General features: G+C 47.4%; 1 protein-coding gene across 4 annotated transcripts; it reads right to left on the bottom strand.

The window, feature by feature from the left end:
• Window positions 1-28,234: 28,234 nt before the first annotated feature.
• Syt6 (synaptotagmin 6) lies at window positions 28,235-85,561 on the bottom strand. Of its 4 annotated transcripts, none has more exons than XM_076861843.1 (7): window positions 85,399-85,561; window positions 73,811-74,159; window positions 71,749-72,307; window positions 39,922-40,042; window positions 34,604-34,775; window positions 33,299-33,449; window positions 28,235-28,306 (listed from the first exon to the last, which is right to left on the bottom strand). In XM_076861843.1, the coding sequence occupies exons 1-7, from the start codon at window positions 85,559-85,561 to the stop codon at window positions 28,235-28,237; spliced, it is 1,587 nt and encodes a 528-aa protein (XP_076717958.1). The 4 variants fall into 4 exon arrangements, with proteins under 4 accessions (XP_076717958.1, XP_076717961.1, XP_076717959.1 ...); XM_076861844.1 differs by lacking the exon at window positions 28,235-28,306 and adding an exon at window positions 30,034-30,051; XM_076861845.1 differs by lacking the exon at window positions 28,235-28,306 and adding an exon at window positions 30,034-30,051 and having other exon boundaries at window positions 33,320-33,449.
• Window positions 85,562-143,585: the final 58,024 nt, after the last annotated feature.

Below are 143,585 nucleotides of genomic sequence, written 5' to 3'. Positions count from 1 at the left end.
GAGATAGAGAATGAACCCCAAATGGTCTCTCTACTATTTCGCAGCCTACCTGCTTTAGTTTTCTTGGGTGAGACTTAAGCACGTCTAATATCTACCACCCTCTCCCATTGGACAGAGCACACAGTAAGGTCTCTAAGTGGTCCTCTCTTTCCAGGCTTGAAGAAGGTAGCACTCCCCATCTTCCCACCTCTCCTCCAAGACAGCAACAACTCCCTCAAGAGAAATCCTCTATAAATCCCTTGTTCTTCATTCTCTGACCTCTTTTCTGTTTGCTTTGGGTGGTGCTGGGGATGGAACCCAGGCCTCCCACATGCTAGGTAAGGACTCTACCACTAAGGTACATCCCTAACCCTTCCTAACTTTTTTTTTTTTAAAAAAATCTGACTGAAGAGTCCAAGAATCATAGAAAGATTCTTGACAATGTCTTTTCTAGAGTTTGCCTCTAGTTATCTAGCTTTGAAATTTCACGTTTTTTATCTATTGGCATTTAGATGGGAAACCTCTATTTTAACATCCTGGCAAACAGGTAAACAAGTTCAAGAAGAGAATTTCAGATAGTAATAAACTTGATAAAGAAATGAAAACAACTATGTGTGCTGGTGTAATTCCAGCAACTCAGGAGGCTGAGGCAGGAGCATTGCAACTTTGAGGCCAGCCTCAGTAACTTAGTGAGGCCCTAAGCAACTTAATGAGACCCTGTCTCAAACAAAATTAAAAGGGCTGCAGATGTGGCTCCATGGTTCAATCCCCAGTACGAAAAATTTGTGATCCTCCTGCCCCAGCCTCTCGGGTTGCTGAGATTGATTACAGGTGGGCATCGCTATGCCTGCCTGTCTTTTTCTTTTCTTTTCTTTTTTCTTTCTTTTCTGCAGTGCCCTTCTCCAGGAGTTAGTACATACACAGTGCTTCAACACAATTAGTACATTTAGATGGGAAACTTGCACTTGTTACTTTCTTTTTCTTTTGAAAATTAATTAATTATTAATAAACAATTTCAGTGTTTACAGAAAATATTTTTTAAATTTTTTTATTTTTAATTAATTAATTAATTTATTATTAATCAATTAATTAATTTTACAGTAGGATGCATTTTGACATATTGCACACAAATGGAGCACAACTTCTCATTCCTCTGGCTGTACATGGTTCAGGGTAACTCCACTAGTGTAATCATACATGTATATGAGGTAATAATATCTGTCTTTTTTTAAAAAATATTTTTTAGCTGTAGTTGGACACAATACTTTTATTTATTTATTTTTATATGGTCGAACCCAGTGCCTCACACATGCGAGGCAAGTGCTCTACCACTGAGCCACACCCCAGCCCTGTCTTTTTTTTTTTTTTTTTTAATTCATGTTAAGGGTTGGGGATATAGTTCAGTGGTAGAATGCTTGCCTGTTATGTGCAAGGTCCTGGGTTCAAAAATATGTTAGAAGTTACAAAGACAAAAATCTAGCTGTTGTGTGTGAAGAACAGATTGGATAGGGCCTCACGTTGTAAAGAAAAAACAAACTTTAAATTCAGTTTCTCTTGCTACATGCTCACACAGATCACTTCTGTGACCTGAGATGTGCAGACATTTCTCCCCATTAGCAAGTGAACAAACAACTTTACAGCAGACACTAGCTGGACCTCCTTTAATCCATTTCAATTCCAGCACTATCAACCTGGTGATAGCAGCAGATCCCTGTAGCTCGGGGGTTCAGTCCCCAAGACTGTCCCCTCTTCAGTTCCCAGTTGCAGGTTGAGGCCTCTGGAACCAATCAGCTCCAATTGGGTTTCCATGACCATTTCTTTGGGTTGATAAATTTGCTAGAGTGGCTTGCAGAACTCAGGGAATCAGTTACATTTACTGGTTTATTACAAAAAAAAAATATTTTAAAAGATACAAATAAACCACCAGATGAAGAGATGCATGGGGGAAGGTTTGGAAGGGTCTGAGTGCCAGAGCTGGGTCCCCATGGGGTGACCTCCTTCCCAGCATATGATGAGGTCTTGTTCACCTTCCTGTAACCCTTCACATGTTGAGCTGTCCAGAGGCCTCTGAATCCTGTCCTGGGTGTTTTCATGGAGACTTGATGACATGGGCATGACTGACACATGAACACCCATGTAGAAAGACGATTGGATAAAAGAGTATGATCCCATGTGATAGGCTAACTGGAAACCCAGCAAGGCCTGTCTGTCAGATTCTTCTTGGCCTCTCTGTGAAGCATCCCTTCCTCTCAGGCGTGGGGGCAAGACTCCTTCTGAAAGGTGGTGGTGGGGGTTATGATCTACTATTAGAGAATTTTTTTTGGTAGACAAAATTGAGACCAATGGAGCTTAACCACTCAGCTACATCCCCAGCCCTTTTTAAATTTTTTTTTTTAAATTTTTTATTAGAGATCGGGTCTTACTAAGTTGCTTCAGGCCTCACTAAGTTGCTGAGGCTGGCTTTGAACTTGTGATCCTTCTGCCTCAGCCTCCTGAGTCACTGGAATTACAGGCATAAGCCACCGTGCCCGGCTATTAGAGAATTTCTTTATGGATAGCTCCATAAGACAGAATGGCAGAGGAATATTAGAGTTCCTATAACTTACTTTAAGGAAGAGAAATTCTAGTTTTGTGGGCTGCCTTGGGGGATAAAAAAGAAGTAAGTGAAGGTCAAAGAAAGAGACTTTGCTTTCTGGGCTTAAAACACCACTAGGTTATATTTTTTTTAAAAGTCTTTCAACTTTATCACTCGGAAGCTGTTCTGAAGCTCCTTCAGGAACCAAGGACCAAAGGTGAAACATTTAAACAAAATATGTACTTATTGTTCTAGCTATTTAAGAAACAATAATGGCTGGGGGAGTTAGGAGCCAGGAACTAGAGGTGGAAACCAAAATATATATGTCACAATATCACAGGGGACAAGAGTGGAGGCAAAGAGACCAGTAAAGAGGCCTTTGTGGTAATCCAAAGAGAGAAAAGATGCGGTGATGACTTCCAGGGGCAGGGGTGGAGTTGGAGACGGAACTCGAGCTTTTAGAGACAGAGCCACCAGCGCAGACTGGATGTGAGGGATGTGAGAGTAGCCCAGGCAAGACTTATTATGAAAGTGACCGTGTGGGGGCCATTTTTCCTTACTAGTGTTTGCATTTCTCAAATTGGGGATGGGAAAATGGGGAACTAAACTTCTTCAAATTGTTTATGCCTGAGGTCAGATTTATAGTCTGAGTATTAGGGATACGCTGAGTTCTTTCACTAGCAGTGCAACTATGGGAATTAGCGGGCTGGCGAAGAAGTTCAGAATAAAATTCTGTACATATATATTTTATCTGTATTTGGGATTGAATCCAGGGATACTCTACTCATGAGCCACATGTCAGGCCCTTTTTAATTTTATTTTGAGACAGGGTCTCACTAAGTGGCCCGATCTGGTCTTGAACTTGCTATCCAGTTGCTGGGATTCTAAGTGTGTGGCGTTGTGCCTGGCAAGATTTTGCAATTTTACAAGGTAGTTATAGCTTTCCATTGCTTTAAGGAAATACCTGCAACAATCAACTTAAAAAGAGGAAAGGTTTATTTTGGCTCACAGTTTCAGAGGATTTTGGGTCCATGTTCACTTTGTGGGCCTGTGGTGGCATGGCCCATCATGGCAGGAGCATGTGAGGAAGGACGCCTGTTCACCTCATGGTGGCCAGGAAGCAAAGAGAGACAGGAAGGGGCCAGGGCCCATATCCCTTTTAAGGGCACACCTCCAAAGACCTATCTTTCTTCCACAAGGCCCCACCCACCTCCTGAAGGTTCTGCCACACCTCCCAGTAGTGCCGTGGTCTGGGGACCAAGCCTTCAATACATGGGCCTTTTGGGGACATTAAAGATCAGAACCATAGCAGTAGACAACTGGAAGAAATCACTTCCCATTAAAAATTGTTGTTTTCTATATTCAGGCAAAACCCTGGGTTTATTAGTTCCTAGAATTAATTGCTTTTTCCATACTAGGCTGTACGACAATGTATTCTAGCCACAGAGCCCAGAAACACAGATCTTAAATTTCCTCTCAGTTCGATCAATTATGCAAACACATGTTCAGCTGTAGAACCACCATGTCAGCAGTCAGGGAGCTTGAATTCAGCCACAAGGACTGGACCCCAGCAAAGGAACTCCTGCCTGCTGAGATGTGCCCACAGGCAAAGCTGTTTGTTGGTAGCTTTCTGTTTTCATTCTTTTCCTTTCTGTACAACTGGCAATACAAATGGAGAAGTGCATCTGTCACTGCAGATCTGTCAATGGCTTGTGGATTTCCTAGATATAATCTTATTTAATGGAGTCAGGTCTTTTTCTAATTTTTCTTTTCTTTTTTTTTTTTTTTTTTTTTTGCTGAACTTTTCCCCCTATGTGTGAAGCATGTTTTTTTTTTTTTTTTTTTTTTAACATATTCTGATGTCCTGGCCCTAAAATAATAATAAAAACAACAACAGTAGCAATAATGCTCTTCTTATGGATCATCAGGACAGGAGGTTCCGTGGCGGAGCTGGGGTGGTGGCTCAGTGGCAGAGCGCTTGCCTCGCATGTATGAGGCATGGGTTTGATCCTCAGCACCACATAAAAATAAATAAATAAAATAAAGGTATAGTGTCCATGTACAACTAAAAAATATTTAAAAAAAGAAAAAGAAAAAGAAATATAGCTGGGACAATGTTGCATGAGGTTGACCTCTTCTGTATTTATTCTATCATCCTTCCTGACCCTTGATTTCCTCCCTGTTTGGTCTACCTTGTCATGCTGTTCTCTAGAAAATCAGGTCACCCTGTACCTAACTTTTTCCTGGCCAGTGATTTTTAGCTGCTTACTGAGCTTGTTGTATTGTATCTAATCCTTGTTCAGTGTAGCCATGTGCGCTGCCATTAGGGAGCATCATAAATCATCACTTAAGGACTGTAATATCCACTCTAATGGTTGGAACACAAAGTCACCCCTCCTCCTTGGTGTTCAAATGGCAGTTACAAACTCTTGGAATAGGTCCCTCATTTTCTTCCTAACAGCTTCAGTATTTCCTGAGATAGGGTCTCCAATCTCACAACTCATAGTACATTTTTCTTTCAAACCTGCTTATTCCTGTGTTTTCTTTGCTGTCAGAGATTGGGACCTGCTCTCTGGCTGTGGGATTTCTCCAACAGGAACCGGCAACTAGCCAGGCAAGTCACTTAGTTTATTTGAAGCACAATACCTTCTTAGGTAAATAAGAATAGTATCCCTTCTTTCCTCTTTCCTGACATGGTGCCAGAGCTGGGAATGTTTTGGATGAGGTTTTCTGGGATAATCCAATGAGATATGACTTGTGAATAACTTTTACAAAATAGAAGATCCTGCATAAAAGCTAGTAATCATTGTCATGACCAAGAAATGCCTACATGGGTTGGGAGATATGTGTGTGTGTGTGTGTGTGTGTGTGTGTGTGTGTGTACATATATATCTCAACAGGAAAATGTACCTTTTTTATTCAACAAAATGTTGAGTGTGTGTCAAGTAAAATGATAAAAAAAGACACAGTCCTTGCCTTTAAAGAACTTGAAGTTGCTGTGGTATATACAGACAAGGAAATGGGCACTTTTAATCCAGAGTGATACTAACTGTGATCATGCTAGGTCCCTTAGGAGAATGCACAGAAAGCACACCTAATCTAGACTAGGAGAGGTCAGGGAAGGTTTCCTGAAGGGGTGTTGGGCAAAACTGAGCCCAAAGAGAAACAGGAAGATGTGGCTATTTGAAACTGTAAACTATTCAGGAAGATTCTAGGAGTGAAGTCAAGAGGGAGGCTGGAGGGGTGGGCAGAAGCTACTCTATGAAGACCTTCGAATGCTGGAGGACTGCTGAAAGGTTTTATGCAGAGTGACATGACCAGATTTGTCTGAATGTCATATGGGAAATGTTTAGGAAGAAAGAAAGACAGGATGAGGGATAGAAGGCAGCTGGGATAAACTCATAATGAAGTTGGAATAGCCTGATCTAGGATAATGCTGGAGGGTTGCAGAGAAGTGGATGGACTCAAGAGATATCTGGGAAATAAATCAATAAAGTCTGATGTTTGTTTAGATCTGGGGACTGGAATAGAAGGAACAGTGCAGATTAACACCTCATTTCTACTTGGAGAACTACACGGATGGTGGTAACATTTACTGAGATCAGAATCATGGAAGGGGGACAGGTTGGGGTATGGAAAGATGAGAATTTCAGTTTGAGTTGTGACTCATTTTAGGGACCATGGACCCCATGTAGTAATTATATATATTTTTATGTATATTACTTGGACATTCTGCTATTTATGTTTTATGGTGTTTGGCTGCTCATAACTCCAGGAAGGGACAGAATTACAGACTGCATGGTTCTCACATGACTACTGATACTCACGGGACATGGGATAGATGTCAGAAACAAGGGAAACCAATGCACTGGCTAACTAGTCATTTTTCATGTGTGTTCAGGTTCAAGCAAAGGAGTTATGCCAGTCAGGTTCTGTCTCTGGAGAGTTTCAAACAACCAAGCCACTTATTTCCTGGGAAGGTCTTAATAGACTTGGATTGTGGTAGCCATGGGACCCATGTGTGAATTGTTGAGAGGACAGCAAATTGGTCCCCAGTGTCTTCCTAAAAGGCCTGAAAAGAAAAGAGAATGAAACAGACATAGATTGATGAAGAATTAACCATGGTCTTGCCATCTCTGTTTCTCTAAGACAGAAAGATATTCAGAGAAAGATAAAGAGAAGGTGCCTAGTTGATGTTCCCACTTTCAGTTCTAGTTTTCTTGAACCTGGCTGTCTTTGTGCATCCTCTATGCATCCTCTCTCCTTCTCTGCACACACACACACACACACATACACACACACACACACGTTTAGATATTAAATATTTAATTTTAAAGAAACTTTAGTTTGGTACCAGGAGTGGGGTTTCAGGGGACTAGAGCTTTAAAATGTGAGACTAACTATGGTATCATTGAAATGAGATATAAAGGATAGGAAGTTTACAGTCTGTTATTTTTGGCAGAAAGAACAACTAATTTTCACTTGCAGTGCCTTGAGATCCAGACCACAGGCATACCAAAGGCTTTGGGAAGCTTGATGGCTGAATGTAAGAGATTCAGAATTATTTATTGTTTATTATTTGTTTCCCTTAGATAAAACCAGCAGCAAAGAGACAGGTTTCTATCAGAATGCCTGTCTATCAGTAAATAAGAAAATCAGGATGATTATATAATTCTGGTGCAGGAAGCCCATTTTGCCTGTAGCTGGAGCTCTCTGATTACTTAGAGTCAAGTTCAGAAACTAATGGTCCTTGCCAAACTATGGTCTAGTCCTAATTTTCTGTCTCATTGAATTTCTGGTGCCAAAGCTAAAGCTCTGATTGACAAAGACAAAGATATTTAGGCCATTGGAAAAGGACTTTTTTGGGAGGAGCAGTTGCTGGGGAACATGACACCCCCAAAAGTTCCTCCAAAGCATTTCTTCCTTCTCCATTGAAAAAGAAAACCCCTTCCCACTGAGAAGCAAGCCTCGCTACTAGGATTGCAATTTGATAAGGAGAGGCAGATCAGGAATGACATACCCAGTGCTTTTTGGCTATATCCCTTTGGTTAAAATATGGTAACAACCAGTAAGAGAAGAACAGATTGAAGGTGCTAATCCTGGGTTCTAAAAACATAAAAATCATAGGCTTTGTCCTCATGGTTCATTTCAACTGAGAACAGGTAGCCTTGCAAGGACATTGGCCTTACCTTGCTATCCAGGGTCCTTTACAACTTCAGAATTTGTTGTGTTCTTGGCCAAGGAAGATAGGTCATGATTTTTGTCCTAAAGATCTCTTTCTTTCCTCTATTTTTCTAAGTAAATCATTTTTGTCTCCCTGTTTTGGCCACATTGTTGCATGTTGGGGGCATGGCCATCTTACAGAACTAAAAGAGGAGTAGGCATAATTTGAAGGTCATGCATTCTGGGGCAGGCAAATAGATTTTGAGATGATCTTATGACACTTGCTGCCTCTGAAGGAGGAGCAGATATGACTTCATGTTATTTCCTGTGGGGAGAAGGTATATGATTTGGAGTTGTAAATGTGATCAGGTTAGATGAAAGCATTGGAAATGTCTGAGTAGGGGAACGGTTATATGTGCCAGGCAGGCAAACAGAGGAATTATGCCAATCAGATTCTGCCTCTGGAGAGTTTCAACCAACCAAGCCACTTATTTCCAGTTGGTGGTAGACATTGGCCTTGGGAAGGTCTTATAGACTTGGGCTATAAGAATAAAACCAAAGGCTTCCATTATTTGTCCTCCCCAGTGATGTTGGAAGGGACAGCTGTGTATATCACATGGTCCACTCCCTCTCTAGTGTCATAGCTATGGAATCTGGGATGGGCACTTAACTCAGGGCAGCCAATCCCATGACTTCTGTTGTCTGGGTTGAATGGATGGGCTTATCTCCCAAAATCTGAACAAGAAGACATAGAGTTTACTATCATTTAGAGTGGGCTCTTGAGTTGGGTCCTAAACACTGTGGGGGAGATGAGTATGAAAAGGAAAATGTTGAGGTGGGAGGAGAACAAAGCAGACTCTTGGAGGCTCATGGCCCCCAAAAAGGAGAGACAGAGCTGCCGTTTCTGTTCCTTGGTTTCTAGATCTTGTGACTTTTTCTTTTTCTGTCCTTGGAGTTCATTGGGTATCAGCTATTTTTTCTTTTCCTTTCTTTCTTTTCTTCTCTTTCTCTTTTTCTTTTAATGAATAGGGGATTAAACCGAGGAGTGCTCTATCCCTGAGCTGTATCCATAGCCTCTTGTTTTTTATTTTGGTACAGGGTCTCACTAAGTTTCCCAGGCTGGTCTTGAATTTACAAACCTTCTGCATCCGCCTCCCAAGTAGCTGGGATTACGGGTGTGCACCACCATGCCCAGCTTATATTCTCATAATAAATCCTAAACTATAGCAGACTTGGAGCTCAGGAGAGAGTTCTAGATGGAGATATGTTTTCCCAAGGCTTCAACAGTCCCTTGGAATTAAGAGACGGGAAGTGGATGAAATCACCAAGGAGAGTGTAGAAGGACCGAGAACATGTTCTTGATCTGATAATTATAAATACCTTGTACTACATAGTGCATCACAAGCCAGGAGATCACAAGCTAGGGGCGTATTATAAGAATAATTTCCCAAGTGTACTTGACCACAGAACAACTTCCTAACATGGTAGTACTTCAAGCAGTAATGGCAAAGGGGAGAAAGATATTGTGGAGGTGGGAAGCGGGGAGGCACACAAGAACATCTCAAATGCACCTTAAAGGTTAGCAACCACCTACTCACTATTCATGAGCAACTGGCCTTGGCTGGGAATCTCAACAGATAAGTGGGGGTTTGTCTGTGTGTGCTGAGCGCGTGGCGTGGGCAACTGTGTTTGTAGAGCCGTGCACCCACGCTCTTAAACAAGGCAAAGGCAGGAACTAGATTGATTTTCATCACTTAGCTCTTTAGGTTTCTCATCACCTAATATTTGCTCAAGTGTCTTTGGGGACTCTCTGTTCCATGAGGCAGAGCCTGCCTCGAAGTGCATCTAGGTGGTGGTGGTGGTGCTGGGTGTGGGCAGCTCATTATCTTATTAGAAGTTTAAGGCAAGCTAAGAAGACGTGTGTGTCTTGGCTCCTTGGGGGGCTCTCTTCCACCTCCCTACCTGCTAAGGACACGTTGGAGGAGCCTTTGCATGGAACTTCTTTCTACTTGACACCCTCTGTTTATTTTTCGCACTCCTAATTACCCTTTCAACTTGCCCTGGTTTATTTTTAGAGGTTTCCCATTCACCTCATTAACAGCCGTAAAAGCTCCTGTCTCATATTTCTACCATTTATTCCCTTAATTAAACACAGTGGCCTTTGTTATCTCAGAACACAGGGCCTTGTTGGAATTTAAATGGGGTGACTGGAAGCTGCAGCCTAACTGATTTTGAAACATTTCTCCTCTTCCTCCAACCCTTTTTTGTCTGCCCGGGTTGGGTTGTCCAGGGCCCTGTCTCCTCAGGGTCCTGTGTTTCCATTTTGTTGTTCTTTCATCATCAAGGGCTGAGTGTGCAGAAGGCTTGGGCCTCTGGCTGCTTTGTTTTGTACCGTGGTGGGGGGTACACCCTGGGCCTCCTTCCTCTACACTCTGGCCCCAGGAATTAGGAGGAAAGAGGTTGACTGGGATTTTTTCCCAAGCCTTGGCATTCAGTGTGTGAACAGAACAGCATACTTAATTAAATGCACACCAGGACCCAGACCCTTGAGCTTACCCCTGCTGATCCTTCTACCTCATCAGGAAAACGCTACCTAATTACCCTTGCCTGCTGGCCCCAGTTTTTATTCAAACCTTCTTAGTGGAACTGGCCAAAATATTGAGAGCTTCCATCATCAGAGACAGGACCTTAGGTACTTCCCTGAGGAGGGAGGAAGGCTGGTGTGGGGCAAAAGCAACACTTCAATCTGATGACACTCAGTGGCCTGGGCCCAAGTTTCTCAGGCAGAAAGGAAGACATTTCCTGGCAGGGTTTGGGAGCCCGTGGGGGAGCTGTGCTTTGGCCAAGGCAGGGCAAGCCCTGTCAGTGGTCTGTCCTTTGTGTGTGTGGGTCCAATCTGCCTTGTGGGGCTCACTGTGTTTCTGGCAAGAGATAAACCTGTCACCTGTGCTGTTGGCCCAGCAAGAACCAATGGGGTGTAGGCTGAGGAGGTGCCTGGGCCTCCCAGGCAGGATAGAGCAATGAAGATCAGTCCTTTCTACGTTTGAATTTTAGATTTCCCTCTGACCTTGGACAAGGTACTTATTTCCTCCCTCATCCACAGAATGAGATGATACTACTAGAACCTACTTCGTGGGGTTGGTGGCAGAACTCAATCAGATAAGTACGTAAAGGACTTGGCACATTAAACAACAATCACTATGATTGGCATTCATGTCTTTGGAAGATAGGGACCATTCTGGTCCTAAGTGACCATTCCGGGCAACAGGGGCAGTGCATGCACTTAGAGAATCAGAAGTTACTCTGTGCTCTGTGGAGGGGGCAGGATAATTCTGGGCCATTATGATGATGTTGATGGTACCTGTACACGTTCTTTCACATTTCCATTTACCCAACATTCATCAGGCACCTACTATGTGCTAGGCATTATGCACAGAACCATGGGGACATCAGTTCTCAAGCAGCTTTACTCTGATGGGGGAGACCCTAACTAGAACATAACATCAGAATGAACTGTGTACTAGAAAAAGACACAAGCACTGGACTTCATGGGGTGGAGAAGGAGCTGTTCATTTAGACCTAGGAGGTGCCGAACTCAGGAAAGACAGAGGAGGGACATTTGAGTAGGAACATTTTTTACTCCATTTCTTGTTGCTTATAACAGAATACTTGAGACTGGGTAATTTATAAAGAAAAGAAGTTTATTTAGCTCATGGTTCTGAAGGCTGGAAATCCAAGATTGGGCAGCCGTATCTGATGAGGGCCTCATGCTACGTCAGAACATGGTGGACAAGCAAAATGGCAAGCGGGCACTTGCAGAAGAAACAAAACACAAAGGGTGACTTTGCTTTATGAAAACCCGCTCTTGCTGTAATGAACCCACTCCTCTGAGGATAAACCCATTCCTGTGAGAAAGGCATTAGTCCCTTTCCGTGACTTTGTCTCCTGAAATTTAATTGCCACAATGGGTTCAAATTTCAACCACGTTAGTTTCAGAGGGGACAAACCATGTTCAAACCCAGAAAACATGAAGAATAAGAAAGATTTCAAGGGACAATGAGGGATGGAAGAACATTCTAACACAGAGAGATAGCTTTAGCAGAGTCACAGAGAAGTGGAAATGCATAGGTGTTTGGGAAACGTGGCCTGGTTGGAGACAGCAAGTATGTAGGGCCTAGTGGCACTATGTTGAGAGCCACAGCCGAAGGGGCCCCAGCAAACTTTCAGACTGCCAGCTGATGATTGGCTCACAGCGGCCCCAGCAACATCTAGCTGATTGGCTCCTCTGCGGTGATGCTCATTGGACTGTTTCCCTGCCCTTTCAGGCCACGGAGCTACTCATTGGGGGACTTTTTTGGCTCCGCCCACGCGACCCAGCCAATCAGCCTCAAGAGCAGGAGGATTGTGGGAGGTGGAGAGGCTGGTGGTTGAGGGAGTGGCTTGTGGGAAGCCGGTGGTGGCAGTTGGGCTCTGAGGGTTTTTTCCTGAGGAGCTGTTTTGTTTGGCGTGTGTGGTTCTAAAAATAAAGTTAGTTTCTTTTGACAAGTGGCTCCTGAATTGTGCCCAGCCAGACTGCGGCAGCACTGGACCTGAACACCACAGGGAGGCCTCTGAAGGTAGAGGCCCTGGAGAGAAGTGACATTAGACTCCGTGAGAGGTGGCCAGAGAAGACTGTGTGAATAGAGACTGGCAGTGGGTCCCAAGAAGCCTCTTCCTTTAATTTACCCTGTAGATAGGACAGTTTAACTTCAAATATTCAACATATCGCATTTATGACTAGTACAGCAGACTTTACTGAGGCAAATGTACAATAGGTTTTGTTGGTTTGTTTGTTTTGTATTAAAGACCACTAGGTATCTGAGAGGGCCAGACTGGGAACCAGAGAAGTAGGGAGGCAGACCAGCAGGAATCTGAAGACCCCTTAGTACACTCTTGCATCACCTGGGTTAGACGTTGACGAGGCCCTGAGCTAAGGCACATGCCATCTCCCACAGCTGAGGAGGTAGGATGTGTTCTACAGGTAGAGTGGACAGAATTTGGTGAGCAATTGGGACTGAGGAGAGGGAGGAGGAAAGAAGATGACTGGGGGTTCTGGGCCTGGAGGTGAGAATATTAAAGGTGTCCTAAAATTAGGAGAGGGGATACAGGAGGACTAGGGCCAGGCAAGAGGAGAGTGGTCCAGGTGGATGCCCAGAGTTAGCTTCCTGTAGCTCTGTGTGCGCTCTCCAGCAGGAGGGTGGGAGCCTGGAGCTTGGGAGAGAGATCCCTGCTTTGAAGCAACTCAAAATCTTTTCTTCTGGGTAGAGAAACTGAGGCTCCATTTACCTCTCATTCTCAGACTTGATGGCTAGGACTAGTGTCCTCCTAGGTTCTCACCTCCTCCCGTTCCCTCTGCCTCAGACAATCCCCCCATCATCTAAAGTCTGCCTCCTAAGATTCTTCTGTGTCTGTCACTCGGAGCCTGGGCAATGCTGGCAACTGCAGGAAGGGAAAGATTGGTTTTGGGAAGGGGGTGGGTGGAAGGCCAGGGCAGCACTACCCCCCCTGCCTCCTGCCCCTGCTTATCCCCAGCCTGAGGTCAGCCTGGTTGTAATCGGTGTTCTCAGTCACGATCAACCGTCTGCCTCTGCTTTTGCTCCGGAGAGAGAGAAGCAGGGATGTGGTCATAGAAGCAGATGGCTGGCCCTACTGTGTAATGGGGGCTGAGTTGCAGAACCATTGATGGTGGATGAACTTCAGGGCACTGGGCCGAGCTTCCAGAGTGGGTGCTTGGTCATCAAGACCATCTCCTGTTCAGGCTGGCACCGTGCTACACAGGGGGACTGCTGGATAGATGCTGGGTATAGGGGTGGGGACCACACCCCTAGACTGTTTATGAACAGGCTGAGGTAGACACAAACCTCTGTGATGCCCTACTGGGTGGAATTCAGAGCAATCACCCGGGAGCTACGTCTGGGTTAGGGTCTTTTCAGGAACAACTGTCCTACTTCAAGCTCAATCTCTGATCTGATGTTCCTGGATATGTGGGCCTGAATGTTACCATGCATCTGAACCACTGGCCAGTTTGTGGAAATACAGATTCCTAGGCCCCAATGTACATCTAGTACATCAAGATCTCTGTGGGTAGGAATTTACATTTTTACCATCTTTCCAGATGGTTCCAATGCACAGTGAAGTTTGAGAGTCGCTGAGGGAGACAGTTCTCAATTATTTGGTTTATTTTTTTGTGGTACTGGGGACTGAACCTGGGGTCACTCTACCACTGAGCTACATCTCCAGCCCTTTTCAATTTTATGTTTGAGATAGGGTCTTGCTAAGTTGCCCAGGTTGGACTTGAACTTGAGAGCCTCCTGCCTCAGCCTCCAAAGTAGCTGGGATTACAGGTATGCACCACCATGCCTGGCTCCTCAGTAACCCTGAAGCTTGATTTCTTAGAAAGTATTCTCTGAGCTCCAAGTGTTGGTATTCTGGACCTGGGTACTTGATCCCAGTCTCGGCTTATTTGTTCCCTCTCTGGTAGATGAAGCACCTAGGTGGGCGGAGCAGTGGGAGGGATCCAGAAGAAAAACGAGCTCCCATTGGCCACTGGAGAACACTGGAAAAAGCAAGGAGACACCAGCATGCCCACAGGGCTCTGGGAAGGCTGGAGTCAGGCAGCAAACACAGAATGAGATTGTTTCCAGGGCATGGGGGAGGGCATGCCGTGGGTGGATAAGCAAAGCACAGTGAGAGGAAGAGGTCGTGTTGGGTGATAGCAGTGGTTGATCAAGGTCCACGAGTTGCCTTGAGCGCCAGATGAATGCATTATCAGATTCACGTAAGGCAAAGTCCTTGGTAATGTTCAATGTTTTTGGAGATTCATCATCCCTTTCCTCTCCTGTGGGCAAAAGGGGAGGTGGTAAAATCTTTGGTTAATGCTATTAGAGTGATAGAGCTACCAGCAAAGTGGAGAAGAGTTCATTAGGATGCGGAACTGGTCCTCTGAATAGGATTTGTTTGCCCAGAGGGCTTGTTTTTGTTTTTGTTTTCAAATTTTAATTTGGATATCTTCAGATTCTTTCACCCTCCAGTTCCCACAGCCTTCCCCTCCACCTTTCTTTTTTTTTTTTTAATTTTTTTTAATATTTATTTTATTTTATTTATCGGGGGATACAACATCTTTTGTTTGTATGTGGTGCTGAGGATCGAACCCGGGCCGCACGCATGCCAGGCGAGCGCGCTACCGCTTGAGCCACATCCCCAGCCCCCCCTCCACCTTTCTTTATGTCCTCACATGGCTGGGCGATCTGGCCATCCCTTGAAGGTACAGGAGTATTTAACCCCTGGATTGGCACAGAGGAGGGTGGGAAGTTGAGATTCCAAGTTAGAGAGACCACAGCAGGATTGTAGGAGGGATGTATTGGTGGCCTACAGAGAGGGTGGGTGTCCAGATGAGGAAAAAGGAGGTAACACAAAAGAATAAATAAACATGACAGTCACTGAGGGCAAGAGGGGAGTCATGGCTAAACCACCAGGACAATGCTACTGAAGTCCACAGAGAAGAGAGACTGGCTCTTAAGAGAGCCAGTTGGGTATGTTGGGTTTAGGTTGCAGCAGGACATCTAGAGGCCTGTCTAAGGGCACTTGGCAGTTTGGTGCTCAGAAGGGTAATGGAGCTGGGGGTACGGATCAACCCTGTGCAGAGCGGGTGGTGATGGGAAGGGGGCAGGCATTGGTGGGTAAGTGTCCAGGGGAAGGCAGAGGTTGGGGAGAGGCTGAGGACTGGGCTGTGGGGCTTCCTGCTTCTAGGACTGTATGTCCAAGAGTTGGTGTGACAGCAAAACTGGATCCCATGAAGGAGACCAGAGTCAGATAAGGAGAGAACCTCAAAAAAAAAAAAAAATGGCCTGGAAGGCTTCCTTTAATAAGCTCTCGGCTTTATGCGTTGGTGGGAAGACAGTGGGGGTGAGTGTCCATGTGACCTGGCTCCTATCCCTAAATGTGGGTGCACTTAGGCACTGGAGTTCCTGTGTCATTGGCTTGGCCTGAGAGGCTGGCTGTAGTTGACAGTGGGGGGGGGTGGCCTGTCCTCAGCATGTCACTGTGAATTCCCTGTGCTTGGCCAAGGCTGAGCTATTAAGTGGCCTTGGAACACCATGGCCCTTCTCGGTTCCACCAGCCAGAAGCTGCACTCTAGTGAATGAGCTGGGGTGGCTGGAATTTTGAAGTCCCCTGAGGTCACTTTGACTTCTACCTTGGCTGGTGTCGGGTTTTTAGCAGCTCCCCCTATTTGCACCCCAGGCTATAAGTTGGAGAGATCCGAGGCTCAGCTGTGGCTGCAAGTGGGAATCTTGCTCTAGGGGGATTGGAATTTGAGGTGAAAACTGTTCGGTGCTGCGTGGCTTCACATTTTCCCCCAAAGTGAAAATCCAGCTGTTTGTTGTTTTTTTTTTTTTCCCCTCCTAGTTTGTCTCTGAAGCAGTATCTGGTATTTTTAGAGGGCCAAACCAAGGGCCAATCAGCTCAGAATGGAAATTCCTGAGCCTGGAGTTCTCTGGAGCTACCATCTCTTGGCTTTCTCTCTCTCCTTCTGGAGTTCAGCTAAGGTTTTCTCTTAAAAACTTGCAAAGCTCTGAGAAGTTTGAAGAGGCACCGTGGGGACTCAACAGGAGAACACACTGTTTTTCCCTTGGTGTTGACATCTTGTGTGTTTTTTTATAGTGGATGGCAAGAAGGTAAATGAGGACTAGAATGAATTGGTGAGGGACCAAGGAACAGCTGCAGGGTCCAGCTCTCTTGGGGGCACTGGTCATGGTCTCCTGTTCCTGAAGCAGACAGGACCTCCTGTTTCTGAAGTCATGGGCCTGTGCTAACCCACTGGGCAGAAGCCAGAACTGTTGTGGTTAGCACACACCTTCCAGCCCCAAGAAAAAGGAATTGTGAGATATTTGACATTTAAAAAGACAGCTGAAATGAGTGAGATATCGACTGACGCATCCATTAAATGTCACCACTTTTGTTTCTCTTTAATGCCGAGAGCTTAAGTTATTCTAAATTAATTACACAGCCACTTGATTTATTCTTTACGTCCCCCCTTCCTGCTCCCTCCCACCCTTTCTGTTTCAGAGCGGTGCAGTAGTTTCTTTGTTCTCAAGTTACCCAGTTGTGAGAGGTGAGCTGAGGCCTTGAGAGAACCAGGAGACTGTCCAGGCTTCTATGCTGCCATATGGCTTCAGGTTTGCAGGTCAGAAGTTGAGTCAATTACTGCTGCCACTGCTGTCAGACCCCTGTTTTACAGACGAGGGAATGCAGCTCAGAGAGATTAAGTGATCAAGGGCCAGACTGCTGTCACAGTGCATTTTCTGCCACTATCACAGACTCTCACAGACTGGGTAATTTATGAAGAAAAAAGTTTATTTGGCTCACAGTTCTGGAGGTCAGGAAGTCTAAGAATACGGTGGCAGCATCTGGCAAGTGCCTTTATGCTGTGTCATAACATGGTGGGAGGGCAAGTATGCAAGATAGAGAAAATCTGGCAAGCCCATTTTTGATTTTGTTTTTTAAATCAGGAATGCACAGTTGTGATGACTAATCCATGCCCATAAAAATGACTCTGCCCTCATGACCCAATCACCTCTTACAGGTCCTACCTTTTAATACTATTACAACAGCAGATAAATTTCAACATGACTTTTAGAGGGGATATTTAAGCCATAGCAACTGGGGAAGCTCCAGAGGCCTGGATTTAACCCAGTATTCTGTCTCTGAGCTCCTGAGTTTACTGAAACACGGTGTCAAAGAGCCAAATCTGTCCTCACCTGGCAAATCTGTCAGGAAATATTACAGGACAAGTATCTAAGCTGGAGAATATAATTCCACCCCCAGCTACACTGTCAGGGAGAGAGTGAGCCAGAAACAGAAAAGCAGCTACAGGTCAGAGTCCAGAACGGACGTGAGGCATCTGTCTGCATAGTAATTCAGGCATATTTCAAAGGGAAAGTTATGGGTAATTTAAAGAAGATCGTATCTGAAGCTCGCCTGGTTCTTTGATTTCACAATCTATTTTAACAGCCGTGTGTCATTGTCAGTAATTTCTCCAGGGAGTTGAAAGATAAGGGTACAATGGGCCACAGCCCTTTCAACTATGATTAGCAAGTCCTCTGTCATCTCGGGGACTCACATTTCCAAAAACTCTTAGAATTTCTAGCCAGAGGTTTTTATTCCTCATTGCTGCAGCCTGAAGGGTCCCATAAACCTGGCCCAAGTGCAGACTGCACAATGAAGCCACAGAGAGAGGAAATGTCACATGTCTTGGGAAAGCCGGAGGCTCCTGCCTATGTCGGTGCTCAGCATCTCTCTGGATAATCCCTGATGTGTCACCAAATTTCCCAAATCTGTGCGGAAAAAGAGTCACCTCAGGGAACAGAGTCACTAGCCTCCTCCATGCCTCCCTCTAATACTAATTTACTGAGCTAGTTGTCCTCTGCTGGGATCCCTGCTGGAGAGTCACAGCTCTGGTACTGTAGGGAAAGAGATGCTAGAGACAGGGAGCTGGCTAGCCTGTGGGAACGCCGAGTTTGTGGGGTTCCTCTGAACCCTTGCAATTCTGCATGCCTTCTCCATTAGCTTCCCTTTCTCTTCAAGTCTAACGGCTCAGGTTTTGTTTGGAGTTGCATGTTGTAGAGTTATGGGTCCTCCTGCCTTTACTAAGCTTCCAGAGCTTCTAGGTTGCATCAGGACTTGGCCCTTCCTTGCATTGTTCATCCTAGAAAACATAGTGTGGATTGGAATGTTCACCAAAGGCTCATGTGTTCAAGGTGTGGTCACCAGATGCGGGTGCTATTGGGAGGTGGTGCAGAATTTAGGAAGTTGGGCCTAGTTGGAGGAGTTGTGTCACCAGAGGTGTGCCCTTAGGGTAGTATACTGAGACCCTGGCCCCTTCCAATCTCAGTACCACCCCCCCCCCTTCCTGGTTGCCATGAGATGGACTACATGATGTACTACAACAATGGAGCCAGGGATCATGGACTGAAATTGAGAGTCAAAATAAATCTTTCCTCCTTTTCGTTGATTTTAGAAGAAGCTAACCAATATGCAACATATTTGTGGGGTAGCTGGTTGGGGTTTGGTGCAATGGGCAGTCCCACAATGCCTTAGTGGTTTGTAGAGGAGTAACTGATGTCAGAGATCCAATTAGTCTGCATGACTGATAGTTCTCAATCAAATAGGCCATTACAGATCCCTGTCTGGGAAGGGATGAGACTGGAGTCTCAGAGGTGCATTTGGGGGCACTATGAAGAGTATATGCACAGATGTCTGGGTCAGGTGACCCTTCTCTAGGAGGCCTTATACCCTACCCTACTGCAGAGCAATTCTATTTATGTGGCTCTCTTCTACTCTGAGTAGTGAGATCCTTGAAGAGCTATTTCATTAGAAGCCAACTTAGCCTCATGGTTGAGCATGTGAGCTCTGGTTCAGTTGTGTGACCTTGGGCAAGTACCTTAAACTATTAGGATTGCAGGGAGAATTAAATAAGTTTATGTCACGAACCATCCATGGGCTGTGTATGGGCTTCCACACCTCATACCCCAGTGATAAGAACATCTGGTGTCTGGAAACTACCAGTGGATATTTCCTGTGTGTAAAATTGCCCAGAGACATTGTGAATTCCTATTCTGATCTGTCATGTCCCACACAGCTCCTAATATGAGGGGGATCTGCCAAGATGCCAAGTAACCTGTTGACTGCAAGACTCCACCCTTGAAACCTTCCCCCTGCCTTTGATGTACCCCCTGAAATAAACCACTGAAGCCATTTTGTCTTGTCTAATTCCAGCTCCCGTGTGGACTGGATTTATCAGGGGTTCCACTTTTGAAAATATATTTCTGACTCTTTGTCTTTTATTTTTTACTAATGATTCTAGACTTTAAGTTCTCAAGTGTCTTACACCCTCCTCAGCAGGAAGAAGAACCCCCCCCCCCAACAAAATGCTGGCCATGACCACATAAGTTTATGCATGTGAAGCACTTAGAACAGTATCTGGAATATAGTAAATACTTAATATGTGTTAGTTGTTATTACTAATTTGCTCATCCTTAGCTCTATCATGTTACCCCTGGTGTATATCAGGTGCTCAACATATTTGTTGAATGAATAAATGAGCAAATACTTAGGTACATGCAGAAAAACTGGCCCCTTCCAATCTCAGTCCCATGCCCCACTTCCTGGTTGCCATGAGATGGACAATTGTCCTCTGCCACACCCTTCTGCCATGATGAGAGTCACAGCTCTGGTACCGTAGGGAAAGAGATGCCAGAAGACAGGGAGCTGGCTAGCCTGCAGGAACACGGAGGTCTGAGGAAATTAAGTCCAGCAGCAGTTCTTGGATTCTGGGGCTGAGTGGGGTGGGAGAGAGAAGTTGGGCTGCAGAGTTGAGTTTTATTGGCAGATTGGGAACTGGGCCAGCCCATTTGCAGTTGTGGGAGATGATTTCCACAGGATATTGGCAAGAGTTAAATGTTTAATGTTAAAGAAATGATGAGTTAGGTTTGACATCTATAACCATGCTTGGTCCTACAGTAAGGATAACAACATGTGGGATCCTCAATAGGGTCAAATTTGTAGATAGAATGTAAGCACATGGTACCATGTGGGGTGATTGACAATACTACCCAAAGTGATCCAGATTCATTGTATCTCTATCAAAAACCCAATGATGTTTTTTAAAGAAATAGAAAAATTTATCCTAAAATTCACTTGTAATTCCAAGGTAACCTAAAGAGCCAATTTTTTTTTTTTTGATTAATGTCTATCATTGAACCCAGGGCCTCGTCTGTGCTATGCAAACATTGTACCATTTACCTATACCCCAGCCCTCAAAATTATTTTGGAAAAGAATAAATATCGAGACTCACATTTCCTGATTTCAAAGCTTAATACAAAGCTTTGATAATAAAAATAGATGTTGGCTGCATAAAGACAGACATATGGACTAATGAAATAGAATTGACAGTTCTGAAATACACCACTGCATAAATAGTCAAATGATTTTCAAGAATACCAAGACCATTCAATGGGAAAAGGACAGTCTTTTCAACAAATGATGCAGGGAAAACTGGATATTCAAATGAAGGGAATGAAGTTGAACGTTTACCTTGTAGCATATTAAAAAAAATCAACTCAAAATGGATCAAACAGCTATCCATAAAAAACTAGAACTATAAAACTTGTTGAAGAAAACACTGGGGAAAAGCTTCATGACACTGGATTTGGCAATGATTTCTTGGATATGAAATTGAAGGCACAAGCAATAAAAGAAAAAAATAGACAAACTGGATTTCATCAAAATAAAAACCTTGCCAGGTACAGTTGCACCTGCCTGTAATCCCAATTATTTGAGAGGCTGAAGCAGGAGGATCACAAATTTGAGGCCAATCTCTGCAACTTTGTGAGACCCTGTCTCAAAATAAAAAATTAAAAAAGGGTTGGGTATGTAGTTCAGTAGTAGATCTAGGTTCAATCCTCAATATTGCAAAATAAATAAATAGATAAATAAATGAAAGAACAGAATAAATAATAGAAAGATTTGTAATCCAAGGGGCATGACTGACAGGATTAAAAAACAACCCCCAGAACGGGAAGCAATTTTGCAAATCATGTATCTGATGAGATGTTAATATCCAAATTGTATAGAGAACCCCTACAACTCAACAACACAATAGATAACCCAATTCAAAATGGGCAAAGGGTTTGAACAGATATTTATCCAAAGAAGAAGAACAAATGGCCGATTAGCACAGGAAAAGATGCTCAACATCACTAATTATTAGGAAAATGCAAACCAAACCACAATGAGACCCCACTTCATACCCATCAGGATGGCTACTATCAAAAAACCAAATGTGGGGGAAGATGTGGAAAAATCCAGACTCTGCACTGCTGATGGGAATGTAAAATGGTGTATCTGCTATGGAAAACAGGATGGTGGTTCCTCAAAAGGGTAAGCATAGAATCTTATGACCCAGCGTTTCCACTTCTGGGTTTATACCTCAAAGAATTGAAAGCAAGAACTCAAACAGATATCTGTACACTAATGTTCATAGCAGCATTATTCACAAGACCCAAATGTGGAAGTAACATGAGTGTTCACTGACAGGCAAGTGAATAAACCAAATGTGATGTATACATACAATGAAACTTTTTGTTATTGTTGGTAGTGGTGGGTTTTTTTTTTTTTGTACTGGGGATTAAACCCAGGGGCACTTAACCACTGAGCCACCTCCTCAGTACTTTTTATTATTTTTAAAAATTGGAGGGAGAGTCTTGCTAAGTTGCTTAGGGCCTTGCTAAATTGCTGAGGCTGGCTTTGAGCTTGCCATCCTCCTGCCTCGGCCTCCTGAGTCTCTGGGATTACAGGCATGTGCCACTGCACCCAGCATACAATGGAATATTGCTCAGCCTTAAAAATGAGGGGAATTCTAACACATGCTACAAGATGAATAAATCTTAAAGGCATTTAAAATGAAAGAAGCCAGCTGCAAAACAATATCCAATGATTCCACTCAGTGAAGTGTACCTCTTATTGTCAAATTCATAGAGACAGGGAGTAGAATGGTGGCTACCAGAGGCTGGGGAAGGGAGGAAGAGAGAGGTCTTGTTGAAGATGAAAAAAAGTTCTTTATAATGGGTGGTGACAGTCCGCACAACCACGTAAATATACTGAGTGTGGCTGAACGCTATACTTAAAACTGATTAAAATGGCAAATCTTGTTATGTTTATTTGAAAAGGCAAAGGCTGAGCTGAGAGGACGGGGTGGGGGAAGTGTTAATAAACGTGAGTGAAAATGGATTTTTGTGAATAGGATTATATTTAAGCCACTTGGATGAGTTTATTATGAAGAATCATTTTATAACACCCTTGATGGATCTGTTTTTGTTCATCCGAGTTTTCATCGATCAACTTGGCTTGGGTACCTCTCCATTGTTATTCACATCACTTTCTTCTTCCTTGACCTCTAAATGTTGATGGCTCCTGAACATTTTTGAGGCTTCCCTTGCGTGCGGGTACTCACGGAGCAGCATCCGCCTTCTGTCTTCATGTCTCATTTTGGTGTGTAAGCATTCTGCAAATTACCTTCTGACCTCTCTGCCAAGCCGCATCATGAACTGCGGCTGTCTGGCTAGACATCCCTCCAGCATCTCAAACTCAGTTTGGACCAAACTGGACTCATCGATTTTCCTTGTTCTGCTATTGCTGGTTTCTCAGGAAGACACAGAGCACTTGGATTCCAAGTGTAAAAACAACACTTAGGAATCCTCCTTCCCTGTCTCTTGTCTTCCAGCTCAGCTCAACTGTGGCCGATTGCATTTCCCCTCTGCGACCCCTACATTTTGTTTCCCTGTGTAGTGCCTGCCCTGGCTCAGGCTTCCACCCCTCCTGAGTGGGCTTCTGTAGCCGCCCACTGCTCTCTGAGCCTCCTCTGCCCTTGTGGGCTTGCTGCTGTGTACTAGCCAGAGGGAAGCCAGGGAGAGGCTCATCCTTTTCCCTTGCTTGGGGACTCAGACTCTACACAGGTCTCAGCCTGGAGGGGACAAGGGCAAAGCATAAATCAGAAGGTACTCAGTGGCTTCTGGTTGAGCAGTAGCCCAGGGAGGGGAGGGGGTTAAGCAGGAGGTGGCTTATTCTTAAGATGGGGCAAGTCTGGTGTTTCCAGGGGATGGGCCCTTTGGGGAGCAGGCACCAAGTCAGCAAAGGGAAGGGGGAAATGGGGCAAGTTCCCAGGAGAGGTGGTTAGGGTACTAGGCTGGGGCCAGGGCTAGAATGGTGGTGTGGAGCTCAGGACAGGGGACAGGAGAACCTCAGGTGCAAGTCCTGCTTTCTACCTGGCTGGCCAGGGCAAGTAAGGTGTTACTTCAGCTGGAGGATGGGATTCACGGTCTCCCCTGGATCCAGGGTGCTTGGCAGCCCTAGGAACTCCTCTGTTCTGGGTCTTCACTTGTTTGGACCCCCAGCCTGGACTATGCCTCTCCCCTCCCCAACTTCCATATCTCCAAATCCCACTCATTCTTTTCTTTCTTTCCTCCCCCTCCCCTCCCCTTCTTCTTCTTCTCCTTCTCCTTCTCCTTCTCCTTCTCCTTCTCCTTCTCCTTCTCCTTCTCCTTCTCCTTCTCCTTCTCCTTCTCCTTCTCCTTCTCCTTCTCCTTCTCCTTCTCCTTCTTCTTCTTTTTGGTACCCAGGGGCACTTAACCACTGAGCCACATTCCCAGCCTTTTTTATATTTTATTTAGAGACAGGGTCTTGCTAACTTACTTAGGCCCTCACTAAGTTGCTGATGTTGGCTTTGAACCTGTGATCCTCCTGCCTTGGCCTCCCAAGCCACTGGTATTCCAGGTGGGCACCACCATGCCTGGCCCTACTCATTCTTAGAGGCTGAGATCAGATGCCACTTCTCTCTGGAAGCCTTTGCTCATTCTGCAAGCTTTGATAGGTTTCTTGGGTATCTTTAACTTTCTTTTTCCCCCCTCCCCTATTGTACTTCTACTTTCTACCTTGAACTATTGTCACTTATGGCTATTTTACTAGACTGAAAGCTTTTTGTAGGCAAGTTTCCTGCAACAATGAATAGAGTTTCCTTTTCTTGGTTTTATGGAATCAGCTGTAGTAGCTGTCATCCTCTGCAGGTCTGTTAAGTTCACTGTAGTCTTCCCGAGGGTTGCTCACTAAGTATTTCCAGTCTTCTTCCTCTGGGCACTCCAACCCCCTTATGTTCTGGGAGGTCGGAGGTAAAGGGAGGTCAATGAATTGTGAAGAAAAGCAATATATGTTATTATTATTATTTTTTTTAACCAGAGCACTTAGGCCATATGAGACTTTACTGTTCTTTTCCCTCCAGCATGGCAACTGAAGCGTGAATGAGACCATATCAATGTTTGAGATGTTGGCTCCTTGGTCATGCTGAGTCCCCTGAATAAATACCATAAGCAGGGTTCCCCTTGCTGATCTATGGCGGGCACATAGCAAGAGAAATAAGCCTTTTTCTGTTTTCTGTCACTGAGATCTGAAGGTTGTTATTGCAGCACAACCCAACCCATACTGACAGACACTTTTACCCTGCTGGGTATTAGCTGTAGATATGAAGAGCTCATCACTGAATCCTGCTGGCTGACCTGATGGAAGATGCTAGCATGGAGGGAGTGGCCTCCTTAGGCAGCAGAGTGCTTCTCTCAGCAGTTCAGCTCCCTGTAGAGCACCAGTAATTTAGATGCAGATGTGCAGAAATGGATGTACCTTCCACTCTCCTCTCTACAGGCCGTCTTCTAAATTAATTAAAAGCTGGGGTGGGGTGGGGAGGAGCAGAGAGGCTATCCTATTAAGTTGGGATGTTCTTTTTAAAATTTTGAGTCTGGAATAGTATTTTCCCACGGCTTTGCCAAGTTGTGTTTTATAAGAGTTAGCAGGATTCTTCTCCTGGTGGGGGAAAGCATTGTACTTTCCAGATACCAATGTGACCCACTTCCCTGGAGAGGCTTCGGCATCTGGAGGGGCTGCTTGTAGAGCTGAACAGCTGAAGGAACAGCAGAGCCCGTGTCCCAAATGCTCTGTGAGCCGCAAGCCTGACAAAGCATAGGTGGGTTCCAGTCTGGTGGGGTGCGCAGCTACTCCTGGGGCAGAGTGAGAAACCAACAAGCCCTTCTGTGTCCCCCTGATTGAAGGGAAGTGGTTATCTATGTGAAATGAACATTAAAACTAAAAGCTTGTCAGTATCCTGTGTGTGGGCTGCCTGCCCAACCTCAGGAACACAAAATGACAAGAGAAATGGGCAAGAGACAGAGATTTAATTGAATAAAAACTCCAGGCTGTGACAGGGGTGGGAAGACACAAAGCAGTAATTAACAACATAATTTTTTAAATGATGATACAATTAATTAACATCTTGGGTAAGCGCAGAGGGGGAGGGGACAGCCCAGAAACACTGCTAAATAAAGGAGAAGGGAACTTTGTGTTTTTTAAATCAACATCTGTGTGCAAATGGCCCTGGTTATCACAACTTCAGCAAAGCCCACAACTACCACCCAGGAGGATTCTCATGCCAGAGGAAGCAGAGGACAAATGAATCACTTTGAATTTCGGCGTATTCTGAAACTTGTATTTCAATTTACTCTCATCTGCAAGGGAGAGATACTGGGCTAGATGATGAAGCTGGCAGCTCTTTAGGTCTCATTCACGTGTCAGGTAGAGGACTGGCCTCTCCTGATGGTGCTGGGGTGTGTGTATGTGTGTGTGTGTGGTGGTGGGGTCCAGGAGCCTTCCTGTTGGGTTCCCATGCCTGTAGGAATTTACCTAGCCTGCTGGAGCCATAGTAGTAGTTGTTGGTTGGGGAGCTGTGGGATTGGCTGTAATCTTTTCAGGAAATGATCTGAAACTGTTGGAATGTTTCCTTGGGGGAGAAAGCTACTTGGATATAAATCTCTCAGATGAAAAATGCAATCCCACAATTCACACTGATCACACTCCCTCCTCCAGAAGGTTAGAATGGGCCATCCTCTCCTGCCTAAGGGTTTATAGATGGCAGCTGGACATGCATTTTGAGCTCAATTCTGGGAGGAAACTCTCACACTATTTCTGGGCTCCTTGTAACCCAGGGAACTCAACTGTCCCCTTCATAGTTGCAAGACCTGCTTCATCTGCTCAATGATTAAGGTGGCCATCTTGATGGGGTCAGTCTAGAGTCAAGAAACACAATGAAGTTTGTCACCTGCTAGGAGTCTGGTCACGATTTTTTATTTTTCCTCACTTCAAATGCAGGACCACCTGACTAGGAAGATCTTGCCCATTAGTCCTTGGCCTAAAGCTCGACACAGAGTAGAGTTTAGATTCATCTGCATTTACTTTTCTAGGTTGGAAACTTCTTTTGCCATGATATCCTGTTAGCCCATCTGGTCACTTTTAGGGCTAGCAGACATTAGCTAAAGTGATATTGGCAGAGAAACCTGGTAACTTGGCTTAAAATGAGGGTTACTTTCTTAAGTTGCTCCTCTTGTGGCACGTGACATATATAAGAATAAGACACAAAGTGTGTGAATAGTTTTGACGTTCTTAACCTTCCATGGTTGGAAGATGGGGTTTGTTTCCTGACTTGCTTCTTGAATGTGTGGGACATTCTCGCAGCTCTGGAAGTTGGAACTGTGTAGTCACAACGTGAAGTGGAAACCCTCCTCCATGTGCTTCCCAGGACCATACAGACAGAGATTGAGCAAATCAGCCTAGTTATAGGGGTTGGTGTAAAGGCCACTACTAACACAACAGGAATGTGTCGTTACAATACAGATTAGTTCAAACATTTTTTTTTTTTCCCTCTAAACTGAATTTGGCCTAAGGTAGAGATCTAAAGGAAAAAACAAAAACAGACCCCTCACTATCACAAAAACAAACACCGAATTCTTAGTGATTTATAGAACTAAATTTAAGATGAGTACTGTCCTAGAGTCCATGGGGGTTGAAATAGGCTCAGGCTGACTGGATTTCAACCAAGAAGCTCCTCTTCCCAGAAAGAGGGACTCGAGCTGTGACTTGGACTTTGAAACTTCCCATCCAGAAAAGAATATTCTATCTAGGTTTTCTTTTGATCTCTTGAGGCATTGAAAAACAGCTGCTTGACACTTCATAAAACTACAAAGCTATGTATAATGCAGAAATCATTCTGGAACATATGCGCCTGTCTTTCTTTACAACCAAGGTTATTTTCGAGAACAAAGATCCTGTTTTCAAACAAATGTGATCATTAACTGTGATGCATCAGAAGACATATGGCATGGTTAGTTTTTAGCAGAATCATTCCTAAAGAAAGTGACTAAGTTCCCGTGAGGAATCAAGATGGTTTCAGTTCAGGAGGAAAGCCAATAAGGAAGGCAAGCGAGAAGCCCCTGCACATCAGCAGAAGTTCACAAACACCGCAGAGGTCCTGTAATTTCAACATGGGATCAGGAGTCCACAACTTGGTTTAAGTCACACCAGCGAAGAACTTCAAAGAGTAACACTTACTCTTGAATTGATTGGCACCGTCCCTGCAGGGCACTGAAAAGGTAGCCATAGCTCCACACCACTGCATCCTTCTCCAAGGTGGCAGAGGTTGGGGGAGACACAAAAATCTTAAAAAACTCAATCTACCTCTCCTGCAAAGACCACTACTATTTTACATTGCATTTTACAGAACTGACTTCTGGGCTCTCCAACCTTTTTTTTTTTTTCCCTCCCCTTATTGATTTTTGTTTTGTTTTGATTTTTGTTTTCTTCTTTTCTTGACAGCAGACCCATACAAAGTGAAAACCACAAAAACATCACCTGGGAGACAGAAAAGACTAAGACAGATCTGACCACACGACAAGTGTCTCGGCCTTGACCTACACACAGGAGCAGTGAAGACTCTGGAGCGGCAGACGGCCACTGCGCACCGCGGTTGCACAACACTGCATTTAGACGGCTGAACAAGTGCGAAAAGAACGTTGCTGAGTCCCATTGGTGTGGCTTGGCCTCGCGGCTCATGGCGTCGGAGGTGGTTTTGGAGACGGGCATGAGCTTTCGCTGTCGAAGCTGGCAGCTCTGCCCTGCCACTGTGGGGAGGAGAAAAAGCGCCAGTTACTGATCGCCAAGGGAATTAACGTTGTAACTTCCAAAACTTAACTGGCCCATGCACTGAATTCACCTTCCCAGGCTTTTCAGTAAGCTTTCTTGAATTTTGCTGTCAGCCATGCAAAAACATAAGGAAAACAGCTTACAGCTTCTAGTTTGGAATACTTGATTAAAAATAAAAAAAAAAGAAAAGAAAAGAAAAAGAAAAAAGACTACTGCAGAAGTAACTTCGGCTCTCTTCACAATGTAGATTGTGTGTAGAGTGTGTGTGTGTGTGTGTGTGTGTGTGTGTGTGTGTGTGTTAATAAGGTGCTACCACTGGACCATTTCTGAGTGCTTCAGCCATTTTTCACACTGAAAATCAGATTATGTTAGCAGCAAAAGAGGCAGTCTGCAGAGTGTGGCATTACTGCCAAGAACCCACGATCATGAATTATTAGCAATTTGTCTGGGAGCTGTTAGTACAGCAAAAGGAAAAAGGAAAAAAGCCTGATATTGCTTTGGTCTTGGGCTCTCTTCTTTGGCCTTTTGTTTCCTACGAGCATTCACACCGGGCTTATGAAGCGGTAGGAGGTGTGAGGACAGGGACCCTTTCCCCTTTGGGCCCCTCCAAACCCTTTCTCCTCCCCAGCTCCCTGACTCCCAGATGGCCTCCTCTCAGCCTGGCTCTACCCCTCTGTGGAAGTGGGTGATGCAATGAGGTGTAATGGAGTGAAGGAGGGCTGAGGGAGAATGGACCTGGGCCTTGGGCCATTCAACCCTTCAGATGGAAAAGCCAGTCATAGCCGTAGCAATGTCTCCCAGGCAAGGATCGGACCGGACCCCATGAATATTCTTGACCTGTCTCGGGGTGGTGAAACTTCAGAGTGAGTCAGTGTCCCCTGCCCACTCGCCCTTTCGTGGGCTTAGGAGACCGAATACTCTCTTAATGCCTGTGAGACCCGACTCTAGGGAGGGTTTTTAGTAAGTGGTCAAGATGGTCTTCTGAACCTCAAGGGCAGCCTTGAACCTCCTTCTTCTCATGAGCTTAGGGGGTCTCCATTGTGGAGTGACAGGGCTGAGTAGAGGTTATAACCATGCATTTGGGGACCTCTGGAGGTGACTGGAGGAGGATACAGTTCCTTACTCAACATGGCTGTTTCTAGGCAGAGCTGAGCCATGCCAGGAAGACTAAGTGGGAAACTCACAAAGCTGAGGGGAGACCAGACCTAAGGCACTACCTCCACGACCCCAGACCTAGGGACAGTCTGCATTGTTCTTCTCTGAGCCCTGTTCTGCATGGGTTCCTTAGTGCTCCCTTTACAGGCCAACCTGAAGGTCTTTACAACTAACCAAGCACTGGACAGTCAGGTATCGATGGCCACCATTATATGACCTAGACCTGAGCAATCTCAGCACGTCAGAATGGACACAGGCTTAGGAGACCTTCCAGTCTAACCCTTTTGTTCTTGCAAATAAGAGAACAAAGACACAGGTAGTGTCAAGAGGTAGTCAGTTAGGGCAGAGCGAGACCTGAAACCAGGTCTCCTCACTCCCAACTGGGTGCTCTTTCCCCTTCATCCTACCTCTGTCTGAGCAGTGGCCACACTAGGGGAAGAAGGAGACACAAAATGTAATAAGAAACCTAACCTCCTTGGGTTCACACCAGGTACTTACTCCTAACTCCAGGTGGTAGTCTCTCTGCTTTGCAGCATCCACGTGAATGAAATCACAACCGAGGGTTTCCCTGGTGAAATAGTTTAGATAAATAAATGCCTGGTTGTTGAGCCCACTGTGACTTCTGACTCAAGGGTTTCTTAACCAGAAAGTGACAGAAGACGATCACTAATGCTTTCATTTAGCAGACCTTCATTTTAGGAGTTGGATTTTTTTTTTTTTCTTTTTTCCTGTTCCAACCTTTAATGTCAGTGAAAGGTACATTGTAATTATTGGCTTCTCCCCTGGGTGAGCCTGCTACTTAAACAATCTGATTGATAGGCCAGGTCAGAGGAGAAAACAGGAAATGGCTACACAGAATACCTTTTCCCCCTTATATAACAGCCCAAAGAATAGTCACACAGAGCATAATTGTTTATCCAGAACAAATGAAGAAGGAACACTGGCTCTCCTGCTAGTCCCTGATTTCGCCTATGAAGATAAACAAAGGGAGGAGATGAGGTTCATGGACAATGGAAAGGTGAATGATTCCCAGGCTTATGGAGATGGCTCTGAAATAGCGCAGAACCTGTCCCCTCCAGGCGGGGAACTTATTGTTCCAGGGGGAGGGTCTTTTGTTCTGAAAAGGATCACATTCCAGCAGAGATCTAAAATCTCTGGCAGATGATCTGAAGTTGGCCTTCCTGATAAAGCACCTTGGAGAAAGTCACTGGTCAACCAGGCCCTGTGTGTGGTGGGAGGGAAGGGGCTGGCGCTGCAGCTGGGGAAGGGCGCTCATTGTGGCTTAATGAATTTTTATTCATGAGAGAGCCCAGCAGGGAAAAAATACCTTTTCAGTTAATTTGTTTCCCCTCCTCCTTATTTTAAGCACCAAACCAGCACGTAAGTATGGTGTCCTCTGTTCTCATTAATAAAAAAAAAAAAAAGAAAGAAATGATCACAACACTTGAGGCTCTGCTGAGAAAGGTGCAAGATAAATATGGAGTGCTTACCGATACGATGCCATTTATCTTCCCAGGAGCTGGAGAAGATTTCTTTATGGATTATACAAATAGGAGATCTAAGTTTCAGGAACAAGGCTCTTGCTCAATGGCCAGAACAGAACCAAAAAGAAGGCAGAGTGGGAGCTCTCAAGGTGACTGAAAAGATGTCTGTCCAAGCTCGAGGCTATGTGAACCCCAGAGGTTTACTTAATATCAGCCTGGTGGGGTTTAGATGCATTTTCACAAAGATACTTAAAACCGTGGGTGCTAAAAGTGTCAGTGAAAATTCTATACAAATACATACTATTGCTATCCTAAGTTGCCGAGAAGAATGTCATTTTTTTTGCTTCTTTGTACAGAGAAATGATCAGCTGAGCAGAAAATGGTAGGATAGCAGGGGGTGGGAGGGGCAGTCTCGGGCGCACAGCGTGTGAGGTCAAGAAAAAAAAAATAGACCCAAAGGATCTGAATCAATTTATTCTCTTTTCGTTTTCCATATACTGTTACTTGCCTCTTACTGACTCATCAAATATTCATTTTCAAGGGCTTGATTCTACATTATCTTTCTTTCTTTTGTAGTCTGGACTAGTGAGTCAGAGTTCTCAAAGAAAACAGAATTTGGATTCAATTATTTGACTTAATTAGGTTGTATTCATTGTCATTCGGGGGCCAGTTCTGGCACCTGGGTGGTACCCTACACCCCTGCTCCAGCTGCTGCTCTGGCCAGTTACTTCTTTTGCCAAGGATAGACCCAGCCTGGTAAGCCTGATGGATTATGGTAATCACAGAGTGGAGGTGAGAAAGTCAGTCACAGTGCAACCTGTGGGCTCCTGGGCCCAGTGGTCGCTTAGGGTCAACGTTTCCCTAAAAAGCAAAGATGGGGAAGGGGGTTAGCTGCAAGGGGTCTGCTCCAGAGGTGTCTTAGCTGCATTCCGTGCCCTGCCCCTAAGCCACTCTAAACAGTTTAGTACGCTTATTCTATTTCTAAATATTTCCACAAGATGTGGGGGCCGGTTATCATGGCCACTTCCTGGGTTGAATCCACACTGCCTTTAGTGAGGGCCTAGATTGTCATCAGATTGCCTAGGTTCTGCCCAATAGCGCCCCCTGTGGCTGGTGGTGGGTACCTTACCCCCACTGCAGGGAGGCCCTCCAGGAAGAGAGGGGAGGGCTACCTTAGGGCAGCTGCAGACAGAGGGTCTGGCCTCATTAATGCTCCACAGCTGTGGGAAAATCAAGACAGAAACCCAAGGCCTCAACTGACAGGAACTTGGATCTATGCCTGAGTCCTTGATGCTGCCTTACAGGCCATAGGTCAGGAGCTTCACAAAGCACAGGCTACCTGGAGAGGTAAGCCAATGGGCCTGGCTCCTGGGAAGCCACCATCTCCCACGAGTTTCCTTGTGCCCAGTTCCCTCAGCTCCCAGACTCTCCTGGCATACTTCCTACTGCGGTAAAGCAGGTGGAAATGATCTATCCACCCTGAGAAGAAAAGGAAGCCGGCAGGTCCCCCGGGGTTTTTCCACGCCTACCTTTTCTATATCAGAGTCGTGGGAGTGGGTAACTGTTTTTAAGGTGAGTTTGCTTTTAAATTGAGGGATCAGAGGATGGAAGAGATAAAGCTTTAAATTTTTCCAATTTTGTACAGCTCTCTGGACTTAGTAGGGTTGAAGCCTGTTAAGATGAGAGAATAAACGCCCAGCTTTCTTGGATATACTGGATATTAAAAAACGAGCTTCCAGACTTGCCTGGTCACCCCCATATCCCAAGCCATTTGGGAAAAAAAGCAGGTCACCAGAGTGATAGATCAAAGGATCTTAAGTTGGTAGGGTCTGGTGGATGGAGATGGGGCATTACTCATTACATTACAGAGAGGAGGAATCTGTTCCATGGCCACATCTCCAGCCAGTCTGTGAAAACTGCCAAGTGACTGCCGGGCTTGAGCCCCAGGGAACTCACTGTTCCCACAGAGGTAGCACTTCTTGCCAAGTTCTGATCTCACCCCCTCGGGGCTCTCTCCTAAAGGACTCACTTGGCCCACCAGCTGGGTGAAGGCTTTTTAGGCCTGGCACAGTGGCCTGCTGGGAAGCCTTCTTCAAAGTTTTTATTTTCCATTAAGAACTCACTGTTGCTTTCAAACGGCTGACACCAGGGCTGTTTGCCAGGCAGCCTCCGCATTCTTTCCCCGTCTATGTGTTACACACTGGGTGAGAAGCATGTGGCCCCCATGCCCCCTTCCCACCAAAGGCTGAGGGAGGCGCAGCAGCCAACTGCCATTTTCCAGCCCACACAGCCATGCAGCAAACATGCCAGGGACCAGGTGACCTCACCCACCTCTTTGAAGGATTTCTTTACTTCCACCAAGGAGTGCCAGTGTGCGATGGGCTTCCGTGGGTATGCCAGCATCTCGTTCCAGTGGTCCCTGCCCAGACCTTCAGCATTGATCCCCACACGACAGACTCCTATGATCTCATTGTGACCCACTCTGAGGGAGAAGCATAGGTCCCAACATTGGCTATAAGACATGCTGTCAGAAAGGAAAGTCCCTCCAGATGCGACTCTGCCCAGTGCATCAAATTCTGAAACAGATGCCGGGGGTGGGGGGGGGGGCTCAGGATGTCAGCATCTGGGCGACTTTGCCTGGCCTCCTTAGGTGAGGGTTGGACACGGAGAGATGAACAAAAGGTTATAAACTTGTTTGGAATCTCAGGATCCAGTTGCAGGTGGCCCAACTCTGGAAACTGGGAGAGTTTGTCTCTTCCTTTATTTGACTTATCCAGCATACTACAGCCTCCCTGGAGACATCTTGGAAATAAATCAACCTGCTCTGAGCATCGTTTCTCCATGTCCCCAGGGGTGGGGTGTGATTGATTCACTCAGGAAGAACATGAATCATCACTCAAGTCTGTTCATGAAGCACCTAGTATGCCTGAGAACTTGAGCTAAAAAACCCAGGACAGAGGGTTTATTGCATGGTTTCTGCCTCCAGCTAAAGTAACATCTGGACAGAAGGGGTCCTGGGGGCTGGAGTAGTTGGAAAGTGTTTTTGAGCCAGTCTTGATGGGAAAGCAGGAGAAACAGTAGAGAAGAAATAAATTCAAGGAAGGGGAGGTCAGGTGGGATGGATATGCCGGGTCAAGATTATGGACAACAGGAGCCATTGATGGATCTTGAAAAGGGCAGGACCAGGAAGAAAGTGTCCAGGAAGGTGTGTCCTTAGTCTGTTTGCTGGATCGGGGAAGGGAGGAATGGAGGTTGAATAGCTGCTATCCTAGAGTGAGAGTGGTAGCAGTCACAGATGTGGAGAGGACAGAAAGGTATTCTAAAGGACACATGGTAGGTAGGACTTGGTGCCAGGTGGACCAATAAGAATGGTGAATTCAGGGGACGCTGACTGGTAAAGTTGCCTCATCAATGGAAACAGAGCAGCTGGGAGAAGAGGCTGGAGACTTTTGCTAAGGGGGAGCCTGCACTCTTTCTCAAACTCCTAGGCCCTTCTTAGATGCAGCCAGAGTGGAAGCCAATGGGCGTCTGAGATCTGAACCACAGGTCCAAGGTCAAGGAGCCCTATGCTGCATTGGAGTGTGTATGTGTGGGGGGAGGGGCAGGGGATCGTGTCCCTCTGGGACTGGAACCTACCGATCGTAATCCATCACTGAGATGAGCAGGCTGACTTGATCCATGTTTTCTGGGGGAATGTCAAAGATGATGGCCTCATTGTAGACAGGATTGAGAGTGTTCTTCTTTATGGTCGTTTTCTTCTTCTTCAGCCTCCGCCCATCACAAAGCAGGGACACTTTGACGTAGGGATCTGTGCCAATGGGGGCAGTGCAAAGGGAAGGGAATGTGTTCAACAGATGTCCTCAAACATCATTTGCAGCAGAGGGCACTGAAGCCCTAGACCTGCTGCTGCTCCTCAGATGGTATCGGTAGGTTGTTGAAATAATTAAACCACCTTGTATTTATGTAGCACACCTGTCTCCGAGGAGGCTCTGTGCTTAATAAACAGAATCTTTAGCTACCTCGGTATTCGTGGGAGACTGCCTAATGGGCTGTCACTAATAGGGAAGCCAGCCCCAATTCAGACAGGACACTTGCCCAGGGGTGTGCAGTTCCTAGCCCTGAATCTCAGTCCCACAATGGCTGGCTGGCTCAAAAGGCTGTTGAAGCTGACAAAAGCACTGTTTCTTTCACCTGTATGGAGTCTATGGAGTGTGTGTGTGTGTGTGTGTGTGTGTGTGTGTGTGTGTGTGTCTCTCTTCTCTTTGCCAACATTATTAACCAAAGGATAAAGAGGGTAAAAATAGAACTCAAAGATGGCCAAGAAAGAGCCACGTGTCAGAGTGCAATGAACAGCGACAATCGCAATGCCGTTCACGTCCTCCCCACCTGACAACATGATTCGGGGCCCCAGTGTCCCAATAATCTCATTGCCATTTGGCATCAAGAAGGAGGAAGTGGCCCTGCTTTCTGCTTCCCTGGGAGCCATTTCCTGCCAACTTCTGAACAGTGGAAGGGGAGGGAGCTTTGGCCAGGGGAGGGAATGAGGTGGTCTCCTGAGACTCAGGGCAGCTGGTTGACATTTCATTTCTCAGTGGGATCTTGGATGCTCTCCATCCTGCCAAGAGATGTCTTCTTTATTAAACTTCCATGTGCCTCCTGATCCTGTCTCTTTGTTCGTTTTCTGAATTAGGTATTTCAGGGTCATCACTCTACCCTGAAATTTTCTACTCACCCAAATGAAGTGACACCTATTGTGTCTCATAGCACAGGTGTCTTGGTCACCGTCATAATTAGTATTTATGTTGCACAGCTCAAGAAACAAGAGGGTGACTCACAGGTAATAATAGCTGTTGAGATGCTGATGTGCCAAGACACCTTTATGCCCAGAAGCCAGGGCTCATGTGAATCTGTCAGGAGGTGCTAGTCAAGGCAGCCGCTCCCTGGCTCTGCGATTCAGAGATGCACGGTTCTATCTCCTGGGCAGCCAAGACCCACTTGGCCCTCAGACTCCCTGGCTTCATTCAGGGGCAGATGAGGTGCATACCCATGGTGGGAAACTAGAGAAACTGCAGCATCCGACCAGAAGCTCTAAGCCTTAATGTTATTCTGTAGACATGTAAATAAGCTGCTGACTAACCAATGTGACAGTGGCAGCTGTGCCGTAACCACGGGGACACTTAAGTTTATGGAGGAACTGGGGAGACCATGAGGAATTCAATCAACCTGCTGTCTCTGAGTACACATTTGCAAGGGCCCCCTCTCAGAGGGATTTTCAGGAAACAGGGAGGAGAGGAATGAACCCGTAGGAGACACCATTCTGGCTCACGGGCTCCATTCTCCATGGACACGCCCTAGGACACTGCTCAGGTCCTAGCAAACTGGTGAGAAGAGCCGGCCCCAAGACCCGTCTTTAACACTCAACGTCTTAAGGAAGCGCATAGCTTTAGAAAGTGTCTTCAGGCATGAGTTTGCCCAAGTGCTGCCTCTTTCCTCTGTTGTACCTGATTTCATATACTCCCACTCAAGAACAAATGTTCATGTCACGAGGCTTGGAAAAATATAGGCAGAGCCACTTGTCCCACAGGCCGCTGGGCCAATGCCTCAGCACCCCTCCCCATCCCTACAAGGCATATCCAATTTATAATTCAGTGAACATATTTCCTCGCAGGAACCAACACTCTCACAAGGCTAAGCAGAGATGACTGTTCCCTAGGGTTCTCCTAGACAAAAGTTTATGGTGTCTGGTGGAATGCTGGCCTCTGGTGATATGTGAGGCCTGTTCCTCTCTGCAGCGGATTGAGGGGGCACAAAGACCAGCAGTGCATTTCAACCTCATTCTCACAGAAGCTACCAGAATCCAGCATTTGGAATGTGCTGGGCACTCTGCTAAGAGTTGTATACATATCAGGTTCCTTTAAACTTCATATCAACCCTATGAAATATTTATCATCAAATCTCCATTTCATCAATAGGAAAAGTGAGGCTTAGGGGGAATGAAGGAAATTGCTTTAGAATTGAAGCCAGGTCTGATTTTAAAGCTCACATTTTTGACCCCTTAGATTCTAAGCAGCGCAGAGCAGCTGTGGCACAGATGAGAGGGTTGACTCTCTTCCCCACCCGTTTGCAGCATGCTGGTCCTTATCATTATTTTGTACAATTTTAATTGCCATGGTCCTAGCAGAAGGGTTTAGAGAATTGATTCAGGGATTTTAGATCAAGAAAAACAGAAAGATCCTTGGTTTTAGAGGTCAATGCCATGTATGTCTGGAACAGGCAATTAATAAACTCCATTCACTCCCCGGATCAGTCCAACATCAAACTGATGTTGGATCGGCTAAAGGCAACGTCAAACTCATCCTTGAAAATAGGAAATCTAGTCTGAGAGGCCCCTGGCACCCACGCATGCACTGTGCCACCCTCGGGGCCAAGGTCCTCATAATACACACAAACACGTTCGCTCAGTAATCTGTATTTAATGAATGTTCTTATGTTCCATAAACTTACTTACATTGGTGAACAAAATAGACATCTCTGATGCAAAGAGGACCCCTACCTTTTCAGAATCCAGCTGAGATTTAATACCAGATTTCAAAACCCAGTAGAGAAGAGGGATAATTGTGAGAGGGATGTTAGAACTTGGCATAAAAATACCTCTCGCCCCAAACCCTCTGATCCGGAACAGTCTTTGTGATTACCTATGGCTTTACTACGAGCCCGCCCTCTCTCTCTCTCTTGCACATCACTTTAATTATACCAGAGAAGATAGTGTGAGGACCAGGACAGCAAAATCCTATTTCCCTCAGGAGCCCCGAGAGTCCTTAGTGAATTTCTGTCCCCAGCACACACTTATTTTGGTATTAAAATGAAATCGACATTGGCTGTATTTTGAGGGAAGCTGACTTACTGCTGCCTGAGAATTTTCTGCATGTCAGCAAAGGTTCCCTAAGCTCTTTACTGTGTCCTGATGTGTGTCAGCAGCTTTGGTGGATAGGGGAGGTTGGGGAATGGGGTCTCCTTGGGGGGGCTTCTGGCCTGGTGAAGGGTACCACAGAGACAACTGGAGGCTGAAGCAGAGGCTCCCAGAGATTCAAAGGTGCAGTAAATAAACCGGGTGCACATGCCCCTAATCCCAGGTACATGGGGAGACTGAGGCAAGAAGATCATAAATTGGAGGCCAGTCTCAGCAACTTAGAGAGACCCTGTTTCAAAATAAAAAATAAAAAGGGCTGGGGATGCAGCTCCATGGTAGAAAGCAACTGGGCTCAATTGCCAGTAGGAGAGATGGAAGAGGAGGTGCAGTAAATAAATGCAGGTTATACTGAGTTAATATTTCCTGACCACTCTTTCCTAAAACCTCAGTTTCTAGGCCTGATACCTCGTCTTCTTCCACCTTCACGAGGTTGCTCTTTGCCCCAGGTATTTTCAGCAGGACCTTCTCCCCTGTACGGCAAATGTGGTTATACCTCGGAGTCTTCTAGAGAATAATAATTAACGAACACAAAGGAAAACTTTTCCATACATTCCCAGCCAAGTTCAGAGTTGTCTCCTGAGTGGTTTTACACGGGTAACTGGAATCATTACAAGGGCCTCTTGGAGAGGGTCTAGGGAAACAAACTGAGACGTTCCCCCCATTTGCTGTCCTAAATGTCCAGATCGTTCTACAAGCCATTGAGCTTGAGCTGTTGTTGGGGAGGCTTTCTCTCTCTTACTCCTGGGGGCAATTCGAGCTGATGGAGAAGGAGGTTCCCAGGCCTCAAGCTGCTTCTTCGTTATCTCCAAGTGCAAATGCCTTCTACGACCACTTGTAGAATTAACTCCACACTTGTGGAATCATGGAGGATCAAGCCATGTCCAGCCTGCAGGTCTCTGCAGTTGTTCCAAACAAGCCTCTCCTGCGTTGCTGGCATGGCACGGTATTTCTACTCTGCTGGAGCTCAGCTCCCTTGGTGTTGAGGCTCAGGCTGGGAGCCCTGCAGGAAAAGCTCAGATAAAAATGCGCTTTGCTTTTCAGTGGATTTGCTCCTTTGACTCAGTACACAGGGCTGCTGCCCTAGGCCAGTGTGGGCCTGCAAACATTTGCACAAACTTGACAAAACCCTTCTTAAAGTCCTGGGGCCTCATATAAACTGTGAAGATTGTCTTTATTTTGTCTCCTATATATTTCCTTCGGATTCCCTCTCCTTCCTCTAAGAGAAAGAATGGTGGTAATGGCTCGTCTCTACTGAGTGCTCATGATGTGTCAGGCACAAGGCTAAATGTTTACGTGGATTAACTCACTTTTCAGATTAGGAAACTGCAATAATTTGGATCTTGAATGGCCCCTAAAGGCCAATTTGTTGATGGCTTGGTCCTCAGCCTATAGCACTAATAGGAGGTAGTGGAGACCTTCAGGAGGTAGGGGCTGGTGGAGGGAAGTTGGGTCACTGGGGACATGCCCTTGAAGGGATATTAAGACCCTGGCCCCTCTTCTTTCTCTCTCTTTGTTTCCATGAGGTGAACAGGCCTCTGCCATGTACTCCCACCATGAGGTCCCATGCTGCCACAGACCAAAGCAACAGGGCCCAGAGAACATGGATTGAAACCTCTGGAACTGTGAGCCCAAATAAATCTTTTATTTATGTATTAATTTTTCCAATGCTGAGGATTGAATCCAAGATTTTGCGCATGTTAGGCAGACGCTCCACCATTTACCCCTAGCCCCATCTTCCCTCCTTTAAGTTGATTTTTCTCAGGTATTTTGTCACAGTGAAGGAAAACTATCACAGAAACCACAGTCTTTACACAGAAAAGAAGGGACAGAAGTGGACTTTGGATAGCAGGTCTTTGCCTCCTGGGCTGGTGCTCCTAGTCTAAGAATAGCGCAGGTCTTGCCCTTTCTTCCTGAACACTCAACCAAATCTTAATGTCTGGATTTGGGGAGGTTGCATGGTAGGCCGCATGAGTAAGACAGGTACCTGAATAGCCTGTGATGTCCATCGCCTTGAGGTTGCGACATTTGATCACCGTGAGGGTTAGCCTGCCGGCCGTGGGCAGGTAGCAGAGGGAGAACATGATCTCTCCCAAGTCCACGCTTTCCTGCAAAGAAGCAGACAAGAAGGCAGGTGAGAGGCACACAGGCCATGGGCTTTCTCCATGTCCAGGGGCCATGGGGCACTCTGGGGCCCAGGAGAAAACTCTTGGAGTCACAGTGCCATGTGCTCAAGACCCAACGGACTAGCCTCCATGCCAGGAGTAACTGGGTACAAAATAATAATATTGCTCTTTCAATAGAATTTGCCCCCTTCAATATTATTTCTCACTTCTTTTTAAATTTTGAGGCAGGGTCTTCCTAAGTTTCTGAGGCTGGCTTCGAACTTGCTATTCTCCTGTCTCAGTCTCCTGATTAGCTGGGATGAGAAGCAGATGCCAACATGTGCCCAGCTTCTCTCTGGCTTTTGATCAGATTCTGGTCCCAGTCCTTCCCATTCTGCTTTGGTCTGGCTTGCCTTGTAGGCACCCCTTGTCTGCAGCCGCCCTGGATGGTCCATTCCAGTTCTCCAGCTTGCCCTTCCCCATCTCTGATCCCCTTGACTTCAGGCCCATCCAGGGTCCAGGCTAGTGGTTGTGGTAGTGTCCTGGATGGGATCAAGCTCTAGCCATCAGGTGGCCCCTCTCCTAGCAGATCTGCAATTCTTTTCTGCCTCTGCTCCTCAGCTCGGTCATTCTTTGCCAATCCCTTTGCAACTTTCCTGAAACACACCCAGCTCTCTAACTTCAAGTCTTGGTGTGGACGTGAAAGGAACTGATACCCTGCTTGGGACATGCTGCCAACCAAGGAGATGTACCCTTGCCATCCTGGGCTTGACCCCAGGCTTTAGATCTGCTCCGACCTTTTTCCTTAAATGTGATCATCCTTCAAAAATAAACCCAGCAAGGAACACACACTCCGCTGTTTCTCCTGTCCCAAGAATCATCATGGCTGGGGATCCCTGGAAGTTTCTGAGAAAACAGAACTTCCCTCCCTAGAAGTTTTAGTATCTTCCTAGAATGACGGCAAGCATGTCCATCTGTTGTATTAGATAGCACTCTGACAGACTGCTTCCTTTTCCTGTTCCCCATTTACTGAAATGGGGTAAAGTTGACTTGGAACTGCAAGCTATAGAGATGTTTGCTCCCATAGGGCTCCCAGAGCTAGGCTTGAAGAGGAGGAGCTCAGGGTTTGGGGAGGCCCTGATGTCAGATGGGGCCCTCTGTGCTTATTCATACATTCATTCAACAACATTTATTAAGCACCTGCTATGTGCTAGGTCTTGATCTGAGTGCTGGGAATACAGGAGAGAACAAAAGAGACAAAAAAAAAAAAAAAAATCCCTGCCTTTGTGGAGCTTGAATTTTATTAGGGCCAAGGACAATTTTAAAAAGTAAATAAATAAGTTAGATAATCAAAAGTATCAAGGAAAAAAATGTAAGGCAGAGAAGAGGATATGAAATGACCAGGGTGGGGGTTACAGTTGTAATTTTAGCAAGGGAAGGCCTTCCTGAGGAGGTGACTTCTGAGCAGGAGAGAAGTTGGGTGGTTTTGTCCATTCCCCTCTCAAAGGACCACCCTCTGTTGGAGACTGTTGGAGTTCCCACTGGCCTGGAGAATCAGCCAAGACTCCCCCTACCCAACCCCTTCCAGGGCATGTGATCCCAAAGCTCCCCTCTAGGTGGCGCTGGCACCCACCCTTCCCTAACCCCACACTTGCCTCACCCCCAATCAAATTCCAGGCATAGTAACAGAAAGTGACTACCCCCAGTTCCCCAGAAGGCGGGTCAGACTGGAGCCAGAGTGGGGATACCCCGGCAGGGCCAGTCACCTGCTCCAGCACACATGCCCCTGGCCTCCACAGAGCCAGTGATCCAAGACCACCACCTGTGAAGCTTGTCTATGATGCTTTTCCACCTTTGAGGTTCACAGCAGCTCTGGGAGGCAGGGATTGTTGCCATTACATCCTGCATTTACTCAGGTTGAAAAGTCTTGCAGGGCTAGCTGAGCCCCATCTTTTGGGAGAGCGCTCCTCACACTCAACCATGAGCAGAGCCCCTGACAGCTCACTAGGGTGCATCTCAAGGTAACCTTGACGCCTCTGTCCCTTAGGCCATGCAGCATTCTTTTTTTGTTGTTGTTGTTGGATGATCCATTTATGTTTGCTGAATGCCAAAGGTACGGTGCTTTGTGGAAAGTATATATTCTTCCCCACTCCCCACCCCACCCTTAACTCATGTAATTTAGGGGGGTGTAGCCAGTTCAAGGAAAGTGCTAGGACCCCCATATTCCTCAGGTGCGTCTCCTGTCTCCCTAGTCTCTTTGTTAATGGAGGGAAACACAGAAGAATTCCCCATTGTTGTGGGAACGTGGTCAGATCTCCTATGGCAGGGATGGTGCATCTGACTGAATGGTCCATCTCCGACAGAGGAACAAGGTACAAAGAGAAGCCCAACTCCCTTTATTTCCCTTTTAAGTTCCCCGAGGTTTGAGCCTGACCAAAGTGACACAAGCCCTTTCAGACTCGCTAAGCCAGTAATGGACTGTCCACTGAGCACATGCCAGGTACTCTACAAAGTTCTTTGCTAAATTCTCTCTGTGAGTCTTAGCATAGCCCTATGAGGAAGGTGTCTTTATTATCCCCATTGCATGAGGGAGAAAATGAATGTTTGGTGAAGTTAAGGGACTCACCCAAGGTTGCATGGCCTGCGAGTGCTCTGGTGCCAGACTTTCTTGTGTCAATGCCACTGCTCATATGCCCTCAGTGGCTCCCCTTATTTGGCTTCTGAATCAAGGCTCATCCTCTTCGCTTGCATTTGGGGCTCTCAACCGTTGGGCTGTGTCTTACCTCCTCACCTGATTCTCTCTCCTCCCTCTCTGCCAGCTCTCTGCTCCACATGGTTGGTGTATCTTTGGTCACTTTAGCCAGAATGCCTCTCTCTCTCTCCTCTTTGCTTGGACAATCTATACCTGCTATGGGACCCAGGGTTGTTTACCCCCAGGGACCCTGCCTCAGGGTCCAGCTTGCATTGAGCATCTCTCCCACATCCTGCAGTGTTTTCTGCCCCAAAGAGCTCACAGGAGCCACCAAGTCACCTTTGACCTGCATCTGTGCCCCCCACCCCCAGCATATAATGATGAGAGGCCCTTTTGGGACAAGATTCTTGCCTTACTCTTTTTTTTTTTTTTAAGTATTTTATTTTATTTTTTTTTTAGTTGTAGATGGACACAATACCTTCATTTATTTATTTACTTGTATGTGGTGCTGAGGATCCAACCCAGTGCCTCACATGTGCTAGGCAAGCACTCCACCACTGAGCCCCAGCTCCTGGTCCCCTCACTCTGACTCTTGCTTCAGAGGTACCCAACGGCACACAAGAGTGGCTACATATTTGCCTGCAGGAGGGGACGATTCCATTTTAGCTAAAAGAACCCTGGCAAGAATAATTCTCTCTATCAGTGTTTCGATCAAGTTGGGGCCCTGAGAAGAATTCTGGAAGCTGCTACAACCCCTCCGAGGGGGGGAGTAAATAGGCTGCTGTCACCATGTCCCCACCACCGCCATCCTACAGAAGCTAAGTTGTACTTCCACAGCCTGTCTCCACTGGGGAGTTTGAGTTAGTTTGTTTGTGGACCTGGGAGGATATAAGGGTTCCTTCAGGGTAAATGGAACCTTCTGGGGCTCTAGGAATTGCTCTCAAGGCGGTCTCCTTCCAGGAGCTCGGGCCTACAGACACTCTTTTTGCAGGGCTTTCCTTCCTTATAGGACCATGGCACCTGAGGGACATGTGGGTACTGAGTCTGCGTACACTGTGGAGCCCCCACTCCAGACCCTGCATCCAACAGTGACTTCCACCTTCCATCTGTGGGCCCATACAAGCTAAGGGACAGATCCAGGATCCTACTGGGACATGGAGGCAGAGAGGAAATGGGACCAGGACCCTTGAAGCCCAGTCTTGGGGCTTCTGCTTTAGACGATCTGGCCTTATCAGGCCTGAGGGCAAGTGGGCTGTCCTGGACTCCGCCGATTGAAGAGGTACTGCTCCCCTGAACAAGCAGGCAGCAGAGGACTGGGTTATTTGATAAAGGAAAATAAATAGGTTAATTTTGAGTAAATAGAGAGACGGGAGCTAAAGCAAACAGAGGCAGTCAGCGTCTCCTGGTGGCCACCCTCCTGCTCTGGCAAGCTGAGCCCAGCTCAGCCCAAATGGCCACCCTCACCTGCCCCTCCCTCTGCCCCATTCTGTCTCAGGGGGTTTCAGCCCTAGATTCCACAGACCTTACCAGACTTCTAATCCACATTAGAAATGTTTGAGACTTTGGACTTTAATAAAACCAGGGGTGACCAGGGGCAGCAGAACAGCCAACACCTTATTGCTTTCATCTCTACCTGCTGTCGGAGAGGCCGCCTTAGGGCCCTGGCTGGTAATGAGCTCCCCGGTGCAGGAGAGGTCACTGTAGTCCAGAAAGCTGCAGAAACCAGCTTGGCCCTCCTAACTCCTCACCTAGGGGCTCATGAAGGGGATCTGAGCTCCATAGCAGCTGGCCTCAAGTCTTGACGAGGGCTTGGAGCGGGTGGGTCTGCTGCTAGGGGAGGGAAAACCAGGAGACATCTGTCCTCAAGGGCAGCCTGTCTGCCTGACATCCTTGGCTATAATAGTGGCATGCTCCTGAGCAGTGCCCAGAGTGCCTGCGCAGGGAGATTATCTGAATGGCCCACTGGCTGCAGCATTGTTCTTGATGGTACCAGAGCTGCCCACCTGCACAGCTGTTACAGATTTTTTTTCCTTGAGGCACTTACATAGCCCTAGGCATGAGGGGCGGGGATTCTATCTGTGGGCTGGCTGCCCAGGAAAAGCAGTGAGCCACAAGTCAAGAGAGCCTGACTTTTAGTCTCTCTGCTGCTAACTAGCCATGAGACCTTGACCAAGTCATTTCACATCTTTGAGCTTTCATCTATGAAAACGAAGGGGTTGTACTAGATGATTTTCTGGCCACCGTGAGGACTGAGGATGCAAACTGGAAAATCCATCATTAACCACCATCAACTGAGACAGCCCAATGGTGCTTGACTGGTGTCCGTGGCCCTCCTCAAGGCATCTAGAAATTTCATTTTGAAATCCAAATGCTCTCATTCCTTCAGTCCCTGGATGCCCTACTGTTCTCCAGAGCTAGCCACGCTTCTTCCTAAAGAGGCGATGAGTGGCATCAATGCCTCCAAGTCTGCCCTGGGAATCCAGGCTGAGCAAAGCAAGAACAGTGCTTCCCCATCTCTTAGAGAACACTTCTAGTCTCTTAATCATTAAGCAACTTGTCTGAGTCTCTCATCATCAGCAGAGAGGCATCCACTACATTTTCAGAAAAGTCACAGGAGACCTAAAAATGATCTTGGAAGCACTGGGCAGGAAGTGCTGTTAAGTTACTTTGGGGCAGGGGGGCCGGAAGAGAAACGGGTGGAAGCCAATTTGGCTCTGATGGGCACAGAAACATCCAGTATTCAACCCCTCTGTGGAGGCTCTAGTCTCGGTGCTGGGGGTACAGAGATGATTCATCATGGAGGCCAGACACTCAGGGCCAGGGATCAGTTCCCACAGCAACATCCCTCTCTGCATAAGATCCAGTCCTACCTTTTACATTAATTTGAGGGTTATATGATGGATGCTTGTGTTCCTAATTATTAGAGCCTTTTGAGGGTGGGGTTGGGGTCCTATTCTATGCATCATTTTACCTCTCATGTCTAACTCAGTGCCTGATGCGTGGGAAGCGATAGGTGAATATGGATTTGGGGTCAGGCCTAGATCCAATTTCCAGCTGTGACTCCTATGAGCAGTCATTTGACTGAACCTTTCATTGCCTTGGTTTCCTAACCTGCAAAATGGGGATGATCTAGGACCTTCCTCTTAGGGTTGTTGCAAAGATTAAATGGAATAATTTGTGCAAAGTGCTTGGCAGAGAGTAAGCACTGAGAATATATCAGCTGCTGTTACGATCATGATTACTGTTATAAGGAACTTGTGGTCATGGGGTAAGGCAGGGGAGAGAAAGGCATAGACGTAGTATTCCTGTTTGGTTTGATCAGTATAATAATAGAGGTGTGGGCCAGATGTGGACGAGGAGAGGAACGAACAATAAACTCTGCCAGGGGAATCAGGGTAGGCTGCTCAGAGCCCTGATAGGTGACAGGATCTAGACGGGTGAGTGAAAGCAGCTTTTTGAGCAGAGAAAACGGAGCCAGGGCATTTCCAGCAGAGAGATCAGCAGTGTATAAAGACACAGAAGGGGCGTGGAGTGTTCAGGAGCGTGCCAGGCTCCATGTGCACAGAAGGCAGGGTGGGGGATGGGATGGGGTCAGATGAGGCTGGGAACAGGGGCGGGGCCTCGTGGCCCTTACGTAGGTGTTTTTCCTTCCTTCTGCAGGTGATGGGAGACTGTCTCCGCTCTCCATTTCCCACTCAGCCCACACTGTCACCTTCCATCCAGTCCCTGACGCCAGAGACCACGAGAGTGGGCATCACTCACTCCCTAGGCATCGACTGACTGTGAGTCTGGAGAGGTGGGCCTGATAAGGAGACCGAGTCCCTGCCCTCCAGGAGCTGGTATTTTGGGGGAGGGAGACAAAAATAAGGAAAGCGAGACAGTATCCAAGGGAACCAGTGAGGGTCACAAACCAGGCGAAGGGCCACTTTAGACAGAGTGGCTTCGAAAAATCAGGAGGACACAGCGGCCAAGAGTAGAAGGGACAGTGGTGGGTAGAGAGGCCAGCAAGGAGCGCCACGGCCTGGCACCTGTGTGGAAGGGGATGTGGCTTGGTCCTGGCTACAGTGAAGAATGAGGACCAGGGAGAGATAAGAAGGGGGAGGGCAAGGGAAGTCTTGAAGGCCTCTGGCTCCCCCCACATCCAGTCACCTACCGAGCTGTGCACTCTCCCTTCTAGGTGTCCCCTGGGCCCTCCTCACTGAACCACCTTAGCTCTGACCTCTACCCTCTCTCTCCTGACCGCAGCTATTTCTAACTCTGCCCTTCCCCTCCCATCCAGCCTCCCTGCTGGCGTCAGGAGGTTGCTCTCCTGCTCAAAATTCTTCAATGGCTCCCCATTTCACTCTTGTTTTGGAGTTGGACAACCTGGTCTTCAGGTGAAGTGTCACCCCCAAAGCCCAAATGTCTATCATGATGAAAAGTGGCTCCGAGAAAGGGCACCCCGAGCTCCTGCGTCAATCCCTCAGCCTGCTTCCTTGGAGCTTCTAGCACTTGGCCTGAAAATCACTGACCCACTGAGTCAAAGGGCAGTCAAGCTTCTTCATGAGTCAGCCCTGGCCTTCCACCATTCTACCCCAGGTGCCATAAAAACCATTCACATTTACTGACTATGTGCCACCGGTTCTAAGTGTTTTTACATGTTAAGGCATATATATATATATATATATATATATATATATATATATATATATATATAATCTTCACAAAAACCTCAGGAGATGGTTACTAGGAGCCTCTCCACTTTTTACACAGAGACACTTTTGACACAAAGAGGTGACACAACTGGCCCCGAGATGCGCAGCTCCTGAAGGGCAGAGCTGAGCTGTGAAGCCAGGCTCGGGAGTCCCCACTTTTAGTTTCTACCCCATCCTGCCTCTGAGTCCCTCTCCCCTCCACGCTCCTCCCTGTTCTTCCCACTGCCTGAAATCACCTCTCCCTGCGCGGACTATGCTGGACAATGACACTGTCCTTTCCAGGCCTCTGTCCTGTTGCCTCTTTGTAGGTCACCTCCCCTGACTCCCTGCCCTCATTTGGAGGTGGGCTCCCTTTGCCCTTGGGTTGTACAGTTCCGGGGACAAGTGTGATAACACTCAAATACGAAGGCAGGACATATTCGAGAAAATCGTCAGGATCTGGTGGCCTGCTCTTGAGGGGAGCAGAGACTGACACTCAGCCCGCCCGCCGGCCCCGCACCCTCGTGGCTGGCTTTGTTTCCTGCTGGGAGAGGGGAGCCTTGGAGGTGGGTGCTCCTTCCCTGCTGTGAGCACAGGGCCTGGGTGACTGTGGATTGGTTCCCTGAACCTCCTCAGGCCTGGGCTTCCAGGACTCCAGCAGAATGCTGGGGGTGGCTGGGGTGGAAGGGCGGGATGTGTCTGTTGTGTCGTTCTGGCTTGGGGCTCCTGCAGGGCTGGGGCCGCCTGTGTTTCTTCTGAGTTCCACGCCTTCTTTTTCTCTCAAGTGCTTTTCTGCCCTAAAGGCCTCGGTGCATCATGAATAAATGATGAACCAGAACTGAGGTGTCTTAAACAAACTCACACACCCAGCTTTGGCCTGCAGTGTGGCCACGGACAGCTCAGGACCTTCTCTGGAGGAGAAGGGCCCTCCAGCCCATGGGGAGCAGAGGAGTGGGGGAGAAGGGTGAGATCCCCCAGGCTGTGCTGGATCCTGGGGGACCCGTGGAGAGACTAAAGCACAACAGCAGGAGGCACATCTTTCTGTATCTGAGCATCTTCGGGGACACAGATGGTTTTATTTGGGAGACTTCCTCCGCCCCTCCTCTGTGAACCCGCCCTTGAAAAGAGGTTTAGTCTTTCACATGCACCATTACTTTTGGGCAAATATCCATGAGTCAGAACCACACTGGGGGTTGGCTAATGACTTCTAAGAAAGTGGGTGGAGAGGGACAGGGGACACCAGGGTGCGGAAGGGAGCCTGAGGAGAGCAGAGTTTGGAGAAGTTCTAGAAGAGATGGGGGCAACAGCTGGTCCAGCCAGAGAGTCTGCACCCTGAAGCATTCTTCCAATGAGAGGCCAGTGCCTGGGACCTCACCTCAAATCTGCTCTGCCACCGGTTCTTCATTATGACGGACGGTGGTAAGGGCTGGAGGAAATGGCACAGTAATGGCCTTAATGATAGGAACCTTCATTTCTTGTTTCAAGTTGTTCTGGGGGATGTCAGCTCCCCCAGGGAAGAGTGTGGGCATCTCAGCAGGAAGCCATCCACTCTTTGTCCCTCTCTGGTCTTAGCGAGGTGGTCCCCTGGGGCAGCTGGTTCTGTAAACAGGTATGGGGTGGAGGAGGGATGCCACGCAGGCAGGGTTCCCCTCTCCGCCAGAGGCACAGGCTGGTCAGTGACTCTGGCTTCTTTGTCTCCTTGGAGGTGGATACCCTGAAGATTTAGCTCCTTACCCAACTCCTATTCCCCACACTCCAGAACCTCTTGGTCTTGCTGAACTCCCGTTGGGCCTTCTTCCCACCTCTCTAGCCTCCTCTATGGGCCTCCGTGCAGTGGAGGAGCTTATCAGGACTCAGGCCTGGGCCCTCTTCTCTCCTTGCCTGACCATAATGTTGATGCCCGTCTCCTCGCTCATGACTCCCAATTTACGGCCCCTTTACGGACCTCTCTTCTAGGCTCCAGACTCACATATCCAGCATGACATAGCCACGCAGTTGGTCTCACAGAGCCAAAAATGCCTCAGAGGCTCAAGGTGACCTTTTCCTCTTGCGTTTACATTCACCTTCCATCTGCCCCTCTGCTCATCCAGAAATGAGGCAGCACGCAGACCCCGCCTTCCTCTCTCCTTTGCAACGAGTTCCAACATCACCAAGCTCTGCCAATTCTATCTCCAAATTCTGTCTCCAGTGCCCCACCCATTTCCATCTCCCTTGCCCCAAGGAGCCGAAGTCACATCTACCTGCCCTCAGGCACTGCATCCTAACCCATCTCCCTGCTTCTCTTCCTTCACCTGCCCCATTCGCCACACAGTGGCCAAGGTGATGTCCCCAAAATGTCAGAAGGATGGCATTACACTTCCCTTTAAAACCCTCCAATGGCCAGGCACAGTGGCGCCAGCCTGGAACCCCAGCTATTCAGGAGGCTGAGGCAGGAGGATCACAAGTTTGGGACCAATCTAGGCAACTTAATGAGACCCTGTCTCAAAATTTTAAAAAAATAAAAAAAGGCTGGGGAGTGGCTCAGTAGCAGAGTGCCCCTGGGTCCAATCCCCATTCGAAAGAAACCCCTCCAACGGCTTCCCCTTGTATGAGGAATAAAACCCCAGACCCCCAAGGCCCTCCCCACTGGGCTGACTGTTTAGCCTCACCCCGGGCAGTGGCTCTCCTTACCGTGCTCAGCCTCACTGACTTTCTGATCCTTACGGGGACCTGGGTTTTTCCTGCCCCCAGAACATTCTGTTCCCTCTGTTGATCATTCTGTTCCAGCTTTTCACATGGCAGATGCCCACTTGTCCTCAGGCTGCCCCCCTCCCCAGGCCCACTCCAGATGATGTGGGGCCTGGGTCTGTTTCACCAGGATGAGGGTGGGGCAAACAAGGTGCCAGGTACAAAAGTGAACGAGGTGCTCACTCTTGGGTTTGTGCACGCCTCAAGAGGCAATGCCCCTCTGGGGCTGGGGCTGTGGCTCAGAGGCAGCGTGCTCGCCTAGCATGCATGAGGCACTGGGTTCGATCCTCAGCACCACATAAAAATAAGCAAATAAAATTTGAAAAACCTCTGTTGGCTTAATTGTTAAAAAAAAAACAACAACAACAAAAAAAAACAACAAGAGGGAATGCCCCTTAAATGTTGTCCTGGGTGCCTTGCTGGCCTTGGCCTGGTCTGCATTTTATGTTTTACTCTCCACTGTATTTCCAGTCCTGAGCACAGGGGCTGGTGTATACTACATGTGGGCAATTGTTGAATTATAAGCAACTCAATCTTGTGGGGCTTGCCTGGTTAAGAAGGTGCTGAAAAGTACTGGTGTCAGGAGTAGGCACGTGCTCAGCCTCAGCCTCTGCTTTCCCCGGGAGGGTCACAATGTGGGGCCTGGATGCTGAATTATTGGCAAGCTCCTCAGGTGAGTCTTAAGTATCCTAGGTTGTAATAAAAGGGAAAGGAGATTCTGAGACTGCCCTGGGTCAGACCCTACTAGAACAACCATTGCAACGAATATGTCCTAAAGCAACCAACGTCATTTGATACCAGGGCTGCTGGGCTAGTTACAATTATAATAGGGCCTCCTCTGCTCTCAGGAGGCTGAGGCAGGAGGATCGAAAGTTCAAAGTCGGCCTTAGCAATTTAGCAAGGCCCTAAGCAACTTAGCCAGACCCTGTTTCAAAAATTAAAAAATAAGGGGCTGGGGATGTGGCTCAAGCGGTAGCTCGCTCCCCTGGCATGCCTGCGGCCCGGGTTCGATCCTCAGCACCACATACAAACAAAGATGTTGTGTCCACTGAAAACTAAAAAGTAAATATTAAAATTTAAAAAAAAAATTAAAAAATAATAAATAGGACTGGGGATGTGGTTGAGTGGTTAGGTGACCCTGGGTTCAATCCCTGTTACCAAAAAAAAAAAAAAAAAAAAAAAAAAAAGTAGGGGGCTCTTCTTTGTTAGGTGCAAATGAGGGTTCTGATGGATGGAAGCCTGGGCTGGTCCTGGTCCGAGTGGAGTGTTTGCTGTCTATCATCCTTGGCCTTTTTCCTGTGATCATAAGACATGATGTGGACAGTTCAATCCACCCAGATACACTTCCCTCCACCCCACCTTCTGCCTTTGGTTATTGAGAATGAGGGGTGCTGAGGACTTGTGTTGGAAGGGAGAAACACTAGTAAGGACTTAAGAGTATAAGGCCCCCGTCTGCCAGCCTCCACCTGAGAGGAGACAAATGCATGTTGTCCCCCTGCATTACAGATTGTGAGAGAATCAATTTCCTGCTCACTTGAACCATCTAGTGAGGCACCTTGGCCTCGGTCTGTCATTTATCATCAGAAGCACCTGGTATGTCATCATCTCACTAAGAGCTACATTGCTCCAGTGGTTACTGCCTCATAGGAGATGGGGAAAGAGCAGGAAGCTGGGCCAGCAGTGGAGAGAACCCCAGGGCCCTGCTCTTGTCCCCATGCATAGATGTTGCTGACCGGGGCACAGTCCCCAGCACTATGATGAGGAAACCCTTGTACATAAAGAAGTTCTGAGCATGTGAAATGTTCCCCCATCTCCTGCAGAGCTGGACTTCTGTTTTCTTGCTTCCTGGAGGTTCTGGGGAGAGAATGAGGGGGGTCTGCATCCTTACAGGCTTCTTGGGAAAGTCAAAGGTGTCAAACTTTTTGGGTTTTTTTTTGGTACTGGGAATTGAACTCAGGGGCTCTCAACCACTGAGCCACATCCCCAGCCCTGTTTTGTATTTTATTTAGAGACAGGGTCTCACTGAGTTGCTTAGTGCCTCGCCCTTGCTGAGGCTGGCTTTGAACTCATGATCCTCCTGCCTCAGCCTCCTGAGCCACTGGGATTACAGGCGTGCAGCACCGTGCCCAGCCAAAGGGGTCAATCTTGAGATTCTTTCCCTCAGTTGGGGATCTTTAAGGACCATAGCAAGGCAATTCCAATCCCATATCACTAGGCAGCAAGAGGCCACAGTGATGGGTCAACTTGTCCAGTCCCTGACACCAAGCAGGACCACATAAACAATCAACACCTTTGAAAAAAACTCACTCCTATTTTTTCCTATGTTCTTCTACCCTGGAACTCAGACATTGCCACCTTGATGTCCAAGCCTGTGGGGCACCGCTCTGAATGACCATGTCTTCCAATCCTGAAGCAGGGGGCTCTGACCAAGTTACTATGTTTCATAGTGACTCAGGCCTTGTACCAGCCTGGATAGCAAGGCGTGTCTTCAGGTGTAGACGTACCCACTGGGTTTGAGTTACACTCACCTGCTCCCTAGTAATCCTACCCCTTCTGCCCTTTAATGGACAGAACTTTCTAAGAACAGTGTCCTCCCAAACAAAAGCTCACTTCTGAATGTGCCTCCCTTTCTCTCGTCAGCCTCTCGTGACTTTCTCTGGCTCTCCCTTTTGGGGCGCTTGAGGCCGAGAGCCGGGGAAAGCCGTCCTGAAGCTTGTATCAAGGTAATTTGTGTCTGTGTTTTAGTTTGGGTCACCCCAAGTGACCTTAGTTCAGCCGCCAGTGCTGGATGGGGGTGGCACAAGCCAATGACTGCTGGGGCACCTAGGCCCTTCCCTCCTAGCTAGCTTAGGCATTATGCCTTGAAATCCAGGGTTGTTTGTTTGTTTGCTTTGTTTTTCAGCAATGGGAACTGAACCTGGAACGCTCTACCACTGAGCTACGCCCTCCGTCCTTTTTTTTAATCTTTATTTTGTGACACCGTCTCACTAACCTGCCAAGTCTGGCCCTCGAACTTCCAATCCTCTTGCTTCAGCCTTCCAAGCAGCTGGGAATACAGGCGTGCACCACCGTACTCATCAAAGCCTGTATCAGTTTTGACTCGATTTTTCTCTTCTCCAAAAGAAACTCAGTGCCCTTGGCCTTCTAAAATTTTTAGACATTTTGGTGTCCTTCATCTAGATCCATGATAAGCCATCAGCAGCCAACTCTTGACTTGGGGGGTCTAGTGGGAAGCTGGAGTATTGATCCTTTATACAACCAGAGGGGAGAGATCTGGCGTTAGTACAAACAGTCCCAGTGGGGCATGCACGGGGTTTGGGGCTCAAATCCCTGCCCTACTGATTTCCAGCTGTTTGACTGTGAAGGTCACTGAACTTCTCTGACTCTGACCATTGGCAGTATTGTCATGCTTGAGGTGGCTCCCTACTGGGCAGGTCCTCTAAGCCCCTGATTTGGAAGCAACCACAAGGAGGGCATGGCCAGTTGCTCGTGGACAAACCAAAACTCACATGCAGCAAGCATACAATCTGGAAACCTCTCGTTCTCCTGCCATAGGGCTGCGGGCAGTGGCCCTGCATGTGCTGAGCATGCTGTCCCATCTGCCTGCCAGATGGGCCGAGGGACCAGGTATACCCTGTGGTATCTGAGAGGAGGAAGGGGCAGCTGCCTTGGGGGGGTCCCTGGGTGGAGTGTGGGAATGAGGAATTCTTTGGGCTGGTTTCAGAGGCCAGAGCAGGCTTAGGGACCCCAGGGAAGCTATGCTGATTTGCAGGCTGCCTCTTCCTTCCCTCCCAACCCTGGGCTTCCCTCCCTATCAGACTTTCATCAGGATTGGGGAGGGGTTCTTCAAAGCCCTCTCAGTATTGAGGTTCTAGCTCAGGCGCCAAGCAACAGATGAACTTAAGGGAAATGTTAAGCTGAGAGCCAGGAGAACTAGGTTAGAGTGGCCGTTGTGCTGCTGACCAGCTGGATGAGGTAGGCAAGGCACTGTGCCTCCCTGAGCTGTGGTGCCCCTTCCTGCTACGTCCTGCTGACTGTGTCTGGTGGCAGGCTGGGGCTGGCTTTAGCCACCTCTGAGATGCATTTGGACCACGCATCACTGCGTCACCGAAGGAGCAGTGAGTCGTGTGGGAGAAGAGGAAGAAGGAGGAGGGAACGGGGCTCCAGGATCCCAAAGATGCTCAAGGAAGACTGGAGCTCTTTGCTAGGAGGTTGTTCTGCAGCAGGCCCCAGGCCTCCCTCCTCCCTCTGCTCGCCGGGGAGGAAGATGATGAAATGCCAAATTAGCTCCATTATTGTAACTCCTCCAAAAATTATAGACCGCATGTTCTGCCAGAGTTGGCTAATGTCTCCCACTGGTGAGCAGGTGACACTAATGGTTATTTCCTCCCTCCCAGGCAGTGAGTGAGGCTCAGGCTGGGAGTGGGAGGAAGGGATCCATGCAGAATTTTGAGGCTCCTCCTGCCCTGGTACCAGGTCCACACAGCCCCGGGGGGCTGCCTGAGCTCCACAGCAGTTTCCAGATCCTTCTTTCTTTCCCTAACAGGAACTGCCTCTTTGCCCTGCAGGATCCAAGAAAAGCAGCTGGCCCAGGAAGAGCCGAGCCTGGCCTGGAGGTGGGTCTTACTGCAGGCCACACCCCTGGCCCTCAGGCCCACTGGCCCCGGTCCTGCGGTGGCTGCTGACAGCGGCCTGCTGCTCCCTGGCTCTGCCCATGGCTCAGGTTTCTTCTCCAAGTCGTGCCCAGCTCTTCCTGCCTCCCACACAGCGCTAGCATTTCCTCTCTCACCTCTTCTTGCCTCCCCCACCCCCATCTGCCTCTCCTCTCACACCAGACACAGCCATCTCCTGTCTGTGGCAGCTGAGGCGACTCCTTCCTTCTCAAGGAGGCAGAGTGGAAGTTAGCCCCTTCCCAGTGGGTCCTGCGGTGGGAAATCAGATTCCTCCACCAGGCGTGGCTCCTGGAAACCTTGACCACTGCCATCCACATGCTATGGTCCTGCCAGGTTGCCCAACAGCTCTGCTCCAGCCCATTTCGTTCCTGGAAGAAATGGTGGGAACTGGACCTGCCTGCCTAATGCCTCCAAGGAGTTCCAGGAGGAGCCTCTGCTGCAGTTAGTAGTTTCAGAGTCAAGACTTCGCTGTGGTAGGCAGAGAGAGCTCAGAATTGCTCTGAGATTACTAAGGTCCCTTCTCGGCTTACAGATCAGAAAATTGAGGTTTTGAAGGGTTGGGTGGTCTTGCGATGCCAAAGGGAATTTTCTGGCTCCTGCATTACGGTGGAATCCCTTTCTCTTCCTTTACAATTCCATCTCACTTGTATACATTGAGCATTTACTAAATACAGGGCCAGGGTTCAGTGCTACAGGGGTCCTCCACAGAAACAAGCCTGGTGGGTGGCAGTGGAGAGCAGAGGGGCCTGGGCTCCTGTGGAACCCAGGAACACAGTGAGGATGAGGTTAGGGAGAACCCTGTTCTGCTGAAGATATGAGGTGACCCCCAAAAGCTCATGTGTGAGACAATGCAAGAAGGTTTCGAGGAGAAACAGTTATGAGACTCTTAACCCAATCAGTGAACTAATCTCCTGAGAGGGATCAACTGAGTGGTGAGTGGGTGTGGCTGGAGGAGGTGGGCATTAGGGGCATGCTGTGGGAGGCTAAGCATCCTCTCTCAGCCTTGAGTGCCGGGGTGCTGGTTTGGCATTGCATGCTGTAGGCTGCATGATGCAGGTGACCTCCACCTTCGCTCGGCAAAGAGGTTTGTTCTAGCTCTGGACTTGGGTTCGACCCAATGGAATCCATGATGCCCCTTGAAACCTTATCCCCTGCCTTATTTGGTGAAGAACATTCTGTCGAAAATCCTTTGTCTCCTTTTTCCTATAAATAAAGGGCACTTGCTCTCTTCCCTTCCAGCGTGGAAGAGGACCCTTGAGGTCGCAGAGCAGTCCCACCTTCGATATGAAAATGACTTCTGTGTCCTGGGAAGCCAGCTTTTTTGAACCCAGTTTATCTCGTCAGTGCGGGTCGCTGGCAAGAGTGTGCCTTTGGTAGATATTTTGTATCTGGTGAGTGGAATGGACTCTCTCTGCTGCCTGATCATCATGTGAGCTGCTTCCCTCCATCACATTCTTCCACCACCATGTTCTGCCTCCCCTCCAGCCCTGAGGAATGGAGCTGGCTGACTATGGACTGAGACCTCTGAAACTGTGAGCCCCCCAATAAAGCTTTCCTCCTCTACTGTTGTTCTGGTCAGGTCTTTCAGTCACAGCAGTGAAAATCTGACTCAAACAGATCCTGAAAATGTGATTCAAAAGCAGACGCGGTGGCACAAGCCTGTAATCCCAGCCACTAAGGAGGCTGAGGTAGGAGGACCACAAGGCCAGCCTCAGGAACTTAGTGAGACCCTGTCTCAAAATAAAAGATCAAAAAAGGGCTGGGAATGTAGTAAAGTGTATCTGGTTTAATCTCCAGTATCAGAAAAAAAAAAAAATAATAATGGTGTCTCTCTCCCTGGGGCCATGAATGGTCTGGACCCAGGGCTTAGTGAGGAGGACCTGGCTAGCTGAGACCCAGGCCCATGTCACAGAAAAGACACTCAGTTGCATGGTGCAAAGGAGCTACTGATGCTGCACTGACGGGGGAGGGGGGATGGAGCTCTGCCAAACCTTGCACTTCTCATGCTGAAGGCAGGGTTTAGTTGAACCTGTCCCTCTACTATGCTCACTAGGGAGCCCAGCTGCAGAAGAGGGTTAGGTGATGACTCTAGGGCTCACCCGGTTAGGTCGTTAGTCCCCTGTGAGATCACAGGGCTCTGCAGAATTTTGTTTTTATTTTGTTTTGAGTGAGTGAGATCAGAGACCAGGGATTGAACTCAGGGGCACTTGACCACTGAGCCACATCCCCAGCCCTGTTTTGTATTTTATTTAGAGACAGGGTCTCACTGAGTTGCTTAGGGCCTTGCTTTTGCTGAGGCTGGCTTTGAACTCGCATCCTCGTGCCTCAGTCTCCGGAGCCACTGGGATTACAGGTGTGCTCCAGAGAGTCTTCAGGATGTCTCAATCACATCATCTGAGAGGAGACCGATGACCCTCCCCACTCCTAACATCTCAGGGAACCCAAAGCTTCACTGAGGGTAAATGGGCAGGGGCCAGGTCCTCTGTGAGAGTCTGACCTGGGACCCATCAGACCTCTGAGCCTCACTCACTGCCTGCCCCCAGCCAGCACACCTCCCGGTCTTCTTCCCTCTATTCTCCACGCCACATCCTTCCCTTCTTTCCAGGATTCTTCCAGAACCACTTAATCCTGGAAAATTCCAGGCCTAACCCAGCCAATGCACCAACCCCAGTCCAGAGTAGATTCCTGTCCCCGTGGCATTCATATGACTTTCTAAGCAACAGACGTTCTCTGGGTATTATCAAAATGTTAATCATGGTGTCCTGGGGACAGTGGGCATTTCTTTTTCTTTTTTCTTTTCTTTCTTTCTTTCTTTTTTTTTGAATATCTGTATTTTCTAAAATATCTAAAACAAAAGTGTAATAGTTTGCCTTGAGGCAAAGCAGGTAGAGTGATACAGCATTTTGAAAAACTGCCCTGTTTGGGTTCTCTGCTCTATTACTTTAAACCCACGTGACTCCAGGGAATTTCCCTAGCTTTCCTCATCTATAAAATGGAAATACTGACTTCTTACTGTATTGATAAGGTTAAATGAGATAATCTACTTGGAAAATTATCTATAAACACATTAGGTATTGGAGCAATAGACTGTGGCAGGAACCCAGGTAGTTCCTTGGTCTTGTTGAGATTTTATTGTGTCCTAATCACCACCCTGCCATGGAGATTACTTTTCATATGTGACTACTGAGGAAACAGAGAGGTGATGTGATTTTCTGGGGTCACACCAAGGGGCAGGCTTCAAGCCCTGGTCTCCTGTCTCCAAACCCTGCCTCCCTGCAGGCTTCTAGAGGGCTGGCCCCGAGTCTGTCCCAAACCCAACTGCTCTGCTGGCCTCCTGGATGCTGACCGACAGCCTGGCTGAATGTGGGACACTGAACAGTTCTACCCCTTATCGGTGTCTCATCTTCCCCATGAGTGAGACAGAGATCACTGTCATCCTTCTTTTTCCAACACAATCCAAGGTGACACAGTTTCAAACTTATAACCATCCTTCTAAGTATTAATAAGCTGCATAGTCTTCAGAGTGCAAGATCTTCTCTTCCAAATGCAGTTTCTTATGAGAACCAAAAAGTGTCCCTCTGGGGTGGGGAGGGGGGCGGTGTAGCTGGAGTCCTCTGGCGGGGGAGGAAGGAGTGACAGAAAGACAAGTCAAACAGGGTAGAATTGGAGCAAGGTCCTCCCAGCTCCCCGGGGTGTGCCGGAACTGGCGTGTGTGCTGTGTGCGTGAGTGCGCTCATGTACCCACACGCCTGGGACTGCCAGGGGTCTGGCTCCAGCTGGCTGGACTCCAGGTGGACAGCAGGGGACGGTGCTGAGATTCTCCTTTCCTATCTCATGCAAGAGGAGAGAGTTGAGCCAGAGTGACTCTGGCAAAGATTTCCCAAATAGGGTCGGGGGGTGGGGGGATATTTTTCCTTAGGGAACACTCACTCTCTAAAGAGAGTTGGGTATCTGCGGGATTTGTAAAAAAAAAAAAAAAAAAAAGCCCTGTCAGCAGGACTTGGAATTATGAAGGCCTTCTCTCCTCCTTTTCCCCTGGCCTCTTTTTCTCCTCCAACCTATCAAAAAAGCCCAGAAACAGAAACAAGAACGTTAAGTCCTGGTGATTTCCTATTAAAGCCTCTGCAGGGCCCTGACCCTTCAGAATGGCCTGCCCTCCCAGGAGGCTACGGGCTCTGCACGCTCCTCACCTGAGTTTGCCTTTCTCCAGGGGCCTCTGCGTGCTCAGCCCTGGGTCATCCTGGGCCCCTTGGTTCCTGCTCTGGCGTTAATCAGGAGTGACTCAGCCGGGAGACACTTTGTGACAACGTGGAGGAGGCGTTTTCAAGCGAGTGCCTCAAGTCACAAAGCCAGCTCTGTCCCCAGCTTCTCAAGGGAAAAGCATCTCACAGCTTTGTCAGGACACAGAGCTGCCTTCCTCTCTGGAAGTCGGACCACTCCTAGCACGGGGCCCAGTGTGTCACCTGGATGAGTCCATCGAAGGCTCCCCGAAGGAGTGGGTTCTGTCTGCCCCACAGGGAAGGAGCCCCAAGCCAGTGCTCTGGCAGGCCTTCCTGGGGGCAGCAAGAGGCTCCAGAGAAGGCTGACCTGGTGGGGAGCCCCGTCTCTCCCCATGGGTTTCCCCCCGTAGGGTTTCCTCCTTGGTTTTGGCTTCCCTTCCATTCTGCCCTGCACCCTTAGTCAAACGTCGACGCTAGGGTAGACCCAACTCTTCCTCTAGGTTCCCCTCGCACCTCTGAAACAGCCTGGCAATGTAAATACCTCCTCTAAATACTACTGGTGACCCGGGGAATTGTACCAGGTGCCAGTCATGTAGCGGGGACACCTTCACAGGCCCCTCCCTGGTTCTTCCGGGGGAGACTCTCTGCCCATTTCCGGGGAAGGGCACCCTTTCTTTCCCCGCATTGGAAAGCCTGTCTCCTTCCTGACAGAGACCCCACCCAGTCCTCCCACCTGGCAGGGGTCCCCTTGGCCTTATTCTGGTAGAAAGGACGGGTTCATTCCCAGCCGGCTGGAAGAACAGGGAGGTCACCGTGGAAAGCAGCTTCCTCCTTTTCCTCTGGGGGGGCAGCCCCCGCAACATTTCCCCTGAAGAGAGGCCCTCCCTGCATATGCAGGGAGATGGCGCTTTATAGCACCACAGAATGACAATGGCCCCGCAAATTTTAGATAAGAGAAGACAAGTGTCATTAAACACCACAATTGCCTTCTACTGAGGGTAGAGGATGGACAGACAAGACAGTCCCCACTCCACTGCCCCTGAGGAAGATGGCCAGTTATTCACCTAACACCTTGTGGCATTTGAATACGGAGGATGGGGCTGGAACTAAGCCTGGGCTGGGGCCAGAGAGAACTAAATGACCCTGAGCAATTTAAAGAGTGGCCTTGTATGTTTATTTGTTTGGTCTTGAGGTCTGGGCCTTGGGAAGGTGGAGAAGAGCCAACAGGGTAATGGAGGGGGTACTCTCTAGGGCCAGAGCCAGGGCAGTCCACCGTGCCACCAGGCAGTGGGTGCTGGTCCTAGCACATGGCCTAACATGTCACTTAGATGAGATAAACCCCATCTCCCATCACAACAGACCTTCGGATAGGTGCTGGGACTTAGTGTGTGTGGCTTGGGGTGTGTGGCGCTGGGCTTATATCCCCTGACTGGGTCAGTGAAGGAAGAGCCTTCAGAGGCCAAGAAAATGATGACGTTTCACAAGAAGCAGAAAATGGGAGCCGGAAGGGACTGGGAACATATGGGAACACCAGGCAGAGGCAGGAATCTTGGGAGAGTCCCTCTTGGCCAGTTCTCAAGAGGTGGAACAGAGCCCACCTCACAGAGCCAACTCGCCCCCCTTTGACTCATGCCACCCTCATGCAAGGGTGGCCTGAATTGCCTCCTCTGGAAACTGGAGACCTTACCAAAACCTACCCTGTGGGGCGATGGCGAGGATTACACATAAATAATGGCAAGTGCAGCCTGGCACAGGCAGCCGAGCAGCCCCTGCTGACATCTTGCTCAACCAGCAATTGTCATTCTGCACACAAACTGTCATCTGTGTTTGTTCTCTCACCCCCTCCTGGTCTCACCTCCACTCCAACCACCCCAGATGCACTCAGGCGCCTGTGCTGTGTTGACAATATAGAACAGCTCCTGCAGAAACCAGTCCCCAAGTCCAGGATGTTGGTGAACTCCAAGCTGTGTCAAGTACAGACTGTCATCAGCAGGGTGGAACGCTGAGGTGACAGACATGGAAGTCTTCTGAGGTGACCATTGCTATTTCTCAGTCCTGCAAGACTAAGATCAATACCAGTCTGGACTGGCTAGAGAGGGGTAGAGGCTTCAACATCTTGCCTGGCCCCCTGTCCCAAGGGCTGCCGCCTATTCCAATTCCCTCGTCCCAAGGCCACATGGACTCCATGGATATCTCTCTTCCCAGATTCTGATGCAGCCCTGGAGGGACCCTCAAGGTCTTGGGACTTTGTCCAGAAAGAAAGACATTAAATATTCATGGAGAATGAGTAGGTGTCCATTCAGACAGGAGAGGAAAATATGTCTAGAGGGGATGTCTGATGAGGATGAATGAGGGCCAGATGGGCCTGGGGTTGGCCGAGGAACTGGTGGAGAGGGGGACTGGCTGTCACACAAAACACATTTTTCTACATTGTTGCTGACACTAAAAACCACAGAAATATGCTGCTAAGTGGACAAGGTTGACCTAGAGTCTACAGCTCGCTTTGTCTCTTTCCTCCACCAAGGTATAAATATTTATGTACAATGGGGAGGTTTTGAGTGGGGGGTTGGCTGGCTCGGTGTCGAGGCCCGTGATGAATGGCCTCTCTTTCCATCTTGCTTATCCTGCTGACGTTGCTTGTTCTTTGCCTATTTCCTGTTCTAGCAGACCTCACTTATGTGGAGCAGAGGGATGTAGAGTTGGCTCTGTAAAGGTTCTTTGGCACGTCAGCCCAGGGGCTCCATTGGCCTCTCCTAAATAAGACAGAGGGGTAGATGTGTGCCGCCCAAAATGAAGGCAGTGGCAGTGAATGTCGGGGTCCCTGGGAGGACACAGGGAGGAATAAAGGAGTAAGTAAAAACAAAATAGGGCAGAAGAACACCTTCTAAAAGCCTAGAGCCAAAGCAGGCAGTACAAAGGGCACTGATTGGGACTCATGGGACCCAGGTCCAAGGTCCAAGTTTGCATCAAATCACTGAGCCACTTGGGCAAGCTGTGTGACTTCTCTGCTCTTAACTCACTCATCTGTGGCAGGTAAAAATGTTGGACCTGATCATCTTTGAGGCCTGTTCTACCTCTGACCTTCTTCAGGTTCGTGAATACATGGATTCATAGCATTTGAGTCCAAGAACATGAGAAGCTCCTTGGGAAGGACCCAAGTGCTCCCAAGTCAGTTACTATTCTGGTCACAGTTACCCCCCATGACCCTAGTCTCTCTGAATTGCTGCTGATCTAGGGAATTCAGGACATTCCCTACCCCCCCCCCCCCAATGAATCCTGGAGTTGAAATGTCCGTGACAGTGTCCAGAGGGGATATTGGGCTATTGCATCCCTTGGGACCAAATAATTTCTCTCCAGGAGAAAATGTCACTGCGAGTTATCAGGTGATGGAAGCCACAGACAGGTGCATGTGCTCTTGGTAGCGAGATGGGGGAAACACAGAAAGCGCACCCAGGCTGGAGCATAGATTCTCGTTGATGCATGAGCTTGTTGCCTTAATGATTTCATTCATTCTGTTGTAAGGGAAAGATTAGATATTTACGCCATAGAGAGGCACAGCAGGAGAAAGAAAGAGGGCACACTGGGCTGGGGGCAGGGCAGAGTGCACTTGCCCTGCCTGCTCCACCATGGCCAGCTGTGAGGGGAGGGGGAGGGGAGCCAGTGCTGGGGTCCAGTTGTCAGTGGGAGCCACATTCAGCAAGGAGCAGCTCCCGCAGGCAGTGGAGCTGTCTGAATGCTAAGGGACTCATCAAGGCCGAGTGGAGCTGTCTCCACTGTTCTGAGCCTCTGGCTGTTGTGCGGCCACTTCCTCTGAAGCTGAAGGGAAGGACCTATTGAGAAAGGCCAAGTTTAGAAACGACTTAAATAAGAACACCTACGGCCAGTGGAGTGGTTATCGAGCAACTCTGCTTCAGGCCAGGTCAGAGCCCTGTCTGGACCAATTAGCCTTGTTTTCCAACCCCACATGGGAAACATTTAACCCTATGTGCCCAAGGATGGTTACTGTCCCAAATGGCCCAAGTGAGGAGGTGTGGGTGCGTGGGTGCACATCCAGGGCTCTGCAGGAGGAAGAGCTCAGGGACATGGAAACCCTTGCCTGTGGTGGGCACTCTGCTCTTGGAGTTGTGGCCCATCTTCTGAACCCACCCACCATGGCAGGGGGACCCTGGTGAAGGATGCTCATATGATGGAGCTTGGCCCCCACATCTCTTCTCTTTCCCTTTCTGGAGTTTCAGAAACCCTTTTCTAGAAAAGGATTTCTTGGTCCCTTGGGCAGTCCCAGAAAAGTCAGGGTCCAGTTGGCTTTAGGAACTGGGGCTGGATGCAATGAGCCACTTTCCCAGGACCTGAGCTCTGAATTGCCAGGGGTGGAAGGAATACATGGTGGGGAGAGAGAGGGGTGCTGGAGGAAAGAAAAGCAATTCAGAGAATAATGAGGATAATGAGGCCAGGCCCGAGGGAGTAGGGGGGTAAATGAGCATCCAGCTAAGGCAATCGGCAGCCATCAGCTCCCGCTGAGCAGCAAGTAAACAAGGGGGAGTTGGAGTCCCATCCGTGACAGGGAGGCTTCTTCTGATTTTGATGGTGGTGGGGAGCTAGGGGCTGGGTCTGGAGGGCCTCCGCCAGGCCTTGCTGGGTTGCTCAAAGAGCAGAGCTGGGCAGAGCTGGCCATCTGCATGCATTATTTAGTATGCTCTGGGTACAGGGCTGGGCCCTGGAGAGCAGTCTCCACAGCTCAGGGTTGGCCGCCCAGCCAGCTTTGCTCCCTGGGCACCTCCTGGGGCTCCCATTGACCCTGATTTCTCCTGCAGGCCTCTTTTGGAAAACTCTCTCTTTGCTTCAATTCTGGTATGGTCCTTCATGGGAGTCCAGGCACTTGGGAATTTAAGGTAGAATTCTAGGGATCCTGAGGTCTTGCTGCAAAATCCGCATGGAATGGGATATCCTGAGTGGCTGTGACTGTGCTGGGGGTGCCCACTGTCCCTGTCTCCCTGGGGAATAGCCCATTCTTAGAAATGCCCCCATTGGCACACTGCAAAGTCAACCTTCCTAGACCTTTCTGTCTTGTCTCAAAAGGCTGCCCCCTCCAGACTCTAGACTCTACATCCAGCTTCCTGCTTAACATCTCCACCTGGAGGTCCAAAAGGTAGCTGAAATATAGCATGTCCAAACCTGAGCTCCTGACCTTCCTCCCCAAATGGGTTCTCTAGGATTTTCTTTTCTTTTCTTTTGGTATGAAGGATCGTACTCGGGGGCTCTTAACCACTGAGGCACATTCCCAGACCTTTTTTGTATTTTATTTAGAGACAGGGTCTCACAGAGTTTCTTAGGGCCTCACAAAGTTGCTGAAGCTGGCTTTGAACTCGCAATCCTCCTGCCTCAGCCTCCCAAGCTGCAGGGATTACAGGCATGCACCACTGCACCCAGTTCAATTTTCTAACCCCATGAACATCCATTCCATCTTGAGCTGCTCAGGCTGAAAAATCTTGATTCTTTTTCTCTTTCCCTGTACCTTAGACCCTATCTTCAATCTGTCAGCAAATCCTCCTGATTCTACTTTCAAAATATATTCCAGAAATCAGCCGCATCTCATACCTCTACCAGCATCTCTATTCCAGTCGCTCCCAGCTGAGTTCCTGCCTGTGAGTTCATTCCTCACTTGGCAGCTCGAGAGAGCTTTTTAAAGTTTTGGCTCTTCAGAGCCTTACAAACTCTCCTGCTCCCTTTCCCTTCTCACTTCATCTGTTACTCTCTCTCCTCCTCCACCCTTTTTGGCTTCAGCCATGCAGGTCCCCTGACTGATCTTTGAACATCCAAGTGCCCTCCCACCTCTGGGCCTTTGCACTTGTCTTTCTCTCTGCCTGGACCTCTGATGGCTCTCTACTCCCCGTCTTTCGGGTCTGCTCAAATGGCTCAAATGGCAGAAGCTCCATTTGAGCAAGGGCCTTGCTTACTGCCACGTCCCCAGTGCCTGGGCTGTGCTCGGTCCCTAGAAGACGCTCAGAGAGCCCATTGTTGAATGAGTAGTTCTAAATTGTCACTTCCTTAACTCCCTCAGTTCCCTTTCCTCTTGGACTTCCTCCTGCTTGGTACCCTTTGCTGGCCACCCCTCTTCCTCCCTCTTGCTGACCGTGGGTGTTCCTCCAAGCTCAGCTCTTGTTCCTGAATTCTCCTCCTGCCATCTGTATCCCCCAGCCCACTCACTCCCTCTCCCAGCTTTAGTAGTCACCTCTGTCTCCCCTTATTCCCTCTAATGTGATTTAAATGATTGTGTTCCTTTGATTATATTTTTGCTTGCTCTGAAAATTCTGTTCAAGGGGAAGCTTCTTGAGAGCAAGGACTAGGTATTGTGTCCCTTCAAGACCCAATTGCTCTAGGACCTGAGGGTGTTCTTTGAGGGTGCATGGAAGACATCCTGCTTCCCTCTTGCTTCCCCCTGGTCAGGAAAGACCTGGCAGTCTGAGATCTGCACAGAGCTCTTTAAAGGCACAGCATCAACTGCTGGTCGTTGAGAGCATCTGGGAGGCCTCATCCCAGAGTGATTCAGTGATTCCGGGTGATTCAGTCTCTGCTTGAAAACTCTTTCATGGCCACTCCTGGATCCCACTTGACTTACGTGGGTGTGAAAAGAGGAATATGGTAAATGGGCAATTTCTTTCCAGGAGGTCTCCCTCCCTTTAGCATGATGGGGCAGTGAGGACCTGCCTGTCCCCAGCACAATGGAGCCACTTTCCCACTTTGCCCGTCAGACTGTAGGCTGTGAAGACAGGACTGAAGTTGAAGACACTCTGTTCCCAGCCCGGTGCCTGGTACACAGTGATTACCTGGCAAGCAGTTTCTACACAATGAAAAGAAATCCAATCTTATGTGATAGAGGTGCTCTCTAGATCCTTCTCCTAAACCAAAGAAAATAGAGAAACATATTTCCCTATCTCTGTTCCCCATGTTTATCTCTCTTCCCCCCCCGCCCCCGCCTTCACTGCCATTAAATCCTGCCCAAACACTTTCCTTCTCTAGAAACTTTTCCAGACCAATCTCATCTGACTGTTTCTTTTCTCCATTTCTTCTAAACACTCTGCACAGGGTATGGAGTATAGTCGCTTGAGTAACTAGGTTATAAGCACTTTGAATCCGTCTGCCTGAAAGCGTGTACTCCATGTCTGAGGGACCCAGAGGTCACTGAGCGTATTATACACTTCCTATGAGCCTGGGCCTTCTGCGATGGGGCTCTTTCTTTTCTGTTCTTTTCATAGCCTGGCCCACCATTCTTTATCCAACAAGTGTTCAATGATGCAACTGACCAGTACATAGTTGGCATTCAATAAATGTTTGTGAAGAGAGAGGATTGAATGTTAAACCCAAGATGCACACAGGAAGAATGCTGGGAAAAAGGTAAAGGAATACCAGTGTCAGCACAAATGCAGGTCCCTAAAATGACCCCATTTTGAGACAAATGAGGGAAGCTAACCAGCCACAAGGAAAACCCCAAACGTTCTTCTGAACCCCTTGATGAACTGCACAATTTCAGTATCTATTTTCTGTCCCAAGAGCAAAGTAACCATGCTGCCCTCTGGCCATGCAAGGGACTGTTGAAGACCTGGGTTCAAATTTTGTCTCTAGAGCTCTCTGGTGATACTGGCTATGTCACTTAACCTTGAACCTTCATTTCTGTATTTACATATAAGGGACAATTGTAAGGGTTTGGTGAGGATGAAACCTGATAAAGAGCATGCTCTTGGCACCTAGTAGGAGCTTAGTAAGTAATGACCCACATATTCCTGGCAGGGGGGGATCCGAAAGGAGGCAGGTGGGAGGGGACTGAGCTCCAGTGTAGGACTGCCTCAGGGGGAAAAAAAAGCAAGTTTGTTGGGTGGGGACTCCCTTATGGGTGGAAACTTCTGGAGGACATTCCCCAAGGGCTCCAGGAGAGGACTGATTCACCAACACTGAAGCGGGGAGAGGATATGGCTAGAAATTCTGAATTGACAAGGAAAGTCAGGCCTGAGAGTGGTAGAGAAGGGACCCACAGGCTGAGCCAGCAGGAAAGCACTGGGAGAACAGGGCTCAGCCGGCCCCCTGGTCACCCCAGGTGGATTGAATATTACATTTTATGTACCCCATATAATCCACTGGTCTAGATACCATTATCATCTCCATTTCATTGATGCTGAAACTAAGGCACAGTTCAGATAATATCCCGGGGTCTCAAACAAAGACAACATAAAAGCTAGAATGCAGGGCAGGTGTGTCTTGCACCAAAGACTGGGCTCTTTCTACACTGTTCTGCTCATTCCCAGACCAGAATCTATTTCACCACTCAAGGCTTCTCTTCCTCCCTGCAGACCCTGAGTCTAGACTCTCAGGAAGTATACAGAGCGCTTTCCCACGCCCACAACCCCTACCGTACACAAACACACACACACACACACACACACACACACACACACGTGCACACACTCATGCACCTTCTAACTTGGGGTGGGGGGCATGGCAAGGCAGGAAGCTGGCCGAGTCCATTAGCACCACCAAGCACAACACATATTTATGGCACCAATTACAGCCTTCACCTCCCGCCGCAGTGAAGGCGCAGGAACGGCGACAGGAATAGTTGTGTGCACTGGGGTCTGAGGCCTCTGTAGCAATAACTACAAGATTACAGAGATGTTAGCAAATCCCAGCGACGGCAGCTCTATTATAATGATAAATCTGCAGCTTTATATAGAAATAATGAGATGGGGGAGGGGAAGATCAGGGTGATGTTAGCCAGTCAAGGCTCTGGTTGAAGAGACAGTGGCACCTTTCTGGAAATGTCCAGGTCACACCACCAGGGACCTTAGTCAAGCCAGGCAGGAGAGAGCGCAGCAGCTTCAGGGCAACCCTGCACAGGGCTGGAACAAGCGCCATGGATTCACTTATTTCCTTCTTAAGATGAGTGTCTTGATTCAGTGGAAGACCACAGGCCTCCAATCCGATCGCACCAGCAGACCCTGCTTGCCTGCTTTTCACCCGCTGGCGGGTGCTGTATGTTAATTAAGTGCTAGGCTGCCTGGGCTTCCCTCCAGAACAGCCTGAAGGTGGGGAGGCCAGGGTTCCTCCCTTGTGGCTTCAGATCTGCAATTAACAAAGAGCTAGATGACTCCTCACATGGTTACTTCCCCGTCCCTAGCCTTGAAGCTCAAAAATGTTCAGTGGCTGACAGAAACAAGACCAATGCAACTTCATACCAATGCCAGTATGGACCTGCCTGGATCCACATGCCGGGCTGAAGCTGGCTCTTGTGGCCCAGTTCTCACAGTGCCTCTCCTGGTCAGCTTGTGGGTCCTCTGTGTTGGTCCAGATTACCTGATCTTTGGCTAGTCCCTGCCTAGCTAGTCTCTTTGCCACCCCGGGCAATCCCGTGCCTCTAAAGAGATGCACAGGCAGGTTCCCTCCCCACCAAGCCTTGCTCTACCCATTTGTAAAGTACTACTGAGCCGCTCCTCCAGGAAGCTTCCCCAGGGTGACTCCACCGGATTCCAGCTGCTTCTTCCTGGACACCATTTTAACTGAACTCAGTGAGTCATCAGTCATTCAACAAGAGTGTGCTGAGTTCTTAGGCTCAGAGAACATACAAGAGAGAGCCAGAGCCATGCCTGAATCCTCCACGGGGACTCAGGTCTCCAAGACAGAGTATGATGTGGGGTATATCCTTGGGACACAGAGGATACATAAGAGAGGTGGTGAGTGCAGGAGGCTACAGAGAGACTTTAAAAGGTGGAATGGTTTGGGCTGGACGCAGGTGGGGGATAGGTTGGCCTAACAGCGCCCTTGTGAGCAAGAGGCAAGAGGCAGGAATGATGGGCATGTTGAGGACCAGGCTGACTGAGGCAGAAGAGCTGCCATTCAGAGCTCAGGTCCAAAGTATAGCTCCAGGGACACAATCAGGTCCACAGGAGATATAGGAGCCCACTTTCTGTTGCATCCATCTGTCCCCCATAGCACTGGCTACAGGATTTCATACATACTTAGTGCTCACATCATTCCTAGTGACTGTGACTTGGGTCTCCCTGGTCCCAAAATAATTAAATTTTCACACTCTGCACCACAAAGCAGGTAAAAGTACCAGTGTATTGGTATCCTTTTCCCCAACTCTGCTGGAGTCCTCACCTGCCAGAGTTTGAGCCTATTCCTAAGGACAATGCTGGTGGGGCTGCAGGCGGGAGGGCCCAGGGGACTCACCTCAGGAGGAATCTCCAGCTCAGACAGACTGTAAGCAAGATAGGCGTGTGAGCCTGGTCCCCAGCTCTGCAGCTCTGCAAATGGCTTGGCCTGGACTCAGCTCCTGACTGGAATGCATCCCTTTCTTCTTGGCCTATCAGGTTATTTATACTCATCTTTCTCTACCGATTATAATTCCCTCACCTGGGAGAACTTCCCAGGCTGTCATTACTCCCGGGGCTCTTGGAACCCTACACAACACACAGTATCTGCTGGTTTGCTCTGCCTGCTACCCAACGCACGTTACCTGTCTATAATTAAATTCCCGTGGGTCAAAGAGGCTGTCTTCTATCACAGCCCCTCCTTCACCTCCTCAGGACCTCAAATGGTCTCAGGAGGAGGTCTCTAATGACACTGGCTGGGGAGGATGAGGTGGGGAAGATGTGTCCAGTGCCCTTTAGGTGATCTGTCTTTTTCTGAAGCTGGGCTGGGGAAGTAGGTTTGGGACAGTGACAAGGTTCCAGAATGCAGAAAGTTAGGTCCGTGCTTGAGCATGGACTGCCTACTCCAGGACGAAGTTGGTACTCTTGTCTGGAGCAAGGAATAAGAAGGTGGGGACTCTGGCCGGGGTCAGAGGAGGCTCCTTGGAAGGTTGAGCAGAGACAGCTCCGCAGCCCCTGGACCTCACAGCCCTGGACATGGCCTCAGTGTGGGAAACTCCAGTTACTCTTCACCTGTCCAGTCACCATAATGAAGCTGCCACCTTAGGAGACACGAGGGACGAGCGGCACCAGATGTAGACTTCAAAGTGATTTATGTTGCTCCTGGGCCTGGGCAGGCGCACAGCCGCTGTTCAGCCAGCCCCATCTTCCGACCCGTCTGGCTGGCTCCTTGTGTGGGATATCATTTCAGTAAAGCTTACGTGGGGGATGCACAGGGACATTCGGTTGGACTGGTCAAAGTCAGCCCTGGCTATGAGAATGGAGTGTCCCCAGAGATCCTTCCTGGGGCGGAAGTGGAGCCCCCCACCCTATCTCTCAGAACCAATCAAGATTTGTGCCCTTGATCAATGACAACAGGGACTGATTTTCCCAGCCTTCCTCCTTACAAATTCAACAAAGATATCGAGTAAGGACTGTCCAAAGGCAGGGTCTGCAGACAGAGTACAGTCAGCCCTCTAAGTCAGATATGGCTCATCCAGGGAGACCCTCAACCAGGCAGAACTCAAGACATTGCATTTGAAGCCATGGGAGCTTGGCAAACATGCGCCTGCTCTCAGCCACCCAGGTGGGCTCCCGGGGGCATGTATTAGCTACACCCTCAGGACGTGGTACACAGCCTTATCAGCTCAGGGGACTGGAACATGCCATCCACACCAACTAGGGGCTCTGGGTATGCCCTCTCTAGTTCTCTGTGCCAAGTTTGTCCTCTGTGCTTTTAAAAACCAACTTGAACCTCAACTTTTTGAGACCTTCCCTGGTCAGTTCCAGTTGATTGTGAACAGCCCAGTGTCCACCCTAACATGTGGATTAGCCAACTGCCCCATCTCCCAGACCACAATGAGAGGATAATGCCGAAGACAAGGGAGTGCTGTGTGTAGTCATTAGTGTTGTTCGTTAGCATTTTCAGCTCTCCTTTTAGATACAGGGTGCGATTGCTTTGCTCCTACCTTTTTTTATAGTAAGAGTTGCCGTATGAGGTTGGTACTGTGGCACATGCCTGTAATCCCGGTGACTCTGGAGATTGAGGTAGGAGAATTGCAAGTTCAAGGGCAGCCCAGGCAATTTATAAAGACCCTGAGCAACTTAGTTCAGGTGTCAAATTTTAAAAAAAGAAAGAAAGATAAGAAAAGGACTAGAGATGTAGCTCAGAGGTACAACACCCCTGGGTTCAATCCCCAATACAGTGTAAAGTGAAAAAAAAAAAAAAAAGGGAGTGGGTTCTAAGTCTTGCTTTGGCTAATGACATATGCCACAGCTGCATGGAAGTCTTAAGGAATAATGCATGATTTGCCATATCCTCTTCCTCCTGATGTTTAACTGTGGGAACACACATTGAGATGGAGCCTGGGTTGGCTTGGGTTCCTTAGTAAACTGGGTAGGGCCCCCAGCCAAACTGCAAAGTACACGTAATATGAATGAGAAATAAACGCCGGTCGTCTTAACTCACAAAATCCTGGGATTGTTTGTTGCTGCTGTATAACCTGGCTCATCCTGACTGATAACAACTTGTTCTTGATTGCCTGTTCCCAGCTTCTAATATACATCAGTAGCCTCAGTAGATGTTGCTGGGTGATTCAGTCCACAGGACTGGCCCAATTCTTACCTTTGATCAAGGAGGCATGTACAGTTTTCTAGATGGAAAACCTGAGGCTTAGCAAGTAGACAGAACCATCTCAGAACACATAATCGGAATCAAAAGATAAAAACTCCCTTCCCTTCCCACCTCATGGTAGCTCTTCTATCCCCCACCCCACCCAACCCAGAACTGTGAATCCACAATAGCCAAGGAACAGTGCTCTACTCACACTGGTGGCATACTGGATGTCCTTCCAGATGGAGGTTTCCCGGGACAGGTCGGAGGCCTCAAAGAGGTTGTCCAGGATGACCTCCCCAATCATGTCATGGCGGGAAAAGCGGTCGAAGTCAAAGACACTGAGATGCAGCTTACGGTCAGCCAGCTCCTCATAGGGGACAGGGAAGTGGAAGTTCTCATCAAAGGTGGGGTTCAGGGTCTTGCGGTGCACCCGGGTCTGCAGCTTGCATTTACGGTCAGGCAGGAGGTAGATCTTGACATAAGGGTCAGAGCTTCCACAAAAGTCCTTGGCAGGGAGGTCAAAGGCCTTCAGGATGCGCACGATCAGGGTCTCACTCTCGTAGTCGTAGCGTAGGCTAAAGTTGATCTTCCCACAGCTCTTTGCGGCCTCGGACTTGGCTTCGTCGCCGTCCACTGACTTCTGCTTGTAGAGCTCAGGCTTGATGCGGCCGATGCTGGTGGGCTGTTCCGCCGCGGGTGGCAGCTCATTGCCATAGTCTACGCTGGAGACGTGCATCTGCCGTGGCAGGTGGCGCTTGAAGGACGTGTGCCTGGTGGAGGGGGCAGAAGAGTGTGTCAGGGCTCAGGAGGAGGGGATTCTGACAGAACCAACTGTGTTGGCCCTGGCCCATCCTACCCCTGTGGCTCACCTTTCCTCCCTCTTGCGGATCCTACTTCCCCTCTGCACACACTCTGTGCACAAGGTTGGCTGCGAGCATTTCGTGTCTTAATGTATGTAAAGCAGTTGGAATGGTGCCTGGTGTACAGCAAGCTCAATGAACGTTAGCCATTGTTACCGTAATCATTTTCCCTGCTTTTCTGTCATCTGCTTTCTAGGTTTCTCTCCTAACTAGGCATAACTGTGGTTCCTCCATGAAGCCATGACCCCGCCTTAGGACCTCTCCTCCTTCTCCTCCTCCTGATCCTCATCACCAGCAACACCATTTATGATTTACCATAGAGCACGCAGTGGAGGGGTTAAAAGTATAGGCAGATTGCATCGGTTAATTTTGGCTCTGCTACTTTTCTAGCCATGTGACTTTGGGCAAGTTATTTAACCTCTCTGTATTATAAAAATAAGGATAATAAAAGTAGCAATTATTTAGGATTGCTGTAAGGGTGAAATAGATTAACATATAAAATGCTCAGGACAGGGCCAGGTGTAATAATCAATATATGCATTAGCTCTCATTAATATCACATGGATTCTTTAATGGACACCTCACAACAAACTTGGAAGAGTCCTTAGCCCTATTTTACAATTGGGGAAAGTGAGGTTTAGGGAAGGCGGCCAACTTGCCTGAGGCCATATGACAAACTCTGTCCCTGTGATTGCTAGCACTTTCATTCCTGCCCTCCAGTCTGAAGACCAGACTCCCTTTTCTTTTGGTTGGTCCCTGGGAGCCTGGAGAGACATTGCAGGAGCTCAGGAATCCACCAGAGCACTAAATTTGTGTGAATACAATTTCTTGTACATGTATGCACCGCATCTTTTAAAAATGTTTTCTGAATTTAGAGTAGGTTTTTAATCACTGTCTGTTGCCGGTATTGTTTTGAATTAAAGGATGTCTTGTGTACAGTTGCTGTCATGCAGGGAGCTCTGGAGGATTTTAAAAGAATCTTCATTCTCAAAATGTTGGCCCTTGCTTTTACTCCCATGCACTGTGGACTGTGGCTATGGGGCTTCACTGACATGGCTTCACACACCATGAATGCTCATGCCTCTGGACCTTTGCATGTTCTCTTCCCCCTGCCTAAAGTTTTTCCTTCTCTTCAAACTCCCAACACCCTGCTACTCCACTCGTATTTCCCCCACATCCACACCTGTCCCAAGTGTGCACCACATCCACAGCACTCCACCTTGACATTTCCCCTTCAGTGACATCCTTCCCACATCTTCCTGGCATGGACCACACCCTTTGATTTAGTCTTTAGTCAAAGGACACATGCTATTATTCCTGGTCTCTGATCTTCACAGGCTGGAATCTCCTGAATGCATCCAAAAAAGGAAGCTGGCCATGTGAGGGTTAGAAAAGGAGGGGTGGCCCCTTCACCTGGTGGATGATGCTGGCTCTGTGGTCTGTCGCTGCAGCCGGGTGTGACGCATGATGTGCTCCTTAACTGACATTTGCACCTCCGCCGGGATATCTGGAGATGTGTGGCTGATCTTCACGGCCGCCTCCAGGAAGCCCAGGGTGCTGGGGTCCTTCAGCTTGTCCGCCATGTTGCCTCTGGAGCTGGGACTCTGGAGGGCCTCCAAAGGAGGGTTAGCAGCAGAGGGACTGGAGGCCTCCTTGTTCCTCCAGGGCATCCAGCACAGCTTCCAAAAGAGAAAGAGAAAAACTGCCACCAGGGCCACACCACACACAATAACTACCAAGGCGAGGAGGCTGACAGAGGTGCCTGCCCTCAGCAGGAGCCGGGCAGGGAGGGACAGAGACAGACAGGAAAGCAGGTGACAGTGTCGGAAGAGGGGGGGGGGCACACAGAAGGGACAAAGACGGAAGAAGAGAAAAGAATGGTCATGAGAAAAGCTGCCAAGTCTGAGGGAGAGACGGTCTTAGGGTTGACTCCCGATGGTCCATTTTGTGAAATATCTGCAGCCTTAGGTTCACCTCCGTCTGGTTTCTCCAGGGTTATCCCCACCCCCCACCCTCCACCAGCTTGGGAGCACCTGGCTGCCTCTCCTACTGCCTACTGACATGTGCACAGGGAAGGCAAAGTGATTTAAATGGCAGTCTAAGCAAATGTGCAAATTCGTGGAGCGTGCATGTTTAGATGCCGTTGGAATTTCTATTAGAGATGTTACTACGGGCAGACTTTGAACAGTGATTTTTTGTATACAGATCTCTTCCCCAACTGGCTGTGAAACCCTGTGGGGTGGGGGGTGGAGGCTAGTTAACTCACCCTCCCCTCTTCTTTGTCCCACCCCCATTGGGCCCAAGGCTGGAGCTCATTGTGTTGACTTCAGGGAAATGGGGTCGAGCCTCATCTCCTTGAAGGCAGAGACTGGCTGCTTCTTCCCGCAGCCCTGCATGCAGGAGGCCCCCATGAATACTCGTGTTGACGTAGAATCTGATCTATACAGTATGTCAAAGCTAACCTCAAAATACAAATGATTCTGATAGCCCTCCTTCTCCATTTCTATGGCTCTTTGAGAGCTTTGCTGTAAAGCTGGTATTTTTAGGCACGGTGGTTGATTTGGAGGTGGACACCCACTGCCCCATGCCCAGCCCACTCCTGAACCAAGAGATGTCCATTATCTCAGGAGAGCTGTAGCGGGGTGCCTGCCTTTGTGAGAAATCACTCAGCAGACCTCTCATCCACTTCCCTCCCCAAACCCAGGAACGAAGCTCTGAACCTCAGGCCTCTTCTTGATTTGAGTAGAGAAGTCAGAAGGCTCTGAACCAATGGCTTGCTTGTGGGCCAAATGGTCAGCGAATAAAAACGGTCACTGTGGACAAGTCAGCAGTAGAGTTTTGTTTGACTTGCATTATGACTGAAAAGTCACCAAATTACATACATCATCGCCCCAGATTTCTGACTTTTCTGGAAGAAGCTGATGACTTGGTAGCTGGACTTAGGTTCCGCAAAGTGGGAACTGGCGACTCCTTTGAGCTCCCTGCCAGCTCAACCTGGCACTCTCTGTTCCCCCGCGGCAGGCTGGTGGGTTGCAGTCACTGGATTAGTCTGCTTCAGTGCCAATCTTAGGACTGATGGTGAGGAATGACTCCACAGGTACCGAGGCCAGGCTGTACCTTTACAGATGGGAGCAGTGTCCCTGAGCAGAGATTTGCCTGCAGTTACAGGTTGGTCAGAATGCAGAACTCAGACCAGGGTCCAGATGCCCACTGCCCGGCCTGGCACTCTCTGCACTGTCCTGGTCTGTTTGTCCCTGGTGAAACCACAGGCTCCTGAAGGCTATGGTGATCTTGTTCTTTTCACATTGACTTGACTCATGAACTAGCATAGGAACTGGCACAGGAGAGTGAGCGAGTAAATGAATGGCATATAAAAGGGTGTAATTATCTCTCTCTCTTTTTAAAGGGTGTGATTATCTCTCATTTAAATTAAGTTTAACCAACATTTAGGGAGCATTTGGCATGTGCCAGGTTCTGAGCTAGGCTTGGGGTACAAAGATGCCCAGTCCTTCCTGGAGGGAGGCTGGGTACTTTCCCTGAATACAGGTTCAAGGAAAGCTGTCTCACATCCAAAGAGATCTGAGAAGGAGGTGAGAACTTCAGCCACACTCTCTGGGGAGCCAGCATTGCCTTTCAACTCCCTGTTGCAGGTAACTTCCCTAGATCCGCTACCAGGTACCTCCATGAAGAGGGAATAATAGCAGAGAATCTTCAAGTTCCTAGCCACGTACCACCACCTCTGTCTCCTGCCCAGACCCTGCACAGAGACATCAGGGCCTTCCCCTGGCCAAGAGATGGGGCTGATCCTTCCTCTAGAGACTGCCAGGGACCAGAAAAATTGATTGATTCTAAGTTAACATCTAGGTTAAAGGTCTCTAGTGTGGTGAGCACATGCCTTGGGGCCACAGGAAAAGAGATCATTTTAATGCATATTTATTATCTCATATAAGAAATCAAAAATTTATATGCAGATTGATCGTAATAACAGCATTTTATTATTGGGTTTAGTCAATTTATTCAACATGACTATGTCCAAGGTTCAAAATGCTTTTTATATTCTTGTTCACTCAATCCTTTCCAATGAAATAGGTACAATATGATCCTGATTTTGTAGACATAGAAACTGACACAGAGAGTTACATAGATTTCCCAGGTCATGTAGCCCGTAAGGGGTAGAACTGAGCCATAACCCAGCCAGTCTGGCTCTTCAATTTCACTGCTATAGAACACGTATATAACCTGGGGACAAGTAAGCATCTATTGGAGGTACTAACTCAATATGTTTTTGTTATGCATTCATGATCTAAATGGCTTGGGGACTATTTTTCTAAGCCTTTATCCTCCTGGGATCATCAGGAAAACGACTACAGATGTATGTGTCCTTATTCTATGTGTCGGGCCATCTCCAGACCCTTCAAATCCATTCTGTTAACAGCTGTTCTGGATGCATCCTCTGCAATATGAGTCACCTTAAAACAAAAGGTATTTCTAGGGCCTTGCTTTCCTTTGATCATACATTTTGCTTGCTCTGGTAATAATTAGAATTTTAATGAGAAGGGGGGAATAAGGGGGAATCCAGAGAGCATAGAGTGCATTTAAATGTTCAGGCTGACAAAAAAAAACAAAACAAAAAAAAAAAAAACTGAATTAATAAATGAAAAGAGAGGAGGGGGAGGGGAGGGGCCAGGGGAATCAGTTTTTCCTCAGTGTGGTTGCTATTTTGATTGCTTCGCCACGTGACCCCCAGCTGTTGTTCCCCTGGAGCTGTGATTCCCTAATCACAGAGGCAGAGGATATGGATTATTGGGAATCAGCACCCAGCACTCGATACTGGTTATAAAAGGCCTGGAGGCCCATCCTATGCCTGGAGGATCTTCTTCCAGGAGAGCCTGGGCTTTTGACATCTCACAGGCAGTCAATGCAAGGAAAATTGGCTTTCAAACAGAGAGGATTCATCCATACAGGGTATGCAAGGTGGTGAGAGTGAACACGACAAAAAGAGTGGAATCAGGCCAGGGGGAGGAGATGATTATAGAGGATTTAACCCCTTTAAAAAATTAACACATATGGCCTTGAACTCAACCAGCCTTCACCCCCTGGTGTGTTAGTCCCATTTGCGTCACTATAACACACACCTGAGATAATCAACTTATAAAGAGAAAAGGTTTATTTTAGCTCACAGTTTTAGAGGTTTTCATCTGTGTCAGTTGATCCTATTGTGACACATCATGGTGGGAACATGTGGCAGAACAAAACTGCTTTCCTCATGGCCAGGAAGTGAAACAGAGAAAGGTAGAGGGAGGTGCTGGGGTCTTGCTTTCTTCTTCAAGGGCACACACACAATAATCTGAAGACCTCCACCTTTTAATGCTTCCTCCACCTCCCAATAGTGCCACTCTGGGAAGCAACCTTCCAACAAATGCCTTTGGGGGACATCCCAGATCCAAACCATAGCACCTGGAGAAAGGTACACTGAAGTTGGGAAGGGATGCAAGCTCCTCAAGTTGTGTACCTTCCTACCTTGGACTTTTGGGGCCAACACATCAGTACATGTCGCCTCCCTAGGAAATTACAGGTGACAAATGGCCTTCAAAACCCCTTTCCCACTCACAGCTTGTTTGAACTTCAGCCCTGGGAGGCAGATGGAATTCTGAGGGCACCTCTGGCCCCTCTCCGAGTTCTGACCCTGTGGTCTTCCTGTGTATACCTGGAGTAGCCCCTGGCCAAGAGGTAAGTCTCCAGTGACAGAGAAAGTGCTCAACACAGCACAGCAAAAAAGAAAGTACTTCCTAAGTATCTGTTTTCTTCCTCTGACTCTTCTTCTTACTCTCTCCTTCTGCTTAAAGAGAAAGAAGCCTTGCTCATGAAGCTCAGAAGACAGGGCTCATTGAAAGTCCGTCTCCATTTTAAATTGTTTGACAAACTGTGTAACCTTTCTCAGCCTCAGTTTTCTCATCCATTAAATGGAACTACTATATTATTTACCTCATAGGGTCCTTGTGAAATTTAAATGGGGTCAAAAGTGTATCAAAAGTGCTGAAGTCGGTGCTTAAGAAGGTAGCAAGTAGTAGAATAAACGTTAGGCTATTTTTTAACTAGAATTGCCTAGTTTTGAACGTCCCTTAGTTTAGAGATTTATTTAGTGGGCAGAACACCTGCAAACCATGAACGCTAATACAGATAGCTTTAACCTTATCATTACAAACCAAGAATAATCTTGCCCGCAGAAACAATATAACTATTTCCTACATTTCCAGGACCCTCTGTGCTTTTTCGACATAGCACAGACCATGTTAAAGATCACACATTTCCAAGTTTCTGCTAATATCTGTTTGCTTGTTACTTTCCCCCTTGTTTTATTGTTACCATTACCACCCAGCTGGTGAACAGGAGTTCCAAAGAGTTCCAAAGAATAAAATCGTGAAAGAAAAATGTACAATCAAGAACATCCTATGTTCTTGCCAAGTTTTCCTGGAAAAAATTTTTTTTTATATACCAGGAATTGAACCCAGGGGCACTTAACCACTGAGCCACATCCCTAGTCCCTTTTATACTTTATTTAGAGACAGGGTCTCACTGAGTTGCCTAGGGCCTCAATAAGTTGTTATGATTGGCTTTGAACTCATGATCCTCCTGCCTCAGCCTCCTGAGCTGCTGGGATTATAGGCATGCACCACCACACCTGGCAGTTTTTCTGGAAATTAAGGAAAAGTAGTCCATTCCTGTTCCAGTAGCCCTTGGGCTTCTGGTTTGGGGAAACAGAGTTGCCTATGGAAGAGAAAAAAGCTATGGGATTAGGCTTTGGAGACACACCCCAATGACATGGCACTGTACAGGCGCACATGGCTTTGAACGCTGGCTGGGGGACTGGACTTCACAGGTGCTCGGAAGCAGGGTAGACAATCTCAGATGGGCACTCGTGCCAGAATGACCACAGAGCACATTTTATTCACATTGCTTTCTAATTGTGTGACCCTGAACTAATCCTTTAACCTCTCCAAACTTTGGTTTTCTATTTTACTTAGTGAGGAACCTAATGACTCCTATCTCACAGGATCACTGTGAATATCACATAAGCTAACACTTTGAGCCCAGATGCCGGTATATGGTGAATACCCCCCAAAATGCAAGTTGCTGTTATTCATTGTGATTTGTGGGGTTTTTTTTGTTGTTGTTGTTTTGTTGGGTTTTTTTTTTTTTTTTTTTTTTTTGGTTTGCTTTTTGGTGGAGGACAATAGTTTACTGTGTACAGAACAGACCCAAAGGGAGGCCTTTGAGGAACAGAAAGGAGATACCAGATGAGATGGCAAAGCATCCGAGGGACCCCAGGACCCTCTTCTTTCCTGAAGTTAAGATCCCCCTGAAGGCCATCATGTTAAGACCTGCCTATTACCATCAATGAGACTGGGTGTCAGGGTGATGGCCCATGGCCTCCCTCCTCTTCCAGAAAATGCTATGCTATTAATTAGCAGCCCAGATCTTGCTTCTCACCCCTCTGACAATCCTTTCTCCAGAGACAGAGCCCTAGGCCGCCTCCCCTTCTCTCCCACCATAGTGCTCAGATTCCTCAGCCAGTTCTTATCGCTTGCTATTGTTCCAATTTTTCTAATGGGCTCCCATGTCAGGAAAATCCTTTTTGTAACAGTCACAGGCATTCTTGCTAACAGATCATAATTGAAAAGATAAACTGGGGGGAGGAATCGAGAAGAAAGGACCATTTTCCTGCTTTCCCCAGGGCCTGGAGCTGCTGGTGGACCCTCAGGAATGTAAGTGCTCAGACCCTGCAGAGCAGAAGCTGCCTTAGCCTAGCCGTCCTTCAGACACAGATGGAGCCATGGGCAAAGCACAGCCCAGGGACCAGAAAGCAAGTAAGACAGAGGCCCCAGAGTCTAAAGGAACAGTTTAGGCTGGGAAGTGAAGAGACTCTGGATAGATCCATTAATATTAATGATTTTATAGGCTATTTATGTCTACACAGTAAACACTGTGCCCTTTACATTATCTCATTTAATCTTTACAGCTTCCCAGAGAAACTGGTGTTCACCTTTTAAAGATAAATAAACTAAGGATAGAGATGTTAGCTAAGTAACTTGTTCAGGGTACACTGCATTAAGAAGGAGAGGTGGGATTTGAATCTAGGATTTTCTGATGCCAAGATCCAGGCTCTTGAATCAGGCATCTCAGGGCACTGGAGGTACAACTGAAGAACTCTAGGATCAAAGTTTGGACAGAGAAACTAAAAGGGGAAGCATTTCTAAGTTGTGATCAATAGAAGATGGTAAGCAGAGGGGGGGGGGGGCATCCTCTAATCTTAGGCCTGAACCTTGAACTTGGGCAGACCCCTGCAGACTTGGATTATGACTGCCCCCCACCGCACCTCCAGCTTTCTTCTTCCCTGGAAAGTAAATATCTTGCAGTAAATATCCAGCCACCAGACAACTAACCAGTGGCCCCTGAAAAGTACCATACAGACATATGCCTGAGAGAGAGAGAGAGAGAGTATGTGTGTGTGTGTGTGTGTGTGTGTGTCTGTTGGGAGAACAGACAGAGGCTATTCTGTGCTGAGACTCAGACATGGTACATTAATGATAAGCTCTGTTGTGGCTTGTAAATTCATTAGGAGAACTGGATTTAATTAAAATGCAGGGTTAGGGGAATGGGGAGTAGAGGGCCACTGTGTTTTTCCCTTCTTTAGAGATCCAAGACTGACTACCTATGGGGATAATTAGCAGAGTCCAAACAGAGAAGGAATTAATGTTCCTGGTAAACCTGTGAATAGGGAAGACAATGCCAAGCTAATTACGGCCACACCAAGCTTTATGACTGGGTGCCCACTTCCACCATCATTAAGGAACTCAGAAATGTCCTGTTGACTAATGTTTCATAGCTAACAGAGCATTGTCACTAACTTAGCAATTATTAGTATTAGTATTTTGGCAGATGGTAACTGTACCTTTCTACCTGACCCATCAGGACATGTAGCCTCTCTGAATCCAAGATCTAGGCTGGAGCGATGGAGGGGAGGGGCAGAAAGAAAGCCATAGAGATTATTTTCTGTCTGTCCTCTTCTCTGTTTGTATGTGCAACTAGTGAAAGGAAAGCTCTGTGTGGGTCCTTGGGGAGCAGGAAAAAGAGTTTAGCACCCCAAAAGAAAAGGGAGAGATAAAGTGTTATTCTATCTAGAGTACCCAGATCAGGATGCCCTGCTCACTTCTGCTGTCACAGGTTCCTCTGACTGCAGAACCTGGTGGCTCAGTCCTTACAGGACCTTCTCCTCAGCAAGACTGGCAGAGATGCTATCTAACTCAATCCAGACTTTCTCTTACCATGCTCTCCCCAACTTCAGACAACTCTACACAGACCCTAAAGAAAGCTGGCCTGATCCTAATGCCTCAATGCCAGTCCTAATTATTTGCAGCCATATGTTTTACCCTTGACTCTGTGGATGGTAAAAGACAGAGTAAAGTTGGAACAATTAGAAAAACATGCAGCTTTTGTACAGAGCTGAAAGGGATGATGCACACTGAAACTATCTTCCCCATTTGTAATTGCCACGTTCAGAGAGAGAAGAGAACCATCTAGGACTATAAGTGCGAGATACTAGACCTCACTTGAAGAAAACTAAAGCTTAAAAATACACGAGTTAGAACATCATCCCATGGGTGCTTCAGGATCGGGCATTGTTCCCTTCTTCAAAAACGGCAAAATTTGCAGGATTCTTTCCTTTCAGCAAGAAGAGTGAAGGAGTAGCTGATTATTCAATTGTAGAAACAGGACTCTGTTTTAATGAAATGTTGTACACTTAATTTGCCATCACACACAGGGAAAACATTCTCTGTGTTGCAAAAAACCAACTTCAAAGCCAGGTGGCTAAATCACAGACCATCTCCAGAGTCATTAGCAAAGTGAATAAACATCACATGCAGCTCAAGGCCAAGGGTAAGCTGGCTGTCAGTCTGGGAGGAGAGAGGCAGCTTGGGTCTCCCATTGAGTCCCTGCATTTTCTAGAATATCTCTGCTTACTACCTTGAGCCCAGAACTCACACTCCCCACACCTAACCCTCTGCAACTTGGCCTAAGGGAAGAGATCATTCATTTCTTCAAGGCACATGATACAGGAAAGGTGAAGAACTGCTTGTCACCCTAATCCTAACCCTAACCCTAACTTGGGTGGGTGTATTAAGGAGGAAAGCAGGCCCTTTGCCTTGAGAGTTTTTAAAAAGAAGGGTATTTGCTTTTAGCTCAAACAGTTAGGGCATGGGTGTTTTCAAGTCAGTGACTAATTAACTGAGATTTTCCACGCAATTCCTAGCATTGATTCTGGCACATTGGAAGGGTCACAGTAAATGATAGTGGAGTCTGTATCTCAGAGTGTTACTAGAAATCCCATGAGTTAGAGACTCAGAACAGGAGGAAGGCAGGGGAAAGCGTTAAATGATAAAGGGAGCTGGGCATGCTCTACCCGCTTGCATTTTTCATAAAACTGCAAATGACAAGATCCAGCATTTCTCTGACTGGGGATTCTGGACTCAGGCAGTGGCGGTGAGATGTAGAGAGTAGGCTGGGAGGTGAGACACCTGGGGCTCTGGTCCTGAACTCTACACCATCTCCCCAGACACTGTGCTCACCTAAATTCTTAAGGACCCAAAGCTACTATCAACCACTTTCTTTCTTGTGCTATGACCCAGGGTCTCCTCTCTACTTCTCCTATCCCTTTCAGTCTCCAAGCTTGGCTTTTGGGCTTCCTGGGGCTTGTGACTCAGCAACCAAAGTTCAAGTTCCCCAGGGCTGACAACTCAAACTTGCCTTTTGAATCAGCCTGCAGGGAAGGCGTATTGATTCATCTGGACTGACTGACTCTTACCCCTCAGGCTTCTCTCACCCTCAACCTGGCTGTCCAGGCACCTATCATTCCAGACTAAAGGACATTTCTCTGGACAGAACACCAATGCCTCCCTACTGCCTGGATGTGCTACACACAAACACCCCAACAACCCCCATCCCCACCACCAGGATTTCTGCCCTGAACAGATAGGGGGAACCCCAGGTAGAATTCGACAGGTGTGTTCTCACCCTCTAGGCCATGAGGGGTCAGAACCAGCAGTAATGCCCCACTGGAGATGGGTCATTGGAGGAAAAGACAGAAGAGAGCTAGGTAATAAGGGGAGACAGGAAGTGACTCTGGCTTGAGGAAAATTCTCTGTCTGGTGGGTATGGGGAGTTGGGTGATGTAGAAGCAGATGACACCAGAGAACCAGAGTCTAATAATATTTGGGGAGCCTGATCTGTTCTGAGAATTTCCAAGGAGAACCAACTGCCCAGCCTTAATCATAGTACCATCCTCTAGAAGTTCTTCATGTCTATTCTCCATCCCTTCTGCTGCAGTAATCAACCCATTGATTAACTATTGAGAGAGAGAGAGAGAGAGAGAGAACATGCTAGAGCAGGGACCCCTACAACTCATACAGGTCAGAGGTGAGCTCCAAATCACCAAAAGGCTGGATATAGACCAGTCACACACACACAAGCCTACCTTGGCTCTATTTCTAACCTGGAATACACCTCTATTTCCCACCCTTAACCTCAAATGAAACTAGGGCTCTGGAGCCTGCACCCCTGGGGAGCTTACCCCACCTGTACATGATCATGGAACCTCTCCACTTCCGACCCTGGCCTCTTGTCCCTGGAGAAGCGGGTGGGAGACTAAATGCCCACTTCTAGCGACCCCGTAAACCTCCTCTCTCTCCCATACCAGCGGTGTGGAGCCACCGGGAGACTCCTGCATATCCCTTGGCCCAGCGTCAATGGGGTGGGGGGTCGAGGGACAAGGAGAGGTGGACTCTGCGGAGTCCCAAGGAACCCCAGCGCCTTGGTCCCTGCAGGATCTCCCCACCCCCACTCCGCATTCTTCCCAGCCGGTCCTCCGGAGGGGACGCGACCCTGTACATCCTCCCACCGGCACTCTCCACGCAACGGGACAAAGAAACCCCACTGCAGCCGGCAAGCGTGACCGCAGGGCACTGGTGCAGCAGGTAAATACCCAGGGCCAGCCTTTGGTCACACCACCGATCCTTCTGCGGCTCCCGCCGCCAGGGCGCGACAAGCCATTCCCGCTGTTGCGACTCCTGCGAGACGTCGCAGCTGCACTCCGGGCCCCGGCCCCGCGGGGCTCGGGCTCGGGACTCACCGGCTCCGGCGAGCTCGACTCGACTCGGGCTCCCGCCTGCACTCAGCGGCCGCCTGGGGCTGCGTCGGGCGCAGAGTCCGCGAGGCTTGGGCAGGAGGCGCCCTCTTGGCAAAGTCGGCGAGAGGCACCGGCTCAGTCGCGCACCCGCCGGGAGTCCGAGTGAGTCAGAGGGAGACCGAGGGAGCGAGTTATAGGGGCGAGGGGGGTGTGGGGGGAGGACGCCGCGACAGCCTCCCCCACTCCGCCTCCCGACCCCCGCCCCCATCGGAGACGCAGAAAGCCACTAGCAGCGGGAGAGACACCCGGACACAAAGACCTCGTGCCAGCCGCAGACCCAAGTTTCTCCCTAACCCAGGGGGCTCGGCGTTTACTGAGAGAACAACGGACGGTCAGATCAACTGACGAACTCTAGCACCTGGACACTGCCAAAGGGGACAAGCTTTTTCTGTAGCCAGTACGTCCCTCGGCTCCTGCTGGACCCACTGACCCCTCCCCTGGCAGACAGCCTGTAGGGCGAGCCCAGAAACGCGAGGGAAACTGAGGCCCCGAGGGTGTCGTCTCCCGGGAGCTTTCCGCTGGGTTCCCACAATGGTCACCCGAGAGGGGCAGGGGGTTCTGTCTCTCCCGATTCCCTTCAGATGTCTCCTTGCCCTGCAGGAGATGGGCCAGGGGACGGTGTGAGGCTGGTTGCGAATCCACAAGCCCAGGCTGGAGTTCTCGCTCTATCTTCCCGGCTACTGGGGCGAGTGTTTGGGGCATGGGGACGGCCAAGATGAGCATCCAAGAAGGTAGGGGGTCCTGGGTCTCCCGTTACCTGCGTCGGCAGCGCTCGGACTCCTCTCTGGGGGCTGCAGTTCAAAGCTCCGACAAGTCTCCACGTCCAGCCCAAGAGGAGGCGGCCGGGCCCGGCACAGTGAGGCCAGGACCGCGAGCGCCGCCTGGCACCGAGGCCCTCCGGCCCCCCACACCCCGCTCATGCCCTGGACACCCAGGCCTGCAGAGCAGCCTCTCGAACCCTCACAGCTGCGGGACTGGGGCGGGGCAAGGCGGCCCCAAGAAGACCCTCCCCGCAGCGGCCCCCTGCGGCTCCGTTCTGCTTTTAATCACTTCCCCGCAGGGTCCCCGCCCCTCACGTGGCATCCCGCGGCAGCTGGCAAGTCTGGCGCCTCCTGGCCGCCCCCTCGACACTCAGGGACTGGCCTGAGTCCGGGCTGGTTCCAGCCCCGTTATCCCGCGCCTTGAGGGGCTTGGTTGCAAGACCAGGGAAAGAGCCCGAGTCCCTCTCCGCATTCAGTATCGGTTGTGACCTTGGTCCTCTCTGAGCCTCAGTTTTTTTCTCCCGTAAAGAAGGTATAATGATTATGAGTGTTTCATGGGCCCCACGGGATATAAAGATAGTGCTTGTGGAAACGCTGGGTAAATAGCCACATGCCACACAAGTGGCCGCTAATAGATAACCCCATAATAGATGACCTGGCTGTGAGTGGGAGGACCTTGACAAGAGAAGTTAGTCAGACTTGCCTCAAGTCCCATCTTCGGAGATAGAAGACCCCAAGATTGCGGAGCGATGCAAACTGCAAGAAGACTTTCTGAGCCCCGCAATCCTGCGGTCCACAGTACCCGCACGTTGCTATGGCGACGGGAGACAGCGGCCGTCTCTCTCCATGGCAACGGGAGGGGAAAGTTTCTGGCGAATAGGAATGGGGGGCATTTCAAGAGGGTGCCCTATTCCCGCCAGACTCACCTCCCTGATCAGGTGCAACCCCACCAGAAACAATGTAGCTTTTTCAATTAAGTATAACGAGGACCTGAAGGACTGAAAATTAAACCGTGGGATTGAGGCTAGACTTGAAAAGCAGAACTCTCAGGAACTGTGGAGTGAGGAGGCCCAGGAACAGGTTGTCTGGGGGGCTTTGAGGTGCCTCACTCAGTGCTAGAAATGTGTGGACCGTGGCGGTCAGCGGATTAGGGCCCTGCAGAGCCCAGTCACTGGAGTCTCTGTCCTCTACCTGTCCGCGGTGCGGCCCCTCTCTACGTAGGACTCACCCGAAGCTCCTTCCCCGAGCTGGGACCGAAACTTTAGCTGGAGCCTCCGGAAGCCGCGGGGCTGGTGTGTGCTCGGGTGGGCGGTGGTGGAGGAGGGTCTTTCCTCCTAATTAACACTCTAATTGGAAGTGGCTCGGGCGGTGACTCACGTTCCGGAGGGAGGAGATTCCGAGCCCCAGCTCCTGGCGGTCTCTACCGTGCACCATCTGCGCTAGAAGAGCCACCCGGTCCTTGCACTTGCGAGCCCGGGGCAGCTAGTGCCCCGGGTACCGAGGACCAGGCGGCAGCCAGAGAGGACCCTGGCCTAGTTCTGCGGCCTTTCGGCCCGGGACGTTCCTGGCTCTGTCCAGGGTGCTGAAGAAATATTGCGTGGGCTCGGGCTAGGGGAGGGGGAAGGGCGCTTGGCGGGGGTGGGGGTGGGGGGGACTGTCGTAGCTTCCACCCTGACCCCTGGCGTTTGTGATTTGAAAGATTTAGGAACTGGGGCGGGAGGTACCGAGCAAACACGATCCAGACGGTACTATGCAGTCCAGGCCACCTTCCTGCGGGTGGTGCTGGGTTGCTGTTCCAAGAACAGGTAAGGTTCTAGCGTCTCCCTTCACCTTCCGGTGCTTCTGAAATCCCACCTGAGGAGCCCGGAGGCCCCATAACCTTCTCCTCCACCCAATGCAGACCTCAACACCAGGAAGAGACAGGAGCTTGCAGGTCCCTGGCTACACGCTCATTAGCAGTTTCCAAAGCGGCGGGTTTGTGTTTATGTAAAACACAAATGGAGATAAACTGCTCTCTGCCCGTGTTTATGGCAACTCTGTCACTCCGCGGCGATATCTCCCTCCCCCCTCTCGAGTTCCTGGGGAAATTCGCAGAACAAAGCGCCTTGTTTTGCCTTTGCAGAGAATGAAAAAAAAAAAAAAAAAAAAAAAAACCACAGGACGGGTCCAAGGGCCCAGGCCTGTGATGCAGGGAAATCAATATTTTGCTTACATCCGAGTAGGGGAATTTGCATCTAAACTGAAGGCAAAGGAGCCTGTTTGGAGCAGAGCAGGTGGCAGGAGCTGAGAATTAACAGATAATTTCTCATTGTTCCCGGATTCAGCCTCCACACTCGGCAGGCGGTTCTGCAGCCTCTCTGGTGCTCTCGGCAGCAGCTCCGGACCTGGCATTTCTCAACCTAACAAAGAGAAGGAGATTCTGACCTGACAGAGATACAGCAAGAGGCTGGAGCTCCCTGGCTCCTATTGAATTTGGAGTGCAGAAGTGAGAGTATTTGAGAGCTGCAGAGAGAATAAAACAGAGGCAGAGACCAGAGAAAAGACAGAGACAGAGGGGCAGAGAATGAGAGAGATACATAGAGAGATCGAAGAAGACAGAGAGAACAGAAACGGAGACCAATGCACTTATAAAGGGACATATATATTCAGAAAGTGATATTAAAAACATTTTTCTTACATTATAAAGCCTCACCCTAGTTGTCTTCTTCAACCTGCCCCTCCACAGCAGTTGCTGATACCATGGTGGTCACATAACCAGATACAAAGCAGAAAAAATCCTCATGTAAAGATGTGAACTTTTTCTCTCCAGAACCCTTTTCCCCACAAGTCCAAACCCAAAACACATCTATGCTTCTTCCCACGTGAAGAGACAAAATTCAGACTCCCCACGTCCCACCCAAATACAGAAAGGGAAGAAAAGTAGGAATAAGTGGAGTTGTCCCTTCAACCTTATCTCTAGAGAAAGACCATTCTGTGTTTGGATTTGGAGTAGGGGCAGGAGAGAAGGCAATATGGGATAGGGCCAAAAAAGGGTATTAGATAGCCAATGTCCAGGGATGTAGGACCCATGCACCAAACCAGCCATGGGGACTTTGCATGTTCTGTAAGATAAGGTCAGTGTCCTTATCTGAAGTTGAATTAGGACTTCTTTGAAGCTGTTTCCAGCAATAACACTCTAGAAGGGATGGTTTTACCCATGTCCAAGTCACTTTTATCTTCCCCTCCCCCACTGCTCATACAGCTATGGCTGGAACATCCTGAGTCTGGGGCCTTCAGGTCAGATTGCTCAGAAAAAGATAAGGGGACTGAAGTGGTGTGGGATATGAAGGTTGAAGGCAGAAATCAGGGGGCTCCCACCCCTATGCCCTCCTCTCCTCAGCAAAAGTTCATATTTCTACCCACCCACCCCTAAGTCTCTGCCCTTGGGCAGGCACCCACCCTGCTCTGACTAGCACTGTCTTGTTGGGTTATGCTGCAACTAAAATAAATTAAAACCAAATAATAATTTTTTTAAAAAAATTGAACCTTGGTAGGAAATTGCTAATGCTGTAGGCGTGAAGAGTGAGCTCCTTTGACATGAGCCGATGTGTCATATTGTCTTTCCATCTCAATGCAATTTCTAAATAGGGAGCCTTCTTCCTATTCCCTCCTCCCTGTCAAGTCCCCAGCAGAGATGTAAAGGGAGCAGTCTGACGCTCTTAGTTGAATTGTCTGACGTGCAGGGAGAGACACAGGGAATCGACACAAGTGCCACAGTTTTACCAAGTGAGTGGGAGCCAACAGGGACACTAACCCAACCTTGGAAACCCCCTGATCTCCTCTCTCTGCCTCCCTCATCCCCTGCTTACTGAGACATGTTTTTTTTTTTTTTTTCTCAGATATAGAGGGACATCCAGCAGATACACAGAGGCAACCTGTACTCTTCCAGCGAGTAAGTCTCTGAAAATTGCCAAGAAGGATTTTATCCCATTTGAACCCTGAGAAGTAGAATCAGTGGATGCTAATGATCCATCTGGTAGATGAGAAAATTAAATGACTAGTCCCAGCCATACAAACTAGGAGATAGCAGAGAACTGGAACCCAGGCTTTCGGATCCCAGATCAGTTCCCCTTCCTTCTTCACTGTGCGGGGGAGGATGGTAGGGATGTGGGGAAAAAAATCATCTTTTCTTTAAAAGTTTATGATATTTAAAAATTGACTTTGTAAGAAATAAAATATTTGGAAATAAACTATAGAACAGTGGAAGATTTATTCCTATGCCTCTTTGCATTTAGCCATTCCAATTGCCTCTTGGACTCAATTGCTAGTCCAGAGAGAAGTTGGTGTCATTGATAAAATCCAGGGTTGGGGCCAGACAGCTTCACAGGTCAGGACTGGTTTGGTTGCTTTGCTTTTGGATGGGTGTCTGCTACAAGGGAGTCGCTGTTACACCTGAGTTGTGTCCTGTGGTCAGAGACCAGCTTCCAGGAAAGAGCCAAGCTGTAGTTCTTAGACAACCAAGACCTTAGTGACTATAATTCTCCCCAAGGAGCCTGGAGAGAGCTTGCAACCTCAGGACTCTGGCTGTTCCACTAATGAAAGGGAACCAGATAAAATGCCAAAACGAATTAAAGTGACAACTCCAAAAAGGCTCTGCCCAAATCAGGAGGTCTTAATCCTGGATTAAGAGAAGTCAGGAGGGAAGAATCCACTGAGCATGCTTTGGGTCAAGGGCTTGAAGCCCCCCTGTGGAATCAAGGTGGCTGGAGCACCTGGAGAGAACAAATCTGCTCACCATATTCTAGCTTTCATGTATTTGGTAAAACAAAAATCCTTTTCTTCCCTAGCCCCCAAGCCCTATCTGTATTTCTGCTGTTTGCTAATGGCCCAGGAACTGGTTTGAGTGAGTCAGCCCCCCCCCCCCCCGACCATTTGTAAAGTATTACACAGTTTATAATAACACTCTCATGTATGTTATCTCATTTCATACAACAGCCCTGAGAGGTGGATATTATTACTCTCACCTCCCTGGTGAGGCCCTAGACAGGCTGAAAATAACTGGTTTGGGATTCTTTGCTGGAAAGTGGCAGAACTAGAACTCCAGCCTCTCTTTTCACATCATTCATTTACTTGTTTATTCATTTAGCATTTATTGAGGTCCTATTAAGAGCCAGTTTATGCCAGGAACACGGGACATGGTTGCTGTGCTGTGTCCTGTACCCAGTGGCCTTTAGCCACACAGCATGCAGAGCCCTGAGCATGGGGCCTCTGTCCTGAGGGAGTGCCCTTAATCATGGAGAGAGGCCACGTGTGAAATTGATTTAAAATGAGTTCTTTCACTTCTTTGCTGCACAGTTGCCCATGCCCACATCAGCTGTGAAACTCTTCTGTGACACACTTCTCTCTGGATTTTCCTTATTCTGAGTTCTCTACTCTCCTCTAACTCTGTCCTTCCAGGGTTCAGTTCTTATCCCTGAGATGAGGCACTGAGTGGTCTCACCCACACCTGGGGCTTCAAATTTTAAATAATACTAAAATTAATAGTAGTAGTACTAAACACATACTGAGCTTTTTTTAACCCTGATCCAGGCTCTGTGCTGCTTGGTTAATATGCATTCTATCATTTAATCCCCACAATGACCCTGTATTATCCTAAGTGTACCAAGTGACAGCCAGAACTGGAAACCAGAGCATCTCACCCCAGGGCCCACACCTAAGGATCTCCCATTCTCTGTCCCATCCCTTTCTCCTTGATCCTACATGTGCGGTTCAGAAACTTCTGACCTCATAAATTCAACATGTCAAAGGCAGAGATTTCTACATTTTGCAAATCCACTCTTCCTCCTTAAATTAGGACATAACCAAACTAGTTTCTTAAAGGAAAAACCTCAGAGGCCTCCTTGATGCTTCCTTCTCCATTGTCTACCTGCATTCAATCTCCTTTTTTTTTTTTTTTTTTTTTTTTTTTACTCCATACAATGGGTTGAGTTCCCTCCCCAACTCCATTCCCATTCTTGCATCCCCTGTCACTGCCCTAACTCAGGTGCTCAATATTCCTCTTCAGGATCATGATGGTGACTTACACGACAGTGACTTATAGAATAATATGATTATGCCACCCTCGCTCTCACAAACCTTCAGAGACTGCTCCTGGGGCCTTTGGGATAAAGTTGATACTCTCAGACCCGGCCTCCATCCACCTATGCAGACTCCTCCCCAGACACTCTACAGTGGTGTCCCCTGTAGGCAGTCAGTGCTGTGGCCACAGAGCAATGATGCCTGTCTCTCCTCCTCACTGCCCACCCACCTTCCCTGCTTCCGCTGTTTGTTGTCTTCCATCTCTGCCCTCTCTAGGTCCTGGAACTTTGTAACACTTGTCTCTCTGTCCTGTGCATCTGTCTTCTTCCTCATTACCCAGCTGGCTTCTGGAGGGTGTGGTGGGGTGTGGAGGTGAAGAGGGTAGGCTTTGGAGCCAGAGTGCCTGCTTTCAAGTTTATACCCACAATCCAAATGAATGAATGACACAGCAGCTGCGCAACCTCGGGTGAGTTACTAAACCTCTATGGACCTTCATTTTCTTGTTTATAAAATGGAGATGATAGCAGTTGTCACTCTCTTATCAGTTTACTGAGACGCTTCAATGAGTTGATGTACATGAAGCACTAAGAACAGCCTGACTTCCAGAGTTGACTGGGATGTCCCCTTCCTTGACAGCCCACTGCACTCAAAGCTTTCCTTTGTCATGGAATTTAGCGAGGCAAACCACTGATTGCAACCTGTGAGCTCCTTGAGCTGGGGTCTGTTTCTTTCTCATATTCTTAAGCTCAGTGTCTCACCAATGGATCCACGTTTAGCAAATGTCTATTGCTTTTAGGAGAAGGGAATGGGTGGAGGTAACACCATGCAGAGGGAGGAGTGAGTGCGGGAGGAATCCCCGAGTAGAAACATGGGCCGAATCAGGAGAGGCTTCCAGAAAGAGGAGAGTTTTGAGCATTGGGAGTTTGTTTTGTTTTGCCAGGCAGGGTTTAAACTGGAAGGAGTCAGGGGAGCATATTCATTCTAGACTGCAGGAACAACCCGAGACGTCAGTTTTAAGCAAAGAATAAGTACTTTATATGAAGGAGAAGACAGACTTTCATGGCCTGGGGCCAAGATGAAGGACAAGCTGAGAGAGGACCCTTGGTGCTAAGTACTCCCACATCCACCACTCGGAGGTTCAATCTCTCAGCTGGGTTTTTATCTAGAGCCCAGACTCTGCAGTCAGTCCAAAGGCTGGGCAAAGGGACACCGGACCCCAGCCCTCCAGGAGATGTCCTTGAACCTACAGGAAGCTGGGAGGCCCCAGCTCAAAACTCTTCTGCAGCCAGACATGGTAATCCCAACTGCTCAGGAGGCTGAGGGAGGAGGACTGCAAGTTCAAAGCCAGCCTCAGCAATTTAGTGAGGACCTGTCTCTAAATTAAAAATAAAAAGGGCTGGGGACATCACTCAGTGGTAAAACACTCCTGGGTTCAATCCCCAGGACCAAAAACCAACCAAACAAACAACACCAAAAACCCTTCTGCAAACTCATGAGAGTTTGGGGCCTGAAAAGTTTCTTTCTGAGAAGAAATTCCTCATTTTTTTCTCAAGTGTCAAGCCATTGCTGTGAAGCAAGCGTGTGTGTCTGCTGGGACAGCTGACTGTTTGCCAGGATAAATTTCTGATAATAACACACAGTCATTACTGCGCAATTAGCACTGCTAATGAGGAATGCAAAGTTCCCTTCCCACTCCTTCCCTCCCTCACTTTTTACCTCTTTCTGTCCTCTTCTCCTCCTTCACACACATTCTCCTCCATCCCCTCCATCCCAGAGCTGGCAGTGGGGGAAGGAGGGGCTCAGGGTGGGGCTGTCAGAAACCGGATTCTGACTCTCAATTCTCCGAAATTAACAAAGTGTCTGGAAAGCTGGGAGAGTGACAGAGAACAAAGGGATGTGGAGGAAGGAGAGGGAGAGTTTAGCCTTGGACATGAACATCAGTGACAAGGGGAGGAAGCCAGGAGCCTATGGAGGCGGCCTGCCCTTCAGGTAATGTGGCAGTGACCTGCCATCCTAGAGACCCTGGCTATTGTCCTGGTAATAGGGGGATTGAAGAGCTAGCCCGTGCTGAGGCCAGGTACCAGGGCGGTGGGCGGGTGATGCTGTTTGTTTAGGCTGCTGGTAGGAATAGCAGCAAACTCAATGGTAACATATTTTGTTTCATTCTGAGTAATTATTCCCCTACACACATGCTCTCTCTCTCTCTCACACACAGAGGCATTAGCACATTCAGACACATGCCACCAGAGGGGTTCTCAGCCATGCTCCTGAAAGCACATGATAGATTCCTCGTTACCTCTCCCCTCGGGTGACTATTGAGCTGTCAGGGAACCTCAGCAGCCTCTGTAGGATGGAGAGGGGCACGTTTAAAATCTGCCCAGAAAATCATGGAGGGGGCCCAGGGCCCAAGGAGGTTTCTGCTTCCAAGTGGGCTTCTTCACACCGGGTCGCGGAGTAGCCCCCTGACTGATGAGCAGAATCCATGGTGGCTGATGGGGTCCCACCCAGGAAGGAAGAGGAAAAGTGGTTAAGCTTCCAGCTCCAGCAGGTGGCCTCAGGGACAGGAGTTACCCAGGTGGGGCCTGGAAGTCCAAGACACTTGTGGGGAGAGCAGCAGGCCTGGGGGTGGCCCCAGGCCACAGCTCTAGCTGGGGAAGCTCCAGCCCCAGCAGGAGGCTGATTGGCTGGCCTGGCTTCTCTCCTGTCCAATTCTTGCTGATTCTGTGCTGTGAAAATTGCCAAAAACCAATTGTTTTCCTCACAGCTGTGCTCACCTGGGGGCGGGGCGGGGATGGCAGGAGACTTTCATTATTCATTGGACTAAACTGTTAGAGCCCAACAGCACAACAAAGGAAAGCAGCCGGCTTTGTTTGGAAGCTGGTCTAATTGTCATCAAGTTGGTGAGTGAGATGCTGAGTCCTGGGAGGCTCACAGTGGCTTCATGTGGCTTCATTCAGCCTGGGAGGTGCCGGGGTGGGGGAGGCAGAGAGATGATGAGCAGAACTTGGGCAGTGCTTTCCTGGGAGTTCCTGGGCCATGAAAGTCCCTCCTGTGAGCCCCCCCCCCTCAATTCTGATGCCCTTTTGTTCCCCCACAGGCCAGGCCAGAGCCACAAACGCTGAGCCTTTTCTGTTTTGATATCTTTATTGGGAGGAGGGCTTCAGCTTCCTTATCTGGGTTGGATCCCCTAGAGCCCTTTATTTCTGCAGTTTTAAATGTCCTCAGGTTTTAGGTAATTGCTAATTTAACTATCTCCAGGATCAGACAGGGACAAGACCCTAGGCAAAGGGAGGGCAAAATTGTGTCTGTTCCCCCCCGCCCCCCGCCGCCTCCTTTGGCATTTCCAGCCTTTGCTATATAGTGTCTGTTACCTAGTATGTGCTCAATAAAATTTAATTAGGTGGAATAACTGGGATGAGTGTTTCGAAGTTTGTGGGGTGGGGAGTGGAGTTATTTTTAGTTTAATCAATTCCTCCCTGCCAGGGAGAGAAGGGAAAACCACCAAGTGTCTAAAAGCAAAGGGAATTTATGTTGAGCACAGAGTGGGAAAGGAACGTGTCCTCCTCTACCTGGGATTCCTCAAATCTGGCCACATGGTGAGAACTCCTGCCTTGAAGATCCCCCAGGTAAATGTTCATGTCCTTCCCGTAGATGGCAACCACCAGGACTGGGAGACACTGCCCCATCACGTCCCTCTGACCTCTGCGGCACTGGCACTAGGGTCCTCCAGAGCACCGCGGGGCAGCTCCTGACAGATCCTCTCCATGCCCTGGAACCTTCTTCCTTGAAACACTGGTGCAGTTTTCTTTCCCTCCCTTCCTCTAGGATCTGCTGTTGGTTCTGCTGCTGTCTCCACATTCTGCTCCTGGGATGCTCATCCACCACCTGTGCTCTCACCTGAGTGAAGACAAAACTCCTCTTCCTGGCTTTTCCTTGACATGCCACAGTAGGCCAGCAGTGGAAAGACCCTCAGAGCTACCGAGGAAGAAGGAGTTACAGATCCCATCAGTAAGTCGGGGTATCTGAGACTTATCACACTTCCACCAGAAAGAGCAAGTGCCAGGCCACGGGTACCTCGCCTGAACCCAACCCAGTAAGGTGGAGCCAGTAGGGGTGGGGACTGTCAGTGGTCACCAAAGCAGCAGTGGAAATGAGGGTTCTGACATTTATCCCAAGCTCTGTAGCAGCAGCCAAGTGGTCACTGTGCTGTACAAGAGAGAAGAAAGCTAACGGTCACCCAAAGTGCTGTGTGTGTGTGTGTGTGTGTGTGTGTGTGTGTGTGTGTATTGAACCCAGGGCCTCACACATGGCAAGCTCTTTACCATTGAGCTACATTTCCAGCCCTTTTTATTTTTACTTTGAGATAGCACCTCACTAAGTCGCCCAGGCTGGCCTCGATCTTCTGATCTTCCTGCCTCCGTCTCCCGAGTCACTGGGATTACAGGCACACACCACTGATCCCAGCTCTCGTAAAATCTTACAAAAAGACTACAGTGAACTGTCACCCAGAGAGTTGGACGACCCTGTGTTCAGTGCAAGACAATTCCAGGTGACAAGACACAGATTGTTTAAGAGGATGGGCCTTGGAGTTGGTCAGGGGTAGAGAATTTATTTAATATGCATAACCTTCCCAAACATCTGTTTCCTCATCTATAAAATGGGGGACAGTATGACCGCCTTTTGGAATTATCAAGAGAATTAAATATGTTCATTTCTGGAAAAATTAAATTCAATTGTTTCTAGAAAAAGAGTAAGTGGCCAATAAATTGTAGCTATGTGATTATTGTTTGGATTTGATGACGGCTTTAATGACTCATGTGAAAATCAGGACTGTGACTTTGATGATGGGTCACGGGTTGAGCACCTTGACTCAGGCAAGCAGTAATGCCCCCCTAGCAGAACCTGCCCTCAGCTCCACAGAGTGATCTGCCCCAAAGCGGGAAACAGGTGTCTGCTCGTCTAAAAGCCTTCAGGTGGCCCCTTTCCTTCCACTGAGGTGGACACTAATGGGGGAGGTGGTGAATGATGATTAAATTGAGCCCTTTAGACATGAATTATGAATCAGTGACCTTTCCTAGCTTAATTACTCCCACGGCTGGTCTGGGCTCTGGTGCTAGGCCCTGGGAGGCAAATTCTGCTCACAGTCAGCAGAGCCCAGGGCCTGGAGCTTCTGCTTTCATCAACCTCAGTTCATGTGGCTGCTTCTGCAGCAGGAAGATTCTCTCACTGTGATGAAGGTCATGGCCTCGTCTGGCGCGGGCCTCCTTTGGGCTCTCCTAATCCCTTGACCTTTGCAGAATGACCTTGTCCTTATTTAAAGCTTGCTGACATTCTTGCTGGCTTGTTTTTTTTTAAAAAGCTCAATCTGAGAATTATTAATGAAACCGTCATTCTAATAGATCTGTGGGTCCTTATTGATCTGACACAGAGAAAGAGCCCAGGACACCTGCTGAAGGGGTACTGTCAATTTATAGCCCAAAGAGGGTAGAGACCAACAGGTTGACTTTTGTTTGATAAAAAATTTTCAGACATATATAAAATAGAATAACAAAATTCCACATACTTGTCACCTAACTTCAAAAATTATCAACATATCCCCCGATATTATTTTATCGCTTGCCCCCAATCCTTTTTTTTTTCTAAAGTGTTTTAAGGCAAATTCCAGATATATTATTTCATCTTTCAATTATTCTGCATGTACTTCTGACAAATACATATGACTTTGCCTATATTATCCCTAGCAAAACTAACAAAATAATAATTCTCTACATATTCAAACTATCCACTTGTCTAATATGTCTTTTTGTAGTTGGTATATTTTGATCCATCATGGTTGGGTTTTAGTAGTAGCTTCTAACTTCCTACATCCAAAGTGGGTGACTGAATGGAATGACCTAGTCAGCCGCTGAGCCGGGTCAGTCATTAGTGGAGATGTTGGGGTAGGGACAGGAGGAAAATCCCAGTTTCCCAAGATAGGGCCCCGGGCAAAAAAGAAATCTCTGTTTTAAGCTTGGGCTTCTTGGGGATGTATGTTGGAGTCTGGGGTGCAGAGGTTTCCCTTTGTTTTATTATAATTGCCATCCTTTGGGAAAGGCCTCTCATGGTCACTATAAAACCAGGCAGGAGTCTTTACGTTGCCCTGTCTCAGAAGTTGTAGTTTTCTGTTTCTTCCTGGATTTTCTAAACACTTCTGTTTAGGTGCCTGTCCTGAGCTGAAATTTGGGGAAGACAGATAAGGAACAGGCCGGACACAACAGAAACTCGCTGTCTGGTGCCATGATAACCCAGACAATCTCTTAAGCCCTTTGTTAAATGTGAGCAAAATCATGCAGCCAGAGGAGGGAGCCACTGAGTCTGCAGGAACCAGGGAGGGCTTCCGAAAAGGGGACATTTTGAATCATTTCTGGAGGTGTGGAGGTCTCTGAGGCACCCATGAGTCACGGCTCCAGATTCCAGAGCAGAAGTAGACAAAAATCAGAGATCAAATATATGTTTTATTACAGGTGAAACTGAAAAGGAGAAAACAGCTTTGATGATTCAAGGCCCAAAGGATTCCCTGCTCTCCATCATGAGAAATTTTAAATGAAATGTGATGGGTGCACAGAGAATGTGGACACGAGAGAGAGACATTAAACAACGCTGCACAGGTTGTCAAATGGTATTGTTAATGGGTTAGAGCTTCATTCGTGTGGACTCTGGTGATATTGAGGAGTTTATCTTATAGAGTTTGGGCCAGTTGTGAGCAGCTGTAGTTCAGTTCACTTCTGGATGGCTGTCTGTCTGGGGTTTCTATTGTACGCCCACAGTTTTTCACATAGGTGCTCACTTGTGGCAAAAGCCTCTTTCATTAACGGATGTATTTAACTAAGGACGAAATCACCAACAATCACCAACTAAGCATAAGAGATACAGTACTGAGAAAAATCAGACTCCCAGCCTTCCCGAAACTTATCAGCTCATGGTGGATGGTGGAGGTGGGTGATGAGCAAGTGTCAGGTAGTAATAAATGCCAAGATGGAAATTTAAGCAAGAAACAGAAGATGGAGAGCAAGAGATGATGTCTCAGTGGGTAGAGTGCTCAGAAATTATTTCTATGAAGAGATGACATTTGACCAAAGTGAAGTGAGGAAAATATTTGAGTGTCTGGAAGTAAATTCTAGATAAAGAGAAGTGCAGTGGCCATGAGGTGAGAATGTGCTGGAAATGTTTGAGGAGCTTTGGGCAGGACAATGTGGCTTGAGTTGAGGGAAAGAAGGGGAAAGGTTAGGAGGCAAAGTCATGGAGATTGTGTAGATTGTGCTGTCAAATGTAAATAACTATGTGTGGCTATTTAAATCAGAGTGGAATAAAATTTCAAGTTCAGATTCTCAGTTGTTGTAGCCATATTTCAAGTGTTCAATAGCCATGTGTGGCTACCATTTTGGATAGCACCAGAAACAGGACATTGCCATCATTGCAGGAAGCTATTAGACGGAGCTGATAAAGAGCTTTGTAGACTCCAGTAAGGATCAAGGATTTTATTCCAAGAATGATGGGGAGTTCTGGAAGGGTTTTGGAAAAAAGTGTTTTGATCTGGTTTGCATCTTTAAGAGCTCATTCTGGCTCTGTGGAGAATATGGTGCAGGAAAACAAGTATGGAATTAGTGATGTTGGTTAGGGGAATGATACAATAATCCCTGAGAAAGATAGATGGCAGCTTGAACCTGGATGGAAGCAGTGGAGGTGGTAGGGATTTTGGATATGCAGAGGTTCTTTTACTTACAACGGCTTTTATTCCAATAGGGTTTCATAAATTGAAAATATTGCAAGTCAATGATACATTTGATACACTTAACGTACTAAACCTCAGCGCTCAGCAACACAGTATACAGTGGATCTCAGTTGTTTTTCATTCATGATTGTGTGGTTGACTGGGAGCTGTGGCTCACTTCTACCACAAGACAGCATCTTACCACATATCCTTGACCTGAGAAGACATCAAAATTCAAAATTCAAAGTATTATTTCTACTGACTGTGTATTGATTTTGCATCATTGTAGTCAGGAACTTGTAAGGGGAACCACCATCACCAGTAAGGGACTGTTTTAATCAGTCATCACTGTGACCAAAAGACCCAACAAAAACAATTTCAGAGGAGGAAAAGTTTATTTTGGGTTCATGGTTTCAGAGGTCTCAGTCTGTAGACAGCCGATTCCATTGCTTGGGGCCTGAGGTGAGGCAGAACAGCCTAGTGCAAGTTCATGGCAAAGGAAAGTAGCTAATGACATGGGAACCAGGGAACAGAGAAAGAGCTCCACTCACCAAAATATTAACCCCAAAGGCACACCCCCAGGGACTGATTTCCCCCAGCCCCACCTGACCTGCCTATAGTTACCACCCAATTAATCCGTATCAGTGGATTAATGCACTCATTAGGGCATACCTCTCATAATCTAATCATTTTACCTCTTATTGTTTTATTATTTTATTGTTTCACTTGTAAGCTTTTGAAGAACATCTCATATCTCAACCATAACAGAGACTATCTGCATTTTAAAGGTAGAACTAAAAGATTGCCAATGGATTAGAGATGTGGGATGTGTGTGAGAGAGAAAAGTCATCAGTGACTCACAGATTTTGATCTGAGAAACTGCATGAACTGTGGTACCATTTACTGGGCCAGAGATTCCTGGGGAAGAGAAGTTTTGGTGGTGGTAAGGCCCATATGGAAATCAGGCATCCAGCTTGCAGGTTAAGTTTGAGGTGTCTATTAGCCATTTAGAGATAGAGGAAGCAGTTGAATATTCAAGTCTGGAATACAGGGGAGAGGTCAGCGTTGGAGATAAATATCTGGGTGGCCTGAATTTGTGTCCACCCCCAAATTCATATGTTGAAATCCTAACCCCCAAGGTGATGATCTAAGAAGAGGACCTTTGAGAGTGACTTAATTATGAGGAATCTACTCTCATAAGTGGAATTAGAGCCCTTATAGAAGAGACCCCAGAGAACTAGCCAGCCCCTTTCACCACGTGAAAACATAGCTAGAATGCATTATCTATGAGGAACAGTTGGTTATCACCACATACCAAACCTCTTGGCACCATAATCATTGACTTCCCAGCCTCTAGGACTTTGAGAAACAAAATTTGTTGTTTATAAGCCACCAGTTAATAGTGTTTCCTTTCAGCTGCCTGAAGACTGAAAGGAGAGAATGAGAGAGAGAGAGAGAGAGGAGATAAGGTCCAAATGCTGAGCCCTGAAACCTGCACCGTTTAGATGCTAGAAAGAAGAGAACCCAGAAGTAATTGGGAAGGCACAGCCAGGGAGGTGGGAGATCAGGAGAGTGTGGGGTACCTTGGAAGCCAAGTGAAATTATTGTTTTAAAAGGATAAATCATGCCCAAAGTAGCTCAAGCGTCCAATAACAGGAGAACTGAGAGCTACATGCTGGGTTTGACAGCTGGGGGACCTTGAAAGTAGCTCTACCTTGGGTTAGGAGGAAAACATGATTGGAGAGCAAGAGAGAGAGAATAGTAGGTGAGTTGGTGCAGATATGCTTTAAAAGAGGCACAAGGAAATGAGGAGAGGATTGTGGGGTCAAGGGATGACTTTATTTTTAAGATGAGAGAGATTACAGCGCGTTTGGGTGCTGATAAGCGAGGTGAAAGTGATGATGCAGAAGAAAGAGAAGTTAGTTCGGGAGCCATGGCCTTGAGGAAGGAAGGGGAGGGATTGGGACGAAGCGGAGGATTTGGCCTTGGATGGAGGCACTGGGCACTGCATTCCTTGTAATAGGAGGGAGATGCCCTGTGTGGATCCAGGGAGCAAGCGGGTTGAAGGACATAGTGGTCATTTCTATTTTCTCAGTGAAAAGGCCTGCAAGGTCATCAGCTGAGAGTGAGAAGGGGGATCACAGGCAGGGGCGGGAGTGGTCCAGGAGGAAGTATGCGGCAGTCCTCCTGGAGAGTTAGAGAGTGAATTAACTAGGTGTGTGTGGGAACACTGCCCGGCAGCATTGAGGGCTCACTTGAGGTTTGTGGTCATGAATTTAAAATGAGACAAATCAATATGGGTGTGTGTTTTTCCCAGCCATGATTGCAGGTGAGGAATAGGCAGAGAGTTGGATTTAATCAGGGTTGGAATTTTGCCAGGCAAACACCAAGCATGAGAAGGGGCAAGATAGTTGATTATAATGAGGCAAAGCAGTGATTATATCAGCGGCTGTGGGAGTCTAAACTGGGTAAGGAGGGGGGGAAGACATGTGTAGGAGAAGGGGGTGAGTAATAATGTGATGGTTTGGAGGTCCTTCATATGTACGTAATGACACCACAGGCAAAGAAATGGGAGCCAGAGGGACAGAGGCTAAGAGGAGGAGGAAGAGTGTAGGATTAGGGCAGGGAGCAGGCCAAGGAATGGAAAGGCCAGCGATGTTTACTTATATGGCTACAGAGTGACAAGTGTCGTGACAAATAGAAACAGTGTCTCAGGTGATGAAGCAATCATGAGTGGGGTGTTCTGGGGGACAGTAGATGATTGCAAAAAGGGAGGAAACTAGATGGTATAATCCGATTGCCTGTTCTCCGAAGCACTGAAGAATTCAAAGAGGGGAAACATAGGGTAAGCGGCAAAGAGGAGTGAGGGTGCTGACCCCAGGCCCAGGTCCAGCGGCAGATATTGATTCCTGATGCTGAGAATGAGCTTCAAACCAGACAGACAAGGACCGTGGTTTTATGGAGATTATACTTCATTCAAGAAAGTAAATAAATAAATAAACAAGATACTATCAGATAATGAGAAATGTTAGGAGGAAAACGGAAAGTGATGTTATTGATGGTGTCCAGCCCTGGGAGTGGGGGTTGGGTGGTTTTAGTTCAGTTGGTCCAGAGGAGATGGTTTTCAGGGTGGGATGTTGCAGGGGGAGAAAAAAATAAAGCGCAATGGCAAGTCCCAAAGCATAGTCTGCTTAAAGAAACAACAGGAAAGATCAGGATTTATCTAGATTTAGGGGCCTGTTCTGAAAGATTAGGACTCCAAGTCTGAAAAAGGAACAGTGCTGAGCAAAGCCTTCAAGAAACAAAGATCCGAACCTTAATTGTTTATTTGACAGTGCCTAAGGATGGATTAGCACAGAAAACAACATTCTAGATGAATCCCTCTTTGCAGCTCAGAAAAGTTACAGTATTCCCAATACCTGCTTTTCATTAAGTGCTATATTTTTTTTTTTCTATTGCCCTTAACTAAATCCCTTTTCCTTTGTCTAAAATCGAAGAACATTTTAATTCTGTTTGCATTGTTGGCTGAACATTAAAATTGCTTCGTTGGATTTCTCTCTCACTTGTTCTCATTTTTTATTTTATTGTTATTCAGTGCAAAACAAAAAGCTGTGATCAGGAAAAGACAATAGAGGGATGGCTGGAGGAAGCTTGTCAAAATAACCTCCTGCTTTGTGGTTTTGCTTTTGCACTTGCCCAAGATTCTCATATGCATAAAAAGGCCAGAAATTTATCATAAATGGCAGAAAATTGCATTCCATTAATTTCAGAGCCTTTGACTCTGACAGCTCAATCTTCAAGAGCAAGTAACTGCTCTTGATCATCAAGAATATTCAAAAAAGAGAATAAAAGGTATTTTGCTGATCTGTTTCATATTTTAGGAGAATATATTTCACTGCATTATCCAAAGAGATTTTGCTCAAAATCTCATCAGTTTGTTTAGAGTCAGCTTGTCTGCCCAAGCCCTCCACTTCAACATGGAGATAAAAGCTTAGAAACTAGGAGTGAGGTTGGTGACAGGAGATCTCTTACAGGAATCAAATTAAGAAAAGTGAGATGATTTTTGAAATGAACTGGATTATTTGAGAAGCAGAGACTGAAAAGAAAACTCAGAACCTGGAATCATTCTTACCTCTCTATCTCTGATATTTGTTCATTCAGTCTTGGCTTGAATTCCTCTAGTAGCAAGGAACTCACTATTTTCCTCTAAGACAGTTCATTCCATTTTTAAGCAGCTTAACTGAAGAAAAAAAACAGTGCTTCCCCTATAAGAGCAGAAACTAATTCCCTGTAACATTCACCTATTGATACCAGTTCCACCTTTCAAAGGCTCTAGCACACACAAATCTTCCTGTATCACAAAGCCTCTTTCCTGCCTGCCTTGGGTTCAACATGCCTGATTGCATTACCTTGAGATTGCTGTTTCAGGTATTTTTAAAATCAAAACAGGAGGATTCCAATGTTGCCACTCAATTTCAGACATACTTTTGATCTCATTGTGTTTAAGAAATGTTGAGCAGAGTGGTACATAATCAGCTGAGGCTGAGGGACTGGAAGCAACTGTCTTCCACTCAGTATTTCCAGCAGACAGCTGGTGCCACCGTGCAAGACCAGAGCTCACACCCATTCCTCCTCCATAAGGGCCAAGGCTAAATATTATACAAGCACGTGCATCTTTAATGCTTTTCTGGATCATAAATCATTTTTGAAAAACCGATAAAATCTAGGGGTGTCCTCTCCAGAAAAAATGATCATCACATTAAATATGTGTTCAGTTTCATCAAATTTATGTGTTCTTCTCTGCATCCCTTGTGTGGACTGCACCCCACTCCCACAAGGTCCAGAGGCTCCAGGTTAAGAATCTCTGCTATAAACAAAACCACACACCTATGCACCAAATCCTCCAACAGCATTTCAAAGGGTTTTCACTTGAGGGCTTGGAACAAGTCAATCCATCCGCCCATCTTTTCAAATAAACCCAGTGTGCATTATGTGTCTCACACACCAGGACTATGGCTCTGAGCAAGACACTGTCTCATTCTCTGGGAGCTCATGGTCTAGTGGGCAGAGAGCAGGTAAGCAATTACCATCACATAATTACTCTATTATAATGACAGCATTATAACAGGTATAAAGACATGCACGGAGGTGAGGCATCTCACCCAGCCTTGAGGGTTTCCAGGAGGTCATTACAGAAAAAGCTTGCCAAGTCCTGAAAAGGTTTTGTAATAGATTTTTTTTTAAAAAAAGAATTAATTTTTCTAAATCCCAACTTTAATACTAATTTAATAGGCCCAACTGGCTCCATTCTCAGAGCAACACAGTGCCTCATGTCAAAGACTCCCTTGTTCCTTTGCTGTCCCCCGCCCCCAGCCTCACAGTAGATGCTCTGAGAAGCCATTCTCCTTGCCCCATGGCCACCTCCTCCCTGGGCACATGGCACTGATTTCCCACAGCTGCTGCTTCTTCCAAACATCTCCGGCCCCCAGGCGGGCAAAATTGGGACACAGCTCCGGTCGCTAATGAGGAGATGATGTTCCTCTAATGAAAACAGGACATGGTGCTGGGAGCCCACCACGGATGAATAATTACAGCCTAATTAAACACTGCCTTTTGTTTCCCACTCATTTATTTAGTAGTAAATGTGAATGAAGTTTGCTTCATGCAAAACTCAGCTCTGACACATTCCCATGGGGTCCCCAAGAAGGTATGTCTCCCATGGTTCTTAGGATCCATCACATGGTGCTCTTTTTTAAAAATTAGGATGTATCTGTGTCTTTGAAGGTGAAAAATGTCTGAATTCTCTTCATACAGATGATCTGCTCTGATTTTTTTTTTTGTTTTTTCTAAGTGAGCTTTGCTTTTCAAATCTCTTTGGCATAGTCCTCCCCATGATTAAATCCATTCTTCAATGGGGTAATCACCAACCCTGTTTACTCTTGGTGCCCACTGTAGCCAGGAAGGGAGAGTGAAAAAAGATCTCAGCCCAGGTCTTAGCCTTAGACTAAGAGGGGAATATTATCATTTCCTGGCACAAAACAGGGTTGATTTGGGAGAGAAGGCAATTCCTCAAGGGCTTGTAGATGACTTCTTCATAGTTTGGCTTTCTTATCTGTTCAGAAGCTTTGCCATTTCTCTGAATGTTAAATATGTTCGTATTCATATGCATGTCCAAGCCTAGGCAGATTTTTTTCTGCACTGAAGAGGCTAATCTAGGGTAGCTTCCTCTGGCATGAAGCATCCAGGGCCATCTGTATTTTGTAATGATCATGACCCCAGTTGGACAGGAGACAGGCCAACTGGTTAAGAAAGAGAACCAGGTGGGAATCAGGAGACATGGCAGCGATTAATTCTGTGTGCCAAGAAGGCACTTTCTGGTCTCGGACAATTGGGCCCATTGGCTAGTTTGGGTCAATGAATGGTAAACAAACAAAAGTGACATTTTCAAACCAGGGCATTTAATGGCTAATGTGAGGGCCTCTGCAATATTCAAGCTGGTGACACTCCATCAGCATGGACCCTTGAGTGACTGTGATGAGCAGACCTGCTCCCTCTAAGCGTGGATGTATGAATACAGGAGTACTTAAACACTGAGCCACATCTCCAGCCCTTTTTATATAAAATAAAGGTGCATACATGTGTTATCATAGTTCACCATACCTCATGCTCTTTAGGGTGACATTCATCCCTAATAAAAATAAACATAACTCACGTCAAAAGGGTTTCTCATAATTTCTTTCTTTCTTTCTCTTTTTTTTTGGGGGGAGGGCAATGTCTTGTCAGAACAGACTAGATGGTCATAGTTTTAGTACCTAATGTGTCAGAGGCAGAACTCATATCAGGAGTAGACACATCATTTCTACCTCTTTCTGATTGCTCACTCAGCGTATTACTAGTGTTAACTCCAAACCACAGGGATCCTTGCAACCCATTTGTCTATTTTATGAGAACTATTTGTTTAAGCTAGGTTGTATAATCTCTAACTCAGTAAAAACTAAAAATTCTAGAAATACAAAAAAAAAAAAAAAAGTGTGCTAACAAGTGAGGATTTCACTTTAATCCTTCCTTGTATGGGACCCCTACCTGGGCCTCTGCATCTCTCTGGGTCATACATGATTCAGAACCATCTAACACGTGGCCAAGTGGGGTCTCCTGTATCAGTTCTTAGAATAAACAGTGATAAGTATCAACATTTTTAGTCTTTTTTTAAGTGCTGGGGATTGAATCCAGGGGTACTTAACCACTAAACCACATCTTCAGCCCTTTTTATATTTTATTTTGAGACAAGGTCTTGCTATGTTACCCAGGGCCTTCACCAAGTTGCTGAGGCTGGCTTTGAACTTATGATCCTCCTGCCTTAGCCTTCTGAGCCACTGGGATTACACAGATGTGTGTCACCACACCCAGCTTTTCTTATTTTTTTAATAACAAAATTCAGGTACTACATTTTACTGATTGAAAAAAGTACATTTTTTACATTTTAAATTTTCAGAAATTAGGATGTGTCTTACCTCAATAGCATGCCATTATTTAATTTTTTAAATAAAACATTCTTCCTAATGTACAAAAAATAATGTTAATTGGTGGTATCTTTGATAAATAAAACGTAGTAGATACAAATTTAGGGACCTTCTCTTTTTGACCCAAATGTATTTTTTGGTGACTGCTTGTTGAGATAGGTGCTGTAGTCTTACTACTTAAAATGTGGTTTTTGGAGCCATATCATGGTTGTCACTGGAGATTTGTTAGAAGACCAGACTCTCAGGTCCTGCCCCCCTGAATCAGCTGTCCATTTTAAGGAGCTCCCCAGGTGATTTGTGTGCCCAGATAAGTTTGAGAAGCCCTGCTCTGAAGGCATTGAAATTTGGGACTTGTCCAGTGGGAGCGTACCTGTGTTTGGTGAGAACAGACAGACTTCAAAGGCAAATGCCTAGCCACCTAGCTAATGTCTAATCTTTTAATGCTTAGCTCTGTGGGTACCTTGTCAGTGGTGGGCTGGTTCAAGTTTAACAACTGGCTTTCTGGGAAAGAAACACACACACATATGTACAGACTGATTTATCACATTTTCCAACTTCTTTTTTTTTTAATATTTATTTTTTAGTTTTCGGCGGACACAACATCTTTGTTTGTATATGGTGCTGAGGATCGAACCCGGGCCGCACGCATGCCAGGCGAGCGCGCTACCGCTTGAGCCACATCCCCAGCCCCACATTTTCTAATTTTTGTGGCATACATATACCTCCCATGCCACCAGCAGATGTTAGGAGTGGCATTTCTGAATACTAGGTCATGGGCTCTGTACAGCAGGTGAGAGCCACCTCCAGCATACCTCCACACACACACACACCCATAGTCTGTGGGAAGTTCTTCCTGACGCTTGCCCTCTCTCTTTCCAAGATTGAGTCATAACCACCTTACCTATGTGTATGTCCTTCTAGGTAGAGCCACCTGTGCAACTTAATCTTAGTCACAGTCTTTAAAGTAGCCAGAATTGTGTCCACCCCCCTCCTTCCACCCAAAGATGTCCTTGTCCTCATCCCCAGACTATCTAAATGTTATGTTGCATTACTAATCAGCTGATCTTCAGAAGAGAAGATTATCTTTGATTGTCTGGGTTGGCTGATTGTGATCTCTAGGGTCCTGACAAATCAAAAAGGAAGGCAAGAGAGCTGCTCCATTGATGCCGTGTGACAAAGACTCCATCAGAGTGATGGAGAGGCCAGAGGCCAAGAGCCCAGCACCGTCTAACACAGGAAGAGGCCAGAAAATTGATTCTCCCTTGGATCCCCTAGAGGGAACACAGCCCTGCCTACACCTTTATTTTAGTGATATTGAATTAGCAAGACCTGTTTCAAACTTCTTATCTCCAGAACTGTAATATAACAAATTTGTGGTGTTTTTTTCCTTTGTAACTAAGTGGCAGTTTGTTATGAATACAGTTTGTCTCTGTAGATTGGTGGTTTTAAATCTTACCGCACATTAGCGTCATTAAGAATATGTAAAAATGACAGATGCCTCGGTACCTGCAGGAGAGATTCTGATTTCATCATGGTCGGGACATTGGGATTTTTTTAAAGCTCAGAGAGAGGGAGCCCGGGGCTCTTAATTCCACTTGATAACTCACACTGTAAAGCTTTGCAATATCTTGTTAGGAACCTAGAATTTGGGTCCTAACTTGATCTGAAGAATCAAAGTCTGCCTTTAACCAAAATCCCCAGGTCATTTGGAATTACACGGAATCTGAGGAGTGCCACACTAGCTCCTGGGCATTTGGAGCTGGGTTCCTCATCTCATATCTCCAGCACAAGTAGTGCCTAGCACAGAATGGGCACTAAGGGACTATTAAGTAAATGGATAACTGACTTTTGGAACACCTGGAAAGCTCAGATGCTACAGGGATAGAGAAGTAAACTTATGGTTTCACAAAGTTCCAAGATGATGATAGTTTTTAAACTCCTTTTTCTTCTTTAAATATTTTATTTGAATACCAAAGACATAAAAGTGGCATCAGCAATTCCCCCCTGCTCAGCCTGTCCCCTACATGTGTGATAGCTTCACATCCAAAGAACATGCAGAAAACTCTCGCTGGAGGAGAGAACAGGGAGGGCCTAGGACACAAGATGCTGAGCACAGGAGGTCCACAGCAAGAGTAGGCAATTGGGTGGGGTCACTGCCAGGATCACAGCAAAGGTCACTCCCGTGGTGCAAGTGTACTGGAGTTCAAGGGTGAGGCCTAATCACACCACACAAGCCCAGTGCCAAGTAAGCCGGGGTCAAGATCCAAAGGTGAGTACTGGGCAGGGGTAGGAAGGAAGACCAGAGTCCTAATATCCAGGCTGGGTTCAGACAAGGCAAAAGAGAGCAGGCAGGCCTGCGTGCCTTCTGTCACCTGGTCATTTCCATCTATGTGGCACTGTATTCCAGATTCCAAATCAGAAAAAGAGAGTCCAAGCGGCCTAACTTGGGGCCCATGCCTCACCACCTCAGGGAGGACAGTTTACCTCCATTTACAATCCTGCCAAAATTGTGCTCAGCAAAAATGCAGTGATTCCCTCAGAGAAAACCAAAGTGCTGGTAGGAAAGGGTAGTAGTAATGCTCATTTTTTAAGACAAGAAGTTGAGGTTTAGACTAATTAGAGACGTTGCTCTGTGTTTGCATAGATAGAAAGCAATTCCCCTGGGGTTTGAACCCAGGGTGGTCTGATGCAGAAGCTGCCACTTTCAGGACTGGACTGAGACATCTGGACAGGCAAGACCAGCAGCAGCACCATTGATGGGCCAGCTCAGGGGTTCCTGTGCTCCTTCTTCCCAGGAAAGAATCAGGGCTAAGCCCACAGATGGAGGCTGAGAGGGGCAGCAGGGAGGAGCCAGACAAGTCAACACAAGACACGGAGGCCCATCCTCATCAGTGGGTAACCCGACTGATCCTAACCAGGGCTGCTGCCTCCTTCCTGGGTTAAACCTCTATATTAGTTTGCTGGGACTGCAGTAACAAAGTACCATCAAACTTGTGGCTTATAGAGACTTACTGTCTTATAGCTCTTGAGGTTGGGTGTCCAAAATCAAGGTGTTGGGAGTATTGGTTCCTTCTGGAGGCAGTGGAGAAAGGATCTCTTGTCCCAGGCCTCTCTTCCCAGGTCATAGATGGCCACCTTCTCCTGATCTCTTCACAACATCTCCCCCTATGCATGTCCATCTCTGAGTGCAAAGTTTCCCTATTGGTTTAGGACCCATACTAATGCCCTTATTTTAACCTCTGTTTAAAAAAACAACAACAACTTATTTTCAAATAAGTTCACATTTTAAGGTACCAGGCATTAGGAAGTCAACATATGAATTTTTGGAGGGATACAATTCAACCTGTAACAGCTCCTTTCCAGTGCCAAGAGAAAATTACTGGCTACCATGTGCTCATCCCTGACCCAAGGCAGAACTATACATGGTGTGTGTTATTTCCAGAAGCTTTGGAGTATCCACTGTGTACTTGGCATTGAATCTCAGCCCTCACAGGGCTTGCAGGCTAGTGAGAGAGAAAGACTTGTGAATGGATGAGTCTACAAAGCATTTGATGCCATGGTAGGTGCAGTTTGCATAGTGGTGAAGAACTCAGAATCTGTGACCAGTTTGCTGGGTTTGAATTCTGACCCAGCTACTTACAAGCTGTGTGACCTTGAATAGGTGACCCATCCTTTCTCTGTCTTTGTTTTCACATCTATAAAATAGACATGAGAACGGTAACTGCCTAATTGGTTGTTAGGAGGATTCAGTGAATAAAGATATCTAAAAGTGCTTAGCCAATACTATGTAAGTGTTTGTTAAATATGATCATTAAAAGTGAACCAAGGGTGCTAAGGAAACAGGAGACACCTAACTTAGATTTAGAAGGCTTAGGGGACCATTAGGGAAGCTTCCTGGAGCCAGTGTAGTTTTAATCCCTTGGGTTCCCCAGGGGCATGTTATTACCTGTACAAGAGTTAGGGAATGGTGGCTTCTCAACTCTGGAATATATCCCCTACTTTTCCTCCAGGCAGGGGCAGATTTGTCCAGCTCAGCCACAGGGTCACTCTTGGAAGAAAAATGATCAACAAAAATCACAACCCAACAACCTGAGCCTTCGAACTGACTGGAAGTAGGATGGGCTTCTCTCCCATGAAACCTACAAGTCAGTCAGTTTCAAGGTCTGAATCCAAGTCCAGCTCCTTGCCATTACCAAATGCATGTCTGAGTTGCCCCTACATATGAGTCTATGTACATCCAAGGGCTTAAACAAAAAGGAGAAACCAACATGCTAAGATGGAGTCAAAACCCAGTGTTTAACTCTATTCCACTGCTACTCCCACCACCAAAGCTGCTTTTAATCATCTCAGAGGTTTCTACAGTCGCCAGTCATTTCTAGAGAAATTGTAGTTTTAAAAATTGCCCATGTCCCAAGGGCTCCACCCCCAAGAGCATGGATCATTAAAGACAATCCGATTCCTACAAATGGCAACTAGAGCCACCTTTGATGTGAGCCTCAAAAGCGCTAATGAGCTCCTTTGCTGACAGGTGGAGAGAGGACCATAGTGACACAGGCCCTCTTTCTGCCAAATGAGGGGATCAGAAGGGGCAAATGTTTAAAGGTTTCTCTCTGGGGTCTGCAATCAGAAACCAAAGCTGGAGACTCACCTAGAGCCAAGGCACCTCTCAACCTCTTAGTCCAATCCCAGGACCATGGTGGCCTTCTCTTTCTCTCTCTAAGGAGTATAGATTCCATATTGAGATCACTCCTTATTTCCATTTCTTGTTTGGAATTTGTTGCTGTATTGTGAGAGTGATATGGAGGAACAGATTAACAAGAACAGTGGTCCCCACTGGGCCTCCACCCATTATTTATGAGGAGTTGACACACTGAGAAAGGCCCCCAGCCTGGGGGTGGTTTCCTCTTGAAATGCCACATATACTACCAGCCTTAATGAGGTCAATGTGTGTGCAGTGAATAAGAAAATTAGTTTCATGCCGTGTGTGAACACTTGCCTATCCATACACTGAAAGTGCAGAGGAGCAGCCTATTAAGTGCTTTAGACAGGGAGGTAGGCTTCTAGAGGAAGCCAGGGGTGGGGGGAGGGAGAGGAGTTTGTGTGGGATCAAATTTGCCAGCCACCTGAGATCCCCCAGGAAGCTGCTGGAGTTGCTGTCTCCTCTCCTTGTGGTCCATGCCGGAGACAGCGCACCAGCCAAGGAGGAGCAATCGCACTGAAGGAGTGATGCAGAAATGGTTGGGGTTAGCCTTCCTCCTCTCCTTTGCCTGAAGCCTTGCAAGGGCCGGGGTGTGGCTTCTTTGTTTGAGCACCTCTGGTACTCCAGGCCCTGCCCCCCAGAGTTCTAGCTGTAGATTCAGGGCAGGGGTCAACATTTCTGCTCTGGAAGCAGGTCAGGGAGGGAGGACCCCTGCTTCAGCCAGTCACCCCTGGCACAGAAGGAAGGCAATAGTTGGTAAGGATCTGAAGGCTCACTGGGAATAATGCCGCTGCTTCAGTTTATGAGCCCTGACTGGGTGGACGAATGCCTGTGTTGAGCACAGACACCCCTTCCAACACACACATATACACACACAGCAGGATGCACACCTTCCTTTCAAGCCACCGGCCATGTGGGCCCTTTATCCTCAGAAGCGGGAAAGGGGAGCCAGGCAGCAAGGCTCAGATGCCCCGTCACAGGCTGCAGGGAGCTAATGGAACCCCACACATCAATATTGTTCCAAAATGCATGCATCAGGATTTAAATTGTTTAAATTTAATCTCCACAGCAACCCTAAGGGGTAGAGTCTAATATTCCAATTTACACATGAGGAAATTGGAACCGAGAGAAGTTGAGGACTCTAAGTAACCTCTTGTGGATGGTAGAGTGTGGATCCAAACCCAGATTCGCCTGTCTTCCAAGTGTCCCACCCCCCTCCCAAATACCCATCCAGGGAACCAGTTGTGGTACCATGCAGGCCTGTGACCCCAGCAACTCAGGAGGCTGAGGTTCACAAGTTCAAGGCCAGCCTCAGCAATTTAGCAAGATCTTGTCTCAAAATAGAAAATTAAAAGAGCTGGGGATGTAAAGTGGTAAAGCAACCTGAGGTTCAAACCCCCATTCCAGGAAAAAGGATGTGTAACACTGAAAGAAGGCCTAACATAAATAAAGGGTCAGATCACTGAGAAGACACAGTTGTAGGTACATTAAAAAACTGGCTTGGGCTGGGGATGTGGCTCAAGCAGTAATGCGCTCACCTGGCATGCGCTGGGTTCCATCCTCAGCACCACAAAAAATAAAATAAAGATGTTGTGTCCACCGAAAACTGAAAAATAAATATTAAAAAATTCTCTCTCTCTCTCTTAAAAAAAAAAAAAAAAACAAAAACAAAAACAAAACCTCCGGCTCTAGGGTACAGCCTGTTCCTCTTGGTTATCGGTAGCTTCTCTTTCTCCAGGATCAAACTATGGAAATGTGGAACATTGTGTAAATGTGGAACAGCCACTCTATTGTATCTGCTCTATTCAGAAACAAACAATTCTCAGAATTGGGTGCTCTAAGAATTATTAATAACATTATTGGCCACACCCACGCACAGAGGTTACCAAAGGTATGGTCAGAAGCAGTTTCCCACCCACTGTGATCCACCCAGTCTGGGCCTGAGAAATCTGAATTCTCAGCAGTTTCCCAGGGGACCCTGAAGCCTGTGGCACATCTCCCCTTCCTGCCCCTTGGAAGAGCTCTGCCTAGAGTCTGCTGTGCCTTCATCCAGACCTGGGGTAGGGAGAGAAGAACATGGAAATGGTATCAAGCTAGGTTCTAATCTCACAGCTGCTCCCTGGTTGTGTGGCCTTAAACTAGTCCCTCTGGGCCTTAGTTTTCCCACAGGGCACTGGACTGGTTAATCTCTGGGGTCCCCTCTAGCTCTAAGAATGGATGCAAACCCAGGCCTGGCCATGGGGAGTAGCCTTCAGGTTTTCTTAAAGACAGAGAGGAAGGGAGGGAGCTGGAGGAGCAAGTGACGGGGAGGAAGGCATAATGGACACCTGTGGATCTACTGTCCAGTAAACACGGCCTTGTGAACAAGGATGCCTCCAGGATCTTCAGAGCAGGCAAGCCCCCAGACCTGGATTCCTGGAGACTTGTTGCAGCTCAACCCCAGGAAGAGCTGGCACTATCCCTTCTGCAGAGAGATTTCAGAGAAAAAGGTTTGACCAAAACAAATGCTGAGAAGGGATTATAGTGCAGAGAAAAGCACTTAGGTGGGAGTCAGACGTCCTGGATTCTCCTTGCTCTGGTCTCCTCGCTCTGGGAGTCCTGTCCTGAATTCCTCTTCCCCCTTTAGGCTTCAGGGCCATGCCATAAACAAGGCTCTGAGATTAGATCCATAGCCAAGGCTCTTCTAGACCTATGATTTGATGATTCTAAGACATCATTCCCACCCTGCAATGCCTCATGTTTTATAGAGCCTGTCACCGTCACCAAGCTGTGGAAGAAAGCCCCACAAGGCTGCACGCATCAAAGGTGAATGAAGACGGATGGAGGGAGGAAGCTGTCACAAGCCTCAATTCTATACAAACAAAATGTCTCTGCTCCGAATTGCCACTCGTACCTCTGCACATGCTCCAAATTAATGTGCCGTTACTACTTGACAGCCTGTTTCTAATATCGCAGCCGAAATCACTTTGCTCCTGAAGCAACATCAGGAGGGGGCGAGCACAGCACCAGCTGCGCCTGTGAAATGGCTTTGTGTTCGAAGTGGATCCTCTTCACACTGCCCTGAATCCGAGCTGCAAAGAAACCAAGGGCATGAAGCCATTCGGGGAGAGAGAAGGTGCCCTGTCACTTTGCTTTGCAATGCCCTGGCCCCTTCTCAGGGTCCTTAGCCAACTGTGGAGGGGTTGGTGGGGACAGCGGCAGCTGTATTGCATTAGTGTGCACGTCTTGTGAGATCCCTGTCTGTCTGTCTGTCAGCCCCGGCAGCCCTGGGAGCAAGATTGGCAATGAAGCAGGTCCGTTTAGACAAAGTCCTTGGAGGGAGGAAAAAGACCAGTGCTAAGTGTAAGTGGCCCAGAAAGAAATAAAATTTCATCTCTAACTACCACCAGCCTTGACTCATGTCTTAGTCCAATTTCTGCCACCAAAAACTACCTGCAAGGCCAGATGGAGGAGGTCAAGGCCAAGAGAATTCCCACAGGCTGGAGAGGAGCTGTGTGGGTTGGTGGGCAGCTCAGTGGCCTGGAGCTCTCATTCCACCCACCACCTTGGGGCTTGCTCTCTCTCTCTCTCTGCTCTACCATTTTTGCCTACAATGCTCTAATTCAGAGCCTTATAAACCCTCATCCATGTGGCAACAGCCTCCTCACAGCTGTGAGACTGTGCAGGGTGAAGAAGATGAACTTGTGCCTGGGCTGTTCAGTTGGTGGTTCAGTGTCTCTGCATCTTGCTTTCACTCCAAGGCCTCTTTTTTTTAAAAAAATCATAGTCTTAAGATTAGTCTAGGTAAAATGCTACTTTTAATTGTAGAAAATACTCTGCATTGAGGAGCTGTGACCAAAAAGGACTCTGCTCCTGCTCCCTCATTCTTCCTTGGGCCTTCCAAGCTCTGCACCCCATTTGGACTCAGCCTGTTAGGTGAGCATCTTGGAAGCCCACTTTGATGGGTCCTGCTGCTGTCTGCAGACACTCAGATTCAGGCTGACAGATAATGCTTAGAAGAACAACTGTTACTACGACTACTGACTCTTCTACATTTCAGAAGCTGCACGGATGTATCTGTAATCTTCACCCATTTCTACTGGGTAGGTATTGTTACTCATGCCATTCTACAGACCTGAAAACTGAGTTTCAAAGAAGCTGAATTGCCTGAAGTTATAGTGTAAAAGTGACAGAGCCAGGATTTGAACCCTCAGCCCATGCCCTTGCCACTATATTCCAGTGTCTCTCTGTCCTTTCATGCATCTACTAGATAACGTCATAAATTGGTCCCTACCAAGAGGCAAAAGCAAGAGTTGGGAACAGTTAACAGCCATCTTCTAATGCAGAAGTTCGCAGGGTGGGTTTCGCAGGATGAACCTTGAGATGCTGAGCAGAGAAGAGTTCCTATCAAATATATACAAAGGAGGCTTTATTTTCTATCTGCCTCGTGAAGGTTCACAGTGCACAGCAGTTCCAAGAAGCTCTCTGGGGAGTGCAAGTCTCTCCTTGACTGACAGGGCAATTTATTGAGGTAATATTTTGCATTTTGGTCTCACTGTAGTCTTGCTTCCCCAATTTCTCTCTCTAAAAAAGCCCCCAGTTTTTTATGACCTTCTCGACTGAGGGGAGACTTATTTTGTAGGATCCCAGTACCATTTCTTGTACACCCTTTGCCTTTGCTTGGGGAGAATTATAGATCCTTCCCAAGGGGAAGAAGAAAGGACACATTTTATTTTTGCCTAGTAGAGTGAGATAGGGAGGCAGAAGCAGAGAGAGAAACTCAAAATTCTCCAGGATGAGAAAGGCACAGAGGTTGGCAGTTTCTGGGAGAAACTAGCACCAGGCAGGACCCTTTGGGAGCTGCCAGGACCTGGCAGGGTGAGTGAGGAAGCAGGGCCTGTGGTACTGAGACTCTGACCCTAGCCAAACTCTCCAAGCCGGAACCTGACAAGGTCAGAAGAACATTTGCCTTCATAGGGCCACGCAGGCCTGGGATGAGAACCCATTGCCAATGCCACGCCAACCTGAACCCTGAGGGTCCTTATTTCTGTCTTACCTCAGAATCTTTTCACATCCCTGGAATGCTGCAGGCAGGGTCAGGAGGGCCTGTCAGTGAAGATGGAGGATGAATCTTTGGTTAGCCCAGTGGATTGGAGGCTCAGGTTCAGAGTCAATGGAACTTTATCAAAATAAGACAAAATGACAGTTTAGCGCATCCAAGGTTGATAACTCGTATTTGTCTAACAGAAATATTTCGAAAAACACAAAACTGAAATTAGCTACTGATGGAATTGTTAGTCTAGGATCATATTTTGGGAAATTCTGACTTTTAAAGCCTTGGCTTCCGTGTCTGACTTCAACGCCCAGGAATAGTGGGGACATTCAGACCTGGGAGGAAGGACAAGAGGGTAGCAAGCAGGACAGGAAGTGGGAGAGGGAAGAGGAAAGGTGAAGAGAGCCAGCAAGGGGAGTACAGAAGGACAGAAGGGACTGAGCTACGTCAGGAAAGAGGACAGAGAAGACCAGAGAACCCACTGTGGGAGCAGGTGGGGACTTGGTCGTGTTGCTCAGAATCCCTGGGACAGGGCAGCATCCACGGTACCCTGAGAAGCAGACCCTAGAGGGTTACAACAGTGAGTGGGTGTCCAGGAGAGGGAGGAAAGAGCTGGACATGAGGCCAAGCAAAGGCCCAGCTCGACTGTGAGGGCAGACTCCTTTCGGGGGTGCCCTGGGGCCGATGCAAGTGCACTGCAGGATGGGAAATTCCTCCAGTTGTAGCTGGAGCCTGCGTTCTCCCTGTTGGTCCAAAGGCAAAGCTGACAGTGCCTGCTGTTTTAGACAGCTTTTTCACTGCTGTGACCAAAAGACCTGGCAAGAGGAATTTGTGGAGAAAAAGCTTATTGGGGGCTCAGGGTCTCAGAGGTCTCGGCCCACCGACAGCCAGCTGCATTCCTCAGGGCTCAAGGTGAGGCGGACCATGATGGTGGAAGAGTGTGGTGGAGGAAAGTGGCTCAGGACACAATCATCAAGAAGCAGCAAGAGTAAGCTCCACTCTTCAGGGGCAAATATATATACCTCAAAGGCACAACGCACAAGGACCCACCTCCTCCAGCCACAACCTACCTGCCTACGGTTACCTTCCAGTTAATCCCTGTCAGGGGATTAATGTGCTGATTAGGTGAAGGCTCTCATAACCCATCATTTCACCTCTAAGATTTCTTGCGTTGTCTCACACATGAGCTTCTGGGGGACACCTCCCATCTAAACCATGACACCTGCCTTCCCGGCATCCCCCGCGCCTTCTGTGCATTCCTCCGTCTTACCTTTCTTCAGAAGCTCTCCTTCCATATCCCTTCCAGGCACCTTCAGAGAAGATGTCCAATAAACCCGTCCCCCCCAAGAGTCTCCATCTGTTGGTGCTCCCAAAAGGATGAGGGGCGGGAACAAGGAAATGGTCCATAGTTGTGGGGTTCTCACAGACAGGGCCCCGACAATGGGAGAGATACTTAAGAAGGAAGAGGATTCAGAGTTTTGGCCACACTCTTTCTGGTTTTTCTTAGGATGAGGCAGATGACTAAGCTAAAAACACAAGCTCTGACCACGGAGCTCAGTGGCAAAGTGGTAAGGGAACCAGGAGACTAGATCAAGACCTACCTTGGCCAGTTGGCTATGGAACCTGTGGCCAGCCATTAACCCAATGCTCCTTGTGTCCACAGGAGGTAGAGCTGAAGAGTTCAATCTAGATTAATTCCTCCTGTAGGGTACCTTACGGCTCTGGTATTCTGTGGTTCCATAAATGGAGTTTAATGTAAAAATCAAGTAAGACTTACAACCAAATTAACCCAGTACAGATTTGGCCTGTCCATAGTTGTTACTGAGCTGTATGAATAAATGATGAGAAGTTCTTTCAAAGAGCAGTGAGATGTGGTGGTGCTTTGCCTTCTAGAACCAGTGTTTCTGGGGATCACATGCACATCGATGGAGCCAGGAGAGATGGGGAAGCAGTTTGTGGGCTCTGCGTTTCCCTCTCTTCTAACCCATCCCCTCAAACCCTTGCCGTAGGGAGGAGCTTTGGCCTCTATAGATTTTACAGCTTGCACCTGAAGCCCGGCCTACCCCAAGCTTGTCATAGGGGAGAAAGATGCAACCCCATGACACAACCTTACATCCCTTTACAGACATCACTCCCACAAAATCTTTGAGGTAATACTAGTCAAGGATTTAGGTGAGGAATGTCAATTTCAACAAAAAAAGGGAAATCCAGAGTTGCCTCTGCTTTTAGACGTGGCTGGAACAAGCAGATCAGATGATTAGGACTCTTGCTTTCTCTTTAAACCTCTGGTTACTTCTGTTGGCTTTATTCTTTTAGAACCTATTCCCATGTAACAGGATAGATGAATAACCACGTCCCCATTCTCCTATTCCCTCATTTTAGCAGTTCCAGAGGAAAGAACCCCTGTCAATAGCCCTACCAGAAAGATCCGATTGACCAGTTGGACCATTCACTCCTTCCTGAATCAAACTCTGTGTGCAGGAGGAGGGACATGTGGGCATGTCTGGGTCACATGTCTCTCTGTCACTGGGAGAATCGGAAGTGGGGCTCCTCTCATAAAACACGTCACCCACAGGAAAGAAGAGGGATGAAGTACTCTGACTGGACAAGGGGTCAATTGCTGGCCCTGTCACTAGGAGAATGAAGTGGGGCTCATTCCATAGAATGGGTTGCCAAGGGAAAAAGAAGAAGGTAGAGGAGGGCTTCTAGGCAGATGAAATACCAGATTTTCCGGAAACAATGTTTTACAGCCTATTTTGACAGATGAGAAGATCAAGGATGGATCAGTTTGGTTAAGTAACTCACCAAAGTTCACAAAAGTAGGAAACCACAGAGCTTGGACTCGAAGTCCCTAATGAGCATATTTAACCCTTACAGCTCAGCTGTCGCACCACCCCCAGGGTCCCCATTATTCCAACTCTGCATACTTGGGGCTTGTCATTCAGTGTTTCCAAAATAACCGGAGCTGCAGAGAGGCTGACAATGCATTAGGGATCTCTGGGCCCCCAGGGAGCTTGCCGCTCTGCTCTCTTCCTCTTCTGTCTTTCCCCAGATGGAAGGAACCGGGGGACAGAAACACACCTTTCATTACCCCTCCCAAGTCCAGATCCACCAGTGCGTGAGATAAGCTGAGTGTCACCATTGAAGACAAACGTTGTCAACCACAACATGCTCATACCGCACGGTGGATCATTTGAGGTATGTTGCAAGCAATTTGTTTTATTAATAGTTAAAATATGGGAGTTTGCAGATGATTTATCTTTTTCAAAAAATTAAACAGAGAAAACTCAAGGTTATCCCTATAACAACACCCATCATGTTTGCTTCTATTTTTTGTCTTCTTGAGTGGATGAGAGAGAGGTGAAGATAAAGCAAATAAGCATGAATTTGTCACTACCCTGGGTGTAGGCAGGAGAGATTGTCTTGCTTGTGAAAAGACCGGAAGGGTTGGGAATTATTGATTTAAGGGAAGACTTCTGCCCACAAATACTTACTTTCAATCCCACCAAGTGAAGGCATATTGTTTTAAAAGCTAAAGCTGGTTAGGGAGCAGTACAGTAGTCACTCACATATTAGTACGAATTATAGGATACCTTTGTTCAAAAATAAAGCATTCTACAGATCTCAGATGAATGGAGACATTTCTGAATTCTTTCAGATAATAAAAACTTCTGAAGGACTAAAAAAAGTCAAACTTTAAAGTGAAGCTTTAAATAGAGTTGAAAGCTTTGAGTTAATAGATAATTTTATGCAAAATAACTTTCATACTAGCACACAGCTTCCAAAATGAGTGACAAAGTAGGCAGTAGATTTTTTTCCATTGTGGGAAAGTGGAGCTTTATTCTCTGAGATCCTTTTGCTATCTGAATTATTATTATTATTATTATTATTATTATTATTATTATTTTCTGAGGATTGAACTCAGGGGCTTTTAACCACTGAGCCACATCCTCAGCCCTTTTTGTATTTTAGTTAGAGACAGGGTCTCACTGAGTTTCTTAGGGCCTCTCTAAGTTGATGAGGCTAGCTTTGAACTCACAATCCTCCTGCCTCAGCTTACAGGTGTATGTAAGCCGCACCCAGGACATCTGAATATTTTTAATGTAATATAGTATAAGAGAGAGCCAGAGTGCATACCCATGTTAATTGCAGCATCATTCACATATCCAAGAGGTGAAAACAACCCAACCATCCATCAGAATGGATGAAGATGATGTGGCATATACTGTTTATACAATGGAATATAATTTAGTCTTAAAAAGGAAGGAGATTCTGTAATGGATGAACCTGGGGGGCCTTTATGCTAAGTGAAATAACCTAATCACAGAAAGTCAAACAGTACCTGGTTTCTCTTATATGAGGCATCTAAAGCAATCAGACTTAGAAAGTAGAATGGTGGTTGTCAGGAGTTATAGATGGGGAGACAATGGAAGAAGAGTTTTGTTCACGAGGATAGAGTTTCAGTTCTGCAAGAGATCCATTGCTCAACAATGTGAATATAGTTGACACTACAGAATTTATGCACTTAAAAATGATTAAAATGGCAAATTTTGTTATGCATATTTTTCCCAGCGTGGAGGATTGAACCCAGGGGCTTGCACATAGTAGCCAATACCCAATCACTGATGTACATGCCCACCCCTTTTTAATTTTTTTTTTTTTTTTAAATTTTGAGACACCATCTCACTAAGTTGCTGAGGCTGGCCTCAACTTGCCATCCTTATGTCTCAGCCCCTGGAGTTGCTGGGATTATAGATGGGCGCCACCACACCCCAGGAAACAAAATTATTTTTACTTACATTTTATTAGCCCCTGATTTCCTCCCACCTGACATGCACTAGAGGGTAGCGACAAGGCAAAGACAACCCTCCTGGGGTGATGGACTCCCAGGAATAGCCCAAGGCTGGCTGCAAGATGCACACAGGAATGTGCTGGGTTATCCATGGTGCCATGAGGTGCTGTACACAGAGGCCACTTGTTGCAAAATGTTACACAGATGGCTACAAGAAAGCCAGCCTGGCCAGTGGCCATATGAAGTGTCACTTTAATGCAGACTTTTGGATTGGGAGAGGCTGGTTAATGTGACATTGCCTAAGGGAAGCTGTGTCATCGGCTCTGCCTCTGGACACCAAGATTCTGTCAGCAGTCGTTAGGCACAGCTCTTTTCCCAGTCAGATACCTTTCATGAAAGCACTGGGAAGTGTTCTTTAATTCAGAATCCAATAAAGATAAGACAAAGGTTAATTGAGAATGGCTAAGTATCACATTATGTAATGAGAACTACCTAAAATTTATTGTATGGTGCTGTAACTTGGAAAATTGCAGCTGGGTTCTCGTGTTGACTTCCACGCCTTCCAAACTAAGGAATTGATGATTCTGTTGATTTTATGTCATCCAAGTCCAGCTGATCTGCCTCTTCGATTCCGTCTAATTCTTGGCTCATACTGACCTGGGTTCAGACAGATATTTTCTTTTATCAAGGCTCTTGTTACTAATTGCAGAGAATTCTCAATCTCTACATCTGTAATTTCTCAAAGTTCAGATTTTAAATAACAAAGGCCACATGAATTGCTATCTAGGGAGGTTGCCCCTTCCAATGTGTTCTGCAAAATGACTACTGACAGTTATTTATAATCCCCCCAAACGGCTCCTTTTTCTACTTGAAATGTGCTGTTCTGCTCCATCATCTGCATCTGCTTGCCTCTGTTCAGTTGCCTCTCTTGTGAGCTGGGGTGGGAACTGGATCCTTTTAGTAGCAAGAATTACATCCAGACTGAATCTGATCTTCCTCGTTTGGAAAGAAATATAGGTTCTAGAACATTTCTTGACAACCCCAATCAGCAACCACCTTTGGCTTCAAGACTTTACTCTTTTTAAGTATTTCATGTTTATAGATGAGTGCAAGAAAGAAATCGGAGGCTGGCCCACATTGTATGGGTGTGAATTTATCCACCATGCACAGGAGCCCAGGGAAGGAGGAGAGCAGGGCTGGGCTGCAGTCCCCCAGGAAGGGAGGCCTCGTCTTGGCACAGACACCAGCCTCAACCAAGCCATGTGCTGGTGAAGCTGTGTCCGTCCAGAAGGGGTATCCTTTTCCAATTTACACATGCTGTAGGCTGGCAGCAGCCTTCCCTGCAACAGATGCTATGGGATGGGGAACTTGGGTTTTTGAAGAGCCCAAAGTAAAGTTCACAGGATTGTTCATGAAGGAGGAAATCAGCGTGGCCATCCCTAAAGTGGAAACCAACAAGGATAAGCCGAAAAGAACCAACCTCCTAGCCTATCACAGGTGTGCATGCCTATAATCCCAGTTACTCAGGAGGCTGAGGCAGAAGGATTGCAAGTTCAAGGCCAGCCTCAGCAACTTAGCAAAAATAAAAAGGACTGAGAATGTAGACCAGGAATAGAGAGCCCCTAGGTTCAAGTGTCCAGTACCACAAACAAAGATAAAATAAAACAAAGATCAATAAGAGTCTAACTCTCTGATCCCTAGTTGGTTCCCCATGGGGATATGCTTTCCTTTCCCAGTCCCTTTTGTCCTCTCCCCCTGCTTCATTTCTAAAATGTAAGAGATGATTTTTTTCTATGTGCATTTGGGAAAAAAAGGGGGCTTAGATAATTCAGTCAATACCACAGAGCACAGGAGTTAGTTCAGAGAAGCCACCACCCCTGGATACACTCACTGGTCTGGTGGGGTCACTCTCAGGACTGATTGCAGCCAGCCTGGTGTGGGCAGCCGGGGGCTATCGCATCAGGCCGACCTGCATCCCGAGGGCAGCTCAGCTCACCATGGCAATGCCTGCCCCCAGATGTTGCGTCTTTCATTCTCTCATCTTTCACACTTTCTCTCTGACTGCTCGAGTTCTGTGTTGTGAAATTCTCGCGGCCTCCCAGACGCTGTGGTTGGCTTTGATGGATGCTCTTTGTTCTCTGTGTAAGTGGAGTACTGCTGAAAGAATAACACAGTCTTCAGCCAACTCTGGTCACTCCTTTGTTCCTGCCTTCCCTGCTCAGGCGCAGCAGGAAACATGGGGACTAATGTCTTTGAGCATCTACTACATAACAGAGGATTCTAGATACTGGGAAAACAGGGGTGATCCATCAGAAGTCTCTGCTCACACAGAACCTGCAATCTAGAGGCGGGTGGTGAGCGAGAGACAGATGATAAACAAATGAGTAAGATGTACAGAACATCAGACGGTGACAAGTGTTGAAGAGAAAAATAAAGCAGGAGAGCATGGAGACAGGGGTGGCTTGTCATGTTTTAAAGGGTGGCCAAGAAAGCTTTCACCGAGATGATTGGAGTATAGATATGAAGGAGGTGCAGGAGCCTTGACCTATCGGAGGGAGAAACTTCCAGTGACCTCTATTAATTCTCAAGCTTATGATTGGCTGCCCTGGGTTTATATTTTACCAACTCTTACAAAGTGTATCAGTTATCAGTTGCCAAAGAAGAAATCGCCCCACAACTTAGTGGCCTGAAGCAACAGAATTTTATTATCTTACAGATACTATCTTACAGAATCTAAGAGTGGCTTAGTTGGGTGCCTCTGGCCCAGAGTCTCTTGCATGAGCCTGAAAAGAAGGTGCTGCCAGGGTGGTGGTCATCCCAAGGCTCCACTGAAGAAGGATTCACTTCCAAGGTTTCTCAGGTGCCTCTTGGCAGGGCTCATGTCTGCACTGGATGTCAGCTGGAGAAATCAGTTCCCTACCACCTGGACCTCTTCATAGGACAGCTCACAACACAGCAAGTTAGCAAGAGTGAGCAAGGCAGAAGTCATAATCTTTTTATAACCTAATCTTAGGGAAAAAACACAACAATGTTATTTTTGCCATATTATATTCAATGGAAGCAACTCAGTAGGTCCAGTTCACATTCACAGGGAGGGGATTACAGCAGGGTATAAATACCAGCAGGTGAGGCTGATTGAAGCCATCTTGGAGGCTGCCCAAGGGTAGAACGAAGGCATGTGATCCTTCATTAGGTGCCTAAACCACACGTCCCAGTCAGTTTTCCCTGCAGCCACCAGAGTGGTCTTTATAAAATGTAGGTGATCCAGGTGTGGTGGCGTATCCCTGTAATCCCAGTAACTCGGGAGGCTGAGGCAAGAGAATCACAAGTTCAAGGCCAGCCTTAGCAATTTAGGGAGCCCCTGTCTCAAAATAAAAAAAAAAAGAAAGGCTTGGGGAGTGACTTAGTGATAGAATGTCCCTGGGCTCAAGCCCAGTGTGTCCCCTGCCCTCCCCCCCAAAAGCAGGTGAGAAAATATCACTTACCTTTGCAAACCCTCCATCATGGAAGGACTTCATGAAGTGGCCTCTGCCTCCGTTTCCTTCCTCTTAGCCCAACCCTGGCCTCATGCTGCTTGGGCCAAGGAGTCTTCTTGCTCTTGCTTGGATATGCCAAACCCACCCCTGCTCTTTGTACCCTCCCCACATGCCTGCTTCCCTCCCACCCCTCAGGTTTCTGTCAGCTTCTCAGAGATTTAGAGAGCACCCCCATCTAAAGCATCCCCTGCACCCCTGCCAACCCCTCATTCTTCTGTATTTTCCTCACGCCTCCTGTCACTGTCTGATATAGTAAAAGTTTTTTAAATTTGTATTTTATTTATGTATTTATTTTGGTCTTATATTGTATAACTTATTTATCTGTTTTTTTTGTCTGTCTCCCTGAATACAAGGTAAGGTCACCAGGACAAGGACATTTGTATGCCTTGTTCACTGCTATATTCCCAGCACCTGGGATTAGAGTCTCAGGAAATATTGCTGAAATAAGTGAATAAATGAATGGCATTTGGACAGATGGAAAGATGGAGTCATCTTTAACACAGTAGTAACAATAGTTTCCATTTGGAGAGTTTATCCTAGGTGATTTACTAACATAATTTCATTTAATCTTTACAAAGATCCCAGGAGCTGGGTGAGGTGGCACACACCTATGATCCCAGCGGCTTGGGAGGCTGAGGCAGAAGGATCGCAGGTTCAAAGCCTCAGCAATTTAGCAAGGCCCTTAACAACCTAGGGAGATAAAAAATAAAAAATAAAAAGGGCTGGGGATGTGACTCATGGTTGAGCACTCTTGGGTTCAATCCCCAGTACCAAAATAAATAAATAAATCCCAGGAGGTCAGTACTACCATTATCCTTGCCTTATAGAAGAAGAAAACGAGGCCTGGCAAGGATAATGGTAGTACTGACACACGGTAGTACTGACACACGGTAGTACTGACACACGGCCCATGGCTGAGCTGAGACTGAAAACCGGGGTTGTCAGACTCCCCCGCCCACACTCTCAGCCACAGCATGATGTTCTCCCCAGCACTGTAGCAAGGGGACAGTGGCTGTCAGGACAGCATGCCCAGGAATACACTCGGGGCTTGGGCCACCACCATGCAATCATCGTCACCATAAAAACTCCTAAAACTGCTCGCTAGGAAATCCTGATATACAGCCTGGGATAGGGACCTTTTCTCTAAAGAATCATACCTCATGCTTTAAGATCTAGCCAAAGCTATTAATGCAGAGCCTACTTCAGTCTATAATTTAACAGAGCCTTTAATCTCAAGTCAGCTTTAGGCAAAACTGTGGCAACTTGGGGCTACCTAGACCCTGCTGCGATGGGAAGCCCCAGGTCTCTGTCTTCTTCATCCCCATGCTGTGTCCTCTTCCCTCAGAGTTCTTGCCTCATCCCGTGGGACAGTGGGAGGATAAGCCAGCACTGTCCCCAATCCACGAGCTCTTAGCCTCTGCTGCAGCCACTGGCTGCTCCTAGGAAGAAATGAGCCTCCCCCACCCGCCCTTTCCTCCACTCTCAGCAGTAACAGTCCACTTCCAGAGCAGTGGAAGGGGAGTATGCCCCTTCCTGCCTCCCAGCATTCCTTGTGCCTGCCACCCTGAATTTCTTTCAGCCCTCAGCTTGTCATGCCCTGTCAACTACCTAGAACCATCTTTTCCTCAGCAGCTGGTTTGATCTTGATCATGCTGAGGTCCCAGTGTAAATGTCACTTCCTCCAGAAAGCCTTCCCTAAGCCCATCACTCCCTGCCTGGGTGAGGTAATTCCCTGCTTCCAGGGCACCCAGACTTCCTCTGTAATGGCACACCACCTTGGAGTCATAACTGTTTAGTGCTTCCATATAGGCTCCCCGTGCTCAGGTACCATGCCTGCTAGGTGTCTGTAAGCCTAGTGTTACTTCCCTTCAGCAGGGAAACAGTTTCCTTTGGGAATACTTCCTCCCTCCCCACTTCAGCTGTGACTCATGTAGGACTGACACCAACACCCAGCTGTGGTTGTGGAGCTTAAACTGACCTGCCATACCCCACCTCTGCTCTGCCTGATTGGCTCAGGGTTGGCACGTGACTGGTGCCACTTCAGTCAAACTAAGCGTCAGGGCTCAGCCTGAACATGATGAGCCCTGGACCTTTTCTGGCCTGCTGGGCATGTAGCCTCCTGGGCTACTGGAAACCACCCAGCTTAGATGGAGTTGAGGGCTGTGATGGTGGAGTCTGGCCAGGAGTAGAGCCAAGCAGAGCTAGGAAACAGGGTCCAGGGCACTCTGCTTGAGCCTCTGGAGCCACTGATTTCAAGCATTGCCAGATATTAGTATTTTAGTTTGTTTTCTGTTGCTAATAACAGCACAAAGACTGGGTAAATTATAAAGAAAATGGGGGTTTATTTTGGCTCACAGTCTGCACCAAGGTTGAGGGACCACATCTGGCGATGGCCTTCTTGTTGGCAAAGTCCCAAGGTAGCTCAGGACTTCACATGGCAAAAGACAGCTAGTGGATGTGTATATATGTGCTCTGGTCGCTCTCTGTCTTCTTTTTTTTTTTTTTTTTAATTTTTTTAGTTATAGATGGACACAATATCTTTATTTTGTTTATTTATTTTTCTGTGGTGCTGAGGATTGAACCCAAGCCAGGGCCTCACATGTGAGAGGCAGGCGCTCTGCCACTGTGCCCCAGCCCCAGCCCCAGCCCTCTGTCTTATAAAAACACCAATATTTAATCATGGGGACTCCACTTCAATGACCTTACTAATCTTAATCACCTCTCAAAGCACCCCCCACAACAAACACCATAATCAGATTGTTTCTGCCCTCTTAATGTCTCACATGGGAAAAAAATCCAGCATAATTTTTAGAGGGAACAAGCCACATTCAACCCTCGGCACAGGACTAGTTACACAGACCAATAGATTCCCTCTACATTTAAGCAAATTTGAGGTTTTGTTTTGTCATTGTTACTTGCAATCAAGAAACATCCTAACTCAAAATTCTTCATCACTGGGTCCTCGGTCATCAGCCTAGCTCCCTGCCCTTGGTTGTGGGTAAATGAAAAAGTTTGTTGGCTCTGGCTGAGAAGTCTGAGGACTAGCAACTCCATCAGGGGTGGCATGGGGCAGCACCCTGCTCTCTGGCTGGGTACCGCAATGCTGGTTCCATTTGTTTCTCCTCTGTTCCTACACAAGGGCTGGTCAGAGACTCTTCCCTCCACTTTCACTCTTCTCCTTGGGTGCGGAGACGCACTCCCTATCTCCTGACTCCATGTACAGATCATCCCTGACTAGCTTCATTCAAGTCCTCAAACTGCTTGAGCAGACCATGATACCCAGAGCTGATTATGGACCACAGGACCATCCAGAGAGCAAATCTAGGGTACTGTCTACTTGCCTTTTATAAAATTTAGGCCATGATGGGTTCTTCCGTTCACACACTGAATAAATTCTATGCTCTCTCTTGCGCCAGCAGTTTGCTCCTCTGTTGTTGTTTGCTCCTCTGAACTTGAGAAATGACTGTAGAGGTCATCTAGCTCAACCCCACTTCCAGGGTAGGTGCCACCAATGCTATATCTCTGACTGGGGTTTAGCCTGCCTTGGCTTGAACACAACCAGGGACCGGCTGCTCCATCCTTTGCGAGGCAGGCATACTGTCAGACAGCTCAGATTGTTAGAAAGTTCTTCCTGAAATTGAGCTGGAATCTGCTTCCTTGTCATTCCACCTAGTCCTGGATCTGCCATCTGGAGTCCCTGGCATCAGCCTGATCCCTCCCCCACATGGCAGCCTTTGGGATATATGAGGACAGCCCACATGTCCCCAAAGTCTGCTTGACTCCAGGCAAAGCATCCCTTGTGCCCTCACCCAGTTCTCCTGTGACTTAACTTACCAATATTGCACTAGCCCACCATCCTCTGAACATGCTCCATGGTGGTTGTCCACTCCTCTGAAGGCACAGTTCCTTGAAAGGGTCTCCACACTGCTGATACGGCCTGCCCAGCACCAAGTGCAACGGAACTGCCCTGCGCTTTGTTCTGGAATCACTGCACCTATTAGGTGATGTGGTAGTTTCCAGGGCCATTTTTATACCCATAACGTACCATTGGCTCAATGTCATCTTAGAGAGCCCAAAACTCCTCCACTGGGTTTTCTATATTTTAGCATTTGGTGTATGGAGCTCTATGTGGCTTCTCATTAAATTTTATCTTGCTAGTTTTCGGCTGAGCAGAATCACTAAGGTGACTGTATAATTTGTCACCCAAATTGTGACAGTTTTGAGACTGAAAGAGGGAGCTGATTTGCTATTAACAAATGTATTGAGATAACCAGGACTGTCCCAGACTGACCTGGACACAGAGCCATGCTAAGTCAAGTGGTCAGGCACAGAATCCCCATTCCAATCCCAGTGAGATCATTTATCGGCTTTGTATTTAATCTCTGGACATCGCTGCTTTCCCATTTTGGAAAAGGAGATAATATTCCTCTATCATAGGATTATCATAAGCATTAAACAAGATCATGTATGGAAAGCATTTAAACCCAGAGCCTGGCTCATATTAAGTGCTTAGAAAATAACACCTGTTATTTTTATCTTGCTGAGATATTTTTGAATCTGTCCAGCTATCCCTCTCACTCTGTGTCATCTGTAAATCTGATAAGTACAGGTCCCACAGTTTAGTCTGAGTTTTGCTGCAAGTAGCCTGAATCAGTATCAAAGCCTGATGACATGCCACTGGTATTCTCAGTCCATGTTGATAATGAATGAAGCATTGGTACCCACCGTATTTCAGATATGCTTTAAGCCAGCTAACCCTGGGTATTAAAGGAAATTCACTTCGGTAATGATGCCCCCCGGCAACAACTCAGAGGATGAACAGACTGACGAGTTTATTTCCCAATGGCTATAGTTTGGATGTGTCCCTCAAAGTTCATGAGTTGGAAACTTATTTCCCAATGCAATGGTATTGGGAGATTGGGCCTAAAAAAAGGTGATTAGGAAATAAGGGCCCTTTCTTCATGAATGGATTAATGTCTTCACAGGGGTGAGGTGGCTATTTTCAGAGTAGATTGTTGCAAGAGCAAATTTGCAGCCAGGCACGGTGGCACATGCTAGTAATCCCAGGAACTCTGGAGGCTGAGGCAGGAGGATCACAAATTCAAAGCCAGCATCAGTAGATTAGCAAGGTACTTAGCAACTCAGCAAGACCCTGTCTCTAAATAAAATATAAAAAAGGGCTGGGGATGTGGCTCAGTGGTTAAGCATCCTTGGGCTCAATCCCTGGTACTGAAAAACAAAAGAGCAAATTTGCCACCGCTACCTTCCCCCTTGCTCTCTTGCTCTTCTATCATTGTGGGATGATGAAACAAATACCCTTGCCAGACGCAGGTGCTGTGCTCTTACACTTACTGGCCTTTGGAACCATAAGCCCCCCAATTTTTCTGTTCATTATCAACTACCCAGCCTGTGGTATTTTGTTATAGCAGCATAAAACAGACTAAGACACTCTTGTGTTAAAGTCTAGGCCATCCCCACTTTGATGTCATCTTCTCACCATCAGTCAGGGACCCAGGCTGCAACAACTCTGCTGTCCTCAGCCTGTGGCTTCCTAAGTTGCTCTGTTTGTCACCATCCCAAAGGAAAGGGGAAAAGAGCACGGAGGAGTGAGGGTGGGAGGTTTGTGGTCGTGCCTGGAGGTGGCGTGCACTACTTCCGCTCACATGCCAGTGGAGAGAACTTAGACTCAAAGGTGCAGCTGTCCTGCTCCTGGGGAGGAAGGGGAGATGGGATGTTCATGGGCAGCCGGCCATCTCCACCTGCCCTATCCACCTAATGTCTTATCATTCAGCTCACATTTTCTATCTCGACCTTGAGAAAATAAGGTGAGACTCCACCAAACACCTAGGAAATCAAAGGCCTCCAGAATTCTGCCCTCTTGCTAGCCAAGACCCCTATCTCAAAAAAGAAATCATTTCCAGGGTCTCGTAAGGAGAAGGCACACAGGCGGCCCGTGCAGTCACCATCTCTGAGAAATGCTTTCACGTTTCAGGCAGTGAAATTCATTTAATCCTTCCATTAACCTGCATGGGGAAGAAACAAAAAGAAGGAAAGAACATAGTGACATTTTTAACAAATGACATGAAATGAAATTCCAGGCTTTATGGAAACGTCAAGCAGTAAAGGAATTCCACATAAAAATTAATCTTGTGGGTTGTTCTATGTTCCTTTTTTCTTTTCCAGTGATGGAGATCAAATCCAGTACCTCCCACATGCTAGGCAAGTGCACTACCATTGAGCTATACCCCCAGCCCAATATGGCTCTTATAACAGTCCTAAGCAACTAAGTATTGCACATTGTATACAGGGAATGAATAAGTAAACAATTGTGGTTTCTGTTCTGGAAGGTGTTTCAAACTAAAAAGGTTCTTGGTTGCAAAACCTAGAAACTAACTCTAGCTACTTTAAGCAGAAAATGAATTTATTTAAAGAATATTAGATCAGGGTTGTGACTCAGTGGTAGAGCGCTCGCCTGGCATGCATATGGCACTGGGTTCGCTCCTCAGCACCACATAAAAATAAAATAAAGGTATTGTGTCCATCTATTAAAAAATCATATTTTTTAAAAAAGAATATTAGATCACAAAATCTCTGGGGAGCTATTTATCTAGGAAATATGCTCCTAAAACTTTGCAGGACTAGCTGAGAGAAGACAATGCTGGTGCTCTTGTCAGCACTAACGTGCAACTTGAACCAGTGACCCCATCCATGTGGGGCCCTGGATGTTCGCATCAGAATCTCCTGAGACAGGGGGATGTGTGCTGCCTTTGCTCCTCCTAGATGTCATGGCTTTCCAGTGTAGCTTCTGGCTCCGAGTCCTGCATGGGCATGGGTGGTACCCACACATCCTGCACCCAGCCACAAGGGAGGCCCGGAGAGTACATACACGCCCTTGGAAGTAGGATTCCCCCAATACAGTAGGATGTGCAAAGGTCCTGGGTAGCCAAAAATTTGATAAATGCCCATTAAGTTGAAAGGTACAGACAAATGTATATAATACTAAGATGGGGAGAGTGCATGAACAAGGAATCACGGAAACAGAGAAGATGGAGAATCAAACCTGGCTGAGCAGGTCAGCGGAGTCTCGCCACGGCAATCTCCACTTTCCCATCCACCTGACACATTGTCATTCAGCCCACATTTTCTAGCTTAGGCTCTGGGTCTTAAAAGATGAGTAAGACATTTTTGGGGACAGATTGTGAGCAGAGGCACTGCATACAGAGGAAAAGCACAGGACAAGTGACAAGAGTGAGGAAGGCTTCGTATGTCTGCTGAGAGGTCCAGCAGCAAAGGCCAGGATCTGCAGCAAGGGGCAGATGGGTTGAGTGGGGGACAGGTCAAGGTCAGATCCCAAGAAACCTTGTAGCACAGGTAGGGGGCATGGACTTTATTTTGAGAAAAAGAGGAGGAAGGTATTATTGGATGCCATTTGCAGATGGGAATGATATGGTCTGTGCAGTTTTAAGAAGTAAGTTGGTAAGTGGGTTGGGTAAGAAGGAAATAAAGATGGAGGAAGAGACCAGAGGCTGGCGCAAGAGCAAAAAGTGGTGATGCACATTTGGATTAAGGCAATGGCAGCAAGGATGAGAGGAGAGCTGGGTCTGAGAAGTGCTTCCAGAGTGGGGCTGTGCAATAGAAAAAACCCGTACCTGATTAACTTCTAGATAATAGTCAGTACAATGACAGGTACAGGGCGTGGACAGACGGCTGGGAACTCCGAGGTGAGCATCTGAAAGCTGAATTCGAGTTTCCCAATGCCAGCACAAAGCCAAAGGCAGGACACACCTAGGGCATGACTCCTGCATGGGCATCAGTGGGAAGAGGGAGGAGATCCCGAGTCAAGCCCCATGGAGCGCATTGCATTGTCAGGTTGCAGCGCCAAGAGGGCCTTGTGGGCTATTCTCTACCTGGCATCCGTCTTCATTTCTCATTATAATGGAGCCTGATTTCTTTGAGGGGAATTATCTCTCACTTATTTGTTACAGTTTTAAGAATAGTCACTCAAGATACCCCGTATACCCCCAGCTAAGAGGTGAGCAGGGGCTGGCACAGTGGTTCACGCCTGTAATCCAAGAGGATGGCGAGTTCAAAGCCAGCCTCAGCAACTTAGTGAAGACCTAAGCAACTTAGCGAGACCCTGTCTCAAAATAAAACAGTCTGGAGATGTGGCTCAGTGGTTGAGTGCCCCTGGGTTCAATCCCTGGTGAGAGAGAGAGAGAGAGAGAGAGAGAGAGAGAGAGAGAGAGAGAGAGAAAGAGATATGAGCAAGGGGCCAAAGGGCAATCAGACTGTCTTCAAGGACTTACTATTTTGAGAGGAGTGAAGCAATTCTAGAGAGAGGATTTTGGAGTTGGTTCAATCCAGCAAGATCTTCCTGAAGGGACCTCCCAGTAGTTCCTGCTCTGTGGAATCCTGAGACACTGTTACCATCTTGGGGTACTGAGTTCATTGTCTCTGTTCAGCAAGGAATTGAAGAACAGGACACAGAGGTAGCAAGCAAGCAGCTCATTTATTACAAAAGTGACAGTGACAGACTTCTCTGAAGAGAAGGGGCCCCAGAGCTGGCAGTCCAGTGGGGAGTTTTGGCTTGTTCTTTATATGGTCTCTGGAATTCCTCCTTTCCTAATCTCCTCTCTCCACACTCTGCTCATTGTTATTGGGGTGCTCCCTGTATCCACACGTCTGTTTTGTTTTTTCTATTGGATCCCCCACTTAGGAGTATGAGTACAGAAGTGTCTGTCTGATTGGGTCCCTGCTTGTGTCCACGGGCAGTTTCATCAACCAGGAAGTTGACCTCACTAGAAGACCCTCTGCACGCTCCTTTGTTCTGTTCCTGCTCCTCTCTTGCCATCTTGCCCTGGCTGCCTTTGCCCTTCTACATCTCCCTCGGCACCCTAACCCAATCCTCTGAGCCTGGTTTCCAGCCTTCCTTCCAACTCTGTGAACTCAGTGAGACCCTTCAGCTGGGCTTCCTTTCTGTTTAGGGGAACCAGACTGTGGCTTGTGATCAAAGAACCCCAACTGACTCACAGAGTGATTAGATATTCGTGTAAACTCTAAGGAGAAATCCTTACAGACCAACCTCCCAACAGCTGCAAAGCATTTATGAAGAAGGAAAAGGACTCTCATGCAACCAGGACAGGGCCCTCTCACTCTCATCTGCGTATCACAGAGTGAGCTGGATGCTACGTGGTGGCCAGGGATATGCTTCGCCGGTTCTTTTTTCTAAAGCCTTGATTTATAGTGTTTGATGACTGCTGTGGTGTAAATACTTCTCTCATAGTGACTTTCAAACCATCAAAGGGCTAACCACCAGCTTGCAAATTTCCTAAAGATTTTTGCTTTTGCAAGTGACAAGCCAGTTCTAGCATGTCACTCCGTGTCCCTTCTATGACTTGCTTCTGGTTGGAGTCTCTCTAAACTGGGAAGCTGAAAGGCTGAATCTTTGACTCTTGTTGGAACAAAAGAGTGTTAGACAGAATTTCTCAAACTCTGTGGCAGGGAACTTGTTAAAAGGCAAATGCCCACAGACCACAATCGGGTACTCTGAATTGGGGGCAGGGGAGTGGCAGACAGGTTCCCAGAAGTCTGTACCATCACCATATCCCCTAGATAAATTCTGATGCAAGTGAGGTGAGGGGCAAAGTTTGTTGTCTCTCAAACCGAGAGAGACACTGGCTTGAAAAGAGGAATGGAATATAGAAATGGAACAGAGTGGGAAATGGAGTAAGGCAAGAGGAGAGAGGAGTCCTATGGAGGGAGCACAGCCATGACTGGGAGGTGAAGGCTGAAGGAGTCAAATGAGGAGGGAGGGAACGGGAGAGAGTCAGCTAGACATCAGTATCAGAGTGTTCTGTAAACACCATGTACCAGAGGGTTTCTAATAAGATGATGATGATGATGATGGTGGTGGTGGTGGTAGTAGTGATGGTAATGGTGGTGGTAATGGTGGTGATGGTGGTGGTGGTGTTAGTAATGGTGGTGGTGATGATGGTGGTGGTGATAGTAGTGGTGGTGGTGATGGTGATGGTAGTGGTAGTGATGGTGGTGGTGGTGGTGGTGATAGTAGTGGTGGTGGTGATGGTGATGGTGGTGGTGGTGGTGATGGTGGTGGTGGTAGTAATGGTGGTAGTGATAGTAGTGGTGGTGGTGATGGTGGTGGTGGTGGTGGTGGTGATGATGGTGGTGGTAGTAATGGTGGTAGTGATAGTAGTGGTGGTGGTGATGGTGGTGGTGGTGGTGGTGGTGATGATGATGGTGGTAGTAATGGTGGTAGTGATGGTAGTGGTGGTGGTGATGGTGGTGGTGGTGGTGGTGGTGATGATGGTGGTGGTAGTAATGGTGGTAGTGATAGTAGTGGTGGTGGTGATGGTGGTGGTGGTGGTGGTGGTGATGGTGGTGGTAGTAATGGTGGTTGTGATAGTAGTGGTGGTGATGGTGGTAGTGATAGTAGTGGTGATGATCATGGTGGTGGTGATGGAGATGGAGGGCAGTAGGCTTTGTTAACCAGCCCTAGAGGGCTGGTAGGAAGCAGAGCCATCTGGTGCCTATTTGGTACATTGCAGAATCTATTTTACTTTGACTAGTGCTGCTCAGCCAAATTTATATCTGTTTCTGGCTGCAAAACCTGCCTGGTATTGGACTAAGCCCTGAGCTCTGAGCAGGAAGAATTCCATGCCAAGGACGTGATCAGATTTTCCTGAGCCCAGGGCAAGGCTGGGTTTCTGAGCCTTCCTAGGGTGGGAGCCCTTGTTCCAGAGGGTGGGAACCCAGGAGTGTGCCAAATGAATGACTGAAGCCTTGGAGGAATGTGTGCCAAGCCCTCTGTCTCCTCCGGTAGGAAAGGGCAGCTTCGGTCCCAACCTCATTGCTTTTACATATCTCACTTGTCTATTGCTTCTTGGGGACAAGAATGGAGTCTTATTCATCTTTCCAGTCCAGGGCCTGTCCCCTGGGAGCTACTCCATGAATGTCTGTGAGGCTAATGGAGAGATGGTGCAGGCAGGTAGTAGGAACCTAAAATGACTGGGAGACACCATCGGGCTGGCCTGGCTGAGACCGAAGTAGGGACAGCTGAGACAGCAGCAGGGAGTGGCTGAAGACTAAAGTCCAAACAACCTGAAATTCACTCTTCTTGAGAAGAAAATGAATCTGCTTAAAGCTACTCAGTGACTGGGAGTGATACACTCAAAGAGATAGGACTGATGCGCCTCCGTCTCCATCGCTCCCCCAAACAAACAACTGACTGTCAAAAGCCAGGGAGAAGAAGTACACGCTGGTATAAGAGGCTCTTGGGTCTGACAGAGCATTTGTTGTTCTCTTCCTACTCCTTGAACTTCTTCCTCCTCACCTGTTCCAAGGCACATGGGCAGAATTTGTCTTCCCTGCGCTGGAACACAGAGCGCCACTCCACTTTGCTAGATCCCGAGTGATGCTTCAAGTTGCACTCGCCTGCTTAGCTCTCCTCCATTGAAAATTCCTCATCCAAAATCCTTCCTTCCTCTCTGACGCCCCAGACACCGCTCTTGGGTCACCAGCCCTGCTTGCCTTGCATCTCCACAGCTCTGCTCTGATAGATGAAATGCTGGATAAAACCTCTCAGTCCACGGGGCAGGGACCTTGTCTTTGTGTCTCATAAAATACCGTGTACACCTGCAGTGCTTTGTAAATAATAAATGGCCATAATAAAGGAACTGCTTCTTTGGGGTCAGAGGTACATGTTTGCAGAAAAACAGTCTCATCTCGCCACAGCCAGGGTTGGCTCAGCCTGGCACAGCTGTCGTCAAGAGCCTGAGGAGGCACTGCACAGAGATTTCCAAAGGGACATGTGACCTGAAAACTTAGGGTTCCAAACAGAATAAAAGGCATAATGCCAGGCTTTCTTGGCCAAGGGAGGTCAGAGAGCAGCCTGCTGACGTACTATGGACTTGCAAAATAAATGCACCGTGGAAAGGCAAGATGTCATTATTATTGCTTCAAATTTTATTGTTCTGCTTAATTGGCCTTTACACATTAAAACAGCACAGCCCTTTTTAGCCAAGTACATAATAATAATTTACTATTGAAAGAGAGATCGACTGGTAATAACAGCTACTCTGACTATAATAATGACTCGTCAATTCAGCGTAACAGAGAAGGGAGGCTTCTTTCCAAACGCATGAATGAGTTAAAACAGACAAAGGTGGTTTCCTTAGGGGAGCTCAGGGAAAGAAAAGGACACAGTTACCCAGTGGTCATTCGCTATGGTGACCAGTGCCCCAGATGCTGAGGACACGTTGAAACACTGGGACATCCTGCTGATCTCTCACCACAACAAAGAGGCGACAGTCTATGTTTTTTAAAATATGCTGCTAAAATCTCCCTTCCTTATTTCCTCTTGTAGAGTACTACCAGGGCAAGAAAAGTTCTACAATGATGAGTTCGTTCATCAGATATTTCAGGGCCAGAAAGTTAGAACACACTCAAAAAAGTAACAACTACCATTTATGCGGCCTCGCCAGGCCCGGTGCACCATCTCATTTCATTCTTTCTGCATACTCTTAGAAGTGATTTCTGTTATCCATTTCACAGAGACCTTGGCTTAGGCTCTGTGGCTCAGGGATGCAGCCAAGATCCAAACATCAGACTATTGGAATCCAGAGCCCAAGATCTTAACTACTGCCATCTACCACCTGTACTGACATTTGGAAATGTGCCAAGGGTTGAAATAATTTACTCAGCATGAGTGACTCACAACTGACTCGTCTATTCAAGAGGGGATGCTTTTCAATCATCCAACCTAAAGGAAAGGACAAAGTAGCATGGGGCGATGCCAACACAGGGGTCTGGGGGTCTTTGTTCACCTTTGGTTCTGGCGTGCCTGGCTGGGGTGGTTTGCAGGAGGGTTGTTTGTTGAAGATGTATTTCCAAGGCAGGTATTAAAAATAGCTCATGGAGCCGGGCACAGAGGCTCTATAATCCCAGCTGTTCAGGAGGCTGAGGCAGGAGGGTTGAGAGTTCAAAGCTGGCCCCAGCAACTTAGCGAGACACTAAGCAACTCAGTAAGACCTTATCTCTAAATATGAGGTAAATAAAATACAAAAAAAAAAAAAAAAAAAAAAAAAAGACTGGGGATGGTGGCTCAATGGTCAAGTGCCCCTGAGTTCAATCCCCAGTACCAAATATATATACATATATATATATATATATATATATATATATATATATATATATAAAATAAAACAAATAGCTCATGATCTCTGGCTAAGGGGGAGAGGGGAGTGACTTTGAAGGAAGGGCAGGAACCAGGAACCACTGTGGCATGAAAACGTTACCACAGATAATGTGTAGGCCTGACAGTAGGCATTGATTCGATTTGCTCTTTCTAATTAGCAGAGCTGTGTAGCGATAGCTCCTTCATCCATCGGAGACTCTATTTTTTAAATCTCTTTATCTTTAAATGAAGAACATGGAGGAAAATTAGAAGGGTGGGTGCTTCGAGGTTCTTATTGTCTACCCCTGACCATCTGCCCTAGACTTAATTTAGTCCAGATTGTGGATTCCATGAACCATGTTAATGAACAGGCTGGGAGAAGGTCTCGGTCCAAGGCTTGCTCTGGACTAAAGCTACTGCCTCACAAACGACTCACTAATTTCTAATTAATCCTCTGATCCATCCCAGAGCTCCTTTCCCTCCCTCTTCAGGAGCAGGAATCAAGATGCCTGAGGCACTTAGGTGTCTGTTGGGACAGGAAGTTCAGCCAGGATGGCACACATGCCTTTCGTCCCGATGCACGGATGTCCCAGAACCACATGTTTGCAAAGGCTGGAGGCTGGGATGGTGGAGGGGAGGAGAGAGCGGAGGTGTGTGTATGTGGGGGCCACAGGTCATGGTGGTGATGTTGGGACATGTACACGTGTGTTGCCATGTGTGTGGTGGTGTGATTGTGCTGCAGGTCAATGTTGTCCCATGTATGAGGCACATGGTATTATGTATGTGCGCAGTGTGGTGTGTACAGTAAGGTAGAAATGTGGGCACAGACCTAGCGGTGACGTGTGTGGATGTGTAGTAGTGTGTATGTGGTGTGGTACACGTGTGATGTAAATTGTGTAGATGGAGTGTTTCCTGGGTGAGGTGTGTGCGTGTGCAGTGGGATCCACGGTGCGTGGTATGAACTCGTGTCTGAGGGGTAGTGTGCATGGTATGACATGCTAAATGGGAGCATGTTTGTGGTGTGTGTGTGTGTGTGTAAAATGAGGCAGAGTGAGAATAAAGAGATCTCTAACAAAACAAGCAGTTTGAAAGGGAAGTTTTTCTATTTCCCAAAAATTTGCCAGAATAATCTTCCTTTCTGGCTAAAGCTTCTGTTCAGAGAGTCTGTGGATAAAAATGGACAAGCTGGGTCTCGAATAAAAAGAGTGTTTAGGATATCTGGGAAAGAAGCATTTAAAATATTTTTTTCTTTTTCTTTTAAATGCTTCTTTTACTTTTATATATATAGTGCTAACAGGGCAGTGGTTTCAGTTTCCTTGGGTTGGGTGGCGAGGGGTGTTTAACGTGAAGAAGTCGCGTCCTGCCACCCCGCCAAGCCAGGAACCCGCAGGCTGCGCCCCTCTTCCCAGCTGTGTCTCGCCTGTGGCCGCCCCTGTTTGCCAGTTGGTGGGTGTGATGAAATTTCTCTTCGTGGATATTTTTTTTCCTTCCTCGTGGATATTAAAAAGGACTTTTGTCGACTGGAATTTGGAAGGAAACCTGCAGAAGCCACGTCGCCCTGATATGGAGGTGCCATCTAGGGGCAGGAAGGGGCTGGAGGAGCCTTGCAGAGAACTTGGGAGTGAGGAATCAGCGGCAGGATTTCGCCAGAGTCTTTGACAGAGCTTCCCCGGAGCTGGGTCTTCATGCAGGGAAATGTCACAGAAAGGGATCAAACCAGACAACTCCAGCTGCTTCAGACTGTTTCCACCCAGAGGAGGAGTGTCTTTGATTTTTTTTCAATCCCAAACACAGAGGCATTCCCAAGACATGGGAATGAAGTGAATTTAAGAAAAGATATTGACATTCCCTTTAAAACAGAACTTCAACTGCCTTAGAAAGATTTTAAGAATGTCATACCCCCACCGTCATATGCTGCTGGAATAGTGTAAATTGGCGTGACTTTTCTGGAAGGCAGTTTGGCAGTACCTAACAGAAGCCTTTTAAAAAGTCCCTGACCTTTGGCCTAATGATTCCACTTCTAAGCATTTACTCTAAAGAATTCATCAGAGTATAAAGATTTCTCTTTAAGGGTATCCGTTTTAGTGGTAGTTATAAACGTGAAAAGTTGGTATGAACTTTAATGTCCAAAATAGGAAAGTTTTAAAATAAATGATACACCAGTCACATGATGGGCTGCTGTGTTGACATTAAGTCATATTTTTGGACACTGCCTAGTGACATGGAAAAAGAGTCAAATCCAATGTGAAGTGAAAAAGTAATATGTGTGTGTGTGTGTGTGTGTGTGTGTGTGTGTGTGTGTGTATAATGTATTTCTAAGAAAGGGTATTGAAAGGTTATATATCAAACTGCTAAGAGCTGCTTTCATTAGGGAAAGATTATGAGAGAATTTTTCTCTTAATATCTTTCTGTATTTTCTATAATTTCAAATTGAGCATGAAATATCATAATAAAAACAATGTGTATCATTTGAGCCAGGTTTGGTGGCACATGCCTGTAATCCAAATGACTCAGCAGGCTGAGGCTGGAGGATCACAAATTGGAAGCCAGCCTCAGCAACTTAACGAGACTTCAGCAACTTAGTGAGATCCTGTCTCAAATTAAAAAATAAAAACAAGGGGTTGAGGATGTAGCTCAGTTGGTAGAGTGCTTGCCTCAAATGCACAAGGCCCTGGGTTCAATCCCCCAGAACCACAATAAATAAATAAATAAATAAAAACAAAAGGACCTCCGATATAGCTCAGCAGTAAAGCAAGTGCCCCTGGGTTCATTCATTCCCCAGTATAAAATTTTTTTTTAAAATCCCATCATTTCAACGACCTCCTACCTGCTGGTGTCTGAGACGGAACATTCATCTTCCCTTGTTGTTGGGATGACTCACCTGTGTGCCTGAGGCCAGCCTCTAACTTGTGCTGGGATTCCAATCTCCTGTTGCCTACTCAGTGACATTTCTATTGGACATCCCATCAGCACATGCTCCATCCCCAGGCTGCACAGGCCCCAGCGTATTATAAAGAACTCAGAAGACTCCATGCAGAGAGAGGGTTTGGACATTTTATTACTCAAGGGCTCCTCCTCAGGGCAGCCTAGAATATACTGAAAGGCCCTGTTGCACCCACAAGATATAGGAGAGGTTGCAGGCCTACTGTGCATACAGATTTCTTCAGATATTTTACAGGTACATTCTTTTACTTTACAACCAAGGTCATTCCGCTTAGAGTTTTGACACAAGCAGCTAGCCAGTTTTCCCTCTCCATTTCCTCCATTATCGTATTCTTTAAAGTCCTTCTTCTCTTCCTGCCCTCAACAACAAGTTTTCTTGGCACTGACTGGTGTTTACATAAACCTGCTGTAATATTGGCCACATTATAAAAGCCAAATCCTCCATTGACTCCTGCAGCTACACTTCTTCTTTCTACACCTGCTTTTAGCCCCAACACTCAAGAGTCAGTCTATGTGTACTGATTACATTTCCATCTATTTCTCTTAAACCTCAATAGTCCAGTGACAGCTGGACTTCCTCAGCCCACGGAAGTTCTTCTCAAGGCCACCCTTGACTTCCATGTTACTAAGTCCAGAGATCAACCCTCAGTCCTCACTTTGCTTGGCTTCTCGCCAGCTCAGGACACAACAGACACAACCGATGCTTCTTGGAAGATTTTTCATTTGACTCCCCAGCAGCGACCCCTCTCCAGCCTTACAGGCTGCTTGCTCGGTTGCTCAAACCCCAGGGTCCCAATTCTCTGGCTTTATTTCCTCTCTAAAGAAAAACCTTTACCTTGAACTTCAGACAGATAGGCGGATAGAAAATATAAATTTATATGCATATATCAAACTTAACACAATCGAAATCACACTTCTGCTTCTCTTCCCCAAACCCAGGAGGGGGAACATGCCTGCTCAAACATCACCTTCTCAGGGAGGCTTGACTGGATCATCCTGTTTAAAACTGCTCTTCCCCCATGTCCCCTTTCCCTGCCTCATTGTTCCCATGGCCCTTGCCACCTATGTCACCTACCTTTGTCAACTGATATTCTGTGATGTTCCCCTTTTATTTGTTGTCTAGAATGTAAGCTCCAGGAGGGCAGGATCTTAAGTCTGTTTTGCTCGTGGTGGGGTCCTCAATTCCTAGATTCTGGTGCCTGGCATAGAATAAGCTCTCAGGAACAGTCATTGAATGAATGAATGAATGAATGAACAAAGGGTGATAGAAAAGGACTTAACTTACTTGGTGCTTTAAAAATAGGCTAGAAACTACAGGAACAGGAAGGAAATTGGCTGTGAGTATTTCTTTTCTTTTCCCATTAGACTCAAAATGAGACTGCACAGTTGTGTTATTATTTCAAAAGCAACAGCTTTCCAGCGTTTAACAATATGCCAAATGTTTTTGTTGTTTGTTTCCATTCCTTTTCCCCTAATGGGGAAGGGAAGGTGCTTGCTGATTTCCCCTCTCATTACCCTCAGGGACTGGTTTTCCCTTCTGCATGAGGCTTCTCTTCTTGGGTTCAGCCAATGCTCACTTGATAAAATCTTTGAGCCCCTACTATGTGCTCTGTGCTTATGTGAATTATAAATGCATTGTACATCACAAACATACACCCAATGTTCATGCCACACTCCTTGCTATCTCCACTCCTAGGAATGTTTGTGACCAGTGTCCCTAGTGATGTCACCTCTCTGCCAGGAGGTCTTTGATGCAGCATACAATGATATGGATAGTTTCTAGACTCTTCTGTAGAATTCTATATCAGTGTCAAAAAATCCTAGACCCTCTTCACATGAAAGTGGTTGCATATCCATTGAACAAGGCCATAAATGATGCTTACTGGACATTTGGAGTCACAAGTCCCTCACGACAATTTGAACTGCCAGAATCCACACTGACACACTCGTGTCACTGGGAAGAGTCAAGAGACCTGGGCCTTCCTCTTGGTTCTGCCACCTGCTGGGTGTGCCTCCCTGAGCAAGTTACTCTAACTTTCAGAGTCAATCTTGTCATCTGTAAGAGGGAAACACGTAACCTGCTACATAACCTGCTACCTGTGCTAAGTTTGTGGTGTAGACCAACTGATGGACTGTGACAGGGCTGGTAGGGACTTGTGATCAGATGCGAGGCTAAACCATTAGGACATCCCTCCAGCGGGGGTGTCCTTTAATCTCTCTTTCATCAGTCTCTTTAGAAAATTAGCTGAGGTTATGTGGTGGTGGATTCTTTCCTTCTCTTTATTTTCCAACTTCATCAGGCATATGCTGAAAACAAATTTTTTATTAGGCTGTGCATCTTTAGGACGGTGACAGAGTGTCCACAGTTTCATTGCCCCCGAAAGTTCCTGCAATCGGCACTGGTCCCAGAACAACAGCACACCTGCTTCAAAGACCCCCTGGGAGCTGGGGTCCGAGGATGCCCTCACCTGAGAGTGAGGCCAACTTGAGGACCTGGGACTGAGCTTCTTCCTTAGGTCACCGCCTAAGAGGAATTTTCCCTTTGGCTTTTCCCAGCAGGTTCGTTTCCTCGTGAACATTTTTGCCAGCTGCTTTCAATCCTAATATTTTGGCAGCTAAACAGCATGCTATTCTGCAAAAGAGCTGGGAAACTGCTAATGAT

Source organism: Callospermophilus lateralis, chromosome 7 (assembly GCF_048772815.1).
Source record: "Callospermophilus lateralis isolate mCalLat2 chromosome 7, mCalLat2.hap1, whole genome shotgun sequence".
Classification (NCBI taxonomy): domain Eukaryota; kingdom Metazoa; phylum Chordata; class Mammalia; order Rodentia; family Sciuridae; genus Callospermophilus; species Callospermophilus lateralis.
This window is presented reverse-complemented; position numbering and strand designations above follow the sequence as displayed.

What these genes read in the sequence shown, in the direction of transcription:
- Syt6 (XM_076861843.1), bottom strand. Translation starts at nt 85,561, where the DNA reads ATGAGCGGGGTGTGGGGGGCCGGAGGGCCTCGGTGCCAGGCGGCGCTC. An exon ending in TCCGAGCGCTGCCGACGCAG is followed by an intron (nt 74,160 to 85,398) that starts GTAACGGGAGAC and finishes TGCTGAGGGCAG; the next exon opens with GCACCTCTGTCAGCCTCCTC. An exon ending in GAGCCAGCATCATCCACCAG is followed by an intron (nt 72,308 to 73,810) that starts GTGAAGGGGCCA and finishes CCCCTCCACCAG; the next exon opens with GCACACGTCCTTCAAGCGCC.